The sequence below is a fragment of the Bubalus kerabau genome, chromosome 19, assembly GCF_029407905.1.
Source record: "Bubalus kerabau isolate K-KA32 ecotype Philippines breed swamp buffalo chromosome 19, PCC_UOA_SB_1v2, whole genome shotgun sequence".
In the NCBI taxonomy this organism is placed as follows: Eukaryota; Metazoa; Chordata; class Mammalia; order Artiodactyla; family Bovidae; genus Bubalus; species Bubalus kerabau.
Window position 1 is genome coordinate 31,823,388 of NC_073642.1, and position 121,896 is coordinate 31,945,283.

Here is a 121,896-nt window from a genome sequence, read left to right on the forward strand (position 1 = left end):
CCCTAACAGCAGAACGAGAAAAAGAACTAAAGAGCCTCTTGATGAAGGTGAAAGAGGAGAGTGAAAAAGTTGGCTTAAAACTCAACATACGAAAAACTAAGATCATGGCATCTGGTCCCATCACTTCATGGCAAATGCTGCTGCTGCTAAGTCGCTTCAGTCATATCCGACTCTGTGCAACCCCATAGACAGCAGCCCACCAGGCTCCCCGTCCCTGGGATTCTCCAGGCAAGAACACTGGAGTGGGTTGCCATTTCCTTCTCCAATGCATGAAAGTGAAAAGTGCAAGTGAAGTCGCTCAGTCATGTCTGACTCTTCGCGACCCCATGGACTGCAGCCCACCAGGCTCCCCCAACCATGGGATTTTCCAGGCAAGAGTACTGGAGTGGGGTGCCATTGCCTTCTCCGTCAATAGATGGGGGAAAATGGAAACAGTGACAGACTTTATTTTCTTGGGATCCAATATCACTGTGGACGGTGGCTGCAGCCATGAAATTAAAAGACGCTCCTGGGAAGAAAAGCTATGATGAACCTAGATAGTGTATTAAAAAGCAGAGACATCGCTTTGCTGACAAAGGTCCGTCTAGTCAAAGCTATGGTTTTTCCAGTAGTCATGTAGAAATGTGAGAGTTGGACCATAAAGAAGGCTGAGCACCAAAGGATTGTTACTTTGAAACCACTTGAGACTTCCTCGGACAGGAAGGAGATCAAACCAGTCAAGAAAATCAACCATGAATAGCCACTGGGAAGAACTGATGCTGAAGTGGAAGCTCCAATACTTCGGCTACCTGATGCAAAGAGCCGACTCACTGGAAAAGACCCTGATGCTGGGAAATACTGAGGGCAGGAGGAGAAGGAGGTCACAGAGGATGAGATAGTTGGATGGCATCACTGACTCGATGGACATGAGTTTGAGCTAGCTCCAGGAATTGGTGATGGACAGGGAAGCCTGGCGTGGGGCAACCTCAGGGAAGCCTGGGGTGGGGCAGTCCATGGGGTTGCAAAGAGTCGGACACAACTGAGTGATTGAACAACAACAGTAACATCATAGTAAAAAAGGAAAGATTGATTACTACAAGGAATTGGAAAAAATATGTATTCATTAATTTTAAATGTAGATGAAAATAATTGAGACCCTTTTCTTAACATTTACACAAAATTTCCAAGTCTAACTAAAATTCAGTCACCATACATGTATCTGAAACATACCCTATTCAAAGCCTAGTCAGATACTAGAATTACAGATAGGAATAAACATAATTGATCTGACTGACACAAGCAAAATTGTGATCTATGACATTCCAGCTTTCATTCCTCCACAGAAAAACTGGGGAGAAAAGGGGGAAAGCAGCAACTATATGAACCAACTTTGTTGGAATCCTGGAAAACAGTCAAAGGTTTACAGCAACCAACACACAGCCCAGTGAAGAAAACCCATCATCAAAATGGCAGAAAAATGTGACTTTTTACCCACCCTTGCCTCCCATGCAATGGTGGGCTTATTCTTAAAATAAGAGAAGCCTGGTTTCCATTTCCCTTCCTCAAGCCAGAAGAGGGAGAATAGACTTTACTTGCAAATCACTGCCTTTTCTAATCTGTCTTTGGGATTACAAAGTTTGATTCAAGCTGTTCATCATTGTTTTCCGTAACTTGGAAACAGGCAAGAAAAGGTAGGTACCGCTTGTGAAAGCTGCCAGATGACTACAGAATCGCAGGCATCTAGATACAGGCCATATAAGGTCCAGACGAGAAACTGGGGTGAGATTTTTGACAAACCAGATGTTCAAAAGCAGTTGTACCCAAGGAATGCAGAATGCCAAATGTGTGCACAGACAAAAATGGCTCAGAAAAGACTTAAGACCTTAGGCTTTCATCTTGGTCTGATACCTAGGATAGAAGCAAGCCTAACTAAGTATGGTGGGAATGCCTTAGGACACAGCTAAACTGCAAAAAAGGAGAACTGGCATTCAAGGAAGTCTCTAAAATCAGATAAACGTGAGATAATAGGGACAGAGGTTTCAATGATCACACACAAGGAATAGGCTTTGCAAAAAGGGCTTGGAAGTCTCAAAAACAAATGAACAACAGCCTTTAGCTGTCAGCAACAACTTGGGAACTGAGGATAAAACAATGTTATATTCAGAATTACAATATTATAATAGTAAAGTGCCCAATTTTCAACAACAACAACAAAAAACCTGAAAGGCATACAAAGGAACAAGGAAATAAGGTCAATTCAATGAAACAGAAACTGGCCTGGAGGAAGCCCACACACTGAACTTAATAGAAAAAGATCTTTAATTATGCTCAAAGAACTAATGAAAATCAAGAAAGTGATGAATAAAATGGGAATACCAATGGAGAGAAATTACAAAAAGGAACCAAAGAAATTCTGGAGCAGAAAGTTAAAATAATAAAATTTCACTAGATGGGTTGAACAGTAGAATTGAGCAAGCAAAAACACTCACCAGCAAAGCTGAAGACAGGACAGTTGAAACTGCTATAAAACTAAAAATCTAAGGGATTTGCAAGATACCCTCAAATGGAACAAGAAACATTATAGGAGTCCAAGGAGGAAAGAGAAAACTATATAATGATTATTTGAATAAATAATGACAAGAAGCTTGCCAAATTTGATGTAAGTTGTGGATGTAGATGTCCAGAGGCTCAGTGAACACCAAATAGGGGAAAGTCAAAAAATACATCATAGTTTGTCCTCAATCTAGGACCTGGGATTTTTCAAACTTAATGTTACAAAAGTGATATGGATTCATTAAAAGCCACGTTTCAAGTTTTGAATTTTGATCTTTCCCCAGGTTAGCAGTATGCAATGAGATGCACTTATGCTGACTGGCAGTGATAGAGAGCAACAGCTCCCAGTCAGCCACGTGATCATGAGGGTAAACCTCTAATATACTTACAATCATTCTGTTTTTCAGCACAGTATTCAATTATATCGCTTCAAAATAGGCTTAGTACTCGATGATTTTTGCTAATGTAATTGTTCAGAGCACATTTAAGGTAGGATAGGCTTAGCTATGAAGTTCAGTAGGACAGGTATATAAAATGCATTTCAACTTATGATATTGTCAACTTACCATGGGTTTATCAATATACAACCCCACTGTAAGTCAAGGAAGTACTGTATAATTAAGCTATACAAAAAGAAAGAATCTTGAAAGCAGCAAGAATGAAGAGACTCATAAAGTGGACGTTCAGAGCTTCCTATGTGGCTCAGTGGTAAAGAATCCACCTGTAAAAGCAGGAGACATGAGCTTGTCCCCTGATCCAGGAAGACCCCACGTTCCGCAGAGCAACTACGCCTGCCTGCGCCCGTGCGCCACCACTGTTGAGCCTGGGCTCTGGGGTCTGGGAGACACACTCCTGAGCTCACGTGCCGCCACTAGTGAAGCTCGTGCACTGCAGAGCCTGCGCTCCACAACAGGGAGGCCCCCACGGCGAGAAGCCTGGCATGCAACTAGAGCAGCTCCTGCTCGCCACAACTAGGGAAAAGCCCACGCAGCAATGAAGACCTAGCACAGCCCAAAGTAAAAAAAATTTTTTAAGGGATCTTCAGTAAGATTATCAGATTTCTCATCAGAAACCATGGAGGCCAAATGGCAGTAGTTTGATATATTCAAAGTGCTAAAAGAAAAAACTGTCAACCTAGAATATTTTATCTGGCAAAACTATCCATCAAAAATGAGGGAGAAATGAAACCATTATCAGATAAAAACAGGAAGAGACTATTAGAACTAGATATGCCCTGCAAAGATGCTAAAGGGAATTCTGCAAGGACAAAGGATACGAACAGGAAACCGTAAAAAGAAACTAAACTCTGCAGTAAAGGTATACATGAACAATTACAGAAACTAGTATAACTCTGACGTTTAACTCTATTTTCCACACAACTTAGGAACCAGTGTATAAAAATAGTTATTGGTTTGTGTTTTCTGACACAACGCTTAAAGATGGACTCCTGTGACATTAACGGCTGAAAGGGAGTGAAGGCAAAGTTACATAAGAGCAAGGTAGCAAAGTTTTTATTAACTATTGAACTTAAGCTGCTATAAATTCAAATTAGTGTTATTACTTTATGACATTAACTGGAATCCCCATGATAACCACAAAGAAATAGCTACAGAAGAATTCCCTTGTAGTCCAGTGGTTAGGACTCTGCACTCTCAATGCTAAGATCCTAGGTTCAGTCCCTGCTTGGGGAACTAAGATCCCACAAGCTGTGCAGTGCAGCAGGGAAAAAACAACTGCCAAAAAAGAGAAATAGCTATAGAATACATACAAAAGGAGAGAATTTATATGTTTTACTACAAAAAAACAAAAAACCCACAAAAGACACTAACAAAATAAGGAGCAAAAATCCATGAAGCATTTAGAAGAGAAATAGCAAAATGACATTAAGCAAAACACAACATGCATTGCTTTCATTGCCTCTCATAAGAGAGAATATTTTAGCTATAAATGTTTAAGAAAGAAAACTGAAATCAACATTCTAACTTAAGGAACTAGAAAAAGAAGAATGGACTAAGCCCAAAGCTACTAGAATATTAGAACTAAGATAAGCAAAATACTGAACAGAAAATCAACAGAAAATTTTGAACCAAAAGTTAGTTCTTTGAAAAGGTTAATAAAATGGATTAACTTTTAGCTAGATCAATAACAGTAAAGACTCAACTTCAAAAAACAAGTAAGATTAAGGATATTACTAATGAGTCTACAAAAATAAAAAGGATCATAAGAATACAAGAGCAGTTGTAAACATCTTGGATAACCTAGATGTAATGGATATATTTGTAAAATCCATACCAAGACTGATTCATGAAGAAATTAGGTCTTCATAGACCTATAATTAGAAAGGAGATTGAATCAGCAGTCAAACACCTCCCAAGAAAAGAGAATCCTGCAACCTCTGACTTTACTCAGTTCTACCAAACATTTAAAGAAGAAATAACATCAGTCCTCAAACCTTTCAAAATAAACAATTCAATATGAAAGAACACTTCCTAATCCACTATATAAGCCTAGTATTACCCTGATACCAAAACCAGACAATGACAACACAAGAAAAGAAAGTTAAAGACCAATATCCCTGTTGAATACTGATGCAAAATTCTTAAAGGATTAGCAAACTGAATTCAAGATCACTTTAAAATTTTTATATATTTTGAACACATGGGTTTATTGCTGCAATGCAAGGATGGTCCAACAGATAAATTGAATATCAAATCAAATCAAATATCAATCAAATCCAATTGAATACAATACACCACATTAGCAGAATGAGGGTCCCACGTGGATCATATCACTGATGCTGAAAAAAGGATTTGACAAAATTATTTTTGATTTAAAAAAAAAAAAAAAACCACTCAACACACTAGGAATTGAAGGAAGCTATCTCAACATAGGAGAAGGCAATGGCAACCCACTCCAGTACTCTTGCCTGGAAAATCCCATGTACGGAGGAGCCTGGTAGGCTGCAGTCCATGGGGTCGCAAAAAGTCGGACATGACTGAGCAACTTCACTTTCACTTTTCACTTTCATGCATTGGAGAGGGAACTGGCAACCCACTCCAGTGTTCTTGCCTGGAGAATCCCAGGGACCGGGGAGCCTGGTGGGCTGCCGTCTATGGGGTTGCACAGAGTCGGACACAACTGAAGCGACTTAGCAGCAGCAGCAGCACTTCAGCATAATAAAGACCACATATGAAACTCTTAACAGCTAACATTATACTCAATGGAAAAGGACTGAAATCATGAATAAGACAAGGATGCAGCTTTTACTACTCCTATTCAGCACAGTGTTGGAAGTTCAAGGCAGAGTAATTAGTCAAGAAAAAGAATGAAATTAGAAAGAATGAAGTAAAATTATCTCTGCAGAATACATGGTCCTATGTGTAGAAAACACAAATGATCTCTACACCCCCAAATCTGTTAGCACTAAGAAAAAAATCCAGCAAAGTTCAGATACAGAAGCAACACACAAAATCAGTTGCCTTTCTATATACTAATATGAACAACCCCAAAGACTTAATGAAATCTTAATGAAGTTGTTGATGACTTGTACATTGAAAACCACAAGACATTGCTGAATGATGTTAACGTGAAAGTCTTTCAGTTGTGTCCGACTCTTTGCCACCCCATGGATTATACAGTCTATAGAATTCTCCAGGCCAGAATACTGGAATGGGTAGCCTTTCCCTTCTCTAGGGGATCTTCCGAACTCAGGGATTGAACCCAGGTCTCCCACATTGCAGGCAGATTCTTTACCAGCTGAGCTACAAGGGAAAACCAAGAATACTGGAGTGGGTAGCCTATCCATTCTCCAACGGATCTTCCCAACCCAGGAATCAAACCAGGGTCTCCTGCATTGCAGACAGATTCTTTACCAACTGAGCTATTCCAGGGAAGCTGATATTAATGATGTTAAAGATGACACCAATAAGTTGAAAAACATCCCATGTAAATAGACTGGAAGACTTAATATTGGTATGATGTCAGTACTACCCAAAGTGATCTACAGATTCAATGTAATTCACTTCAAAATCTCAATGACATTCTTTACAGATACAGAAAAATAATTCAAGTGGAATATCTAGGATCCAAATAGCCAAAACAATCTTCAAAAGAAGAAAGCTGAATACCAAAGAATTGATGCTTTCAAACCGTGGTGCTGGAAAAGACTCTTGAGAGTCCCTTGGACAGCAAGGAGATCAAACCAGTCAATCCTAAAGGAAACGAACCCTGAATTGGAAGGACTGATGCTGAAGCTGAAGCTCCAATACTTTGGCCACCTGATGCAAAGAGCCGACTCAGTGGAAAGACCCTGATTCTGGGAAAGATTGAGGACAGGAGGAGAAGAGGGTGACAGAGGATGAGATGGTTGGATGGCATCAATGGACGTGAGTTTGAGCAAGCTCTGGGAGATAGTGAAGGACAGGGAAGTCTGGTGCGCTGCACTCCATGGAATCACAGTCAGACATGACTTAGCAACTGAAAAGCAACAATAATCTTAAAAAAGATCAAAGTTGGAAGACTCACACTTCCTGATTTCAAATTTTACTGCAAAGATACAATAATCAAAACCGTGTGATACTGAATAAAAACAGACATATAGACCAGTGGAATAGAATAAAGAATCCAGAAATTCTCACATATATGGTCAAATGATTTGGAGGAAGCACACCAAGACCATTTAATGGGAAAAGGACAGTGTTTTCAACAAATGGTGTTGAGAAAACTGGATACCCATATGCCAGAGAATGAAGTTGGATTCTTACCTAACACTATATACAAAAATTAGTTCAAATGGACCAAAGACCTAAACATAAGACTTAAAACTCCACTCTTAGAAAAAAAACCAGGGGGAAAGTTTCAGAACATTGGATTTAGGAGTGATTTCTTAGATATGACACCAAAGTCATAGGCATGAAAAGAGAAAAGAGACAAACTGAGCTTCAAAAATTAGACATTTGGACTTTCCTGGTGGCAGAGTGGGTAAGAATCCACCTGCCAATGCAGGGAACACGGGTTTGATCCCTGGTCCAGAAAGATTCTACATGCCACAGAGCAACTAAGCCCATGCACCACAACTACTGAGCCTGTGTGCCACAACTACTGAAGTCCATGCACCCCAGAGACCACATGCTGCACCTACTGCACCCACATGCTATGACTGCTGCTGCTGCTAAGGCGCTTCAGTCGTGTCCGACTCTGTGCGACCCCAGAGACGGCAGCCCACCAGGCTCCCCCGTCCCTGGGATTCTCCAGGCAAGAACACTGGAGTGGGTTGCCATTTCCTTCTCCAATGCATGGAAGTGAAAAGTGAAAGGGAAGTCGCTCAGTCATGTCCGACTCTTAGCGACCCCATGGACTGCAGCCCACCAGGCTCTTCCGTCCATGGGATTTTCCAGGCAAGAGTACTGGAGTGGGGTGCCATCGCCTTCTCTGCATGCTATCACTACTGAAGCCTATATACTCTACATCCTGCGCTCTGCAACAAGAGAAGCCACTGCAGTGAGAAGCCCACACACCACAGCAAAGAGTAGCCCCTGCCTGCCACAACCAATGCAGAGAACACCCACACAAAGCAACGAAGACCCAGCATGGCCAAAAATAAGTAAAACATTTATGTATCAAAGGATACTATCAACAGAGTAAAAACAGCAATCCACAGAATGGGAGAAAATATTTGCAGATCACATATCTGATGAGGGATTAATACCCATTCATATATATATATATATATATATATATATATATATATATATATAAAACTCCTAAAATACAGCAACAGTTATAAAAGACAACCCAATTCAAAACTGGGCAAAGAACTTGAATAGACAGGTATCCAAAGAAGATATAGACCAATTAGCACATGAAAAGGCGCTCAACATTACTCATCATTTGGGAAATGCAAATCAAAGCCACGATGAAATAGCGCTTCATACCCATTAGAGTGGCTATTATTTATTTTTTTTAAAAAAGTGTTGACAAGGATGTGGAGAAACTAGAGTGCATTGCTATAATATATATATATATTCATATATATATATATATGAATATACAGCAGTATAGCTGCTGTAGAAAACAGTATCATAGTTCCTCAAAAAATTAAATATAGAATTAACATTTGATACTACTTCTGGGTATTTATGCAAAAGAATAGAAAACAGGGGTTTGAACAGCTATTTGCAGATGTATGTTCCTAGAAGCATCATCACAATAGCCAAAAGGTGAAATGATTCATGTTCATCTGTTGATAAATGAATAAACAAAATGAGGTAAATATATACAATGGAATGTCATTCAGTCATAAAAAGGAATGAAATTTGGATACATACTATACTGTTGATGAACCTTGAAGACATGGCCACATACAAAAGGACAAATGCATGATTCATGTATTTGTATAAAATACTGAGACTTATATCAAGCATTGAGAATATTTAGATGCTTAGAGATTAAGTAGAATGTTAGCTACCATGGTCTGAGTAGAGGAGGGAATGAGGACTTATTGTTTAATGGGTTTAGCATTCAGTATAGGATGATGAGCAGAGAAGGCAATGGCTCCCCACTCCAGTACTCTTGCCTGGAAAATCCCATGAACGGAGGAGCCTGTTAGGCTGCAATCCATGGGTTCGCTAAGAGTCGGACACGACTGAGCGACTTCACTTTCACTTTTCACTTTCATGCATTGGAGAAGGAAATGGCAGCCCACTCCAGTGTTCTTGCCTGGAGAATCCCAGGGACGGGGGAGCCTGGCGGGCTGCCGTCTCTGGGGTTGCACAGAGTCGGACATGACTGAAGTGACTTAGCATAGCATAGCATAGCATAGGATGATGAGAAAGTTCTGGAGATGGACAGTGGTGATGGTTGAACCAATGGGAATATACTTAATGCCATTGAATTGCATGTGTAAAAGGCTAAGAAGTGAAAGTAAAGGGATCAGTGGTTACCACTGAAACTGGGAAAGAGTAGATGGAGCACAGGAGATTTTTGGGTGGTGAAATTATTCAATGTGATACTGTAGTGGTGGACACATGAAATCATGCATTTGTTAAAATCTATAAAACTGTAAAAAAAAAAAAAAAAAAAGAGGAGCCTTAATGAAAACGATGGACTTCTGTTACCAACTTTACCAAATGCATTCTTTATATTGCTCCTAATAAGATGAAAACCTCATGATCTGTAAAATCGTGCCCTAAAATTAAAAGCTTTATGGGGGAAAAAAGGTTTGGAACTCTGTAACCTTAGCAGTAACAAAAACAAGAATCCTAAATCTCCACTAGTATCTGCACTGAGAATTAGTCCATCTTTTGTATACTTAAAGTTTGGGGTTTATGCTTCTTCCTTTCAGATATAGACCCTGAAATCATTTGATCCTCATAGAAACCATTTTCAGGACTTCCCTGGCGGTCCAGTGGCTAGGACTCTACACTGTCAGTGAAGGGGGCCTCGGTTCGATACTTGATCAGGCAACTAGAATCTACATCCTCAACTAAGGATTCCCGCATGCACAACTAAGACCCAATGCAACCAAATAAATATTTATTCTTAAAAGAAACCAGCTTCATTAACATTAAAAATAGGATCTAAAGGTAGCTCCCAATGATAGGGATAGAGCAGGATAGTTACACAGGTAGCTTTTGATATCCCACTAGGGAGTTATAGATAGAGAAGGAACTTTGGGAGATCATTGTAAGCTAATGATCACTCAAGAAAGCAATCAGACTGTTGTGAAATAGGCCTGCTTAACAACAAAACCACACAATAAAAGCATAAGATATGCTCCAGTCCAGTAAGTGAAAAAGTTAGGCCTGTACCCTGCTGGTCCAGGTCAGCATGAGAATGATCCTTAGGACAAGCCCCTTAGCACATACCAAAGAGAAATACATGGGCAAGGTGCCATTCTAAAGTAGAAGACCTCATCATACTAAAACCTGAGGTTATTTAACATATTTTGGTGTATGTTAGTTTACATTACCACACTTCTGCTGATGTGGATAGCACATTGACAGTCCCAGTTTGACCACATAGGGTCAAAAAGTCCTCTGCCTGACTTGAGGAGGAGCTAGTGATGTAAGCTTGACATCTGCTCAAAGAATGAGGAAGAAAGTGGTCTTCTTCAACCCTTTCTATTTTCCCTTTGCTTATAAACATGTTGCCCACTTAGTTCTCAGGGCAGAGGTCTCTTGCCTGCCTGCTTGTATCCTTCAAAAGCATCCTAAACTATAAATCCACTTCTTACCTCTCACTTTGTCCCTCACTGAATTCCTTCTGCACCAAGACATAAAAAACCTGTGATTTGCTAAGTCCTGAGATGAGCTATGCAGTTTCACTTTCATCAATCAATACGTTTTTCCTAATAACCAGGTGAAATGTCTTCATGGTTAACTTGCTCTTTGCAGCTTCCCTGCTGCTGCTAAGTCACTTCAGTCGTGTCCGACTCTGTGCGACCCCATAGACGGCAGCCCAACAGGCTCCCCCGTCCCTGGGATTCTCCAGGCAAGAACACTGGAGTGGGTTGCCATTTCCTTCTCCAATGCTTGAAAGTGAAAAGTGAAAGTGAAGTCGCTCAATCGTGTCTGACTCCTAGCGACCCCATGGACTGCAGCCCACCAGGCTCCTCCATCCATGGGATTTTCCAGGCAAGAGTACTGGAGTGGGGTGCCACCAGTTTAATACAGTGAGCTACTAAAACAGTCACTCTTTGCCCTTAAAGGATTTTCACTTTTCTTTTAGGGTCTTTATATATTATTAAGAGTTTCTCCTGAGCTGTGAGAAAGTTTGCCTCTAGTTGCTTCAACATATTAGCTTACTGGGGGAAAAAAAAAATCATGTTTGAACCCATGCAACTTTCATACAGGATTGATATTACTTTCCTATTTACCAACTGCAAATAAGTTAATAATATATGCTACAGAAACACACATACTTTGCAACAGGATGGACTGTGTTTCAAGGTATAACTTTCAGTCTTTTATTTAGAGAACAAAGAAAGATTAACGTGTTTATTTTACCATTTAGTGTTTCACTTTCTGCCTTTGTAACAAAGAAGCAATGATTTGGCTTCACTGTGTTATTTCTTCAATGTTCTCCATGACCTATGGAAAATAAGAATCAAGATGTTTTCTCCATCTCAGTTTTTCTTTATATGTACAACTGTCAACACGTCTTTATTTACACATATATACATCCACCCCTTCTGTTTGTGAAAAGTTGAGGTGAACTAGCCTAGAACATCCAATGAACCTCTTAACACACTCCAGAACACAGAAGAGTTGTATCAGCACCTCCATTCAGATCTCACAGAAGTGTCCCTGCCTTTTCTCACTGCCTATTTTATGTTACCTGAAGTTCTAACAAGCTTGGTGAATTTTTAAAAAGATATTACATATGACAAAGAGGGTAAGAGGGAAAGATTGGTAAAGTGAGTCACTCTAACAGCAATAAAAATGAATAACTGATGGCAGTAAAACAGGAGAAAGTAACCAAAACCGAGATAAAACCAAACCTGTGGCTGGTGTTTAACGTAGGGACAACTGGCTCCCGCAAGAGCCAATGAGCCCTGAGCCTGTTACCCCCTATCTGTGGAAGCGTAAGTACAGTATGAAAAACTTGGACTTGGGAACTAGATTCACCTGGGTTTAAATCCTGTCTTACCACCTTCTGATGTGTGATCTTGATTTTAACCTCTCTAAACCTGTTTTCTTTTTCATAGAGAAGAATGCCACTTGCCTCACAATGGGTTGTATTCAGTTCAGTTCAGTCACTCAGTTGTGTCCGACTCTTTGCGACCCCATGGACTGCAGCATGCAGGCTTCCCTCTCCATTAGCAACTCCCAAAGCTTGCTCAAACTCATGTCTATCGAGTTGGGGATGCCATCCAACCATCTCATCCTCTGTTGTCCCCTTCTCCTCCTGCCCTTAGTCTTTCCCAGCATCAGGGTCTTTTTCAATGAGTCAGTTCTTCGCATCAGGTGGCCGAAGTATTGGAGTTTCAGCTTCAGCATTAGTCCTTCCCAGTGAATATTCAGGACTGATTTCCTTTAGGATAGATTGGTTTGACCTCCTTGCAGTTCAAGGGATTCTCAGGAGTCTTCTCCAACACCACAGTTTAAAAGCATCAATTCTTTGGCACTCAGCTTTCTTTATAGTCCAATTCTCACATCCATACATGACTACTGGAAATACCATAGCTTTGACTAGGCAGACCTTTGTTGGCAAAGTAATGCTTCTGCTTTTTAATATGCTGTCTAGGTTGGTCATACCAAGGAGCAAGCGGCTTTTAGTTTCATGGCTGCAATCACCTTAAAATAAAATCTCTGTTTCCATTGTTTCCCCATCTATTTGCCATGAAGTGATGGGACCAGATACCATGATCTTCATATTTTGAATGTTGAGTGTTAAGCCAACATTTTCACTCTCCTCTTTCACTTTCATCAAGAGGCTGTTTAGTTCCTCCTCACTTTCTGCCATAATGGTGGTATCATCTGTGTATCTGAGGTTATTGACATTTCACAATGGGTATTAAGACTTACAAGAGTCTCCAAAGTGAAATACCAGCCACAGTGTCTGGCACCTATAGGTACCTGATGTTCACAGTTCCATAGTTACCTTACTTTCTTTTCATTTAAAGAGCTGTACTTTAAGTACTTTAAGTGTGTTATTGCAATAGGGATGATACACAATCACAATCTAAATGGATGCCAGGACTTAAAGCTGTAGGTTTACTTAATGAACAAATTAAAAAATTGCCTTGGGAGATTTATATTTCAGAGGCATACAAGGTGACATGAATGAATCTATTAGAAAGGAGGATTAAACTGAATAAAGCTTTATAGGATGGTGGCAAGAGGAGTTTTTTGGTGAAAATAGTTCATTAATAAATTTTAAAATAATATGTACCATCATGCTCTGATTTTCATAACAAATATAAGCTAATAGCATGAAGAAATTCCCAATCCCCACGATCAACTTTGTTTTCATGACACAGATCTTGTCACATATGGTAAAGGCATTTATTTTGCTTTTCTTAAAGTAATGGCTTTGCAGTTACTGAGACTGTTTGACATTGAAAAAATAAGTGGCCAGTGAGCTAATTTTGTGAGCTATGCCCAACACCTTATCCAGATTTTTACCCCTGGTTGTGATACCCTTTTTTCCTCATTAAAAGAAGGCAGTAATTTAATACTTGAGTTCTGAAACTGTTTTCCCAATTAAACCAGAGTACCTCTGTGGAAAGGCTCCAAGGTAGTTTCTATTTTATTACAAACATGTCTTTATAAACTGAAAAGAAGCCAACTTGCTTTTTAGGTGTATGTGGTTTCTAAAAAATAATTTGAGTTTTTACCACCCCATTGAATGTTCTGAAAAAAAATTAAGAGGCAAATCCTTTGAGGAGAGAAACCACTGGTGAATTACAAGCATGGATACTCGTGCATTCAACCGTTAGTGGCAGTCGGCCATTCCCACATTTTTTCCTGTCACATTTGGTCCCATTTGTACTAATCTTCCCAGTTAAAACCATGCACGATAATACATTCAGTTCTCTGAGAATTTTTTCACTGGTTATTTTATCATCAAGCATTTAAAAAATGAATGTAGTTCCAGACATTATCATTACAAATAACAGCAAAAATAAAAAAACTCATCAAACCATTAAAATACATGACTTCACCCAATTACAAAGTAGAAGAGCACAACTCAATCTCTTGATAACTCAAATGATTAATTTTGAGTATATTAAAATGAATCATCTGATAGTATCATTTAATAATGGCATCTTAGACTTCCCTGGTGGTACCCTGACTAAGAATCTGCCTGCCAATGCAAGGGACAGAGGTTTGATCCCTGGTTGGGGAAGATTTCACATGCCACAGAGTAACCAAGCCCCTGTGCCGCAACTACTGAAGCCTGCAAACCCCAGAGCCTGCGCTCTGCAACGAGAGAAGCCACTGCAATGAGAAGCTTGTGTACTGCAGTGAAGAGTAGCCCCAGCTTGCTGCAACTAGAGAAAACCTGCATACAGCAACGAGGACCCAGTGCAACCAAAAACCAAAAAAACTGCAGCATCTCTTTCTGGCTTTTTATCGTGAAATATACTTAATAAAATTTACCATTTTAACCATTTTCAATATGCCAGCAAATTTGGAAAACTCAGCAGTGGCCACAGGACTGGAAAAGATCAGTTTTCATTCTAATCCCAAAGAAAGGCAATGTCAAAGTATGTTCAAACTACCACACAAGTGCACTCATTTCACATGCTAGCAAAGTAATGCTCAAAATTCTCCAAACTAGGCTTCAACAGCACGTGAACCGAGAACTTCCAGATGTTCAAGCCGGTTTTAGAAAAGGTAGAGGAACCGGAGATCAAATTGCCAACATCTGTTAGGTCATGGAAAAAGCAAGAGAGTTCCAGAAAAGCCTCTACTTCTGCTTTATTGACTACGCCAAAGCCTTTGACTGTGGATCACAACAAACTGGAAAATTCTTAAAGAGATGGGAATAGCAGACCACCTTACCTACATCCTGAGAAATCTGTATGCAGGTCAAGAAGCAACAGTTAGAACCAGACATGGAACAACAGACTGGTTCCAAATTTGGAAAGGAGTACCTCAAGGCTGTATATTGTCACCCTGCTTATTTAACTTATATGCAGAGTACATCATGCAAAATGCTGGGCTGGATGAAGCACAAGCTGGAGTCAAGACTGCTGGGAGAAATCTCAATAACCTCAGATATGCAGATGACACCACCCTTATGTCAGAAAGTGAAGAGGAACTAAAGAGCCTCTTGATGAAAGTGAAAAAGGAAGGTAAAAAAGTTGGCTTAAAACTCAGCATTCAAAATAAGATCATGGCATCCAGTCCCATCACTTCATGGCAAATAGATAAGAAACAATGGAAACAGTGACAGACTTTATTTTCTTGGGATCCAATATCACTGTGGATGGTGACTGCAGCCATGAAATTAAAAGACGCTTACTCCTGGGAAGAAAAGCTATGATGAACCTAGACAGTGTATTAAAAAGCAGAGACATTACTTTGCCAACAAAGGTCTGCGTAGTCAGAACAATGGTTTTTCCAGTAGTCATGTATGGTTGTGAGAATTGGACTATAAAGAAAGCTGAGTGCCAAAGAATTGGTGCTTTTGAACTAGGGTGTTGGGGAAGACTCTTGAGAATCCCTTGGACTCCAAGGAGGTCAAACGAGTCAATTTTAAAGGAAATCAGTCCTGAATATTCACTGGGAAGAACTGATGCTGAAGCTGAAACTCTCATACTGTGGCCACCTGATGTGAAGAACTGACTCACTGGAAAAGATCCTGATGCTGGGAGTTTGAGCAAGCTCTGGAAGTTGGTGATGGACAGGTAAGTCTGGCATGCTGCAATCCATGGGGTCGCAAAGAGTCGGACATGACTGAGTGATTGAGCTGATGATGATGATGCAGTTAGGTTATTTAGAAACAATTTGATTCTTTCAGTTCTTGCTTTTATGGTCTGTTAGGCAGGACTGGAGCAGTACTCAATGTAGGGCTAATTATTCCCCACTACTGAAGAAACAATCTTCTGTGTACACTGTTACCCAATGAATAATTAGGATTTTTAGCCTTATTATTGGGAACAGGCACTTTTCCTAGCCTTGTGCGAATAGTGGGTACCTCTAATCCTATCAGGTGTTTCTTTCCCTAATATCAAGGACTTTCCTAGTATACATGTGATTATTACTCAACTGAATACTTGAAGATCTCTGAAATTCTCTCTGTGTGTGTGGCTCTCCTCTTTTCCAGTACTCCATTCAGTGAACTATATTGATCAAGCCACATTGATCAACCTGGGTCATCCATCCAACTTTCCCATGCCACAGCCTGGAGATTCTCTCAAGGCAATACTTTGAGGGAATCATTGGTTCATCTCATCTGTTCTCAATCTCTCATGATCCTTTGCTCCCTGTTGTCCAATGTCTTGAAAACCATCGCTTAATGTATAATGTCCATTTATAAATTGTTTCAAGGAGAAGGTAAATCCAGTCTCTGTTACTCCATCTTGGTCAGAAGCAGAAGTCTCACGATATTTTTTTTTTCCCACGATATTTTTAAAACATGAATTGACCCATACGTTTCCAAAAGATTTGCTTAGATCAGCCCTGGGATTTCTTTGGAAGGAATGATGCTAAAGCTGAAACTCCAGTACTTTGGCCACCTCATGCGAAGAGTTGACTCATTGGAAAAGACTCTGATGCTGGGAGGGATTGGGGGCAGGAGGAGAAGGGGACGACAGAGGATGAGATGGCTGGATGGCATCACTGACTTGATGGACATGAGTCTGAGTGAACTGCGGGAGTTGGCGATGGACAGGGAGGCCTGGCGTGCTGCGATTCATGGGGTCGCAAAGAGTTGGACACAACTGAGTGACTGATCTGATCTGATCTGATAGATAAAAATCCCCCTCCTGTCCATATACCAGCCCACTTCAAATTACTTCTGTAAAAATCAGTCTGTGAAACATATTATAACTAACATCATAATTTCACATATTGTGATAACATAGTTTTCTTTGGGGAAAAAATACAACTTGTGTCATACAGCTAATGAGAAATGATCTTCAGGTAAAAAACCCATAGAAAAATTTTTAGGGTCAACATTTTTTGGATAGATCCAAATCCCATTAAACAACCAACATCTAACTTAGGGTTTTAAAATATACATTTATTTTGAATTTACTCACTGTGGTGGACACTGGTACTGCTTGTCTCTACCAAGTTGATATCATACTGGACTGAACTGGCCCTCTGAAGATGGCCCTTCCTGACAATAAAGAAGAAAGAAACACACAAATGGAAAATGGGTAAGTGCAAATGCAGAAAGCAAGTTTAAATTTGAATATATGGAGGTTTATTTTCTTTTCTGCAACTATCTGAAACTGCCAGAGCTTCCCTAAAACTGTACCCCATTATTTAACAAATGCACCAGGGCAGGTAGGTCATCTGTAGTGGCTTCAGATGCTGATGATGCCACTTAGTCTTTTTCCTTTAAGACAGCAGAACTGTGCTATTTTAATGTAGCATTTTTGTGCTCTTCTTAAAGTGGTTAGTTTTCATTATTAGTTGGGATCCTTATGGTGGCTCAGACAGTAAAGAATCCGCTTGCAATGCAGGAGACCCAGGTTTGATCCCTGGGTTGGTGAGATCCCCTGGAGAAGGGAATGGCAGCCCACTCTAATTTTCTTGCCTGGAGATTTCCATGGACAGAGGAGCATGGTGGGCTACAGTCCATGGGGTCGCAAAGAGTCAGAGTCTACTGAGTAACACTTTATGTGACATGGGGTGGCTTTACTCAACTACTGAAAAACTCAATTGCACCTTTAAAAAAAATTTATTTATTTTTGGCTGCACTGGATCTTCAGCATTGTGCACAGACTCTCTCTAGTTGAGGCAAGTGGGGCTGTTCTTAGCTGCGGTGCACAGGCTTCTCATTGTGGTGGTTTCTCTTGTTGTGGAGCACAGGCTTTAGGATGCATGGGCCTCAGTAGTTGTGGTGTGTGGGCTTAGGTGCCCCCCAGCAAGTGCGATCTTCCTGGACCAGGAATTAAATCCATGTTCCCTGCACTGGCAGGCAGATTCTTAACCACTGGACCACCAGAGAAGTCCCTCACTTGCACTTTTTTAAGGCTACAGTTCATCAATCTTTTTTGTCATCTGGTCCATTAATATAGTTTCTAATTACACTCAAATGCTCATGACAGAGTTTTTAAAAACCACGTTTAATATTAAATAAGATATTGGAATGTACACTTGCTTTCGATTTTTTTTCAGTAAGTCAGTGTCTAGAGTATTACCTTACATTAATGAAATTAATTCAAAACCACTTTTTACCATAGTAAAATGAAATGTGTTTTCTAAAAATACACTGATTCCTCTTCGTAAAACATGATTGATTCTGCCTAGATTTCAGCATATGGGTTATTATTTTGGACCTCATTCAAATATGACATTAATTAGTTATTAAATTTCAAAAGGGCTTCAGCTTAAAGCAATTTCAACCACTGATGGACCTAAAAACTACTACAGTAATCAGGGACTTGTTTTAATTCTTGAAAGCACATTTCAGACAGTATGTTTCACCTGGTCGGTATGCAAGAGCCTAAATCTTATGACTAGATTTTATAAGCAATAGCTACTCATGTTTTTTTCAAATTAATTCTACTCTTGATTTTGACAAGACACAAATCATCATGCAGAAATACCTCTGCTTGTGCTGTCATTTAAAAATGGAAAAGGTACAGGGGGTAGCATATTATAACTGTTTCTGAAAATTATTCAATGTCATATTATTTTTGTAAGAATCTTAAGGATGCTATTTTTCTCAGTTACTAAATTTACATTCATTTTCCAATTAATATGCAAATGTTTAACGTTTATATATGGCAAAAAGTTGCTTTATTTTATTTTTCAATAAAGTATACATATAAAAAGAGTGAATGGCAATATTTATGCTTAGAGAGAAATGAAATATCTCCTGCCCTGTCAGTAAACAAAGGATGTCACAGACATCAGCCTGCAGCGGGCCCACAGGCCGCTGGTGAGCCCTGAGGGAGCTTAGACAGGAAAGAATACCTGCCATCTGACTGCTGCCACTCCCTGTAGTGAGCCCTCAGGAAAACAGGAGGTAAAAACACAGGAAACTGGCCCCAAATAATTACGGTGCATATCAAAGGAATGATTTCAGTGAATCCAGATTCTTGCATCTTCTCCTACACAGAAAGGTGCTAAATTCCTTAATTTACTGTAGCTGGTTTTCTTTAATTTAATTAACAATACTTAAAAGATTTAAACATCTTTTGATGTTCTAACTACCTGCCCTTTGTTGCAAAACTTCTATCTCTCCTACCTCCCCGCTTGCCTCATCTGAGCAATTTTCTCAAGATTACTTGAGATGCTGCCTCCGAGGCTTGAACTCTTAAAAATTCCTGTCAAAAGAACACATAACTCTCAACTTATGGTTGTGAACTTTTAAGTTGACACCAGTTTAAAAATCAGTGATAGACCCTTACATGCACAGCACAAGATTAGAAACAGGCTGTTAACATTCCATGCCTTCTTTGAGTGCTTCCCTTTCTCTTCCCACCACAAGTAACTATCATTCTGTATTTTGTGCTACCCAGTCTCTTACTTGATTCAGTCATATATATCACCCTAACCAACACATTATTTCGTTTTTGTCTAGTTTTAAACTTTTCATGAGTGGGATCATATTGTTACATTTTCTTGTGTGACTTGCTTCTTTCACATAAAATTATGTTTCTAAGATTTACCCAGGCACTTGATACTGAGCAGGGTCCTCTGGGGCTCCTGGGCACAAAGCCTTTCTGTGTCTCTCATTTCTTTGATTACAGGAAATAGCCTTTTTTTCAGCCTCTATGACTTTTCCTGAGTTCTAATGGGCAGACTCAAGCAGCTGTTAATTAGGGAAGGGAGGGAATGCTAGACCAGGAAGAAACAAACAGTCAAGAGAAACAGTAGTGCAGCCTTGGGACAAGGTCCTGGTTCCCCATCAACAGAAACACACAATATCTTTGAGCTGTTTTGCAGATAATGAAACCCTCTGCAGGTGGGAGAAAGTTCGATGGTATGCTATCCACAAGCATGTAGATCCAGACCAGTTAAAACCTAAAGGTTGATGATGCTGACTCCTACTTATCTTACCACCAACCCATCAGAAGAATGTCCACAAGCTGATCACACGCTTTTAAAATCATTACTATAAAACTTCTAACTATCTTCTCCGAGCTGGGACACACAGTTTTCGAGGCCAAAGTCCACTGTGTCCTCCTTTGCCTGGCAAAGTAATAAAGCTATCCTTTTCTACCTTACCCAAAACTCTGTCTCCAAGATTCGATTCGGCACTGATGTACAGAGAAGCTGAGCTTTCAGAATCACAACTGTGTAACTGTAATTCATTTCTGCTTATATATTACCCTTTAATAGCAATATATCACAACTTGGTGTCCATTCTTTTGTTGATGGGTATTTGGGTAACTAATAAATCATTGCTTTTCTTTCACATTCAAAGTCTACTTTAAATAGACTTACTCCAAATATTTAGGTGTTTTTGGCATGATAACTTCAGTGAATGTGGGTCTACCTTACTAGTTTAGAAAAGTCAGGTAATGATGATGATAGTAACAAAGAATAAGATCCTTTCAAAAATGACATTAATTTAATAACAAAAATAAATAAAAGATACAATTTAGTAACAATAAATGCATTAGAGAAATAACTCTAAACAGAAAACATGATCTGGAAAAATAATCTAGAGCTAAAGGGCATATTGATTATTTAGTCAAACAATAACTACTATGTATTACTTTTATCTTTTCAAGAGCATGTTTCTATTTTGGTTACCTGCAGAGGAAGTAGAGGGCTCCAAGGATAAGAGTTCCTAGAAGAACAGTCAATGCCACGAAAGCTGTGAACAGGTCACTTTTAGTTTGGATACTGGAGCTTGGGAGAAAAACCTCTTCACAACGAGCACCTGTATAATTTTCAATGCATCTATGGAATAAAATGTTAGATACAGAGTTGCGTTCTCTGTTCTATGAACTAATATAGGAAGCATAAGTCTTCCAGCTGGTATGAAAAAAAAAAGAAGACTAATTTTCAGATTCGGAACATAGACTAGGAATGCTTTACTATGATGCTTACAGAGCTACAGTTATAATAAAACAAATTAGCATCTGCAGTCTGAGCTTTACTATCTTCCTTTTCCACTTTTCCAATTGCTTAGAAACTCCAGAGAAATTATAGAATAGTCAGTCCTTTTACCTTCCATATTTTCAATATGTAATTGTCCACACTTAAGGTTCATCTGAAGTTTATTTTGTTATCTCTGGTGTAGATGTGATTCTAAGTGTATTTTTCCTTGACGATGCTAAATAGCTATTCCAACCCCATTTATTAAATAACCGTTCTCTTGCCTGCTGTTTAACAGTGCCTCCTTGAATATACGTCAAGTTTGTATCAGTGACAACAGTTCTTCACTCTTCAGTGATGTGTACGTCTAATCTTGGGCTTCTACCTTACTGCTTCAATACTGTTACTTTATGTTTCAGTATCTGGTAGTTCTACTCCTTATATTATCACTTTGCTTTTCTAGAGATTTTGTGATATTTTCATTTGCCAGCCAAATATTTTTAGCCCATTTACTTTCAGCTCTTTAAAACTTATGTGACAGAAATCCATAATCTTTGGTAATATCAACCAGTTGCTTTCTCCCTGTTAATATGTTCAAAGATTATAAAACATAAAAATTGATATGAATTAGTGAGTTTGCCACCAGATCAATTTGATTATTTCATATTTGTAGTTAAGATAAATAATAGTATTTTTAAGATATACTGTTTATTTATAAAGCAACCCACAAAGTTAAACAGTAAACTATACTTAGCAAAAATTTTGTGTAAAAAAGTATGTGTGTGTATATATTCTTCAAAGTAGCATTACCAAAACCAGAAATATTTGTTCTATTAAATTAATTCTCCCCAACTCTTTCCAGTTTAGGAAGTATTTATAAATGTTACCTTCTTTTCTCCCATCCTAGACTAACAAGGATGCAGGCCTAGAAAGTTACATGTGAACTAATTACTAACAAAGCTTGGCAACTAATGTGATAGGCAATAAAGCAGTATACAAATAAATAAGAGAAAAGAATATCAAGTTACAGCACAGGTATCAATTTTACTTAAATGAGCATATGAAAGATGTTTTATGAATCTCAAGTCCTACTGCTGGTGAGAAAGTGGTGTTATTGGTTAGAGCTTCCACTAGAGGGGGTGTCAGTATGACCAACGTAGCAGTTCCCATTCTCTCAAAACCATTGTAGAGATGGAGTTGGGACACAGAGAGGAAGAGAAAGGACAGAATATAAGTAGTAAACTGAAATGGAAGTAAAATACGTTAGAAAGCACAATTACCTGAAGTTTAAATAAAAAATACTTTTTTCCCCCATAGATCAAGGCACCTGCTTCCTGAGAAATCTGTATGCAGTTCAAGAAGCAACAGTTAGAACTGGACATGGAACAACAGAACGGTTCCAAATTGGAAAAGGAGTATGTCAAGGCTGTATACTGTCACCATGCTTATTTAACTTATATGCAGAGTACATCGTGTGAAATGCCACGCTGGATGAAGCACAAGCTGGAATCAAGATTGCCGGGAGAAATATCAATTACCTCAGATACACAGATGACACTGCCCTTATGGCAGAAAGTGAAGAGGAACTAAAGAGCCTCTTGATAAAAGTGAAAGAGAAGAGTCAAAAAGCTGGCTTACAACTCAACATTCAAAAAACAAAGATCATGGTATCCTTCCCATCACTCCATAGCAAATTGATGGAGAAACAATGGAAACAGACTTTATTTTCTTGGGCTCCAAAATCACTGCAGATGGTGACTGCAGCCATGAAATTAAAAGACGCTTACTCCTTGGAAGGAAAGTTATGACCAACCTAGACAGCATATTAAAAAGCAGAGATATTACTTTGCCAATGGAGGTCCGTCTAGTCAAGGCTATGGTTTTTCCAGTAGTCGTGTATGGATGTGAGAGCTGGACTGTAAAGAAAGCTCAGCACCAAAGAATTGATACTTTTGAACTGTGGTGTTGGAGAAGACTCTTGAGAGTCCCTTGGACTGCAAGGAGATCCAACCAGTCCATCCTAAAGGAGATCAGTCCTGGGTGTTCATTGGAAGGACTGATGTTGAAGCTGAAACTCCAATACTTTGGCCACCTGATGCGAAGAGCTGACTCATTTGAAAAGACCCTGATGCTGGGAAAGATTGAGGGCAGGCAGAGAAGGAGACAACAGAGGATGAGATGGTTGGATGGCATCACTGACTCAATGGACTCCGGGAGTTGGTGATGGACAAGGAGGCCTGGAGTGCTGCAGTCCATGGGGTCACAAAGAGTCGGACACGACTGAGCGACTAAACTGAACTGAATTCTTCTTTACAAGGAAGATTTAAAAAAAAAAACAAAAAAACTATAAACTCATTACTCAAATTTGTTAAGGCTGGTTCAAGTTTAGGTAAGATAGAACTTCAAGCAAGATGACAAACTAGCTGATGTAACTAACTATATGTTAGTCACATCATATGAGTTGCATGGAATCAAGAGAACAGTATAAATATAAACTGAGTGGTCAGATGAGGTTGTAGGCTGACAGACAAAAAAAGGCATATAAAGGAAACCAATCAACACTAGAGTGCTGTCCGTTGTCTTACAGCAAGGCCAAACAAACACAAGTTCTTGTGAGAAAATCAAAAGCTGATGGTATCTTTAAATAAAGCAAAGTCAAGAAAAAATATATCTTCTTGTTATCTAACTAGTCAGATCAGAATTTAGAGAAAAAACAAAGAGAAATTTAAATATTATGTTGTTATCCAAGAAGTAGAAATGACTAACCTAAAAATTAACTTAAAATTTTCAGATATATTTACAGAAAATAAACACAGCCTACCAATGAGTATGTAAAAGGATACCACTTTTATTAAATTTTTTAAAATTTATTTATTTTAGTTGGAGGCTAATTTACAATATTGTAGTGGTTTTTGTCATACATTGATATGAATCAGCCATGGGTTTACATGTGTTCCTCATCCTGAACCCCCCTCCCACTTCCCTCGCCATCCCATCCCTCTGGGTCATCCCAGTGTACCAACCCTGAGCACCCTGTCTCATGCATCGAACCTGGACTGGAGATCTGTTTCATATGTGATAATATACATGTTTCAATGCTATTCTCTCAGATCATTCCACCCTCGCCTTCTCCCACAGAGTCCAAAACACTGTTCTATACATCTGTGTCTCTTTTGCTGTCTCACATACAGGGTTATCGTTATCTTTTTAAATTCCATATATATGCGTTAGTATACTGTATTGGTGCTTTTCTTTCTGGCTTACTTCACTCTGTATAATAGGCTCCAGTTTCATCCACCTCATTAGAACTGATTCAAATGTATTCTTTTTAATGGCTGAGTAATATTCCATTGTGTATATGTACCACAGCTTTCTTATCCATTCGTCTGCTGATGGACATCTAGGTTGCTTCCATGTCCTGGCTATTATAAACAGTGCTGTGATGAACATTGGGGTACACGTGTCTCTTTCAGTTCTGGTTTTCTTGGTGTGTACGCCCAGCAGTGGGATTGCTGGGTCATACGGCAGTTCTATTTCCAGTTTTTTAAGGAATCTCCACACTGTTCTCCATAGTGGCTGTACTAGTTTGCATTCCCACCAACAGTGTAAGAGGTTTCCCTTTTCTCCACACCCTTTCCAGCATTTATTGTTTGTAGATTTTTGGATAGCAGCCATTCTGACTGGCGTGAGATGGTACCTCATTGTGTTTTTTTTTTTTTAATTTTTATTTTTTAACTTTACAATATTGTATTGGTTTTGCCATATATCAAAATGAATCTGTCACAGGTATACATGTGTTCCCCATCCTGAACCCTCCTCCCTCCTCCCTCCCCATACCATCCCTCTGGGTCGTCCCAGTGCACCAGCCCCAAGCATCCAGTATTGTGCATCGAACCTAGACTGGCAACTCGTTTCATATATGATATTATACGTTTCAATGCCATTCTCCCAAATCATCCCACCCTCTCCCTCTCCCACAGAGTCCAAAAGACTGTTCTATACATCAGTGTCTCTTTTGCTGTCTCGTATACAGGGTTATTGTTACCATCTTTCTAAATTCCATATATATGCATTAGTATACTGTATTGGTGTTTTTCTTTCTGGCTTACTTCACTCTGTATAATAGGCTCCAGTTTCATCCACCTCATTAGAACTGATTCAAATGTATTCTTTTTAATGGCTGAGTAATACTCCATTGTGTATATGTACCATAGCTTTCTTATCCATTCGTCTGCTGATGGACATCTAGGTTGCTTCCATGTCCTGGCTATTATAAACAGTGCTGCGATGAACACTGGGGTACACGTGTCTCTTTCAATTCTGGTTTCCTCAGTGTGTATGCCCAGCAGTGGGATTGCTGGGTCATAAGGCAGGTCTATTTCCAGTTTTTTAAGCAATCTCCACACTGTTCTCCATAGTGACTGTACTAGTTTGCATTCCCACCAACAGTGGAAGAGGGTTCCCTTTTCTCCACACCCTCTCCAGCATTTATTACTTGTAGACTTTTGGATCATAGCCATTCTGACTGGCGTGAAATGGTACCTCATAGTGGTTTTGATTTGCATTTCTCTGATAATGAGTGATGTTGAGCATCTTTTCATGTGTTTGTTAGCCATCTGTATGTCTTCTTTGGAGAAATGTCTATTTAGTTCTTTGGCCCATTTTTTGATTGGGTCGTTTATTTTTCTGGAATTGAGCTGTACAGTTGCTTGTATATTTTTGAGATTAGTTGTTTGTCAGTTGCTTCATTTGCTATTATTTTCTCCCATTCTGAAGGCTGTCTTTTCACCTTGCTTATAATTTCCTTTGTTGTGCAGAAGCTTTTAAGTTTAATTAGGTCCCATTTGTTTATTTTTGCTTTTATTTCCAATATTCTGGGAGGTGGGTCATAGAGGATCCTGCTGTGATGTATGTCGGAGAGTGTTTTTCCTATGCTCTCCTCTAGGAGTTTTATAGTTTCTGGTCTTACGTTGAGATCTTTAATCCATTTTGAGTTTATTTTTGTGTATGGTGTTAGAAAGTGCTCTAGTTTCATTCTTTTACAAGTGGTTGACCAGTTTTCCCAGCATCACTTGTTAAAGAGATTGTCTTTAATCCATTGTATATTCTTGCCTCCTTTGTCAAAGATAAGGTGTCCATATGTGCATGGATTTACCTCTGGGCTTTCTATTTTGTTCCATTGATCTATATTTCTGTCTTTGTGCCAGTACCATACTGTCTTGATGACTGTGGCTTTGTAGTAGAGCCTGAAGTCAGGCAGGTTGATTCCTCCGGTTCCATTCTTCTTTCTCAAGATAGCTTTGGCTATTCAAGGTTTTTTGTATTTCCATACAAATTGTGAAATTATTTGTTCTAGCTCTGTGAAGAATACCGTTGGTAGCTTGATAGGGATTGCATTGAATCTATAAATTGCTTTGGGTAGTATACTCATTTTCACTATATTGATTCTCCCAATCCATGAACGTGGTATATTTCTCCATCTATTAGTGTCCTCTTTGATTTCTTTCACCAGTGTTTTATAATTTTCTATATATAGGTCTTTAGTTTCTTTAGGTAGATATATTCCTAAGTATTTTATTCTTTTCGTTGCAATGGTGAATGGAATTGTTTCCTTAATTTCTCTATTTTCTCATTATTAGTGTATAGGAATGCAAGGGATTTCTGTGTGTTGATTTTATATCCTGCAACTTTACTATATTCATTGATTAGCTCTAGTAATTTTCTGGTGGAGTTTTTAGGGTTTTCTATGTAGAGGATCATGTCATCTGCAAACAGTGAGAGTTTTACTTCTTCTTTTCCAATTTGGATTCATTTCTTTTTCTGCTCTGATTGCTGTGGCCAAAACTTGCAAAACTATGTTGAATAGTAATGGTGAAAGTAGGCACCCTTGTCTTGTTCCTGACTTTAGAGGAAATGCTTTTCATTTTTCACCATTGAGGATAATGTTTGCTGTGGGTTTGTCATATATAGCTTTTATTATGTTGAGGTATGTTCCTTCTATTCCTGCTTTCTGGAGAGTTTTTTACCATAAATGGATGTTGAATTTTGTCCAAGGCTTTTTCTGCATCTATTGAGATAATCATATGGTTTTTATCTTTCAGTGTGTTAATGTGGTGTATCACATTGATTGATTTGTGGATATTGAAGAATCCTTGCATCCCTGGGATAATGTACAATCTTTTTAATGATGTACAATCTTTTTAATATGTTGTTGGATTCTGTTTGCTAGAATTTTGTTAAGGATTTTTGCATCTATGTTCATCAGTGATATTGGCCTGTAGTTTTCTTTTTTTGTGGCATTTTTATCTGGTTTTGGTACTAGGGTGATGGTGGCCTCACAGAATGAGTTTGGAAGTTTACCTTCTTCTGTAGTTTTCTGGAAGAGTTTGAGTAAGGTAGGTGTTAACTCTTCTCTAAATTTTTGGTAGAATTCAGCTGCGAAGCCATCTGGTCCTGGGCTTTTGTTTGCTGGAAGATTTCTGATTTCAGTTTCGATTTCCATGCTTGTGATGGGTCTGTTAAGATCTTCTATTTCTTCCTGGTTCAGTTTTGGACAGTTATACTTTTCTAAGAATTCATCCATTTCTTCCAAGTTGTCCATTTTACTGGCATATAGTTGCTGATAGTAGTCTCTTATGATCCTTTGTATTTCTGTGTTGTCTGTTGTGATTTCTCCATTTTCATTTCTAATTTTGTCGATTTGATTCTTCTCCCTTTGTTTCTTGGTGAGTCTGGCTAATGGTTTGTCAGTTTTATTTATCTTCTCAAAGAACCAGCTTTTAGCTTTGTTGATTTTTGCTATGGTCTCTTTTGTATCTTTTTGTATCATTTATTTCTGCCCTAATTTTTAAGATTTCTTTCCTTGTACTAACCCTGGGGGTCTTCATTTCTTCCTTTTCTAGTTGCTTTAGGTGCTTTTATTTATTTGACTTTTTTCTTGCTTCTTGAGGTAAGCCTGTATTGCTATGAACCTTCCCCTTAGCACTGCTTTTACAGTGTCCCATAGGTTTTGGGTTGTTGTTTTTTCATTTTCATTCATTTCAATGCATATTTTGATTTCTTCTATGATTTGTTGGTTATTCAGAAGCGTGTTGTTTAGCCTCCATATGTTGGAATTTTTAGTAGGTTTTTTTCCTGTAATTGAGATCTAATCTTACTGCATTGTGGTCAGAAAAGATGATTGGCATGATTTCAATTTTTTTGAATTTACCAAGGCTAGATTTATGGCCCAGGATGTGAGGATCCCACTTTTAAAGCTCGAGCTCATTTGTGAAAATGTTATGACCCAGTTATGACAAAAATATCAAACTTCAGGCAAAGTCAGCTCCTTTAAGGATAAATAAATAAGGGTGAATTAGGGCTTCCCTGGTGGCTCAGCTGGTAAAGAATCTGCCTACAATGCAAGAGACCTGGGTTCAGTCCCTGGGTTGGGAAGATGCACTGGAGAAGGGAAAGGCTACCCACTCCAGTATTCTGGCCTGGAGAATTCCATGGACAGAGGAGCCTGATGGGCTACAGTCCATGGGGTCACAAAGAGTCAGACACGACTGAGCAACTTTCGAAAAAAAAAAAAAAAAAAGCGGGAGAGGTGAATTAAGATTTAGACAGAAAATGAAATAGTAGTATCGGTTGAAGCAAAATAGAAAGGTGGTACATTTGTACCACCATTTCATGTAGAACTAAGTAGCCTTCAGTCTTTATGTAACTTCCTTGCTAATTTATTTTTGGACATCATTTCTGCACAGACTGCCAAGTAGCAAACAGCTATGCCATCTACCGAGGTAAATACCAAGTACTAGGATAATGCACATTTTCCTGGAACTGAAAGACGAATGCCAGAACAGGTACTAATGCTTAACCAGGTGAGAAATTTCAAAATTCAGAACCCAAGACATATGTGTTGGTTTTCTGGCTGAACAACACCAACAATCTCTACTTAAACCCAGAAGCTATGTTAGTACATTGGACATGAAATAAATTCATTAGATTCTATAGGATTCAAGGTAAGTTGTTAGAACCAAGTTTTTAATTGTGTAAATAAACAGTGCCATATAGCTCTAAGAAGAGCTTTCTATTTTAGGTTTCTCAAGAACAACCATATCTCAACAATGTTCTTCCCAGAGAATGTGCCCGAAGCTTCTGTTCTTTACCTTTCTATCATGGAAAAATTCATCTTTTATCTAGCTAAGAGAACACCGCTCAGTTGCAAAATAAAATAAATCAACATTCATTTGTACAAAAAAAAAAAAAAGAAATAAATTCATTAGATTCTATAGGATTCAAGGTAAGTTGTTAGAACCAAGTTTTTAATCGTGTAAATAAACAGTGCCATATAGCTCTAAGAAGAGTATTGGACTGTGAGCTAGAAAAAAACTGATTTCTTGATACACCCTTTTGACTTGATTGTGTGACCTTCAGCAAGTCACTCAAACTCTTTAAGACTGTAAAATCAAAATAACACCTGCTGTAGCTATTTCATAGGCCTATTGTCAGAATGAAATAAGTAATGTCTAAAAGTGCTCTGAATATGGAAACACACTATACATGTGAAACTGAAATTAGTTACTTTACAAAGGCCATGTTTACATCTCATGGAATAAAATACTTAAGAAAAGTTATAGCCAGAAAAAATTAAAAGCTTTTCAGAAATAATAAACAACTTTAGAAGAGTTCACTAACCAAGTAGAGAAGCAATGTCAATGCCACTTGATTTGGGCTAATCTATCCTAGAAAGAAAAAAGTATAATATTGGCATATGCTAAAATTGACTTCCAAGTTTGATTCCTAGTTTATAGCAATCAAAGTTCAATCTGAAACCCATGAAAAATTGCAAAAGCAAATCCAAAATAAAATAAAACTATTAGAGTGTTCAAAAAAACATGAACTAATAAGCACATGAACTTAAGTCCCTTTAGCGATCCAGAGCCAGATAACCATACAAAAACATGCCAACATCCTATGGAACTCCTACTATATTTTTATAGGTCAAGAATTTAGGGAAGACTGATTCTTTTATTAGCTAATGCCATAAATGTAATTTCACTAAGCATTAATAGATTCTTAATATTAAGTAAGAGACACTTAGCTAATATTCAACTTTGCAAAAGTTTTGCTTAATAAAATACTTTATGATATTAGCACCCTTAAAAACCAATAAATATTGCACTTTAAAAGTGTAAAGTATAATCTAAGTCCAATAAAAAAGCAAAATCTATTAGGTTCTTCCAAGGTGGACTATTAACCAGATAATTCATGGGCTGAAATAGACTATAGATTATATCTGTATATAAATGGATAAAATGTTCTCCATAGAGAATAATTAATATTTGTCAGTATGTTAGTATTATTCTGAAAAATTATGATTTTTTTTTTGTTTTAGTAAAACACTGTGAAAATTTTAAACATTTTACTTACTGAAACAAGCTAAAGCACCATGAATGAAGGAAGCATGTAAACAAATGATGAGAGTAAGCAAGAAATTTAAAACAGGACCTTCATTACTCAACCCATACATTGGCTCGTCTTTTCCAATGAAGACTTTTTGGGAGAGACAGCCATAGAATGCTGCTTGGTTCACCAGAATACTTAGGCAAAATTTTGTGATTAAAATTTTTTTCCCAAATATTGCCTTTCTCTGTGTGAGAAAAATTATCTCAATTCTTTGCTCACCCTATTCTGCTTTCCTTAAAAAAAAAAAAAATCAGAAAAGAAATCCAAAAATGTTCTTGAAAGACAAAGTATATATATTTTAAAAATGATCAGGGAAGAAAAGTAAAACCATAAGCAGGAAATATATATATTTTTGTAGTCTATATTGCTATAATCCTTGGTATAAATATATATATATTTGTATATACAAAGATTTATTTATATATAAAATCAGTATAGGTCAGTTCTTCCTTTCTTTTAAGTAATAATTTCAGTAAATATAAAACTATATTTAAAATTTATACAAAAACAAATTATATTAATGGACCTCCCAACTGTAGACATTTTTCACATGTTTTGGTAAAACTGAAAGGTCAGGGACAACTGGAAAGACTCATCCTCTTAAATCACCACTCAATTAAACCACAGTTCTAAACGGACAGTATTCATGCTGGCATCTTACCTTCTCAGGCTTCAGGTCTCAACAACCTTCTAATGCAGAGAAAATCTCATGCCCCAACTTGGAATAAGACAAAGAGAAGCCAGCATCAGCTCACTTCCTGACAAAAGAAGTTAAGTATTAGAGCTGAACAAAAGTCACAGTTTCCAGCTTGCATGGTATCCTATGTTAAAAATGAAATCTTGTTGATGAGAAATTGGGATATTTTTCAGTGGCCTGTCAAGGGAAGTAGTGGATGAAAAAGACACTATCTAAAAGGATATCCAAAATTCAGAAGCAAATACACAATCTGATATAACTTCATAATGCAACACATAAGAAGAAAATGAAGGAGCTTTAAAGGAGGATATTCGTTGTCTTTTATTGGCACTCTGCTTCCTAGAACACCTGAGTCAGTTCTGAAGAATAGTTTCTACTCTTGGACAAGTGATACAAAGGAGTAAGACAAAGGCTGGTGGAAGACACAGAGACCTAAGACAGCAGGTATGTTTGCACTGTTTCAAAACTGTATTCTGCCATGTTTGACAAGCAGGTGATCTGGAAAAACATGAGGTTTCAAGAAGATTTATCCTTTTAAGTTTTTGTTCTAAGCATGGTGAGGCCAAGAAAGATATATCAGTTGTTTCTGCGAGAATACTAATGAAAAATAAGGTTACTAAAATGAAAAGTGTCAACAAAATGCATAGCTAAATAAAGCAGTTGTTTCAAATTTTGCAACTGTTCTATCATCAGCTTCAAGGCTGTGATTTCCTTTCTGTAAAGGTGTTCTAAAGATCAATCTAAATCCTGTTAATAAAGCATGTGGTACACTGCCAAAAGTCAAAGTAAAGAGGACTCCATTCTGATTAACATCACAGTAGCATTTCAAACTTTCTTTCTTTGAAGTATAACCCTCTACTAAATTTACAGATGAAAAACCAGAAGTCTTACCTAAAAAGAGTGCCAAGAAGTGGTCTATCATAACTACTGACCTTAAGAAAACTAAAATTTTATGTGATTAATAAAACAACTCATAAAACCAGAAAATTCCTTTTGGAAATTGAGTTTAGTAATACATACACTGAGGCCTGGCAAAACCGTGGACAGGCACAAATGCAATATAGAGTTAAAAGAGGTAATATGTCCAATGCAGAAGTACAATAAATGTTGATTTCCTTACATTTTCTCAATTCTAATTCTCAACATCAATTATTTTACTTTCATAAAACAAGCCTTTCATATAGCAAGACTTTCGTGTATTATGTTTGTAGTCCTAAATTGCCTCCTTAAATAGAATTCAGTCTTTATCACCTTGACAAATGATTTTTACCTGCCCAACACTGGAACTGCTGTAGATAGGGGACAAAGCTTGGCTTCAAAGACTTCCCCAACAATTCAGTGGTTAAGACATCATGTTTCCAATGCAGGGGGTGTGGGTTCAAACCCTTGTTGGGGAACTCATATCCTACATAGCCAAAAATTTAAAAAAGAAAATTAAAAAGCTTGGCTTTAGCCAAGGCAGCAGGGTCTCAGGTTCTTTGGTCTGAGCCTGTGGCTCTGTGGGCAGATAATTCTTAGGAATGCCCCTCTGGAAGAATTCTGGTCATCAGGCTCAGGGAGCCAGAGCTTACTGAGTCACTCTGGGAAGGTACCTTTTGCCTGATATTTAAAATTCCACCTCCACACTGCTCAACGGTTGGCTCCAGAGTGATCACAAGAAACCTGGAGGAAAGCGAAGCAGCAAGGAGAGGCCTCATCCAGCTAGTGATGCAAACACAGGTGAAAACAAATCCTTTCTCCCTATCGTTGCTCCACAAACCTAGAAAGTTCTAGTTGGAAGGCTGAAAGGTCAGGGGCTGGCTAACCTTGTGCCTAAGTTGGCCAAGAGGACAAGGGCAGTAAAGGACTTCACCTGGATTGTTCTCAGTGAAAGACTTTGAAATAGACAAGAATGGTTGTTAGGCGTCCTAACCACCCTCTAGGTTGTCTGATACTATGGGGTCCTGTGTTTTTCATTGTCTTTGAGCTATTTTACAACTCTGTAAATTTAGAAAATCTATTACAATGTAAATTAATTTTGTCCAGTAGAGAGATTTCCCTGCGGATACTGATTAGTATTTATAAATTCACTTCAACATTATAGACTGATCACCTATACTTACATGTGTGTGTTGGTTTTTGTTTGTTTTTGGCCCCACCGTGATGGTCCTCAGCAGTGAAAACCTGAAGACCTAATCACTGGAAGGCCAGGAAACTCCCATGCGTGTGTTGTTTGCACTTGTCTTTGAGTCAGTTGTAACATTTTATTGGTTCCCTTGTTAATGAATGATTCAAATATGTCTTTGACACATGTTCATTTATATTTGTATGAAAATCATGATTTTCTCTTTAAATTCTTTTTTTTTTTTTTTTTAACCAGTTTGAAGGTCACCCACTGAGATGGATTCATCTGACAAAGCTGGTAAATGGAGCTGCCAGTGAAGTGCACCTCCTGAGTAGCTTAAGCCCCGTCATGTCTTTTCCTGGCTCCCAGAGGTGAATCTCAAGCAGCAATAGAATTTAAAATTTGCTGGCTCTCTGTTTCTCTAGCTTTCTTCCCTATCCACTAATTTCATGTTTTAGTTTTTGTTGTTGTTGGTTTTCTTACTACTGATAAGTTATTTTCCCATTAGTAAGAGCAATGATAAGGAGTTTGGTTTTATAGTTTGACAATCTGATGATCTCTGTAAATGGATAGAGATCTATTTATCTAGATAACAGAGAAACTGGTTTATTAGACTCTTATTAAAAATTTCTCTATTTTTTTTAGCTCAAATAAATAAAAAATTACATACCCACTGAGGGGAGGAGAATACCTCTTTGACATTTGGACAGTGAGATTTTAAGTTTCTGTGTTTACTTGATCTGTGCCAAAGGTATAGATCTGAAGCTATAAGCCCTCTCTGTGCCTATGTGTAAAACTCAGAAAGGCCTTTACCTTTCACTCTATGTGAAATTTCTTCCTTTCTCCAGAGGATATGAAAAAATGATAGTACAAGGTTTCTTAAATTAAAGAAGTTCTAAAAAAAAAAATAAATAAAGAAGTTCTGATCTGATTGACTTAACAGAGATAAATAAGCTCTTACATAAATTCAATATTTCTAAAATTCTCAGAATAGGAAATTGAACTTGTAATGCTTTATTTTTTTAAATTTTATTGAAATATACTCAATTTACAATGTTGTATTAATTTCTGCTGTACAGCAAAGTGACTCAGTTATATATATTCTTTTTCATATTCTTCTCCATCATGGTTTATCACAGATTATTGAATATAATTCCCTGTGCTCTACAGTAGGACTTTGTTTTTTGAACTTCTAATGCTTTAAATGCGGAGAAGGCAATGGCACCCCACTCCAGTACTCTTGCCTGGAAAATCCCATGGGCGGAGGAGCCTGGTAGGCTGCAGTCCATGGGGTCGCTAAGAGTCGGACACGACTGAGCGACTTCACTTTCACTTTTCACTTTCATGCATTGGAGAAGGAAATGGCAACCCACTTCAGTGTTCTTACCTGGAGAATCCCAGGGACGGGGGAGCCTGGGGGGCTGCCGTCTATGGGGTCGCACAGAGTTGGACACGACTGAAGCGACTTAGCAGCAGTAGCAGCAGCAATGCTTTAAATGTACTAAACTTAAATAAAATTCTTCTTGCTAAAACTATAAAATATTCTAAGAATCCAAGTTCACATTAATAAGACTAAATCTCTGGTAAACAATACTAGCTTAATAAAACATCTATATCTTGGAATTATCAGTATTAAGTATTACAGAAGCATACATTTTATTCCACTTGGGTTTGTTTTTCCTAAAATTATACAGGTTTACTAATCAAGTTAAGCTAATATTACTCCTACATATTATTAAAAACTATGAAAAATGAACACTGTATTCAGTTAAATTCAATCATTATTCTGACAAACATTTATTTCAACCATAAGTATGTTTTATAGTATTTGTTTTTAGTAGATAATTTCCAAGGTAATGTAAAAGCTTAAACTTATATTAAATTGAGTTAATGGATATTATTAGACATAGATAAATTTTAAGTAAGATAGAATGTGTGTGTTAGTTCTCAGTCATGTCTGACTCTTCTGTGCCCCTGTGGACTGCAGCCCGCCAGGCTCCTCTGTCCATGGGATTCTCCAGGCAAGAATATTGGAGTGGGTTGCCATTTCCTTTTCCCAGGGATCTTCCTGACCCAGGGACGGAACACAGGTCTCCTGCATTGCAGGCAGATTCTTAACCTTCTCAGTCACCAGGGAAGCCCAAGACAAAATACTGAAATATTAATCACTAAGTATAATTTTAAATTTATATAATTTTGCTTAAGGTTACAGCTTTGGTCATGTTAATGAACATACTCATTTCTTCCATATTAGAAAGTCATGTAAGAGATGTGTGTGGTAGTAGAAAGTTGCAATACGTGAATTCATGACTTTGCACACCTACTAAACTGCTTGTGGATGCCATACAGTTCTAAATTATCCACTACCCTAGTTTTCTCTGTAAAGTACAAGTTAGTTATAGTTACTTGGTTGAAAATTATAATTGATATGAGTTATGAGATGGGAATACAAGACCACTTGATCTGCCTCTTGAAAAACCTATATGCATGTCAGGAAGCAACAGTTAGAACTGGACATGGAACAACAGACTGGCTCCAAACACATGTATACCTGTGGCGGATTCATTTGGATATTTGGCAAAACTAATACAATTATGTAAAGTTTAAAAATAAAATAAAATTCAAAAAAAAAAAAAAGGAAAAGGAGTACGTCAAGGCTGTATATTGTCACCCTGCTTATTTAACTTCTATGCAGAGTACATCATGAGAAACGCTGGGCTGGAAGAAGCACAAGCTGGAATCAAGATTGCTGGGAGAAATATCAATACCTCAGATATGCAGATGACACTACCCTTATGGCAGAAAGTGAAGAGGAACTAAAAAACCTCTTGATGAAGGTGAAAGAGGACAGTGAAAAAGTTGGCTTAAAGCTCAACATTCAGAAAACGAAGATCATGGCATCCGGTCCCATCACTTCATGGCAAATAGATGGGGAAACAGTGGAAACAGTGACAGACTTTATTTTTCTGGGCTCCAAAATCACTGCAGATGGTGACTGCAGCCATGAAATTAAAAGACGCTTACTCCTTGGAAGGAAAGTTATGACCAACCTAGATAGCATATTCAAAAGCAGAGCCATTACTTTGCCAACAAAGTTCGTCTAGTCAAGGCTATGGTTATTCCTGTGGTCATGTATGGATATGAGAGTTGGACTGTGAAGAAGGCTGAGTGCTGAAGAATTGATGCTTTTGAACTGTGGTGTTGGAGAAGACTCTTGAGAGTCCCTTGGACTGCAAGGAGATCCAACCAGTCCATTCTGAAGGAGATCAGCCCTGGGATTTCTTTGGAAGGAATGATGCGAAAGCTGAAACTCCAGTACTTTGGCCACCTCATGCGAAGAGTTGACTCATTGGAAAAGACTGTGATGCTGGGAGGGATTGGGGGCAGGAGGAGAAGGGGACAACAGAGGATGGGATGGCTGGATGGCATCACTGACTCAATGGACGTGAGTCTGGGTGAACTCCAGGGGTTGGTGATGGACAGGGAGGCCTGGCGTGCTGCGATTCATGGTGTTGCAAAAAGTCGGACACGAATGAGTGACTGAACTGAACTGAACTGATGAGACTATACTTGGAACAATTGTGACAGAAATACAACTGTGTGTGTACTTTTGTTTTCCAAGGGTAGGTGTGTATGGAAGCAGCAGTTTGTAGTAGTTCTCAAGATTTTCAGTCTCCAATCCAAAGGACTCTAGGACTTAGGACTCCAGAGAGCTTTTGTTTATATGGGTTCAGAACTATTGGCATTTACTATATTAGGAAGTAAAATATAAATTTACAAAATATTTATTAATTGGTTCATTTGAAGATAATAATAATAATGAACACAAAGTGTGTTAAAAATTACATCTCATTGTTACAAAAATGGCTTGAATAGGTCAACTCCTAAAAGAGAACTAGATCAGTTTGCTCTAGAATATGAGAAAGTATAATGAAGAACAGAGCTTAGAAAATACATTTTGTCTTTTTGACTAGGGCTTCCCTGGTGGCTCAGAGGTTAAAGCGTCTGCCTGCAATGCAGGAGACCTGGGTTTGACCCTTGGGTCAGGAAGATCCCTGGAGAAGGAAATGGCAACCCACTCCAGTATTCTTGCCTGGAGAATCCCATGGACAGAGAAGCCTGGTGGGCTACAGTCCACGGGGTCGCAATGAGTCAGACACGACTGAACGACTTCACTTCTCACTTTTTGACTAAAGAGGTAATTGAATATTACTTCTTAGGCACCTATCTTAACCAAGTGCCCAGATCTCCTCTGATAACTTTTTTGATTTTGCCATCCCAAAATTGGAACCTAAATATTGGAAAAATAAAATAAAAAATAATGATATCCACTATATCCAAAACTATACTTGAGATTTCCCAGAGGACCCCAGAAAATCACAATTTTTCTTTGTCTATCTTTTAAAAACAGAGATGATAGAAATAATTATTACAGTAAAATAATGAACAAAGATCTATGAAATTTCCTGGACATCTGTGAATGCCTTTGCTGCACATAGTGTTGTTGTTTTTTTTTTCCTTTTGGCTGTACCATGCAGCAAAAGGGATCTTAGTTCTCAAACCCATGCTCCCTTCAGTGGAAGCACAGTCCTAACCACTGGACCACCAGGAAATTCCCAGTTCATACAGAGGAAATGCCAATCAAAACTCTTATGAAATAGTTATACACTATACTTCAACAGAAAATTTTACCCTTATTCACCCTGATATCATTAACTAGAGAAATAAATTACCCATAGTCATTAAGTAACTGTCATCTATATCGTTTTATTTTAATGTTATGCTTGGCAGAAAGCACTGCTACAGAACTGTACTTCTGCATTTTTTTTTCTATCTACCACCCTATTTTTAACAACTAAGTATGTAAAAGTAAAGAAAAATATGCAATTTCTTTCAGAAACACACAACATGCCAAGGGTTAATTTCTGCCACTTGTACACAGTAATACAACAGGAAAATTATTTTAAAAATAATACAAAAAGGAATGCCAAGCATAAAGCGACTGTAATTTCCTTTATCTTACAAAAAACTAAATGATAAATTAGTAAAATCCATTTGGATTAGGGCTAACAAATTTAGTGGCAGCTTTGATGAGATATGGGTAAAAGTCTTCCTAATAGCTAGGCAATTGGCACCATGAGATTCAGCTTTTCCTTTCAATTCTCTTTCTGCAGTAAAAGTTAAAATGCCAATATCTTTGGGAAAAGTAATACGTTAAGCTACACTGTCATTTAAATCTCTATGTGGGGAGGAATTTTCAGAAAGAATTTTTAAAATAGAACAGTGGAAGGAATGCATAGTATAAAGAAAATAATCACGGCACAAAAAGAGGTAAAAAGATAAAATTTTGCTACTTCACACTTGGCCCCTGATAAAAACCACCTTTTTCTTCGACAGAAATTAGAATACGTATTCCCAAGAGAAGTCTTGGGTACACAAAGGTAAGAAGGTGTATATAATAGTAGAAAGGGCCAGTGGCCTGAAATAAGTTGCTCAAACTTGGGACCTCACACCCATCTAAAAAGGGACTTTGGAATGATCCAATGAGCTCATGTATTTTAAAGCATTTGGCATATCAAGGCGGTCAATAATGTTTGTTTTTGTTGTTCCGTTGCTAAGTCACACCTGACACTCTGCGACCACGTGGACTGCAACACACCAGGCTTCCCTGTCATTCGCTGTTTCTGGAGTTTGCTCAATCTCGTGTCCATTGTGTCACTGATGCCGCCCAACCATCTCATGCTCTTTGCCCCCTTCTCCTCCTGCTCCCAATCTTTCCCAGCATCAGAGTCGTTTTCAGCGAGTTGCAATCCAGCGATCCAACAAACTCCTGAATACAGGCTGTGACCTGACTGCTTATTGTTTTCCTGCTTTAAAGAACGGTGTTATCAGAGGAAGTCTGAGAAGGAAATGAATAAATGGAAAAACACTAAATGCACTAAACGAAAGCCTGGTATGTAGATTTCTGGAATTTATTTGCAAAACTGGAATAAATTATATAGAGAATCTGAATAACTACAAATATACTATATACATATGAATCTATGAAGATGTATAATAATTACTTATTTTTCTGAAAATTCTTTAAGAAGTTTGAGATAGTTACATATATATTTTCTCTAAAAGTGAGTAAAAAGCTGAATAATGTGACTGAAAATCTAAACCTTGTGCTATATTTTCTTCCTATTGTATTAACATTCTCAGTTGAAGTTCAAAAACAATAGTATCCTTTTATTTTAGACTATAAATTATAGTAAATTCTTATAACGACAACGTCCTAAGTCCACAATAGAAATGCTGACACCTGAATAGTTGAACAGCTCAGCATAGCTATAGTTAGGCAGTAATAGCATTAGCCTATGCTTATATCAGCAAAACTCTTTATATTATTCTTTTCTTATCTCCAAATTGAATGGATTTTGACACACACACACCCCATTTTCTTTGTAGTTGGGCTAACTTTCTCTATGCATATAAAATACAATTCTATGTACCCACAGACATATCTTATTTCTGTACTTCCAAGTAATTTATTATGTGGGAAATACAATTTTCTGTTTTAATTAAGTTTATCTGAATATGTAGGTTTATAGTGAGAACACACAAATAATTTTATCTTGGGGCCATTTTATAAGTATTATTTGTCAAGATCAATATAGTTGAAATTTAAATCTGGTTTAAAAGGTTACACTGTATTGAAGAGGTAATATTTCCTGTTCAAATCATGATTATATAGAATCAGATTTGTAAAATACTGACCAAAAAAAAGTGAACAAAAATGATCATAGTTCACCCAACTATGATACATTTCACTTCTGGGTATTATATTAAGCTTAAATAAGAAATCAATAAAGCTGAATATAAATACATTTTGGGCTTCCCAGGTGGCTCAGTGGTAAAGAATTACCTGCCAATGCAGGAGATGCAGGTTTGATCCCTGGGTCAGGAAGATTCCCTGGAGGAGGAAATGGCAAACCACACCAGTATTTTTGCCAGGATAATCCCATGGACAGAGAAGCTGGAGGGCTATAGTTGATGGGGGTCGCAAAGAGTTGGACACAACTGAGCAACTGAGCATGCACACAAATGCATTTTAACATTTAGACTTCTGGGGACTTCCTGTGGTCCAGTGGTTAAGACTCTACAGTCCAGCAGTTAAAACTCTGCGTGCTCACTGTAGAGGGTAGGGATTCAATCCCTGGTCAGGGAAGATCCTGCATGCCACATGGCATGGCCAAAAACAATTTTTTTTCAGACTTTTGCATGTCAAAGTAAATTTACTAAATTATTCTTTCTTCCTTCACATATTTTTCCTGCCTCCTCTATATGCTCATTCTCAATAATTTTAACTATCTCCTATTAAACAGTTAAAGAATTTTAACTATTTCTTAATAAATAAAACAACAAAGAACTCAGTTGAAATAAAACTGTATATGATAATTTAGGCATCTTTCTTAGCATTAATAGTAGTTTATAAGTCTTACATCTACTATATTTCAGAATTATTTTATTGATAGGTCAATTAGTTTACAATTTTTTCCTGAAAAATACTTGTGAGTATAAGTATCTAAAATATTACATTCTATCGACTATTTCTACTATTTTTCACCTGATAATCTTATAACCTATTCAAAATACATCTATGAGAAAGAACTTTCCTTCAAAAGAGTCCACAGTCTAGAATTGGACAACATGAACCAACTGTTCAGTAGTAAAACAAATTAGTTTCAGAACAATCACAAACTAAAGAGAATGCATCTCAAGGATTTTTTTACCAAGCACATAAGAAACTCTCAGCTTTCCCAAATTATCTAGACTCCAGAGAATAGTAAAAGGGAAAGCAGAGACTAGTGAAAGAAATGGTGGAGGTGTACTGAAAAATATCAGGTAGACTCGAAATAAACAAAGTAGTTTTCTCTGGTGACTTTTTCTTTTAAACTGATGTTAATTAGTATAATCAAATACAGCAAATCAATAGAAAGTATGAGGAAGTGTATACCCAGTATGAAAATCTAGGTATTTCCAAACAAAATGGCAGTGTTTCAAGGTTATCTCTGGCATCATTTCACCTCGTTTTTCAGCTTTGTTGCCACATGGCACCCACTCCCAAAGTCTTGAGTCTTAAAAGGTATTTAGGACAACCCACTCCACTGTTCTTGCCTGCAGAATCCCAGAGTCAGGGGAGCCTGGTGGGCTTCCGTCTATGGGGTTGCCCAGAGTCGGACACGACTGAAGTGACTTAGCAGCAGCAGCAGTGCTGTGATATCCAGAAAAGATCCCACGTTCCAGACCACTCTCTGCTGCCTCCACCCGTCAGAGACATTTTGCTCAGTTCTGATAAATTGATTTCAAATACTGCTGCTGCTGCTAAGTCACTTCAGTTGTGTCCGACTCTGTGTGACCCCATAGACGGCATCTCACCAGGCTCCCCCGTCCCTGGGATTCTCCAGGCAAGAACACTGGAGTGGGTTGCCATTTCCTTCTCCAGTGCATGAAAGTGAAAAGTGAAAGTGAAGTCGCTCAGTCGTGTCCGACTCTTAGCGACCCCACGGACTGCAGCCCACCAGGCTCCTCCGTCCATGGGAGTTTCGAGGCAAGAGTACCGGAGTGGGGTGCCATTGCCTTAGTAATACTAATGACCAAAGTGTAATCCTTGGAGGATCATTTGCGTATAACAGAGAGCCTCATAATACATAGAAAATAATCAAGTTATACTATTCAAGACCTTTATACATTTAGCTAGACTTGGGTAATATTAACTGGCTACATTTATTCCCACTAAAGGCAAGTTGAGCAATTAATCATCTAAAGAATTTAGACACTCTCAAGGAAAATTTTCTGGATAAGTAAGGCTGCTCTCAGTTTACATTATTGTTAGAAAAGAAGGACTATTTCATATTCTAGTTTGAGAAATATACATCCTTTGATCCTTACCAGTGTTATACATGTTATGCTTCATCATTTAATTATGTGTAATTTGGATATGACTTAGCAACTGAACAACAATTTAGACAATAATGCTCCTTTTCCCTAATAAGACTACAAACAGGCAGAAACTCCTAAATATCCCCTATCCTCCATTATCATTTTATCCTTTCTCTCCTCCAATTACAAGAAACCTTGGCTAGGCACATGGCTGTATGAAATAAACACTGCGCTTCCAAAGTCCACATTCACTGAGGAAAAGCCATATGACTAGGTTCCAACTAAGAGAGTGCAGGAAAGTGATAGCTGCAACTTCCAACTTCAAGAAAACATCCTTAAAAGGAGTAGAAGTGTCTCCTTTTCTTCCTTCCTACTTTTTGAAAAGATGGGATCTACAGATTATAAAATATATGAGAAATGTCAAAAGAAGCTGTGATTGGGCAGACACTACAAAATAAGAGCTTGGGGGATTAAGAAGGAAGCAGATCTCTTTGTGCACCATATGCTTCCTGGAAGATGAAAGGCTTATTCTGACTTGTTTGCAGTGGCCTGTGAAGGAACCAGGAACACAGGAAGGAACATAAGGAGACACGGCAGCAGAAATGTGCAAGTGTGCCAGAGCATGGAGGAAATACTGAATCTGGGAGCCTGACTTCTGGAAGGCATCTAGCAAACAAACTTCAGCTGATCATGACATGATTACAGAGGCAATGGCAAAAGGGCAAGCAAGGAGCACTGAATATACTCAACTACAGAACGCAGACTAAAACAGATGAGGAAAAGGGTGATAAAACACAGAGAAAATGTCATATACTCTGACAAAGTAGAAATCGTACCATTTACAAAAATTGGGAAGAGAGTAACAAAAATAGGAGTGGAGTGAGGACTGCAGTCTAAAGCATACACTGGCTGGCAGTCACAGCAGGTATTTAACAATAAAACATCAAGTAGTAGAGAAATATATACACATAGAGATTTTTTTTTAACTGTGAAAACAGTTCAGTTCTGTTAAGTTCAGTCACTCAGTCATGTCCACCTCTTTGTGACCCCATGAACCGCAGCACGCCAGGCCTCCCTGTCCATCACCAACCCCTGGAGTTTTCCCAAACTCATGTCCATTGAGTCGGTGATGCCATCCAGCCATCTCATCCTCTGTGGTCCCCTTCTCCTCCTGCTTTCAATCTCTCCCAGCATCAGAGTCTTTTCAAATGAGTCAGCTCTTCGCATCAAGTGGCCAAAGTATTGGAGTTTCAGCTTCAATATCAGTCCTTCCAATGAACACCCAGGACTGATCTCCTTTAGGATGGACTGGTTGGATCTCCTTGCAGTCCAAGGGACTCTCAAGAGTCTTCTCCAATACCACAGTTCAAAAGCATCAATTCTTTAGCACTCAGCTTTCTTCATAGTCCAACTCTCACATCCATACATGACTACTGGAAAAACCATAGCCTTGACTAGATAGACCTTCGTTGGCAAAGTAATGTCTCTGCTTTTTAATATGTTGTCTAGGTTGGTAATAACTTTTCTTCCAAGGAGCAAAGGTCTTTTAATTTCATGGCTGCAAGTCACCATCTGCAGTGATTTTGGAGCCAAAAAAAAATAGCCAGCCACTGTTTCCACTATTTCCCCATCTATTTACCATGAAGTGATGGGACTGGATGCCATGATCTTAGTTTTCTGAATGTTGACCTTTCCCCCCCCCTTTTTTTTAAATTAATTTTATTTTATTTAACTTTACAATATTGTATTGGTTTTGCCTTTAAGCCAACTTTTTCACTGTCCTCTTTCACTTTCATCAAGAGGCTCTTTAGTTCTTCACTTCCTGCCATAAGCGTGATGTCATCTGCATATCTGAGCTCCTGGCAATCTTGATTCCAGCTTGTGCTTCTTCCAGCCCAGTGTTTCTCATGATGTACTCTGCATATAAGCAGGGTGACAATATACAGCTTTGTCATACTCCTTTCCCAATTTTGAACCAATCAGTTGTTCCATGTCCGGTTCTAATTGTTGCTTCTTCACCTGCATTACAGGATTCTCAGGAGACAGGTAAGGTGGTCTAGAACTCCAATTTCTTTGAATAATTTTCCACACTATATTAAAACTTAAGAATTTTCCTTATTATATAAAAAGCCCTGAAAATGAATCCTAAAAGACTACAACTTAACAGAAAAACTGGGGAGAAAAAAAATTGACAGAATAAGAAATACAAATGGCGCAGCCTCATCTATCATAAAATAAATGTGTCAGAGAAAGATAAATATCACACGGTATCACATACATGTGAAATCTAAAAGAATGGTACAAGTGAACCTATTTACAAAAGAGAAATAGTCACAGATGTATAAAACAAACAAGGTTACCAATGGGGAAAGAAAAAGGGAGGGATAAATTGGGAGATTAGGATTGACATATACACACTACTATATATAAAACAGATAACTAATTAAGGAGCTACTGTATAGCACAGGGAACTCTTCTCAATTATCTGTAATGACCTAAACGGGAAACAAATCTAAAAAAAGTGGCTATATGTATGCGTAACTGATTCACTTTGCTGTATGGCAGAAAACAACAAAACACTGTAAATCAACTATACTCCAATAAAAATTATTTTTTAAAAAAGGTAAGTTTGAGTTAAGGCAACACCCAGATACCACTTCTCACCTATAAGATTGGTGAAGGTCCAAAATTAGATAATATACTCTGCCAGAAAATGAGGCAATCTCAAATACCTATGCAGAGCAATGTGGCAATATCTACCCAAATTACAAATGCATATACCCTTGACCCAGTCAAATTCCTGAAATTTACTTGCACTCTATAAATGACGTTTCCCCATTTTAAGCCTAGGTTTCCCCAATGGCTCAGCGGGTAAAGAATTTGCCTGCAATACAGGAGACACAGGAGACAGGGGTTCTTTCCCTGGGCTGGAAAGATCCCCTGGGAGAGGAAATGACAACCCACTCCAGTATTCTTGCCTGGAGAATTCCATGGACAGAGGAGCCTGTTGGGTACAGTCCATGGGGTTCCACAGAGTTGGACACGACTGAGCATGCACGCATCTCTCCGTTCAAGGTTATCTACTACTGCACTATTAGCAAATGCTGAGAAGCAACTCAAAGGTTCATCAAAAGGGTTAAATACACCATAGTACTTATATAAAACACAACACTATGAAATTGTTATAAAGCATTCTGTGTATTGTCATTGAAAGCTCTCTAAAATGTATTACAAAGTAAAAAAAGCAAAGTAGAAAACAGTGCAAAAATTGATTGAAAATAAGATCTCAGGTTGGTTTTGGCTTATACATGCATAAATATGTTAGAAGATAAACAATACATAAAATTAGTTGTGAGTAGAAAATAGGGAAATAGGCAAAAAGAACAATTTATGCTGTATATCTTTTACTATTGCTTAATTGTTGGGTCACATAAATTTATCAAATTTTTAATATGTCAATGTATTTTGTAACCAAAACTGAAGCAAACTTAGGAGATGGTTGCAAAGGAATAATCTTAGCAGGAGATAAGATCATGCCCCGGGCCTTTTATTCATATCTTTGCCAGACAATGCTGGCCTGCTCAGAAGCAAAGTTGGAAGGGAAAGGATAAACTAAGAGAACATTAAGTGAAAGACCTAAAATATAAAGTTAAAAAACAGTTTCCCTTAGATCTCCAGCTATGGTACTTACATTCTAGAATTAAGTGGAAACAAGGACACATCTAGAGCCTATTAAGCTTTTAAGTGGGCTGCATTACCAAAGAAACCACAAACCAAAAGCCTGTTCAAATCCTAAAGTCCTTATCTTCCACTGCTGTTGTTCAGTCACTAAGTCATGTACTGCTCTTTGCAATTACATGGACTACAGCACAGCAGGCTCCCCTGTCCGTCACTATCTTCCGGAGCTTGCTCAGACTCAGTTCAGTTCAGTCTCTCAGTTGTGTTCTACTCTTTGCGACCCCATGGACTGCAGCACACCAGGCTTCCCTGTCCATCACCAACTCCTGGAGCTTGCTCAAACTCATGTCCATAGAGTTGGTGATACCATCCAACCATCTCATTCTCTGTCATCCCCTTCTCCTCCTGCCTTCAATCTTTTCCAGCATCAGGGTCTTTTCCAATGAGTCAGTTCTCGCATAAGGTGGCCATAGTATTGGAGTTTCAGCTTCAACATTAGTCCTTCCAATGAACATTCAGGACTGATTTCCTTTAGAATTGAACCAGTTTGATCTCCTTGCAGTCCAAGGGACTCTCAAGAGTCTTCTCCAACACCACAGTTCAAAGCCATTGATTTTTTGGTGTTCAGCTTTCTTTATAGTCCAACTCTCACATACATACATGACTACTGGAAAAACCATAGCTTTGACAAGATGGACCTTTGTCGGCAAATTAATGTCTCTGCTTTTTAATATGTTGTCTAGGTTGGTCATAGCTTTTCTTCCAAGGAGCAAGCGTCTTTTCATTTCATGGCTGCAGTCACTATCTGCAGTGATTTTGGAGCCCAAAGAAATAAATTCTCTCACTGTTTCCACTGTTTCCCCATCTATTTGCCATGAAGTGATGGGACCAGATGCCATGATCTTCGTTTTCTGAATGTTGAGCTTTAAGCCAACTTTTTCACTCTCCTCTTTCACTTTCATCAAGAGGCTCTTTAGTTCTTCTTCACTTTCTGCCATAAGGGTGGTGTCATCTGCATATCTGAGGTTATTGATATTTCTCCTGGCAATCTTGATTTCAGCTTGTGCTTCATCCAGTCCAGCATTTCTCATGATGTACTCTGCATAGAAGTTAAGTAAACAGGGTGACAATATACAGCCTTGATGTACTCCTTTCCCAATTTGGAACTAGTCTGTTGTTCCATGTCCAGTTCTAACTGTTGCTTCTTGACCTGCATACAAGTTTCTCAGTAGGCAGGTAAGGTGATCTGCTATTCCCATCTCTTTAAGAATTTTGCACAGTTTTTTGTGATCTACACAGTCAAAGGCTTTGGCGTAGTCAATAAAGCAGAAGTAGATGTTTTTCTGGAATTCCCTTGCTTTTTCTATGCTCCAACAGATATTGGCAATATGATCTCTGGTTCCTCTGCCTTTTCTAAATCTAGCTTGAACATCTGGAATTTCACAGTTCACATACTGTTGAAGCCTGGCTTGGAGAATTTTGAGCATTACTTTGCTAGCATGTGAGATGAGTGCAATTGTGCGGTGGTTTGAACATTCTTTGGCATTGCTCAGACTCATATCCGTCCAAAGGACTCTCAAGAGTCATCTCCTGCACCACAATTTGAAAGCATCAATTCTTTGGCACTCAGTATTCTTTATGGTCCAACACCCATACATGACTGCTGGAAAAATCATAGCTTTGACTATATGGACCTCAGTCAACAAAATGATGCCTCTACTTTCATCTAGGATTGTCATTGCTTTTCTTGCAAGGAACAAGCATCTTTTAATTTCACAGCTGCAGTCACCATTCGCAGTGATTTTGGAGCCCAAGAAAACGAAATCTGTCACTGTTTCCACTTTTTCCCAACCTATTTGCCATGAAGTGATTGGACCAGATGCCATGATCTTAGGTTTTTGAATATTGAGTTTTAAGCCAGGTTTTCATTCTCTTCTTTTACCCTCATCAAGAGGCTCTTTGGTTTCTCTTCACTTTCTGCCATTACAGTGGTACCATCTGCATATATAATATTGTTTATCTTCCATTAGTTTTCCCCATATATTTACTTTTTCATGGTTTGCCATCCTTAAAGTCTAAAATCTCTTCTTGTCTTGTCACTTCTTTACAAATTTATTGTTTTTTGTTCAGATGTTATAGAAACCCCAAGTTTAAACCAACTCTTTGAGTTACTCATCACCAAATAGTCTCATGTATTTACTCAGAATACATGCATTTGTAAACTTCTGTTTTTCTCTTTTTAATTTTTGTCAGTCTAATTTGCAAGGCCTCAACCAATAAACCTCAGATGGGTAGAGGAAAAAGATTTTTCTCCTCCCTTACTAGGACATATATGTTACAGTAAGAGTGTAAAGAAAAATCAACTGGAGTCTGACCCTGAGATGACCTAGACACTGAAATTAGCAGACAAGAATTTTAAATCCCAAGGTTTAATGCTCAAGGACATAAAAGAAAATATAATCAATGAAGAAATAAGATAGCTCAGCAGAAAAATAGGAAATATGAAAAAATAATTAACATGGAAATTTTAGAACTCATAAAATAATATATGAAATAAAAAATTGATTGGATGGCCTTAACAGCAGATTGTAAATAATAGGAGGGTCAGTGAACTTAAACACAGATCATTACAAACTGTTTAAAATACAGAAAGATTTTTTTAAAAAAAGAAAGAAAAATCCAGTGATTTATGGAACAGTATTAAAAGGTCAACATACTTGTAATTGGAAACCCAAAAGGAGAAAAATTAGAGAATGGGGCAGGAAAAGAATATTTAAAGAAATGATGCCCTCAAATTTCCCAACTTTAGTGAAAGATAAATTTGCATACTGAAACGGCATATACCAAGCAAATTTAGGCACATCATAGTTAAATGGCTGGAGGGAAAAAAGAGAAAATCTTGAAAGTAACCAGAGAGAACAACACAGTACATATGGGGAAACAGTAATATGAATGATAGCTGACTTTGTATCAGAAATTGTAGAGACCAGAAGACAGTAGAAGGAAATATTTAAAGTGTGGGAAAAAAAATTGAACCCAGAACTCTGTATTTTGCAGAAATACCCTTTAAATATGAAAGCAATAACAGCAGCACTACTCATAATAGCCCAAAAGTAGGAAAAATCTCAAAGGTTCATTAACCGATAAGTGGAGAAATAAAATGTATATCTATACAATACAACATTATTTGGTGATAAAAATAAAGTACTGAGACATGCTACAAAATAGATAACTCTACAACATAAAGTAACTTAGGCTAAGTCAAAGAAGCCATTCACAAAATAACCCTTATTGTCTCATTCCATTTGTATTAAATATCCAAAATAGGATAATGAGACTGAAAGTAGATTAAGTATGTGGTAGAGAATAGGGATTAATTACAAATGTTTGTGGTGTACTTCTAAGTGTGAAAGTGAATGTGTTAGTCACTTAGTTGTGTCCGACTCTTGGGACCCCATGGACTGTAGCCCACCAGGCTCCTCTGTCCATGGAATTCTCCAGGCAAGAATACTGGAGTGGGTTCCCTTCTCCAGGGAATCTTCCCGACACAAGGATCGAACCCTGGTCTCCCACGTTGCAGGCAGGTTCACAGATTCTTTACCATCTGGGCCACCAGGGAAGCTTTTAGGAGAGGATGAAAATGTCCTAAAATTAGATTACAGTGATAGTCCATTGCATAACACTGTGAGCATATGAAAAAACATTGAACTGTTTACTTTAACTGGGCAAATTATATGATATGCTAATTATATCTCAATAAAGCTGTTAAGAAAAAGACTGAAGGCAATATAAAGACATTTTTAGATACAAGAAAAAAAAGATAACTTATGGTCAGCAGCCTGTTTTGTAAGAAAAATAAAAAGGAAGGTCTCCAGGCTCAGGGGAAATAACTAGATGGAGACAAATCTATAGAAAGGAATGATAACCTCTGGAAACAGTTAAAGAAACAGTGTCACTTAAATCTCCATTTAGAAAAATACATATGACTATTTAAACCAAAAACAAAAATACTGTATTGTGGAGCCTACAGACTTATGTAGATACATTACTTAGGATACTGACGGCATAAAGAATAGGGAAACAAGTGAAACAATATGGTTGGCAAGATTTCTGCATCTTATATGAAGTGAAAATTAGTCATGATCATATTAACTGTGAAGTTAAACCTGTATATATCCTTGGAGCAAAAACTAAAAATATAATACAGAGGTAGTTAAAAGGCTTATAAATTAAAATGAAATTCTACCTTCATGTCTAGTACTAGCCACAAGACTCATATTGTTGGTAGTCATGGGCTAAAGGACACACAAAAAAATATATAAGATATGTAATACTTGCAACACACCTCAACTATATTTAGACTGTGCATTAAGTACAAGTAAGTAATACATTTACTGTGTTAAGATGCTCTACACTACTGATAAATGAATGAAAAAAGGTTATTTAACAAAAGCTAAATTATAAAGTCTATGAAGCAAAGATGAACAAAGCCAAGGTCCTTCAAAAAATGGAGAATGGCTGTATATATATTAACATATCTAAAGAAAAAGCCTGTCAATCTGAGGAGCTGTTGGTCAGCAAGAGAAACCCAGGGGCAAAGAGCACAAGAGGCAAACTTCAGCAGTACTCATCTAAGCACTAATAGAGAAGTTATGGGCCAGACTTCAAGTATTACAGTCCTAGGTAAGATCATTCCTCTTATGGAAATGAATGCAACAGGCTAGTGACAAATCCAATTTATATAACTTTGTTTCCATTCTATATTCCCTAAACAATTCTCTAATTATAAACTTGACTTCCCATGTGTAACCGTCTACACAGAGAAAATACCTGACTCACATTAACTCAAGTCTGTGTTAATTACCACTCAAAAGTTAATAAACTGGAATGGTTATTTTAGTTATTAGTCTCTACAGGCCCAGTTTGTGTTCATGAGGGATGAGAACCCCCTCCCCCCGCCATGCTATGCATGGGGCTTCCCTGGTGGCTCAGAAGGTAAAGAATCTGCCTGCAATGCTGGGGACCTGGGTTCAATCTCTGGGTCGGGAAGTTCCCCTGGAGAAGGAAATGGCTATCCACTCCAGTATTCTTGTCTGGGAAATCCCATAGACAGAGGAGCTTGGTGGGCTACAGTCCATAGCATCACAAAGACTCAGACACGACAGAGTGACTAATACACACATACTACACTATGCATAATTAGGTTTGAAAGCATGGAGACCAAGAGAAGATCTCCAGGTTGTGAAAATATGGTTATATGGTTATACAGTATTTCATAAGGCTACTTATTTTATGGCCTAGGTGTACAAACTTTACTGAGTAGTTCATTTTCTTTTTAATTATAAGAGTTTGAAATTTAAATCTTCATATTATTAAAAAACTTAGTTTTGCTTTTTAACAGACGTGCTTGATTACATAAGACGGTGGGATAAAGAGATACTGCTGACAAAAGAGAACATTAGTGAAAGGTCAGGAAATCAGATATAGTCCTTGACATAAGCTACCCCTTACATGTAACAGAAGAGAGATTCATTCACAAAACTGGAAAATAGTGCCCAATTCTTGTTTATAATAATTTATTTTTACAGCAACTAGTGAATTGTTTTTTGGGCTCCAAAATCACTGCAGATGGTGACTGCAGCCATGAAATTAAAAGATGCTTACTCCTTGGAAGGAAAGTTATGACCAACCTAGATAGCAAATTCAAAAGCAGAGACATTACTTTGTCAACAAAGGTCTATCTAGTCAAGGCTATGGTTTTTCCTGTGGTCATGTATGGATGTGCGAGTTGGACTATGAAGAAGGCTGAGTGCCAAAGAATCGATGCTTTTGAACTGTGGTGTTGGAGAAGACTCTTGAGAGTCCCTTGGACTGCAAGGAGATCCAACCAGTCCATTCTGAAGGAGATCAGCCCTGGGATTTCTTTGGAAGGACTGATGCTGAAGCTGAAACTCCAGTACTTTGGCCACCTCATGAGAAGAGTTGACTCATTGGAAAAGACTGTGATGCTGGGAGGGATTGGGGGCAGGAGGAGAAGGGGATGACAGAGGATGAGATGGCTGGATGGCATCAATGACTCGATGGACGTGAGTCTGGGTGAACTCCGGGAGTTGGTGATGGACAAGGAGGCCTGGCGTGCTGCGATTCATGGTGTCGCAAAGAGTCAGACATGACTGAGCAACTGAACTGAACTGAGTGAATTGTTTACCTACATAATGATAGTATTAGATCTCAATATTACATTTGTTATTACTACATCTGCTTGTGCTGTCTTGGTAGAAATCAGATAAAATGGTTTTATCAGAATGAAGAATGAACAGGTCCTAGATCAAACCTCAATATTCCCAGTGAAATGTGTTAAAAGAATTGCATCATAAAGATCTATAAATATAAGATTTACACATTTTTTCTTGATGGCCATAATTAGCTCTATATTTTGAATTTCTATTTAACACATATTGGTTGAGATGCTTTGTAAAAAGGATGAGGCAGGTGTAAAATTGAGGAAATTAATTTAATGATATTTTTAAGGCTTCTTTTCATGGCCTTTCCCTCATTTGAGCCCTTCCCACTCTAACACTTTATTAGACAAAGAAAATTTTCTGAGATTTTTAGAAGCACTGGTTTGTTATTAACTTAATGAGAGAAGGAAATGTGTAAACTAAAAAGGGCAAAAAAAAAAACAACAATTCAATACATCTCTGTAGAAAATTGCAAATAACTTTTATTGTCAAATCCAATCTATTGTAAACATCTTCCTCACAGAATTTATTATATCTTAGCTTTGATTACTTGGTATTAAATATCCCTATTTTTCAGTGATAAGATTTCCAAATTCTTCTCTATCCTGGTTTTCCTCGTCAACATTTCACTGAGAAATTTTTTTTTCTTTTAGCATTTATTATATTCTAGGACTTATACTGGATGCAGGCAATTCAAAGACAAGTAAGAGGATGCACTTCCTCTAAGGGGCTCATTATTCTATTAGGGAGCAGCATATACAGAAGTCATTTAAGTGCCATAAAGAGTCATAAAGATGTCTAAAACATGTCTGAGTGTGTGAGAATATAATTACTAGCTGATATTTAGGGTAATCCTCAAACTGGTGGCTTAATACAAGAAAAGTGTTTTATTCACAGGCAGCCCTCTCCATCACTTAAATCTACTACCTTGAAAACGTGGCCTCCAAGGTCACTGAGGTAGGACAAAGACAGGCTGGAGTTTTTCAGGAAACAGTTGTCTGGAGCCAGATTTGGAAGTGGCCTGAATCCCTTCCCATAACACTCTGTCCCAGAACTCAATCTCAGGGATCCAACCTATCGACAAGTGGGGCTGGGAAATGTAGAAGACCCCAAAGGTATTTATTGAACACTAACAGGCTCTGCCACAGAGTGTAAATGGAGGCCAGTTAATTCTACTTGGAAAAGCTTTATAGAAAATATAATGCTTGAACTGGGTACCAGATCACTCTATCAGTTTTCCATCATACATGATGAGAAAACCAAGAGAATCAACTGAAAAAATATTATGAACAATAAAAGAATTTAGCAGAATAGCTGGGCCTCCATTCATTCAAAAGATAATTACTGAGCACTTGTTCTAGATCTATGGGAAACATCACTGAATAAAATAAAATAAAATAAAAATTCTTAAATTTTTAAATTAAAAAAACCATGGAGTTTATAATCGATCCTGGGGAGATAGTAAGTAATAAAGTAAACAAGGGCTTTCCTGGTGACTCAGTGATAAAGAATCTGCCTGCCAATGCAAGAGACACAGGTTTGATCCCTGATCTGGGAAGATCTTACATGCCATGGAGTAACCAAGCCTGTGTGCCACAACTAATCAGCCTGTGCTCTAGAGCCCAGGAGCCGCAACTACTGAGCCCGTGTGCCACAACTAGTGAAGTCCACGCATCCTAGAGCCTCTGCAACAAGAGAAGCCACTGCAACGAAAAGCCCATGCGCCACAAGTAGAGAGTAGCCCCTGCTCGCCACCACCAGAGAAAAGTCCGTGTAGTAATGAAGATCCAGCGCAATCAAAAATAAAATAAATAAAAATTATTTTAAAAATAAATAAAAAATCAGATAGCATGTTAGTGGATCATAAGAGATGTGGATAAAGGAAGAGTGGAAATGGGAGAAGAATAGGTTTCATTTTTTAAATAGTGGTCCAGAAGTTGACAGTGAAGAGATACATGATGTGAGGGAGTTAGCCATAAGGATATCTTGAGGAAGAGCATTCTATAACAGAAGGAAAAACCAAGACATTATCTTAAAGTCAGGAACTTTCTTGGCATTGGGGAACACCAAGGATGCCAGTGTGGCTGAAGCAGACTGAACAACAGGAGAGGAATAAGATATGAGGGTAGAAAAATACGACAGCCATTTAAGCCTCTGGTCTTTATGTGAGTGAAATGGAAAGTCATTGAAGAGTTTTAAATATAGGAGTAACATGATATTTATTAAGTTTACGTGTAAAATGATTTATATTTGCAGCAAAACATAAAATCTATAGGAAAAAACTAGAGAAATGTGCAAAATTTATATAAAATGTTTTATAAAACATTTATATTAAATGTTTTATAAAATGTGTCCACTCCTAAAGGACACAAAAGGGAATTTGAATAAGTAAGAAGATATGTATTATTCTTGGATAAAAAGACTCAGCACTATAAAAAAATTTTTTTCCTTACATGAATGTATCAATTTAATGCAATTAATAAAAAAAAAAAAACTGTCCTTATGTGAATGTATCAATTTAATGCAATTACCCACTCAAAAAATTCCACAGTCTTTCTTTCTGGACAGATAAATTAATTCTAAAAGTTCATATGAAAAAATTAAAAACCAAGGGTGGTTGGGGTGTGGTGATGCAAAACCTAGACTTACTATATATTAAATCTCACTATAAAGATCCAACAATTAAAAGAAGTTGCTACTGGTACATGAACAGGCCAAAGGAAAATGAGAGAAATTCCAGAAAGAATTCAAATACTTACATTTGAAACTTAGTATATAACAAAGCTGGCATTTCAAATCAGTAGAGGAATTCAAGCATTTAATAAATACTTACTGAGTACCTATTATGTTTCAGGCACAATTCCAGCAGTAAACATGAGTAAAAGTTCTTGTCCTTATGAGGATGACATTCTAATGGGAATTGTGACATTAAATCAATAATGTTGAGAGGACTGGGTAGTTATATTGAAGAAGATAAATCTGGACCATATACATACTCTAAGTAGAATAAATTTTTAACTTTTAAAAAAGAACCTGAAACAAACATGAGAAAATTCATTATAACCTTGGAGTAAGAAAGACTTTTCTAAGTATGACTCAAATTTGAAGTTTAAGAAAAAAACAAAAGACTGAAAATTTTGACTGCAGACAAATAAAAGAACTACTGCATGGAAAATTAAACACTGTAGGATAGAGAAAAAGACACATAATAAACTATAAATAATTATTTTAAATTAATATTATACATAAAAGGCTAACCTCCCCAATATAAGACAAGTTCTAGAAATAAAAAGTATCAATAACCCAATTTTTAAAAATAAGCAAATATGTGAACAAACGTTTATCAAAAAAGATAACTAGCATTTAAGCAATGAAAGATGTCTGACTTTACATATAATTAGGAAAATATAAATCAAAAGAACACTGAGATACTATGGTTTTAATCTGTCGTATTTGCAAAAATCCAGAAGTTTGACAACTCTGTTGTAATGGAAACAGTTACTCAAATACATTACTGGCGGGAGTTCAAAATAGTATTATAATCCCCATAGAGAACTATTTGGCGACACCTATTAAAATCACAAAAGTATGTATCTTCAACCCTGAAATCTTACCTCTAGGAATTTACTTTATAGATAAATGATTTCATACGTGTGCAGATTTATACACACAGTTATATACTTCAGCATTGTGTAAGCAGTAACATCCAATGATGAGTTCAAAGAGCTAAAGAATGAAGAGAAAATCAAACCCAAAGAAAGTGCAAAAAAGAAATAACGAGCAGATGTTAGCCAATGCTGCTGCTGCTGCTGCTGCTAAGTCGCTTCAGTTGTGTCCGACTCTGTGCGACCCCATAGACGGCAGCCCACCAGGCTCCCCCGTCCCTGGGATTCTCCAGGCAAGAACACTGGAGTGGGTTGCCATTTACTTGTGCTTAAATTTTTCATAACATCTTTGGGCAAGAGGAGTTTGATTTTCCAATTTCAAATGTGAGTCAAAGAAGTGAGGCAAATAATCCACAAGCATACAGCTTGTATGGGCAAAGACAGTCTCACAGCTATGCTGAAGTCTAGACCCTGTGTTCTTAAACAAAACTCAACACTGTCTGCTACGAAAATATGTTGTTACATTGTTGTTGTTATGTAGTCGCTAAGTCCTGTCCAATTCTTTTGCAACCCCAAGGACTGTATCCCACCAGGCTCCTCTGTCCATGGGATTTCCCAGGCAAGAACATATACTCTATGACTGTTCATTCCAGGCCCAGAAAGTTACCCTAAGAAAAAAACTGAAACGAGAACTTCACTCCATATATACAGAGCTGCTTATCCATTCCACAAATATTTGTTGATTGTTCACTATGTGTCAGGAAATATCCTTAAGTAATTTATAAGAAATAAATGCAGGCACTAACCTGGCAGAGGTGACAGGCAAGTGTCCCATTCCCAGGGCTTCTCCCTAGGTCCTGCCAGAACCAGTAGTCATGTGGAGCCCTCTCCCCAGGGGGGATGCCCCTTGACTGTCAGGCTCTGTTGGCCAGAGGGGAATGCGTTTCAAGCCTCACAGGTCTGAAACAACAGCAAGGCAGCTGAAGAGACAATAAAGATCCAGGGCAAAGTTAAACAATAAGGTTCATCTCCTACACAAGGCCTTCACACTCCTTCAAAATTGGGAGAGAGAGCTATCTTGCCTAATACATAGAAACAAATACAGAGTCAAGCAAAATGAGGAAACAGAGGAATATGTTCCAAATGAAAGAATAAGCTGAATTCCAGGAAGACAAAAAACAAAAAAACCTAAGTGAAATGGCATTTAAGTGAAAAGTCACTTAATGGCCTAAGTGAAAAGTCATTTACCTACTAAACAGTTAAAAGTAATAGTTATAAAGACACCAAACTTGGAAGAAGAAAGGATAAACACAGAGATAACTTCAACAAAGAAATAGAAAATATAAGAAAGTACCAAACAGAAGTCAGAGAGCTGAAGAATACAATAAATGAACTAAAAAAATACACTGCTGCTGCTGCGTCACTTCAGTCTTGTCAGACTCTGTGCGACCCCAAAGACGGCAGCCCACCAGGCTCCCCTGTCCCTGGGATTCTCCAGGCAAGAACACTGGAGTGGGTTGCCATTTCCTTCTCCAATGCATGAAAGTGAAAAGTGGAAGTGAAGTCACTCAGTGGTGTTCGACTCTTCCCGACCCCATGGACTGCAGCCTACCAGGCTCCTCCACCCATGGGATTTTCCAGACAAGAGTACTGGAGTGGGGTGCCATTGCCTTCTCCGAAAAAAAATACACTAGAGGGGTTCAACAGCAGACTAGATGAAGGAGAAAGAATCAGTGTTCTAGGGTATAGGACACTCTGTGCTGCTGCTGCTGCTAAGTCGCTTCAGTCGTATCCGACTCTGTGCGACCCCATAGATGGCAGCCCACCAGGCTTCTCCGCCCATGGGATTCTCCAGGCAAGAACACTGGAGTGGGATGCCATTTCCTTCTTCAATGCATGAAAGTGGAAAGTGAAAGTGAAGTCGCCCAGTCGTGTCCAACTCTTAGCGACCCCATGGACTGCAGCCTACCAGGCTCCTCCATCCATGGGATTTTCCAGGCAACAGAACTCACCAAAACAGAGCAGGGAAAAAAAAAAAAAAAGATTTTAAAAAGAGAAGACAGCTTAAAGGACCAATGGGACAGCATCAAATATAATAAAATTTACATTACAGGGGTCTCAGAAGGAGAAGAGCAAGAGAAAAAGGGGCAGAAAGCTTATTCAAAGAAACAATGACTGAAACTTCCCTAACTTAAGGACACAGACATTCACGCATATGAATGTCAAATCATTATGCTATACATCTGAAATGAATGGAATGTTGCATGTCAACCATGCTATGCTATGCTATGCTAAGTCACTTCAGTCGTGTCCAACTCTGTGCGACCCCATAGACGGCAGCCCACCAGGCTCCCCCATCCCTGGGATTCTCCAGGCAAGAACACTGGAGTGGGTTGACATTTCCTTCTTCAATGCATGAAAGTGAAAAGTGAAAGTGAAGTCACTCAGTCATGTCCGACTCTTAGCGACCCCATGGATTGCAGCCTAACAAGGCTCCTCCGTCCATGGGATTTTCCAAACAAGAGTACTGGAGTGGTGTGCCACTGCCTTCTCCAATGTCAACCATACTTCATTAGAAATGGCATCAAGAGATAAGGCAATTAAAAAAAAGCATTTATGAGATAATGTTAAATGGAAAAAGTTGACTACTATCTTTGATTTATCCTACATAAAAACAACTGGTCATGAGGCTCAGGCTAAGGGCTGAACTGATATGAAGTTATGTGATTTGGGATGGGGACTGAGGTAAATTACTAATTTAAAAGTTTCACTGGAAAAAAAAATCAATGAAATAGGAAACAAAAATGCAATTGAGAAAAATCAACAAAGCTTAAAACTGGTGTTAAAACAATAGTAAATAAACCTCTAGGAAAAAAAGAAAAAACACAAAACATTTATATCAGAAATTAAAAGGTGACCATCACTATAGATACAGACTTTTCAGATGTTTAAAAGGTAATAAGAGAATAACATTGCATAGGAACCTGGAATGTTAGGTCCATGAATCAAGGTGAATTCATGGACAGGAGATGGCAAGAGTGAACATTGACATTTTCGGAATCAGTGAACTAAAATGGATGGGAATGGGTGGATTTAATTCAGATGACCACTATATCTACTACTGTGGACAAGAATCCCTTAGAAGGAATGGTGAAGCCCTTTATAGTCAACAAGAGTCTGAAATGCAGTACTTGGTTGCAATCTCAAAAATGACAGAAATGATCTGTATTGGTTTCCAAGGCAAACCATTCAACATCACAGTATTCCAAGTCTATGCCCCAACCACTGATGCTGAAGAAAATGAAGCTGAATGATTCTATGAAGACCTACAAGACCTTCTAGAACTAACACCAACAAAGATGCCCTTTTCATCATAGAGGACTGGAATGCAAAAGTAGGAAGTCAAGAGATACCTAGAGTAAGAGTCTTGTTTGGCCTTGGAGCACAAAATAAAGCAGGGCAAAAGCTAACAGAATTTTGGCAGGAGAATGCATTGATGCATTGGTCATAGCAAATACCCTCTTCCAACAACACAAGAGGCGACTCTACACATGGACATCTCCAGGTGGTCAATACCAAAATCAAACTGATTACAGTCTTTGCAGCCAAAGATGGAAAAGCTCTATACAGTCAGCAAAAACAAGACCGGGAACTGACTGTGGCTCAGATCATGAACTCTTTATTATAAAATTCAGGCTCAAACTGAAGAAAGTAGGGAAAACCACTAGGCCATTCATACGACCTAAATCAAATCTCTTATGATTATACAGTAGAGGTGACGACTAGATTCAAGGGATTAGATCCGATAAGAGTGCCTGAAGAACTATGGACAGAGGTTTGTAACATTGTACAGGACGTGGTGACCAACACCATCCTCAAGAAAAAGAAATGCAGAGAGGCAAAGCGGTTGTCTGAGGAGGCCTTACAAATAGCTGAGAAAAGAAGAGAAGTGAAAGGTAAAGTAGAAAGGGAAAGATAAACCCAATTGAATGCAGAGTTCCAGAGAATAGAAAGGAGAAATAAGAAATCCTTTTTAAGTGAACAATGCAAAGAAACAGAGGAAAACAACAGAATGGGAAAGACCAGAGATCTCTTTAAGAAAATTGGAGATACAAAGGGAACATTTCATGCAAAGAGGGCACAATAAAGGACAAAAATAGCAAGGACTTAACAGAACAGAGAGATTAAGAAGAGGCGGCAGGAATACACAGAACTGTACAAAAAAGCTCTTAATGACCCAGATAACCACAGTGGTGTGATCACTCACCTAGAGCCAGACATCCTGGAGTGTGAGGTCAAGTGGGCCTTAGGAAATGTGGCTATGGACAAAGTTAGTGGAGCTGATGGAATTCCAGCTGAGCTAATAAAAATCCTAAAAGATGATGCTGTTAAAGTGCTGTACTCAATATGCAAGCAAATTTGGAAAACTCAGCAGTGGCCTCAGGACTGGAAAAGGTCAGCTTTTATTCCAATACCAAAGAAAGGCAATGCCAAAGAATGCTCAAACTACTGCACAATTGCACTCATTTCATGTGCTAGCAAGATTATGCTCTCTTTCAGGCTAGGCTTCAGCCCTATGTGAACCAAGAACTTCCAGATGTATAAGCTGGATTTAGAAAAGGCAGAGGAAACAGAGATCAAATTGCCAACATCCGTTGGATCATAGAAAAAGCAAGGGAATTCTAAAAAAACATCTACTTCTGTTTCATTGACTACGCTAAAGCCTTTTACTGTATGGATCACAACAAACTATGGAATATTTCTGAAGAGATGGGAATACCAGACCACCTTACCTGCCTCCTGAGAAATCTGTATGCAGGTCAAGAAGCAATAGTTAGAACTGGACATGGAAAAAAGGACTGGTTCAAAATTGGGAAAGGAGTATGTCAAGGCTATATACTGTCACCCTGCTTATTTAACTTATATGCAGAGTACATCATGCAAAATGCTGGGCTAGATGACTTCACAAGCTGGAATCAATATTGCCAGGAGAAATGATCAACAACCTCAGATATGCAGATGATACCACCCTAATGGCAGAAAGCAAAGAGGAACTAAAGAGCCTTTGATGAAGGTGAAAAAGGAGAGTGAAAAAGCTGGCTTAAAACTCAACATTCAAAAAATGAAGATCATGGGATTCGATCCCATCACTTCATGGCAAACAGATGGGAAAAAAGTAGAAACTGTCAGATTTCATTTTTGGGCTCCAAAATCACTATGGATGGTGACTGCAGCCACAAAATTAAAAGATACTTGCTCCTTGGAAGAAAAGCTAAGAGCAACTTAGTGCATTAAAAAGCAGAGACATCACTTTGCTGACAGTCTGTATAGTCAAAGCTATGGTTTTTCCAGTGGTCATGTATGGATGTGAGAGTTGGACCATAAAGGAGGCTGAGCACCAAAGAATTGATGATTTTGAACTGTGGTGTTGGAGAAGACTCTTGAGAGTGCCTTGGACAGCAAGGAGATCAAAGCAGTCAATCCTAAAGGAAATCAACCCTGAATATTCATTGGAAGGACTGATGCTGAAGCTGAAGCTCCGATACTTTGGCCACCTGATGTGACGAACTGACTCATTGGAAAAGACCCTGATGCTGGGAAAGATTGAGGGCAAGAGGAAAAGGGCATAACACATACACACTTTTGAACTGTGCTGGAGAAGACTCTTGAGAGTCCTTTGGACTGCAAGGAGTTCACACCAGTCAATTCTTGACTACTCACTGGAAGCACTGACGCTGAAGCTGAAGCTCCAATACTTTGGCCATGTGATGCCAAGAGCCAACTCATTGAAAAAGACTGATGCTGGGAACGATTGAAGGCAAAAGAAGAAGGAAGTGGCAGAGGGTGAAATTGTTAGATAGCATCACTGACTCAGTGGACATGAATTTGAGCAAATTCTGGAAGTTAGTGAAGGACAGAGAAGCCTGGCATTCTACAGTCCATAGGGTCACAAACAGTTGGACCCAATTTAGCAACTGAACAACAACAACAATATATACATTACTATATAGAAAATGCTGGGCAGTGCTTAGTCGCTCAGTTGTGTCTGACTCTGCAACCCCATGGACTGTAGTCTGCCAGACTCCTCAGTCCATGGGGATTCTCCAGGCAAGAATACTGGAGTGGGTTACCATGCCTTCCTCTGGGGCATCTTCCTGACCCAGGGATCGAACTCACGTCTCCCACATTGCAGGCAGATTCTTTACCAGCTGAGCTACCAGGGAAGCCCAAGAATACTGGAGTGGGTAGCCTATCCCTTCTCCAGGGGATCTTCCCACCCCAGGAATCAAACCGGGATCTCCTGCTCTGCAGGCAGATTCTTTACCAGCTGAGCTACCAGGGAAGCCCATATATAAAATAAATAAATATTAATAATGGCCTACTATATAGCACAGGGGCCTCCCAGGTGGCTCAGTGGGTAAAGAATCCGCCTGCAATGCAAGAGATGCAAGAGACTCTGGTTCGAACCTTGAGTCGGGAAGATTCCCTTGAAGAGGGCACAGCAACGCACTCCAGTATCCTTGCCTACAGAATCTCATGTACAGAGAGCCTCATGGGTTACAGTCCATAGGGTCACAAAGAGTAGGACACAACTGAAGTGACTGAGCGTGCATGTAGAGCCCAACGGAACTCTACTCAGTACTATGTAATGACCCATGTGGGAAATGAGTCTAAAAAAGTGGGGAAATATATATAATTGATTCACTGTGCTGTACAACAGAAAGTAACACAACATTGTAAATTAACTATACTCCAATTAAAAAAAAATAGGGTTTCCCTTGTGGCTCAGTTGGTAAAGAAACCGCCCACAGTACAGGAGACCTGGGTTCAATCCCTGGGTCTGGAAGATCCCCTAGAGAAGGAAAAGGCAACCTATTCCAGTATTCTTGCCTGGGGGGTTACAGTCCATGTGGTTGCAAGAGTTAGACAAGACTTAGTGACTATACCACCATCCATTAAAAAAATAACAATATTGAGCCACTGAATCAAAAAATAGTATATGTGACTCCAAACACATGCACACTGACACATCTGAAGCACAAGTTCCAAAACAATACTTACACTCATTATGTACTATTTATTCTAATATTTTTTTCTGTTCTTTTCGTTAATTTTAAGACATGTCAATGAAAATAAACAGAATGTAGGATGGAAAAATAAAACTCAATCATTCCAGTAAAGACAGAAAAGGTGAAGTTCAACTAACTGTATGTGTTTATAGACACACACTGGAAAATTGAAAGAAAAATGTATACGAGTCAAGTACCAAAACAGGAAGGCTAGTATAACACACTAATGTCAGTTAAATAGATTTTAAGACAAAAAATATTAGTGATGACGAAGGTCACTATATCATGATAAAAAAGGACACTTCATCAGAAGACCTGGAAGAGAAAATGGCAACCTACTCTAGTATTCTTGCCTGGAAAATCCCATGGACAGAGGAGCCTGGCAGGCTGCAGTCCATGGGGTCGCAAAGAGTTGGACATGACTACACACACACACACACACACACACCCCAGAAGACATAACCATTCTAAATTAATATATGCTTAATAACACTGCCTGAAATACATTCAGCAAAAATTAACAGAAATCATGGTATTAAAGATCCAAAATTAGTGAGAAATTTGGACATAATCCTTTCAGTTCAGTTCAGTCGCTCAGTTGTGTCCAATTCTTTGCGACCCCATGAATCGCAGCATACCAGGCCTCCCTGTCCCCTTTAATTACTGATAAATCATGAAGATAAAATTATTAAGGATATGAGAGATTTGAACAGCACATTATAACAAGCCTGATCTAAAGTGTATACATAAATCTCGACATCTGTCAATTAAAGAATCCACAATCTTCTTTTGCAGACACAGACCATTTAAAATTCTGTACATGAATCAGGCTCCAGAGCAAATCTCAACACTAACAAACTCATACCATGTAGTCCTCAACTTTAAAATATTAGCTTAAAAAAGGAAGATCACTGTGCTAAATAAGCAAATAAAGAAACTACATAAGAAAAACCAGGGGATGCTGGTTTGAAAGTCCAAATAAGAAGAAAAAAAAAAAAGAGAGAGAGACAGAAGAAAAATTTGGCAAAACTAATACAGTTATGTAAAGTTTAAAAATAAAATAAAATTAAAAAAAAATAAAATAAAATATGGAAGGTTAAAAAAAAAAAAAGAAAGAGTAAATTAAATTTGTAAAGCCTATTTGTTTATTGCCATTGTAGTATTTCTAAGTATTTTATTAATTTACTTATATATTTCACACAATAAAAATATACTGACCACTGATTCAGAGATGAATCAACAATTATTTAAACTGTCATCTACCATGGGCAAGGCAATTTCCTAAATGGTAAGAATGATGGGGGATATTTATTGTAGAATAAAGAAAGTGAGTACATATGTGATACAAAATATAAGGCAATAAATTCCACACATTTCTCTGTACAGAGAGGAGCAGATTAATTTTGATTTGTGATGAGGTGAGTGATTAGGAAGGAAGCAACCTTGAAATATAAGTAGGATTTGAATATGCACATGCATTTGTACTCGGTCGCAAGTCAAGTTCCACACTTTGTGACTCTATGAACTGTAGTCTGCCAGGCTCCTCTGTCCATGGGACTTCCCAGGCAAGTATTCTGGAGTGAGATGCCAGCAGACAGGAAGAAAAGGAAGGGTGAGAAAATGCAAAATGTGTCTAACATAAATAGTAAATTGTTCTAGGTAGAACTCAGACCAAGGAAGAATAGAAGATCACAAAGGTGGTTTGGGGGCAAACAGTAGATGTTTCTAAAAGCTATGGCAAAAGGTGAAACTTCATTGTATCTGTGGCAGATGGGTAGGTATGAAGGTTGTCACTGAAGTTTTATTTTAGCAGAAGCAGTGATGAGAATTAGGGTCCAAGAAAATTGGCTAGGAAACCATTTCTATAGACAAATCAGGGATTAAGAAGGTATGAGCTTCTTAATGATTGTAAGAATGATTACAATGATTGTAAGAACACAGAGGGCTAGAAAGATGAAAGACCTACAGCAAAGGCAGAATTTTGACCTGACAACCAGACAAGGCTTCAATGACAGTTAAAGATGAATCAGTGAATAACAAGGTGGTCGGATTGTCAGAAATAGGGAATGCAGGAAACAGAATGAGTTGGGATGGGAAATGAGTTTGCCTTTACATATAGGCAATATAGCCTATAGGACTGTATCAGAAAAATGGTCCTAAAATTATTAGAAGGCAATTATTTTTACAAAATATGATTTTAAACTTACCTGCCATTCAGTTTCACTGAACCCTTAGTCACTATATTTCTTCCTTTTTTCTCAAGGTCCCTTTTGTTCCTCCTGACTTCACCTTCTTCCAGTATGTTTAATAACTCCAGGATATACCTTGTACACTGTGCAGCAAGTGCTAATCTCAAAGAATCTCCTGTGATCACGCAACATGGTGACCTTGCTTCCTTCCTAGCCATTATGAATCGTGGGGCATGGTTTCAACTTCTCCTCAATTACTACCACTATTAAAGTCTGAAATTAGGAAGAAATCAGATAGATTCTTAAGCCTGGCATGAGTTCCCAGCAAAGCAGCCCATTCTCTTTCATTAGTCACTCTTTGAAAATAAACTAAAAATGCATCTACATAAAATGCAAAAGTAGAGTGACAACCTAAGTGCTATGGGCTAAACAGCTGTGTCCCCCCCAAAAATATGTTGAATTTCATAACCCCAATATAATAGTATTAGGAGGTAGAGGCTTTGGGAGGTGATTAAGTCATGAGGATGGAAACCCTCATGAATGGGATTAGCAACCTTATAAAAGAAGCTCTAGTGAACTCTCTCTTCCTGCCATGCATGGCATAATCTTCCATAATTTTCTGAATATGTTTTATAACCCTTTAAAAAGCAAAAAAATAAACTTAAGTCAAGGGTCAAACAAAAAACAATCTGGCCTGTGGTTTGTAATTTGCTTACACCTAGAGGAAGGTCCTCCTCATTCTATCATATGTTGTCTCTGCAGTCTGATAGCTGGCTCCTTACCAGCTCTTCCTGACAATAAATCTGCCAGTTAAAAGCTCTACCCAGGTACATCTGCAAACCAGGAAGCAGCCAGGCTGGCACCCTGATCTCAGACTTCTGGCCTTTAGAACTATGAGAAATAAATTTTTGTTTTTCATAAGCCACTCAGTCTATGGTATTTTGCTATAGTAGCCTGAACTAAAACACTAGATTTCTTCCCATTTCAATAACTTTCCATATTTCAATACTCTTTAACTCTTTCTTTCCACTTACTCAGTGCAATATAACAGACAGTATACAGTCAATTTTTCATTTTCTCCTTATTTTTCTATTTCCTTAGGTCTCCTCTCCACCTTTTCTCTAAGGTTTTTCTGAGAATGAAACATGGAAATGTAAATAAAGAATATGGTCAGTAAAGAAATTTGAGGGGATAATGGAAATATTCCATATTTCGTTGTGGTGGTGGTTTCACAGGTATAAACATTAGTCAAAATTCATCAGTTATGCACTTACATGGATGTTGTTTATCATACATAAATTATATTTCAGTAAATAGATTTAAAATGTAATCTAATGTAAAGCATCTGGAGGGTGAGAAATAATTGCTAATCTGTTCCTTTATCCCCTTATTTTTTCACCTAAGAGGAAGAAAATATCTATTTTTAAAAATAGTCACTATTCCTTCCATGAAAACTTCTAAAAACTTCCTGAGATAATTATAAGGTTATTTCTCTGTCTCTCCTCCTCCACACTAAATCCCAACAATCTTCTCTTTTTCTGAAAATTTCACTTTCCTATTCCTTTATTTAATATGGTCTTAAATCTAGATTCTATCTCTCTCATTTCAGTTAAATAACAAAAACAGAGTAATTGACACACATGCTACAAAATATCTTTGGATGTCAGCTCTGCTAAAACCTATGAACACTGCTGGTAGTACCATGTTGTTAGTTCACATATTAAAAGAGGTTTATTGTAACCCCCTTTAATCCTATTCAACTTAACTCACATGAAGTCAGCTATACAAGTACTGTTTTGAAGTCTTTTATTAATCACTGGCTATAACTATACTCCCAAAGTGAATCATATTCTTTTAAAACAATAAAAACTAAGATCCTTTCTTTTCAAAATTTGCTCCCACTGTTAGAAAAACTTAACTCTTCATTTTAAATTTAATATATCAAATGAAGTCTTGGTACCAACACAGTTATCATGTACTTATATATTCTAAATCAAAGCAAAATATCTCATGGTGTGTTTTCTTACATTAGTGAATTCTCTAGCTGTTTTGCCAGAATGTTAAGTATAGACTGTCTTCCCTAATTTGCTAAAATTGTAGAGAGTTTACTAAAATGGATTATTAAAAAATACTAACAGACTTGAAACTACCACTACAAATTTTCAAAATAAATGCTTTTGAGATGATTTGCCACTTTGCTTTGTTTTTTTTAAACCATAATTCTTTTTCACTTCTTTAAGAAGTGATAAATATTGAATAAAGAATGTGAGATGAAAATGGGTAAGGAACACTTCATATTTATATAGATAAATATTTATCTGTAAATATTTATATAGATATGAAGTGTTCCTTACCCTTTTTCATTTCACATTCTTTATTCAATATTTATCACTTCTTAAAGAAGTGAGTAGATAATGAAAAATAAAATTACCCTCTCCCCCAGCCCATTTTACTCACCTACAAAACGGGCTGGGAATAGTAGGTATCACATAACAAAGTCCTCCATTCAAGCAGAATGACCTGTGACTAGGACCACAGGGCTCTTCGTGATCTAAAACATATACATAAATAAAAGACAAATTATAGTTTTTCTAATAAAATAAGGAAAAGGACTAAATATCTTAGATTGAAGTAGTAATTCTAAAAATTAGAATAAAGAATTGTTTCTTAAAATGAAGGACTTAGTCTTATTCCTTATTTGATAAGCAGGGACTTCTATCTCTTTGAGGGAAATAAATTAATCTGTCTTAAGGATATGGCCATTAATTACAATGGAGTTTAAAACTATTGCAAACATAGGGACTCTCTATAATATATTAAGGGCTTCCCTGGTGGCTCAGTGGTGAAGAATCTATCCGCTAACACAGGAGTCGCGGGTTATCCTGAGTTAGGAAGATTCCCTGGAGAAAAAAAACGGCAACCCACTCTAGTATTGTTGCCTAGGAAATTCCATGGACAGAGAAGCTGGGTGGGCTACAGTCCATGGGTTCAGGAAAGAGTTGGACACAACTTAGCTACTAAACGATATAATAGATTAAAAGGAGAAGACCAGTATCTTAAAATAAATAGTGGCTTTTCTCATTCAGTACAGCTTCGCTTAGAGTTCTGTCCCAATAGTATATTTAGTTTCCTATCTTTCCTTTAAGGTTTTTCGGACACATTAAAGCCTGAAATTGCTGTGGGAAAATATTTTAAATTATTAAATAAATTCTGATGTTCAAAATCATCTTTTAAGTATTTCTATATATGACAATTCTAACATCAAAAAACAAAAATATCTTATTAGGTTTTGATTTGCAAGGGGACATTAGGTAATAGCTAGTAACTATAAAGACATACTTCAAGTCCTCAGTAAAACTGAAAACAGTAATACCACCATATGGGATACAGCAAAAAACTTTGGAATATTAAGAAAATAAATTTCCGTGTCTCTCTTCCTTTTTCTCCTCTTTCTCCCTCCTTTCTTCCTTCCTTATCTTTGACCTTTCTGTTATGCTTCTTTCTCTGCCTTCCCTTTCTTTCTTGGTACCTATCCCTTCCTTCCAGACTCTACCTCCTCACTCACTCTTTGAAAAAAAATCCCCCCAAAACCATTACACAGAAAAATTTAGAAATAAACACAGGAGATATGTTATAACATTATATGTTATATAACACATATGTATATGTATAACATATATGTATAACATATATATGTATGTATAACATGTTATAATGTTATATAACATTATATGTTACAACATTATAACATATCTCCTGTGTGTATTATATATACTATATACTTTAAATATGTCTTTATAGTTACTCATTGAGTTATACTACTATAGACTACTATTTATGATTAGAAAAGTCAATTGCTGAATGCTTTATCTTTTGATCCTGAAGGGGGAATTATTTAATACATTGCTTTAAAATTGAACTTTGTTGGTTCCTGATCGCTTCTGTGCAGAAAGTGATGTAGAATCTTATGTGAAGAAGAAAATGGCATTGTTCCAATTTGGCATTTTAAAAACTAGCGCACTAATTTAAAAAAAGTTATTTAGTATTTATTTGCCACTAAGATATTAATATCCTTAAGATATAATTACTATTGAACCAGATGTCTTCACTGTCAGAATTTGAACTTTGCTTTTATTTTAAATTGTTTCACCCTCACATTACAATTATAAAAGTATAAAAATGTAAAGAGGAAAACAGAACTTACAAAGAATTTAAGTGGAAAAAAGGAAAGTAAACCAACCAGAACTAATCTTCTAATTTTTTTCTTTTTTATACAATGTTATGCTTCTTTACTGAAGGAAATCAGTCCCGAATATTCATTGGAAGGACTGATGATGAAGCTGAAACTCCAATACTTTGGCCACCTGATGCAAAGAACTGACTCATTGGAAAAGACTCTGATGCTGGGAAAGATTTAAGGCAGGAGGAGAAGGTGACGACAGAGGATGAGATGGTTGGATGTCACTGACATAATGAACATGAGTTTGAGTCAACTCGGAGTTGGCGATGGACAGGGAAGCCTGGTGTGCTACAGTCCATGGGGTCGCAAAGAGTCGGACACGACTGAATAAATGAACTGAACTGAACTGAAGCTTCTTTACAACAAGACAACTTTTTTCTTTTTTTCAAAACAACTTTTTATAAGATAATTCTAACAATTTTCCAGGAATAATCTGGCTAACAAATAAAATCCCAGTTGACATTACATTACGTTAGAATCATGGACATCATCACATATGGTTTTCCATTGAGGGTGGAGTGTCAACTTTACACAGAATGATTTCTGTAGCTGAAATTAATGTCCTTGTTTTTAATAGCATCACAACCAGTTATGACTCAACATCTGGGATTTTATCAGTAAGGAATACTCATCTAACCTGAATCACTATCTTTGAATCTATTTGTATTCTGATTTCATTTACTTATTTGTAAAGCTGATAGCAGATTTACAGTACACCAGAATTAGTTTGTAAAAAGCAATAAAATGTAGGTCTAAAACTACAGGTCTAAATAAAATAGTTCCATGTTATAAAGCAAGGTCTTTCAAAACCAAGGTATTTCACATTTCTAGGATAATTTTAGATGGAAAAAATACAGTCTTGTGTTGATATACATTTCTTTTTTGTTTCTATTTCTATGATATAAATTTTTTGACACACATTGACAAAAGTATAAACTTCCAAGAAATTACCTGTTGTCATCTTAACTTCTAAATAGTTTCATTCTTGGCTGAAAGTTTAGGGTTGAAAAACAGCACCTAAAATTAATAATTCAGGAAAAATTATCCTCTTTTGATAGCATTACAAAATTTCAAATATCATAACAATAATATTCTTTTAAATGATGAAAATAATTAAGCATTTATAGGCTAGGGACAAAATTCTTTGGTTAGAACATCTATATTTTTAGATACTTATATATCAATAAAAAAGTCTGAACAGGTAAAACTAAAGATCAATAAATAGTATAAATGCACTAGATACAAATCACCGCCTAAGTAATATAATGCAATCTTAAATCTCTCTCTAAAGAAAAGTCTAATGTTTTACTTTTAATGAAAGTGAAACTCGCTCAGTTGTGTCCGACTCTTTGTGACCCCATGGACTATACAGTCCATGCAATTCTCCAGGTGAGATTACTGGAGTGGGCCATGTCCTCCACCAGGGGATCTTCCCAAACCAGGGATCAAACCCAGGTCTCCCACATTGCAGACAGTATCTTTACCGGCTGAGCCACAAGGGAAGCCCAAGAATACTGGAGTGGGTAGCCTATCCCTTCTCCAGCAGATCTTCCCAACCCAGGAATCAAACAGGGGTCTCCTGCATTGCAGGCAGATTCTTTACCAACTGAGTTATCAGGGAAGCCCAATAAACAACGTTAATTTAGTAGTATACTATGTGAGTTTCTATATGAAAAATATGAGTCAATAAGTAAAAATGAATGACTTGAAATTGACATTTTAACTTTCTCATAAAGCCTATTTCTAATTTGACTTTTCAAAAGAACAACTTTCAATTTTTCAGTTTATTAAAAATGACCAAAAGGTTTGCATTTCCACAGAACCTTTAAATTTTTTATAAAAGTACTTTTAAATTTACTGTAGATTACATATTACATTTACCAATCTACATGTGCCTTTCTTTTGAAAAATATCTGGCATCTGGCAAAACAAAGGAGTTATGTATGAAGTTATCTGCTTTAACAGAAACAAAGGAATTCCAAAAGACATTTGCAAAGATGATAGATTTATACTTACATTATGATTATATGCTCTCAATTTCATTTTATAAAAGAGACTTAACTTACTCCTGACTTAAGGAGAAAAACTTTTGTAACATAAATCTCAATCAACAACTTCCTATTAACACAGGTGTAATAAGCAAGATCTTCTTTCAAAGCAAGTCACTCTTAAACAGACAAGCATTGAGAGAGAGAAAGACAGAAATTAAACCTATTTAATTTGAAATAATCACTGGCTCATTGTATGAGTTTCTTTTTCTAAAGAAACAGGCTTACCTCAATAAAAACTTATATTCAAACAAACAATAAATTTTGTTGGATATGCAGCATTTCAAAAGTTTCTGACTAATGAAATCTGCAGCAGCTGTGCCTTGCCCTTTATAATCCGTCAAAAATCTGATTTATATGGCTGCAGTGTGCAGTGTGGGTGCGATTGAGAAAGACCAAGGTGTGCACAGAGGTCAGGCACCAGCCAAGGGAACCAGCCCTTTCAGTCCACATGTTCAGAGTTACAAATGGAGCAGAATTTTATTTAGAAAATAAGTTGTTCTAAGCTGCCTTCTCAAATCACTTTCCAATATTTTCAAGTGATTAAGTAAATCATATTCATTTGGCTCCTAACTTATCTTTGTATGGCTGAATAATTCCATCGTGTTGTATAACTTTGTGAAGAAAAGGAATTTTAACATGGAGTTAGTGGACAAGTATTCCACGGATTTTTTTTTTTTTTTTGCCTGACCCAAACAATTTATTTTTAGCATAAACATATAACCTCAATACGAGATGTCTAACTAAAGCAAGCACCACCAACAAGACCAAGACGGCATCTCCTCTTCTAAAGTTTAGGTTTTGCCCAGAATTCTTGATATAGGGAATAGCCTATACCAAGAGTCATTGCTCCCACAACAAAGCCTTGAGCTGCCACACGCGCAGATCAGGTGAACAGACATTTTAGTATTTCCCCTGCTCTTCAATCTATATAATCCATATGCAACAATTGCTGCAAAACCTGCCATTCCAATGGGGACAAATGGTGCCTCTCTAGCTTTTTGGATAAGTTTAGATCCCTGATCTTCATCATATGAAGAAAGAGAAACATCTGTGTCACTTGACAAAGTGATTGAAGAATCTTCAGACAATTACAAGATGTTTCAGGTTCCTACCAGCTTCTGACTCCACTCCCGCATCCGCCCTCCAAGGATTTTTTTTTTAATTAATTATTTTAATTGGAGGCTAATTACTTTAAAATATTGTGGTTGTTTTTGCCATACATTGACATGAATCAGCCACGGGTGTACATGTGTCCCTGAGTCCCAAAGCCCCCTCCCACCTCCCTCCCTATCCCATCCCTCTGGATTGTCCCAGTGTACTGGCTCTGAGTGCCCTGTTTCATGCATCTAACTTGGACTGGTGATCTAACTTATGAATGACAGTATACATGTTTCAATGCTATTCTCTCAAATCATCCTACCCTCACCTTCTCCCAGAGTCCAAAAGTCTGTTCTTTTTATCTGTGTCTCTTTTGTTGTCTCATATATAGGGTCAGTGTTACCATCTTTCTAAATTCCATATATATGCATTAATATACTGTACTGGTGTTTTTCTTTCTGACTTACTTCACTCTGTATAATAGGCTCCAATTTCATCCATCTTATTAGAACTGACTCAAATGTGTTCTTTTTAATAGCTGAGTAATATTCCATGCCCATAGGGTTTTTTTAAAAAGGAATTTCCTTACAAAATATAAAACATTAACATAAATAATGATTTGAAGTACTGAGAAAATTTAAAGAAGGCAACAGTTACAATACAGCATACATACAATACCATGTTCAGTTTGAAGTGAATATAAGCACTGAGCCTGACTCATACTGATGGCAATATAACTATCTGCAAACTATAACAAAGCTGTAGTATATGCATTAAGGAAAGTGATAGGGTTTAAAATCATAAATAACTTAATAAAGTAAAGCATAATTTTGTTTAAAATTGAAGTACAGAGTTCTTTAGCAAGTAACTACCATGCCAACCATTCATATGGTTTTCTTTTCTAAAACAACTCAGACATGAACTTGTTTGATATAAAATGTAGAAACGAGTACATTTGCTCTTTTAAGAAAATATTTAAATAAATTCATAATCCATATTCTGAAAAAAACTCTTTACATTACTAAATACTATCTCCCTCATTCAAAGGTAACTTTTACATATTACAATCTTATAAACACACACATGCAAACATATATATACACATATATAAAATTTTGTTAGCTTACACTGTTTGGATTTTAAAATGACATTTTTATGAAAAATCAGTAAATTTGATTTGAACTATTGAAATATATTTCTGTCCACCAACATGAAAATGACTACTAAACTGTATGTGAGAGATAATAATCTATGAGTTCATTCAGGATATTCAAGATGCCATTTATTAAGAGACTTATCATGGCAGTTGGTTTGGTATTAATAATTTTTTACACAATACAAATAAATTTAATGTTTGAGGCTACATGATTCTAAAGAAGAAGACTTAACATTTTTCAAGTTAACTTTCATTCTAAATAAAAGCCATGATCTTCAAAAATAATTTGTTCATGCATCTATCGATAAATATGTGGTAAGTGACCTGCTATCATTAACAAATGATAGAAATATAAACAATAGTAAGTAATTACAGAAATGTTTTAGGCTGACAATGCATCTCAACCTACTATATTTTCACAGACTCCTATTTATGTCACCATATTAACACACACAGAAACAAAGCTTAACTATTAAGGAGAATCAGAGAAAGATTCTAAGAGGGAGTTTTATTTGTGCTGAGCCTTGAAGAACAAGTAAGGGTTTATTGTTTTCTGATAGAGGTAACAGCATGCTCAAAGGCACAGAAGAAAGAAAATCCTAATGTGTTCAGATAACAGCAGGTAGATTATAGGTCATGATGCATTCAGGGTGTGTATGTGGCTTTATAAGAGGAGACGATGGTGAGGGACGATGGCAAGAACAAGCCTTGTAAAACAAGCAGGGTTTAGACAGTGGACTTTATCTAAAGGGCAATGGGGCTCCTTGGAAAGGTTTTTAGCAAAGAAGTGGCATGACCACACCTACATTTTAGAAAATTCATTTTGATAATGGTGTAGAAAAATAGACTACAATCTGCAGAGGAACTGCTATCAGAGAAAACCATTTGGAGGCCATTTTAATAATCAAAAATAGTGAAGAAATAAAGTAATGGGAATGAGCATAAAGGAGAGAATTAAAGATATACTTAATAGGTACACTCCCAGAATGGGATAGCAGGGTACAAAAGGAAAAATCAAAGCTAACCTTCAAGTACACATTGTGCTGTGCTCAGTCATGTCCCACTCTTTGCGACCCCACGGGCTGCAGCCTGCCAGGCTCCTCTGTCCATGGGGATTCTCCAGGCAAGAATACTGGAGTGGGTTGCCATGCCCTCCTCCAGGCAAGTACCCATTAGGGAAACGTATATGAAAACCACAAAGAGATGGGACCTCCCTGGTGGTCCAGTTGATAAGAATCTGTATTCTAATGCAGTGGACACAGGTTCAATCACCAGTCAGGGAACTAAGATCCCACGTGTCAGGAAGCAACTAAGCCTGCATGTGGCAACTACAGAGCCCACGTACTCCAGAGCCGGCACACGTCCCAACTAGAGAGAAGCTCCTCTGCTGCAACAGAAGCTCCCACATGCCACAACAGCCAAAAATAAATAAATAAAAGTATTTTTAAAAATCTACAATGAGGTACCATTTCACACCCTACTAGAATATCTATAAGAAAAATGGCAAACAATAACAAAGAGAAACTAGACCTCTCATTGCTAGTGGAACTATAAAATTGCACATTTTAGAAAATAATTCAATACCTTCCTAAAAAGTTAAAATATAAAATTTCCATGCGTGCATACTAAGTTGCTTCAGTCATGTCCAGTTCTGTACGACCCCATGGCCTGTAGCCCGCCAGGCTCCTCTGTTGATGGGATTCTCCAGGCAAGAATAATGGAGTGGGTTGCCATACCCTCCTCCAGGGAATCTTCCTGACTCAGAGACTGAACCTGAGTCTCTTATGTCTCCTGCATTGGCAGTCAGGGTCTTTAGCACTAGTGCCACCTGGGAAGCCCAAATTTGTCATAAATGAATCCAAGAGATATGGAAATATGGATCTACACAAAGACAGGACTGTAATGTTTAGAACGTTATTCATAATGCCCCAGACTAGAAAACAACTCAAATGTCCATCAACTGATAAACAGATAAACAAAATATGGTACAGCCTTACAGTGGAATACAACTCAGCAGTAAAAAGGGATGGTGTGTTGCCACATGAATTTCAAAAACATGCTAAGTGACAGAAGCCAGTTACAAAAACCACATATTGTATGATTTCATTTATGTGAAATCTTCCAGTTCAGTTCAGTTCAGTCACTCAGTCATGTCCGACTCTTTGAGATCCCATGAATCACAGTACGCCAGGCCTCCCTGTCCATCACCAACTCCTGGAGTTCACTCAAACTCATGTCCATCGAGTCAGCGATGCCATCCAGCCATCTCATCCTCTGTCGTCCCCTTCTCCTCCTGCCCCCAATCCCTCCCAGCATCAAGGTCTTTTCCAATGAATCAACACTTTGCATGAGGTGGCCAAAGTACTGGAGTTTCAGCTTCAGCATCAGTCCTTCCAATGAACACCCAGGACTGATCTCCTTTAGAATGGACTGGTTGGATCTCCTTGCAGTCCAAGGGACTCTCAAGAGTCTTCTCCAACACCACAGTTCAAAAGCATCAATTCTTCGGCACTCAGCCTTCTTCACAGTCCAACTCTCACATCCATACATGACCACAGGAAAAACCATAGCCTTGACTAGACGGACCTTTGTTGGCAAAGTAATGTCTCTGCTTTTCAATATGCTATCTAGGTTGGTCATAACTTTCCTTCCAAGGAGTAAGCGTCTTTTAATTTCATGGCTGCAGTCACCATCTGCAGTGATCTTGGAGCCCAGGAAAATAAAGTCTGACACTGTTTCCACTGTTTCCCCATATATTTCCCATGAAGTGATGGGACCGGATGCCATGATCTTCGTTTTCTGAATGTTGAGCTTTAAGCCAACTTCTTCACTCTCCACTTTCACCTTCATCAAGAGGCTTTTCAGTTCCTCTTCACTTTCTGCCATAAGGATGGTGTCATCTGCATATTTGAGGTTATTGATATTTCTCCTGGTAACCTTGATCCCAGTTTGTGTTTCTTCCAGTCCAGCGTTTCTCATGATGTACTCTGCATATAAGTTAAATAAGCAGGGTGACAATATACAGCCTTGACGTACTCCTTTTCCTATTTGGAGCCAGTCTGTTGTTCCATGTCCAGTTCTAACTGTTGCTTCCTGACCTGCATATAAGTTTCTCAAGAGGCAGGTCAGGTGGTCTGGTATGCCCATCTCTTTCAGAATTTTCCACAGTTTGTTGTGATCACACAGTCAAAGGCTTTGGCATAGTTAATAAAGCAGAAATAGATGTTTTTCTGGAACTCTTGCTTTTTCCACGATCCAGCAGATGTTGGCAATTTGATCTCTGGTTCCTCTGCCATTTCTAAAACCACCTTGAACATCTGGAAGTTCACAGTTCACGTGATGCTGAAGCCTGGCTTGGAGAATTTTGAGCATTACTTTACTAGTGTGTGAGATGAGTGCAATTGTGCAGTAGTTTGAGCATTCTTTGGCATTGCCTTTCTTTGGGATTGGAATGAAAACTGACCTTTTCCAGTCCTGTGGCCACTGCTGAGTTTTCCAAATTTGCTGGCATATTGAGTGTAGCACTTTCACAGCGTCATCTTTCAGGATTTGAAATAGCTCAACTGGAATTCCATCACCTCCACTAGCTTTGTTCGTAGTGATGCTTCCTAAGGCCCATTTGACTTCACATTCCAGGATGTCTGGCTCTAGGTCAGTGATCACACCATCATGATTATCTTGATCATGACGCTATTTTTTATACAGTTCTTCTGTGTATTCTTGCCACCTCTTCTTAATACCATCTGCTTCTGTTAGGACCATACCATTTCTGTCCTTTATCGAGCCCATCTTTGCACGAAATGTTCCCTTGGTATCTCTAATTTTCTTGAAGAGATCCCTAGTCTTTCCCATTCTGTTGTTTTCCTCTATTTCTTTGCATTGATTGCTGAAGAAGGCTTTCTTATCTCTTCTTGCTATTCTTTGGAACTCTGCATTCAGATGTTTATATCTTTCCTTTTCTCCTTTGCTTTTCACTTCTCTTCTTTTCACAGCTGTTTGTAAGGCCTCCCCAGACAGCCATTTTGCTTTTTTGCATTTCTTTTCCATGGGGATGGTCTTGATCCCTGTCTCCTGTACAATGTCACGAACCTCTGTCCACAGTTCATCAGGCACTCTGTCTATCAGATCTAGTCCCTTACATCTATTTCTCACTTCAACTGTATAATCATAAGGGATTTGATTTAGGTCATACCTGAATGGTCTAGTGGTTTCCCCTAGTTTCTTCAATTTAAGTCTGAATTTGGCAATAAGGAGTTCATGATCTGAGCCACAGTCAGCTCCCGGTCTTGTTTTTGCTGACTGTATAGAGCTTCTCCATCTTCGGCTGCAAAGAATATAATCAATCTGATTTCGGTGTTGACCATCTGGTGATGTCCATGTGTAGAGTCTTCTCTTGTGTTGTTGGAAGAGGGTGTTTGCTATGACCAGTGCGTTCTCTTGGCAAAAGTCTATTAGCCTTTGCCCTGCTTCGTTCCGTACTCCAAGGCCAAATCTGCCTGTTACTCCACGTATTTCTTGACTTCCTACTTTTGCATTCCAGTCCCCTATAATGAAAAGGATATCTTTTTTGGGTGTTAGTTATAGAAGGTCTTGTAGGTCTTCATAGAACCATTCAACTTCAGCTTCTTTAGCATTACTGGTTAGGGCATAGGCTTGGATTACCATGATATTGAATGGTTTGCCTTGGAAATGAACAGAGATTGCATACAAGTACCATATTTCAGACTCTCTTGTTGACCATGATGGCTACTCCATTTCTTCTAAGGGATTCCTGCCTACAGTAGTAGGTATATGGTCTACTACTGTGTAGTAGTAGAAATTAACCATTCCAGTCCATTTTAGTTCACCAATTCCTTTAGAATGTCGACATTCACTCTTGCCATCTCCTGTTTGACCACTTCCAATTTGCCTTGATTCATGGACCTGACATTCCAGGTTCCTATGCAATATTGCTCTTTACAGCATCGGACCTTCTTCTATCACCAGTCACATCCACAACTGGGTATTGTTTTTGCTTTAGCTCCATCCCTTCATTCTTTCTGGAGTTATTTCTCCACTGATCTCCAGTAGCATATTGGGCTCCTACCAACTCAGGGAGTTCCCTTTCAGTATCCTATCATTTTGCCTTTTCATACTGTTCATGGGGTTCTGAAGGCAAGAATACTGAAGTGGTTTGCTATTCCCTTCTCCAGTGGACCACATTCTGTCAGACCTCTCCACCATGACCCATCCATCTTGGGTGGCCCCACACGGCATGGCTTAGTTTCACTGAATTAGACAAGGCTGTGGTCTGTGTGATCAGATTGGCTAATTTTCTGAGATTATGGTTTCAGTGTGTCTGCCCTCTGGTGCCCTCTCACAACACCTACCATCTTACTTGGGTTTCTCTTACCTTGGACGTGGGGTATGAAATCTTTAGAAAAGGCAAATCAAGCGACAGGAACAGATTAATAATTGCTTGGGACTGGGGGTGGGAAAAGGAAATGATACAAATGAACATAAAAGATCTTTTTAGAATGATATAAATATTCTACAATTGGACTGTTGAGGCAGTTGCAAATTTGATAAGCATAATTGATCAGGCTAAAAAAAAAGGTGAATTTTATGGTATATAAATTATGTTTCAATAAAGCTGTTAAAAAAATGAAATACTGAAACAGAGTTCATGAGTAAGATAATGATTACTACTTGGACATGTTAACTTTAAAGTGCTACTGGGACATGTAGAAGGAATTGCCTGAAAATGCAAATCTTGCACGCAGGATAACCATCAGCTCAGAGATACAGGCAGTTCCTGAAGTCATTTATGTGAACAAACTAGCTCACAGTGTGCATGTGTTGTATGAGACAGAGGCCATGGACTGACCCCTGGAAAATACCAACACTGAACTTTTGTAGAAGGAGCCCATTAAGAAATTATCAGAGAAATAAGAAAAGAACAAATGTGATCAACAGCAAGCTCTTCTTCCACAATTCAAAATGCTTATCCTCTCTATTTCTAAATTTAGCACTTTCAGATCAGATCAGTCGCTCGGTCATGTCTGACTCTTTGCAACCCCATGAACCGCAGCACGCCAGGCCTCCCTGTCCATCACCAACTCCCGGAGTTCACCCAGACTCATGTCCATCGAGTCAGTGATGCCATCCAGCCATCTCATCCTCTGTCATCCCCTTCTCCTCCTGCCCCCAATCCCTCCCAGCATCACAGTCTTTTCCAATGAGTCAACTCTTCGCATGAGCTGGCCAAAGTACTGGAGTTTCAGCCTTAGCATCATTCCTTCCAAAGAAATCCCAGGGCTGATCTCCTTCAGAATGGACTGGTTGGATCTCCTTGCAGTCCAAGGGACTCTCAAGAGTCTTCTCCAACACCACAGTTCAAAAGCATCAATTCTTCGGCACTCAGCCTTCTTCACAGTCCAACTCTCACATCCATACATGACCACAGGAAAAACCATAGCCTTGACTAGACGGACCTTTGTTGGCAAAGTAATGTCTCTGCTTTTCAATATGCTATCTAGGTTGGTCATAACTTTCCTTCCAAAGAGTAAGCGTCTTTTAATTTCATGGCTGCAGTCACCATCTGCAGTGATTTTGGAGCCCAGGAAAATAAAGTCTGACACTGTTTCCACTGTTTCCCCATCTATTTCCCATGAAGTGATGGGACTGGATGCCATGATCTTCGTTTTCTGAATGTTGAGCTTTAAGCCAACTTTTTCACTCTCCACTTTCACCTTCATCAAGAGGCTTTTCAGTTCCTCTTCACTTTCTGCCATAAGGATGGTGTCATCTGCATATTTGAGGTTATTGATATTTCTCCTGGTAACCTTGATCCCAGTTTGTGTTTCTTCCAGTCCAGCGTTTCTCATGATGTACTCTGCATATAAGTTAAATAAACAGGGTGACAATATACAGCCTTGATGTACTCCTTTTCCTATTTGGAACCAGTCTGTTGTTCGATGTCCAGTTCCAACTGTTGCTTCCTGACCTGCATACAAATTTCTCAAGAGGCAGATCAGGTGGTCTGGTATTCCCATCTCTTTCAGAATTTTCCACAGTTTATTGTGATCCACACAGTCCAAGACTTTAGCACTTTAGTCAACATCTAACCCCCAGCGATGGAAGATGAGGCTTCAGCTGTCTTACACTACCCTCTACTTCTTTGATTTGAATGTTTGATAAGTTACACTGTCTCTATTTCTTCTTTTGGTTATATCTGCAATTTTAAATAATATACTCATACTTCTATGTCCTCATCAATGAACTTGAGCCAATTCACAGACCGGCTTAACTTTACAGTAACTTTGCTTCCAACTTTTCTCTCCCCTCTTCCTCTTTCTGCCTTGGTAGCTATACCTTGACTCCTATATCATGAAGGTTTTTAACATTTACATTCTCATCTGTGACCCTAAAAAAGTGTTTCATAACTTTGCCTCTAGATGTAAAAGTTGAAAACCAATAAACTATAGTTTTATCAGTATTACTATAAATACTATTAACAGCAGATCCATGCCATATGAATATTTTCTTCTCTTGTTTCAAGGCCAAAATACTTGGGCTATTCATTAGATAATATTCCCAACAGCAAGACAAAATAGATTCTCTTCAACTCTAGATTGATTAAAATCATGCTGTATGTGAATATGCATTTTATTTGTACCTTGTTTTTCTTAAACAGCTTGAGAGCTTGACAGTTGCCTTCTTTTTGGTAGGCTGGAGGGACAACTGAAGAATACTGTGCTTTATCATTACATTTCAAATATTCAGCTGCTTTTTTGTAGTATAGGGATTTATTTATACCAACAGCACATGATCCAGCATAAAATCAAATCTCTTGAAATGTTTACTCTGTGACTTCCTAATAATTCAGGGACGGGGCTACATCATCTAATCTCTTCACATACCAGGAGTCCAAGGTAGGAATTACTTAAACCACAGGTATGATGTGACTGCACAGAGGACTGGTGCTCAGTCCTCAGAGTGACTCTGGTTGGCTTCCAATGGGTCTTTCAAGAACCGTGCTCTGGAAGTCAGCATCAATGAAAATGGGGTCTGTACCTGGGAGCCTGGCCATGGTCTCCAGGTCCTGGTAATGCCAGTGGTTTTGTCTGGATTAGTCTTGGAGACAAAGGACTTCCTGGTTTCTGTCAGCCTCAGCAGCACGACTAGGCCCGCTTCTCCCTCAATCTGGACTTCATACCATGTTTCAGGATTCACTTTCTTCCTGGGCACAAACACCCTGTTTAGCAGAATGGTAATTCCCACGTCAGCACAGTGAAAGGGAGTGTCAAGGTAGGCACTAGTAAACAAAGGGAGCCAGTAGGCCAGCCTCCTGGGCACGGTCCACCATGGTCCGAGACATCATGTACAGCAACTTGGAGGTCAAAGTGCCTCCTGACCTTCACTGGCGTGTACTCCAGATGTTTCGGTTCCACTGGATCTGCTGGCAGAGAAACGGGCTTGGTAATCACTCTAGACTCTAGCTGTGCCATCAACTTTAGCTTCCACTTCCAACACTGGATCTGCCATGTCCCTGGGCCAAAGGCAGTAACAGGAACGAGAAGCAGAAACCACTAGAGCAAGGAGCTGTCTTCTGTTTCTGTGGCAGTTGCTTTGGCTTAAGAGTTGCCCCACCTGCTGGGCCTAGAGGCCAGTCCTTGGGAGGAACATGCAAACTGTGTTGATTAGTTATGCTTTCCTTTGGGATCCGAGACCCCGGGGTTTCAGTTTGGGGTTGGCTGCGCATTAGCCCAAGGAGGCACAGGAAGTTACTGCATGTCAACAGTCAGGTGTGTAATCCAGGAGTGCAGGAGGAGTCAGTCATGGGGCTGTCATGAGGACAGAATTCTCACCAGAGTAGGCATGCAGCCAGGGCCTGATGGCCTGATTCAGAGGCTCAGGCAGCAGTCCCAGAGCATATTGCAATGCCCATACCCACCCACGTACCCTCCTGGGCCAAGAGGAAGGCAGGGATAGAGCAGTTTTTCCTAGGTGGATAGGACACACCTGGATGAGTCCTTACCTGGGCCCAGGGCAACCTCAAGGATGCTCCTGACAGTTGGCCTGGTGCCCACTCCACACAGCCACAGCCCCAGCTCTCAAATACTCAGTGTCTTAATCATACTATTTATTGCATGTAGTCTTCTTTCATTTTGTTAGACAGCCCTTCCAACACTCTATCTCTTGCTCAAATCTAGAACTACTACCAAATTCAGCATAACAATAATAACTACTGCTTTTTTTAACTTTTATTTTTTACTGAAGTATAGGTGATTTACAGTGTTTCAGATATACAGGAAAGTGATTCGGCTACACATATATGTCTCTATTCTTTTCTAAACTTTTTGCCATTATAGGTTATTATGAACTATTGAATACAGTTCCCTGTGTTATATAGTAGGTCCTTGTTATTTATTTATATATAGTAGTCTGTATTTGTTAATCCCAAATTCCAAATTTATCCCTTCCCCTTTTCCCTTTTGGTAACCACAGTTTGTTTTCTATGTCTGTGAGTCTATTTCTGTTTTGTAAATAAGTTCATTTGTATCAATTTTTAAACAGTTGGATTATTTTTTTTTAATTTTATTTTTAAACTTTACATAATTGTATTAGTTTTGCCAAATATCAAAATGAATCCGCCACAGGTATACATGTGTGCCCCACCCTGAACCCTCCTCCCTCCTCCCTCCCCATACCCTCCCTCTGGTGCTGGGAGCCGGCATATTGCATATTGAGTGAGGATCTGGAATAGCTCAACTGGCATTCTATCACTGCCGGGAGCCAGCGTGAGGCACTCCGCCCATGACAAAGGTCATGAGGAAGGAGGCTCGGCATACGCAAAGGCGGGATCGAGCCTCAGGAGTCCCCCTGGAAATTTTCGAGCATCTACCCCCAAAACCAGAGTCTGCCTACTTTCTGCTTTGTGCTTTCACCTACACCTCTGACTTTACAGGGGGCTGTCCCCCACTACCTCTCTCTGAAAAAAAGAGTTAGCTTACAGCTCCAGTTAATAATTCCTGGGTGTGACAGTGTTTAACCTACAAACTCCTTTAGAAATCCTCTAGCCTGCCTGAATAGGTTTTTCCGGCCACATGTGATTGTTCAGAGCCTCCCAACTGTGAGAGGCAGGAGATGTTCTAAACTGCCTAAACACAGATTCCTTTGAGTAGTTAAAAGATTGATTAGAAATTGTATTGGTGAAGGGTTTTTCACTTGTTGGGCCAATGTTTGCTGCTAAGTCTCCATACTCCTTACCTACTGTGTCCTTGGCAGTGTATTGATTGATATAATGGGTGTATAGAAATGTAAAATGCAGCTTTGTCCAATGCTTTTTGGAAGGCTGGCGCCTGACTTTGGAATAATCACCTTTAGAGAAAGATAAGTTTCTTAAAATGTTAACAGGCCTCCGGGCCAGAAGATGATGTCTATCACCTGAACTTTTGCATATGATAAGTTTACAGGAAAAAAGCCTGGCTTGCTGCATGACTCTACCCCTTCCCCCATTATCCTCTATGCATAACTTAAGGTATAAAAACTACTTTGGAAAATAAACTGTGGGCCTTGTTCACTGAAACTTGGTCTCCCCATGTCACTCTCTCTCCCAAATTCCAGCTGAGTGTCCATCTGGAGCGCGGATGTCCTCTGCGACCATTTATTTGCCTGGGCTTCTAAGACCCACTCGAGAAGGTGTCTAAGGTGGGGCACCTTCCGCTATTCGAGAGGGCGCCTGCGGCCTCCGTGGTCAGAGCTAACCTGGTGTCACGGGTTATATTGATTTTCCGCGTAAACCAAGCCACTCAGCTTCTTTTCTCCACTGAATTTTCCTACTGAGCTATCCTTATTTCAGCCGCTTTTCTCCACTGAATTTCCTCACTGAGCTATCCTCATTCTATTACTCTTTAAATCTTTGATAAATATTTATAAATAAATAAGTCGCCGACGCCGTCCCCGCTTCGAATACCCTGGATCAGCTGGGGCTGGACCCCGGCAGGTGGCGCCCGAACAGGGACATTCGAAGGTAGGTCCCCAACCCTTTCCCCCAGTGTTGAATTTTAGGGACGGATAGGACCCCACTCAGGGTGCCGCGGACCCCCCTGTAGGATAGACAGGGCGAGTAGGAGTGGGAAGTGTTGAAAGTGTTAAAGAGTTAGAGAGAAAAAACGGTTTCTGAAGTTAAAAGGCCAAAGAAAAGCCTAATCTTCTGAAAGCTAAAAGCTTTATCTTCTAGAAGTGTAGAAAGTGTTAAAGAGTTAGTTAGAGAGAAAAAACGGTTTCTGAAGTTAAAAGGCCAAAGAAAAGCCTGATCTTTTAAAAGCTAAAAGCTTTATCTTCTATTATACTTAATTTTCTGACATGGGTAACACTGAAACTAAGAATGGCAAGTCTTTATACAAGTAATCTTGAAACTGTTAAAGAGGCTACTGTTAATTTAGATACTTGGGTGAAGGTAAAAAACAACTAAAAACTTATCCTATAAATATGATTAAAAATGTTCTGGACCCTCCTCATGAGGCTGTGGGATAGCCTATGGGAAAAGCTATAGCGGTGGATGGTAGTGGGTCTCCACCTCCTGCGCAGATCATATTTTCTGCCATTGACAAAGGAAAGGAGGGAGACTGTGCTCTACCTCCCGAGGAAGGAGAGGGCTTACAGGATGCTGCGGCCGGGCGCCCTGGCGAGCCCCCTCCCCCTCTACACAAACCTTTAAAAATTTATCCAACAATTTCTGATTTAAGGCAACTACCCCACCTCCGCTTGCACCTCCCAGGGCCTAGGAATTCCCCAGTTTACATCCAAGCCTCCCAGAGCATTGCCTAAGGCTGAAAAAGATTTAAAAAAAAAAAAAAAATTTCTTTTAAACAAAAGAGCTTTTAAAGAATACACAATATACAGAACCCGCTCGTTGCAGAAAAACCCCTCAGGGGGGGCCTCACCCAAGCAAAAAAAAAGAGTAAAATAAAAAGAGAAAAATAAAAAAAAAAAAAAAAAAGTAAACAAAATAGAGAAAGATGTAAAGATAGAAAAAGAGCTAAAGAGTGAAAAAGAGAAGAACAGAGAAGAATTAGGGAACGCAACAAGATAGAAAAAGGAAGTTAAAAAAGGAGATACAGAGAAAAAGGGAGAAAAAAAACAAAAAAGATTAGGGAAGAGAAGAGGGTAAAGGGAAAGAAACGAAGGAAAGAGAAGGGTAGCGAAAAAGGAAGGGTGAGAGAAAAGTGAAAAAGGCAGGAAAAGAGAGAGAGACAGTAAGAGACGCTGTGACCAGGTGCCCTGGCGAGCTCCCTCCCGCTCTGCGCAAACCTTTAAAAAACAAAAAACTTATCCACCACTTTCTGATTTAAGGCCATCGCCGCCGCCTCCGTTTGCGCCTTCTAGGGCTCAAGAGTTCCCCACTTTGCCCCCAAAGCCTCTCAAAGTGTTGCCTAAGCCTGAGGAAGATAAAAAGTTTTTGAACAGTGGAGCTTTTAAAATAGATTGCGTGCACAATATGCAGAGCGTGCTCCTTGAAAAAAACCCCCTCAGGTGGGTCTCACCCAGGCTAAGGGGATTTAGCAACAATATTAACCCCTGACAAGCCAGTTGCTCCGATTCCAATGGGAGTGGCTGGCCCCCTGCCTGAGGGCATTGTAGGACTTGTGCTAGGGCGTACCTCGCTTTCTTGTCAAAAAAATTCAGTGGTGTATGGTGTGGTAGATTCTGATTATATTGGAGAAATTAGTTTTGATCTCGCCGCCTACCAAAACTGTGCAAATTAATAAAGGTCAAAGAATAACACAGTTTTTGCTTTTACCTTATCAGACAGGAAAAAATTTGACTTCTCAAGCTAAGAGCCACAGAGCATTTAGATCTAGTGATCTAGCCTTTTGGGTGCCAGGAAATTACAGCTCCAAGGCCTTTAAAAGATCTTTTAATTCAAGAAAATAAAATGTCAGGGCTATTAGACACAGGAACAGACGTCTCTTAACATTGCTGGGAAAGACTGACCCAGCTCCTGGCCAACACATACTACTGAAAATGAGTTGGTGGGATTAGAGAAAGTGGTATGCGGGGTGGGAATGCTGTAGAGAAAAAGGTGAGAGAGAGTTTAAAACCTTGAAGAGTAGTGAGTTCTCCATTGCTAGAAGTATTCAAGCAAAGTTAGATGGTTACTTGTCATATAAAAAGCTATAGACCAGATTTAGTTTACAAAACGATAATTGGAGAAGCTTATAAAGATGTTGTGCAACACCTCTTTACTTGCTTCTCATATTTAGGTGCCAAAAGTTTTGAAAATTGATAATGCCCATTTGAAGATTGTTTACTAACTTTAAATGATTTCCAAAAATTATTAGGGGACATTAACTAGATATGCCCACATTTAAAACTGACTACTGCAGATTTAAAGCCTTTGTTTGATTGCTTAAAAAGCGATCCTAATTCCAGTTCTAAGCAAAAGTTGACTAAGATGACAGACGGCTCTTGTTAAAGTAGATGAGACTTTAAATGATCAGTTAATTAGGATTAATATTACCAAAAGATGAGATTAAATTATTCTTGCCACAAAACATACACCTACAAGGCGCTTGTGACAAAAAGGCCCATTGGTTCCATCTATCAGTGACCCCAATAAAAATAGTTTTATCTTATCCCAGCTCGGTGGCACAATTAATTATAAAAGGACGAAAAAAGAAGTGTAGAACTTTTTAGAAAAAAAGTAACAAATATAATAATTTCACTCAATAAGGATCAACTGCAAGTCTTTTACAAAATAGTGATGATTGGCAAGTTGCCCTGATAGATTTCAGGAGTCAAATTTTGTTTCATTTGCCCTCTAGCCCCCACAGTAGTTAAAAGTTCAAAAATGTTAGATTGGAAGTTTGAGGATACCTGTGGAACTTTCCAACCCTATGTAGCTCCTATGCTCCCCTTTACCCTATGGGGGAGGGACGTGCTGTCTCAAATAGGAGATACTCAGAGAAGGGTTTTCTCAATTTCTTAGTCATCAACAGGCGGTACAATTAACAATACTTTATATGTTGTTATAAATACATAATATAAATATATTTACATAATTACAGTTTGCCTAATTAGGTATGGGTATAAATAAAATATAATAAAGGTATACCTAATTCTATTTATAGATCTATACTTGATTAATTTGTATATAAATTAATATGTATACTATATATGCATATTATATATATACTGTATAATTAAATATATATTGCAGTAATATAATGTGTGAGTGGCTGATATTAATTGGTATGGATTGATGTACTGTGATATATGTTCTATATACTGTATTATTATATATGTGTGACATGTATTATTGCAGTGCATTGGTTTGTGTTGGTTGGTATTAGATGTGTACGTGTTGTATTGCTGTAATATATATTAATTAACATATTAATTATAAAGATTAATTCAAGTATATTGATTATGTCAATAAGTTTATACTTGTTGCCATATATAAATACATATATAAATACATTTTGCATTTAGGTATATCTGTATACTAAAATGAGATAAGGAGGTTATACATTTATTATTTAAATTTATACAGAGACCTAAACTAAACATTAGACCTAAATTAACATATCTCTAAATTTATGTTGTTAAAATGTAAATTTTAAAAATTAAACTGACAACTGCTTGACAATTCCTTTGCCATAAAACCCCCATAGGTGTAATTTGGGTAACCAGACAAAAAATTGGTTTTATGGCAAAACGGCTCCCTAGAGTGGGTCCATCTTCCCGCTCAAACTAAAAAAGTAGCGGCTTCTTATCCAGGATTGATAGCTACTTTGATATTAAAGGAAAAAAGCGGAACATTGAATTATTTGGTAAAGAGCCATCAAAAATTGTAATTCCATATAATAAAAAACAATTTGATGCTCTTCTAATGTTTGAAAATTGGCAGATTGCTATAGGAAACTATTTTGGTCAAAATTTTTGCATCATTTACCTCCACATGTTTTGCTGAATTTTATATCCAGACATCCAGTTAATTTTCCTGTCAGATATAAACAATCTCCTGTTCCAAATGTTCAAATAATTTTTACTGATGGGTCAACAAATGGTAAAGCCTCCATAGTTACTAAAAATCACCAAAAGGTTTTAAAAACATGGGAAACTTCAGCTCAAAGAGCTGAAATAACAGCAGTCATAGAGGCTTTTGCTATGTTTGCAGATGAAGAATTTAACTTTTACTCTGATTCTCAGTATGTGGTCAGGCTGATTCCACACATTGAAACTGCAGTTTTGCCTGAAAATAAAACTACCATATTTCATTTGTTAACTAAGTTACAGCAACAAATTTGGAAAAGAAATAAAATATTTTTCATTGGACATATTCAGGCTCATTCCGGATTGCCCGGCCCTTTAAATGCCTTTAATGATTTGGCTGACTTGTTAACCAGAAATACAGTGGCTACTGTGATTGAGGAGGCCAGAGCCTCTCACTTACTTCATCATCAATATGCTACTGCCTTAAGATAGCAATTCCAAAGAGAGATAGCAATTCCAAAGCAATTCCCAGAGAGACTGCTCGAGAGATTGTGCGTTCTTGCTTACACTGCCCTACTGTTTCTAATAGTCTACCTATGGGAGTTAATCCCTGTGGTCTCAAACCTAACGTACTCTGGCAAATGGATGTAACTCATGTCTCTTCATTTGGAAAACTGTCTTTTGTTCATGTAACTGTAGATACCTTTTATCACGTTATTATTGCAACTGCTCGTGCCGGAGAGGCAGTTAAAGATGTGATACAACATCTCTTTACTTGTTTTTCATATTTGGGCCTGCCAAAAGCTCTGAAAACTGACAGTGCTCCTGCTTACACTTCTAAGTCTTTTCAGAAATTTTGTATAAAGTTTCAAATTAAACATAATACAGGCATCCCTTATTACCCACAGGGACAAGCCATTGTTGAAAGAGCGCATCAAATATTAAAAATCCAAATTCAAAAACTAAAAGAAGGGGAGTTTAAGTATAGTTCTCCCTATCAAATCTTGCAACATGCTCTTTTCATAATAAATATTTTAAATACTGATTCAGCCGGAATTACTGCAATGCCTCCCATTGGTGCCTGGAACAATTAAATACAAAACCATTAGTCAAATGGAAGGACCTCCTCTCAGGACAATGGAAGGGTCCTGACCCATTATTAACTAGCGGTCGAGGATGTACGTGTATTTTTCCACAGGATGCAGATTCTTCAATTTAGACAGGCTGATTCGCCATGTTGCAGACCCCCAGACATCCAGTTCACCCATTGCTTCGATCACAAAAGAGGAGCCCGCCAGAAGGGGAGGCAAGATAAACATCGAGATCCCGGCGGGACCGACGGGGCTGCTGCAGCGCGAACTCCAACCAGAAAATAATTCTACTTATTCTGATTTGGCTTGTCTACCCTCTCCTTATGTTTTTCTCTTTACCAACGATTCTGGAAAACTTAATGTACATGTGACTTTAAACTGGTGGACCCAATGTAGTGACCTGTGAATAATGTATGCTCTCATCTTGTTTAAACCCTCAATATAATGTTTGCTCCTTTGTAGTGTTACAACGTCCACCTTATCTTATAATGTAACCACTTATTGATATAACTATAGTCTTGCTGTATTACAACAACTTCAGGATTTAATGCGATTGCGACGATTTGTGGGCTTACTTATTTTAGGAATATCAGCTTTAATAACCGCAATTACTTCTGTTACTGTGGCAGCAATATCATTGACTCAACAAGTACATACTGCGCAATATGTTGATACCATGTCTAAAAATGTTTCACTAACTCTAGCAACACAGGAAGCTATAGATAAGAAATTAGAGATGAGAGTAGACGCCTTAGAAGAGGCAATAATGCATATTGGGACTGAGTTACAGACTTTAAAAGTGAAAATGGCTCTGTCTTGCCACGCTGATTACCGGTGGATATGCGTGACATCTTTAAAGGTAAACGAGACAGATTATGAATGGGAAAAAATCAAAAATCATATCTCAGGTGTTTGGAACAGCTCTGACATTGGCCTGGACTTAGGGAAACTTCATAATCAAATACAGACCCTGAAACACTCTTGACTGGATTTTACCGCAGCTAATGACTTTTTTCACACCTTCTCTAACTTTCATTTCAAGAAAAAACATTCTGTCTAATATCCTTGGATACATCGCTGCTGGTGCTTTAATTTTGCTTCTCATATTCATTCTTCCTTGTATTGTCAGGATTCTTCGGCAGAACATTCAGAAACTCGTGACTGAGCTGCATCTGGCTGTTTTAAGAAATAAAAAAGGGGGAGATGCTGGGAGCCGGCATATTGCATATTGAGTGAGGATCTGGAATAGCTCAACTGGAATTCTATCACTGCCGGGAGCCAGCGTGAGGCACTCCGCCCATGACAAAGGTCATGAGGAAGGAGGCTCGGCATACGCAAAGGCGGGATCGAGCCTCAGGAGTCCCCCTGGAAATTCTCGAGCATCTACCCCCCAAACCAGAGTCTGCCTACTTTCTGCTTTGTGCTTTCACCTACACCTCTGACTTTACAGGGAGCTGTCCCCCACTACCTCTCTCTGAAAAAAAGAGTTAGCTTACAGCTCCAGTTAATAATTCCTGGGTGCAGTGTTTAACCTACAAACTCCTTTAGAAATCCTCTAGCCTGCCTGAATAGGTTTTTCCGGCCACATGTGATTGTTCAGAGCCTCCCAACTGTGAGAGGCAGGAGATGTTCTAAACTGCCTAAACACAGATTCCTTTGAGTAGTTAAAAGATTGATTAGAAATTGTATTGGTGAAGGGTTTTTCACTTGTTGGGCCAATGTTTGCTGCTAAGTCTCCATACTCCTTACCTACTGTGTCCTTGGCAGTGTATTGATTGATATAATGGGTGTATAGAAATGTAAAATGCAGCTTTGTCCAATGCTTTTTGGAAGGCTGGCGCCTGACTTTGGAATAATCACCTTTAGAGAAAGATAAGTTTCTTAAAATGTTAACAGGCCTCCGGGCCAGAAGATGATGTCTATCACCTGAACTTTTGCATATGATAAGTTTACAGGAAAAAAGCCTGGCTTGCTGAATGACTCTACCCCTTCCCCCATTATCCTCTATGCATAACTTAAGGTATAAAAACTACTTTGGAAAATAAACTGCGGGCCTTGTTCACTGAAACTTGGTCTCCCCATGTCACTCTCTCTCCCAAATTCCAGCTGAGTGTCCATCTGGAGCGCGGATGTCCTCTGCGACCATTTATTTGCCTGGGCTTCTAAGACCCACTCGAGAAGGTGTCTAAGGTGGGGCACCTTCCGCTATTCGAGAGGGCGCCTGCGGCCTCCGTGGTCAGAGCTAACCTGGTGTCACGGGTTATATTGATTTTCCGCGTAAACCAAGCCACTCAGCTTCTTTTCTCCACTGAATTTTCCTACTGAGCTATCCTTATTTCAGCTTCTTTTCTCCACTGAATTTTCCTACTGAGCTATCCTTATTTCAGCCGCTTTTCTCCACTGAATTTCCTCACTGAGCTATCCTCATTCTATTACTCTTTAAATCTTTGATAAATATTTATAAATAAATAAGTCGCCAACGCCGTCCCCGCTTCGAATACCCTGGATCAGCCGGGGCTGGACCCCGGCACTCTGGGTCTTCCCAGTGCACTAGCCCCAAGTTTTTTTTAATAATTTTTATTTATTTATTTTTGGTTGCACTGGGTCTTCATCACTGCACGTGGCCTTTCTCTGGCTGTGGAGAGCAGGGGGCTCTACTTTCTAGTTCTAGTGTGTGGGCTTCTTACTGCAGTCACTTCTCTTGTTTCGGAGCATGGGCTCTAGGCACATGGGTTGCAGCATGTGGGCTGTACAGCAAAGGCTCAGTAGCTCTGGTGCACAGGCTTAGTGCTCTGCAGCATGCGAAAACTTCCCAGACTAGGGATCAAACCCATGTCCCCTGCATCAGCAGGCAGACTCTCCTCCACTATAGCACCAGTGAAATCCTCATGTTTCTAGATTCCATATATAAGTGATTTCACTAAAACCATATGCAAAAATAAACTCAAAATGGATCAAAGACCTAAATGTAAGACTGGAGACTATAAAACTCCTAGATGAAAACACAGTCAGGACATTCTTTGATATAAATTGAAGCAATTATTTTTTTGGATCTACCTCCTTGAGTAATGAAAACAAAAACAAAAATAAATGAGACCTAATTGAACTTAAAATCTTTTGCATAGCAAAGGAAACCATAAACAAAATGAAAAGACAATCTATAGAATGGGAGAAAATATTTGTAAATGATACAACCAGCAGGGATTAATGTCCAAAATACACAAATAGCTCCTAGAGCTCGATAGCAAAAAAAAAAAAAAAAATCAAAAAATGGGCACAAGACCTAAAGAGACATTTCTCCAAAGAGAACATATAGATGGCAAACAACACATGAAAAGATGCTCAGCATCACTAATTATTAGAGAAATGCTAGTCAAAACCACAATAAGATATCACCTTACACCGGTCAGAATGGCCATCATTAAAAAGTCTACAAATAATAAATGCTGGAGAGGGTGTGGAGCAAAGGTAACTGTCCTACACTTTTGGTAAGAATATAAATTGGTGCTGCTGCTGCTGCTAAGTCGCTTCAGTTGTGCCTGACTCTGTGCGAACTCATAGAGGGCAGCCCACCAGGATCCTCTGTTCCTGGGATTCTCCAGGCAAGAATACTGGAGTGGGTTGCCATTCCCTTCTCCAATGCATGCATGCTAAGTCACTTCCGTCATGTCTGACTTTGTGCGACCCTATGGACAGCAGCCTACCAGGCTCCTCTGTCCACAGGATTCTCGAGGCAAGAACACTGGAGTGAGTTGCCATTTCCTTCTCCGATAAATTGGTGCAGCTACTATGAAAAGTAGTATGATGGTTCCTCAAAAACTAAAAATAGATTTACCATATCTTTTGGCAATCCCACTTCTGGGAATGTATACAGAGAAAACCATAATCCAAAAATACACGTGCCCCAATGTTCACAGCAGCATTATTTACAATAGCCAAGACATGGAAGCAACCTAGATGTCCATCGACAGATGGATGGATGAAGATGATGTAGTATTTATACACAACGGAATAATATTCAGCCATAAAAAAGAGTGAAACAATGTCATCTGTAGCAACATGGATCATACTAAGTGAAGTAAGTCAGACAAATATGTGATATCACTTATATGTGGAATCTAAAAAAGATACAAATGAACTTTTTACAGAACAGATTCATATATACAGAAAACAAACTTATAGTTACCAAAGGGGAAACGTGGGGGCAATAAGTCAAGAGTTTGAGATTAGCAGATACAAACTACTATAAATAAGATAGACAAACAATATTCAATATTGTATAATAAGCCATAATGGAAAAGAATTCAAAAATAAAATAAAAATAATGGCCTACAGTTGGCATATCTCTTTTCTTCCTGGAAATAAGCACACTCCTTTGATGATGGTAAAGAACATGCCTGCAATGCAGGAGACTCAGGTTCGATCCTTGGGTTGGGAAGATCCCCTGGAGTAGGGAATGGCTACCCACACCACTGGGTTTCCCAGGTGGCACTAACTGGTAAAGGACCTGCCTACCAGTGCAGGAGACATAAGAGACGCGATTCAATCCTTGGGTTAGGAGGAGTCCCTGGGGAGGAAACGGCAACCCACTCCCGCATTCTTGCCTGGAGAATCCCCACGGACAGAGGAGCCTGGCAGGCTACAATCCATGAAGTCATAGAGTCGGACAAGACTGAGTGACTAACACTTCAATGGCTACAGCAGCAAATTTTGAAATCAGGTAGTCTAAGTCCTCCGGGTTTGTTCCGTTCCTAAATCGTTTCAGCTATTCTAGGTCCTCTGCCTTTCTATATAAATTCTAGAATTAGCTTACCAATTACTATTTTTTAAATGCTGATGGGATACTGATAGTGAATGTGTTTAATCTATAGATCAAGAACTATACGCTTAGAACAAACCCTTATATTATTTCAACAAAAGTATGAAGGTAATTCAGTGAGGTAGTAGTCTTTTCAACAAATGGTGCTGGAATATTTGAATATCCATGTGCAAAACACAGAATTATACCTTTACCTTGTAGCATACAGAAAAGTTAACTCAAAATACATCACAGACCTAAATGTAAGAGCTAAAACTATAAGACTTCTAAAAGAAACTCTTTGTGACTTTGGGTTCGGCAAAGATTTCTGAATTATGACAGCAAGAGGACAGTTCATAAAAGAAGAAGCTGACAAGTTACTATCAAAGTTTAACTTTCTCAATTAAAGAAAATCAAGAAAATGAAAAGGCAAGTCACAGAATGGAAGAACCTATTTACAAATCATATATCTGATTAAAGACTTGTATCCAGACAATATAAAGAACTCTTACAAATGAAAGGAAGACAACCCAATTAAAAAATGGGCAATCATTTTTTTTCAACTTAGGGAAACTTAAAACCTCAATAAGATACTACTACCTATCTACTAGAATAACTATAATAAAAAATACTGACAATATAGTTTTTGCAAGGATGTAGAGAAACTGGAAGTCTCATACAGTTCTGGTGGAAATGTAAAATGGTACAACCACTTTGGATAAGTGTGGCTGTTTCTTAAAAACATCAACATATGTTTATCATGAAACCCAGCAATCTTTCTCCTAAGAATCTGTCTAAAAGAAATGAAAACATATGTCCACTCAAAAGATTTGTACACAAATATTCATACCAGATTTTTAAATTTAGACACTTTGGATAAACGAAAAATGAAAAAAATTGTACTAAAAAAAGCTGCATTAAAGTATAAATGGAAAGTATCTGAAGAATGAATGCAAAAGAGGAAAATAATTCTAGCTGTAAAAGGAATTAAGGGCCAAGAAAGTTGTGAATATGGTGGCAAATCTAAATAAACACTATATAAAAAGTGGAAATGTCCTTTGGGTTCAGCTGGTAAAGAATCTGCCTGCAATGCAGGAGACCCTGGTTCAATTCCTGGGTCAGGACGTTCCCCTGGAGAAGGGATAGGTTACTACTCCAATATTCTTAGGCTACCCACTCCAGTATTGGGCTTCCCTGGTGGCTCAGACAGTAAAGAATCTGCCTGCAATGCAGGAGACCTGGGTTCGATCCCTGAGTTGGAAAGATCCCCTGGAGGAAGGCATGGCAACTCACTCCAGTATTTTTGCCTGGAGAATCCCCATGGACAGAGGGGCCTGGCAGGCTACAGTCCATGGGGTTGCAAAGAGTTGGATTCAACTGAGCGACTAGGCACAGCAAAGCAATATGCAAGTAGCATTAAATACCTAAAAACAAAAGCATGAAAGTTAGCAAGGGGTAAATTAAATATGTCCTAAGATCCTTTTATTTTGTGGAATGAGAGCAAAAGTTACACTTTTGACTTTGGAAGTGAAATTTTTTCACTTTTCCAAAGTGGCCGTACCATTTTACATTTCCACCAGTATTGTATAAGGCTTTCAGTTTCTCTATATTCTTGCCAAAACTATATTGTCAGTATTTTTTATTATAGTTATTCTAGTAGGTAGGTAGTAGTATCTTGTTGAGGTTTTAATTTCAGTTTCCAAAGACATTGCTGCTGCTGCTGCTGCTAAGTCACTTCAGTTGTGTCTGACTCTGTGCGACCCCAAAGACGGCAGCCCACCAGGCTCCCCCCTCCCTAGGATTCTCCAGGCAAGAATACTGGAATGGGTTGCCATTTCCTTTTCCAATGCATGAAAGTGAAAAGTCAAAGTGAAGTCGCTCAGTCATGTCCGACTCTTAGCGACCTCATGGACTGCAGCCTACCAGGCTCCTCCGTCCATGGGATTTTCCAGGCAAGAGTACTGGAGTGGGGTGCCATTGAAGACATTCAGTTCAGTTCAGTTCAGTTGCTCAGTTGTGTCCAACTCTTTGTGACCCCATGAACTGTAGCACGCCAGGCCTCCCTGTCCATCACCAACTCCCGGAGTTCTCTCAGACTCACGTCCATCGGGTCGGTGATGCCATCCAGCCATCTCATCCTCTGTCGTCCCCTTCTCCTCCTGCCCCCAATCCCTCCCAGCATCAGTCTCTTCCAATGAGTCAACTCTTCACATGAGGTGGCCAAAGTACTGGAGTTTCAGCTTTAGCATCATTCCTTCCAAAGAACACCCAGGACTGATCTCCTTTAGAATGGACTGGTTGGATCTCCTTGCAGTCCAAGGGACTCTCAAGAGTCTTCTCCAACACCACAGTTCAAAAGCATCAATTCTTCGGTGCTCAGATTTCTTCACAGTCCAACTTTCACATCCATACATGACTACTGGAAAAACCATAGCCTTGACTAGACAGACCTTTGTTGGCAAAGTAATGTCTCTGTTTTTCAATATGCTATCTAGGTTGGTCATAACTTTCCTTCCAAGGAGTAAGCATCTTTTAATTTCATGGCTGCAATCACCATCTGCAGTGATTCTGGAGCCCAAAAAAATAAAGTCTGAAAGATTTCAGTAAATGAAGAATGCATCTGGTACTTTCTAGGGTAATTACCAGTACAATAGAAACAGTGTTTTAAGTTCAAACTTAAACAAACTAGCAGAGGGGAAAGCTGAAAAAAAAAAATCCCTAAGAAGGCAAAAGGAGAGAAAATAAAACAGATGCGAGAGACACACTATGAATCAAAGGAGATAGAGTAAACAGGAAGAAGATTTCCCCCATCTCCTCTTAGGAACTCAGCCAATAAGAAAGTCATGAACTCTTTGTTTATTATAGCCTTTTCAATTTGTTTCTCCCTGTACAAAAATGTTCTCTTTAACTTTGCTGTGTGGGGACTTGCACGTAGATTACCATGCCTGCAGACACTGAACTGAAATTCTCTGCTGATCCCAAATAAACCCACTTTTTTACATTGTTGCTGGAAAAGTACCTGGAAGTTTATTTCTTTTAGGCAAAATGTTTGAACAATGATATAAGTTTGAACTACATAATATAAAAAAAACTTGAGCTAATAAAGATATGTAAACAATGCTCCTAAAAAGTGCTAAATAAACTTTTTTTTCCAGCATACACAGATTTATAAAAAACATATCATTACTGAAAAGCAAGTCTCAGAAATGTTTAAATGACTGAAATCATATGGAGTAAGTTCTCTGACCATAGTGAGAATAAATTAGAAATTTTAAATGGTTCAGCGAAGAAATTAAAAATATATTTTAACTCAAAACAACAAAATAAATGGTAATAGGATCATACATATCAATTTTGGAAATATTGTATATTAAAATGTGGATGAAACTAAAGCAACATTTAGAGGAAAATTTACAGCCTTAAATGCATATGTTAAGGGAAAAAGAGGCTTACAGATGTTAAGCTAAACATCCAGCTAAAAAGAAAAAGAAAACAATTCAAAGAAAGTTTAAAGAAGGAAACAAAGAACAGAAACAACAAAATGAAAAGCAAACATACAATTCAGAGAATTAACAAGGCCAGAAATTGATCTAATCTTTGAAAAGTTTAGAAAAATTGACTATCATTTATTAAGACTGAGCAAGAAAAAAATTTTAAATTACAGTTCAATATCCTGGATGAAATAGATGCAAAAATCCTCAACACAACACTAGCAAATTAAACCAATTCAACCACTACCAATTCAACAGTATTTTAGAAATCTTAAAGGTCACCATCTTTTAGAAATCTAAAAGATACACCATGATCAAGTGGGATTTATTCCTGGGATGTAAGTGGTTCAACATACACTATTCAATCAATGAGATTCTCTTTATTAATAAAAGTGATTAGGGATAGAGTAAGATAATCAGTCAGTTTAAAAATCCCTCTAGGAGACTAAAGACAGGAAATTTTAAGGCAGTTTGGGAGACTGTTGCAAGCTAATGACCACTCAAGAAGAGAATCCAATAACCTAGCAACAATCTACACAACGTTGAAGGAAGACCAGGTGCATCCAAGCACCAAACACAAGTCACAAACCCTGACAGTTAAAATGCAAGACAACAGATATGGGTCTGAATCCTGTTACTTTAAGTCAGAGAGTTAACAGTCTTTGAAGAGTAGCATTTCTGCATGTAACCAGGAAAGAAATATAGGTGAAAAGGGAAAGAAATTAGGTGAAAGAGGACATTATACCAAAACCTTCGATGAATTACCATATTTTAATATTTTTACCACCCTTTTGCTAATGTACATATGATTTAAATAGCACCATGACAGTCCTGGTGTCTGTCATGATGTGGCCATGCAGGGCCAAAGGAGGAACTAATGATGTAAGCCTTCATGTCTGTCCAAGAATGAGGAAGAAGGTGGTCTCCTCCTCTCCCCAATTTTTCTTTGATTATAAAAATGTAGCCCTCTTTGTTCTTGGGGCTGTGCTCCTTTGCCCGCCTCCCTGTATCTTTCACAAGCATCCTATGCTGATAAACTCAGTCTTTGCCTGCTGCTGAATTCTTTCCATGATGAGACAAAAGAGTCTGAGCTTCAGTAAGTCCTGACACCAGATGAGTGGTTTTAATCGAAAGGCAGGGGTTCAAGTCCCTTCCTAAGCCAGGGATTGTGGGTTCGAGCACAAGTCTGAGTTTTAGCTAGGTTCAAGTCCCACCCAAGAAGAGTGCAGTGTCAAAAGGAAGAATTAAAATCCTACAATCATTTCAATAGTTACAGAAAAAGCACTTGATGAAATGCAACATCCTTTCATGATTAAAAACTCTCTCAAAAAATTAGGCAGAGATGGAACATACCTCAACATAAAAAAGGCCTTATATGACAAGGTCACAGTTAACACCATACCCAACAGTGAAAAGCTTTCAGCTTTTCCTCTAAGATCAGGAAGAAGACAACACAGTAGTGAAAGTCCTAGTCAGAGCAATTAGATTAAAAAAAAAAAAAAGGAATAGAATTCCCTCTGTCTATAGATACATGATATCACATATGGAATACCCTAAAGACACCACCAAAAAATGTATAAAATTAATCAATGGATTCAGTGAAACTGCAAGATACAAAATCAATTTACAAAAAAACACTTGTACTTCTATATACTAACAACAAACTATCTAAAGAGGAGTTAAGAAAACAATCCCATTTATAAAAGAATAAAATACTCAGGAACAAATTTAACCAAGGAGGTGAACAAACTGTACAGTGAAAACCATAAAACACTGAAAAAAGAAACTGAAGATGACACAAATAATTAGAAAGATATTCCATGTTCATGGATTGGAGGAATTAATATGGCGATATCTTCATATTACCTTAAAAAATATATAGGAGAGGATATAGGAGAGGATTCTGCAAACCATACATTTAGTAAGGAGTAGATATTTAGAATATATGAGGTACTCAAATAACTCCACAGCAATAAGACAGATGACCCGATTTTTTAAATGGGCAAAGGACCTGAATAGATATTTTTCAAAGGAAGACATACAAATGGCCAACGAATATACGGGATGATGCTCAACATCAATGATCAATAGGGAGGTGCAGACTGAAACCACAGTGAGATATCACATCATACATGTTGGAATTGCTATTACTAAAAAGACAAAAAAAAAAGTGTTGGTGAGATGTGAACAGAAGGGAGCCTTTGTGACAAGAAGGTAGACCGGTACGAACATTACAAAAGCCAGTATGGCGGCTGCGCAAAAGACTGGGATTGGAACTGCCGTGTGGTCCGGTGGCCCCATCTAGGTATGCATCCAGCGGAAATGATATCAAAGCTCGAGGAACTATTTGAGCTCCCACATTCACTGCAGTGTTATTCACAACACCCAAGATAGGGAGTCAATCTATGCCTCCATCAACAAATGAATGGGTGGAGTCATTTTGGTGTAGTGTATTTAACAATGAATTGTTATTCAGCTTTAGGGAAGGAGATCCTGTCATTTGTGATAATGTGGATGAACTTCGAGGACACAGTGTATAGTGAGCCAGACACACAAGGACAAGAACTACGTCATCTTACTTGTATGTGGAATATGGAAAAGTCAAACTCTTGGAGGCAGGGAGTGAAACAGCGGTTGCCAAGAGCTGGAGAATTCAAGAAATGGGATGATGTAGCTTAAAAAAAACCCCAATGGCTAATTTCCCATCACAAAGTAAGTCAGCAGAAAAATGGTATCTTTGAAGTGCTGAAGAAAAAACAAAAATTCTTCTATCCTAGAATTCCATACCTAACAAAAACATACATATACCCATGGCTGATTCATGCTGATGTTTTGTAGAAACCAATACAATTCTGTAAAGGAATTATCCTTCAATTAAAAAAATAAATTAATTAAAAAAAATTCTTCAAAAAATGACACAAAATTGAAACACACTAAAATGAAAAGTAAGTGTATTTGTGGCTAATAGACCTAGCTTTACAAAAAACAATGAAGAAATTTCTAAATTTCTAAAGGCTAAAGGTAAATGATCCCCGACTGAAGCCTGATTCCACAATGAAGAACACTAGGTGGTAAATTCAATATCTATGCATAATAAAAAACTCCCAACAAAGCAGATGCAGATGAAGCGTACCTCAGCATAATAAAGGCTACACATGACAAGCCCTATCAAAACTCCAATGGTATTTTTTATAGAAACAGAACCAATAACCCTAAAATTTGTATGGAACCACAAAAGACCCCAAATAGCCAAAGCAATCTTGAGAAGGAAGAACAAAGCTAGAGGTATCACATTCCATACTTTCAAATTATATTATAAAGCTATAGCAATCAAAACTGTACAGTATTGGCATAAAAACAAACACATCGATCAATGGAACAGAATAGAGGACCCAGAAACAAACCTATGTATATATGGTAAATTAATCTGTAACAGGAGAAGGCAATGACAACCCACTCCAGCACTCGTGCCTGGGAAATCGCATAGACGGAGGAGCATGGTAGGCTGCAGTCCATGGGGTCGCAAAGAGTCGGACATGACTGAGCGACTTCATTTTCACTTTTCACTTTCATGCACTGGAGAAGGAAATGACAACCCACTCCAGTGTTCTTGCCTGGAGAATCCCAGGGACTGGAGCCTGGTGGGCTGCTGTCTATGGGGTGGCACAGAGTCGGATACGACTGACATGACTTAGCAGCAGTCTATAACAGAGAAGGCAAGAATCTATGAGGAGACTAGGTGTTTTCAAGAGAGAATGAGGGAATAGGGAGGGGAGGTGAGTGGAGGCTTAGTAGAGTGAAGGACTTGAAAAATTACAAAAAGCAAGAAGGTGCAAAGGTTTTTCCATGTGAGTCCTATCTGGGTTTATTAACTGGCAGTCATCCAAGGTAAGCTCCTACACTCCCATAGAGACTGGGAGATAGGAACTCTATCTTCAGGTGCTGGCTGAAATAAAAAATAAATTCTTTTGGCAGCCTTGATTTTCCTTAAGCAGGCACTTTAAAGGGGGTGGGGATGGGAGGGTAGGGTCATTCTAGGGATGTGGCGTCAGCTGTTAGAAGACATGCTACTGTTGTGCTACTCGTCAAGAAGACAGTGTAGAGGACCCTGGCTAGAGACTGGTCAAGAAGAAAATCTTTGTTAGCCCCCAAATGTGAATCAGATTCAGATAATAGAACTGATTATTCAAGAAAGAATCTAAATTATATCTATGATACTTTGGCTGTCACAGAACTGCTCTACTCCCTCTCAGTCTTTATTGAACAAGAACTGTGGATATGAAAATCAAAGCCAAAAAAAAAAAAGTTCAAATGTGACTGACATTAATATCCATGTGAGTTAATAATAAGAGCTACCATTTACTGTGCACTCACAGTATGCCAGACAAAACAACAGAAGCCTCAGGTACATTATATAGTCCTTAACAGTAATCTGGGGACTTGCCTGGTGAGTCAAGGCTAAGACTCCACACTCCCAATGCAGGTGGCTCAGGTTCTGTCCCTGGTCAGGGAACCAGATCCCGCATGCCAACTGAAAATCCCACCACACGCCACAACTAAGACCCGGTGCAGCCAAATAAACAAACAAATACAATTTAAAAAACAGTCTTACAGTGTAGGATTAGCTTCATTTTACAAAGGAAACTGACACCAAGAGAAGTGAAGTGACTTTTCTCAAAGTACAGCCTGTAAGTGGCAGAATTTTAAAAATTTTACCATAGTAAATAGACTGTACATATTTAGTCTCATGAATTTACTTATGAATGGAATATGTAAATATATTCTCAAAATCCCAGATAGACAAAATTCTTTTATATCCCAGGTACAGAATGTATATGAAATCACTTTCCCTGAAGATAAATGCTATTAGGGGAAAAAAGCCGTTTAAAGTTAGTCTACTTAGGGACTTCCCTGGTGGTGCAGTGTCTTAACCATCCCTGGTGATTAAGACTCCACACTCCTAATACAAGGGGCACAGGCTTGATCCCTGGTCAGGGAACTAAGATCCCACATGTGCCACATAGCACAGCCAAAAAAAAAAAAAAAAATCCACTTTAAACAGAGATGAAAATTTCATATAAAAACAGGGGTAAAAATTTTGAGGTTTATTTCACCTTATATTTAAAGAGTTTGGGTTATAATTGCAATTATGTGCTAATTGTTTTATAATTAACTTTTCTTGGAGTGTAGTCGAGTTCCAATGTTGTTAGTTTCAGCTGTACAGCAAAGTTAATCAGTTATACACATACAGGCATGCTAAGTCGCTTCAGTGGTGTCCAATTCTTTGGGACCCTATGGACTCCAGCCCACCAGGCTACTCTGTCCATGGGCTTCTCCACGCAAGAATACTGGCATGCATTGCCATGCCCTGCTCCAGGGGATCTTCCTGACCCAGGGATGGAATCTGCGTCTCTTATGTCTCCTGTATTGGTAGGCAGGTTCTTTACCACTAGCGCCACCTGGGAAGCCCATACACATACATACATCTTTTTTTTATTAAAGATTCTGTCTCCAGATAGGTCATTACAGAGTATCGACTAGTTCCCTGCGCTTTACAATAGATTAGTATTAGTTATCTGTTTCACAGACAGTAGTGTGTATATGTAAATCCCAGTTTATCTCTCCCACCCCCCACCTTCCCCCATTGTTAGCCATAAGTTTGTTTTCTACAACTGTGACTCTATTTCTGCTTTGTAAATAGGCTCAATTGTACCACTCTTCCTAGACTCCATATATAAGTGATATCAATGTGTGTTAATCCTTAGAATGAACAAATCAAGTAGGGATTTGGGCATAATTTTTCTGACAAAGTTGGGTCATATATAAACAGACTTCATCTAATGTCTAGTTTCCATATGGACAATTGTAAAGATGGTTGTAAAAAATTTAACATTGCTGACAATTTTCCCAAGGCCTTCTTTGAATCCTAATATTGAACTTTTTAAAGAGATGAGTTGTCATCATCATTGCACTTTCTCTATTTTTCAACTATTGCGGCCTAAGTCTGCCACATCTTCATTTGCCATTGGTATCATTTGTGATCTGAGTTCCCCAACATCATTTTCATCATCTCTCCTACATCTTTTCAAGAGTCACAATTTTGCCCTAAAATCACCTATATTGTATTTGTGTTTTATAGGAATATTCAACAATCATGAAAAGACTGGCCAACAATGCTCCTAAGCTAGACAAGAATGCATGTATGAGGGACAGTCAGCTTTATAAGTGAGTTGTTCATTAGTGAATATTATTATATCTTTGACTTCCCTTCGGAATCATAACTGTGGGGACTTAGAAGTAGTCAGATAACTGGGATATCTGTACTAAGAGAAGACTTATGCAGTTTCAGCAAATAGTGGTGTAAGATGAGGCCAGAGAAGGAGGCATCCACCCATCAATGCTGCATCTCAGAGTGAAAGATGGGCACATGTACGTCATATATGATTTAAGAAAAGCCAGAAAACAGGGTAAAAAGTAGATAATCACCAGGAAGACAGACTTTATATGATAGTCATAAAAGCCACCACTCCAACAGCACATGCTTAAAAATAAGAGTAAATCAAGAAAATCCTCAAGCTTTCAGCTCTGTTTCAATCTCTTTCTAGAGTGTTCAAATCTTAGCTGAAACAGATCAAAGAGTTTACATTGGTTGCTCAAAAATAGCCTTATCATATATTTAAGAATTTCCCACTTAGATGTTAGCTTGCTAGTCTTACAATATTAGTAGTTTTTTTGTCAGGCCTGACTCAGGGTACATCAGGAAAGGAAAGCAAAATATTACATATGAAGCCAGTAAGGAAGAAAATCAGTGGAGACCAATACATCTCAATACCTCAAAATCACTTCATGCGTATTTAGACATGGTAATAAGACGATCTTCAGTGTCAAGCCTTCTCAGCTTATTTTAAAAACAATTTTAAAAGTTTTTTGTTTTTAGAATTTAATGTATTTTTTAAAACCCCTTCAGATTAAAATAGATTTTAGAAAATAAAAAAATGATTTGGATCACATTTTGTCAACATGTGAACACAAATTAAAAAACCAGTTTTTCTTGAAGCCAAACATAAATTTTCTATAAAATACATCCAAAGAAATATTTCTGTTCTCCTTAACTCCATATTTACCTTTGGTTGGTATTCAAGAATTTCCTTTTCATATAAAAAGCTGGCACACATGTCTACTACAACCAATTAATGGTAAGAAAGGCAAAAAACATAAAAATACAATTGTGAACCTCATATGATTGAGTCAAAAACTGGAATAAAAATTGTTCTGAAATGATGAAATGTTCTGAAAAACATTTCAAAGGACACTGGAATTAAAAAATGCATGCTCTGAAATAAAGCATAGAGAGTAAAACACCATTTTGGAAGTAGTAAACATTTACTAGTAGTCAATGATGCAGAAGTAAAAGACGATTGTTCTATACAAAAGCCAAGACTTTATATTGAACATATTCTACTCCAGTCAGCAATTTCTTCCTGAAGACTTTTATTTGGTGGTAACAATTTTAGCTTTTCCCGCTGCATACCTCAGCATGGGAAACCAATTTCCAAAAGGTGTTCCCTAATTATATTAAATGTACAATGCTGAGCTATACCCATATTCTATTTCAAAAAGGAACCAAAGTAGGCTAGGCCATGTATGGAGAAGATGCCTATCCATAGTAACACATCAATAATGCCATTTACATGTGAATCAGCCTTTTGTAAAGCTTTTTAAAAAAATCTTTTTCTCACTTCATATAACTATTTACTAATAAGGCTTCATGCTAAAAATGAACCAATAAACAAAAACTATCTTTGAGGTTGTAGTACAGAAAACAGACATCTATGCTGCTCAGTTTAAGATGGTTTGGGCTGTAGGCAACAGTGAACTCAGTTCACAAGAGTATTAACAATATGATTTCACTTCTCTCACAAGACAAAAAAGCTTGAACTTGGTGATTGCTAAGGGTGGTTTACTAATCAATGATGCCATCAGTATCTTTAATATTTTTGTTCCACCATCCTGAGTGTGTTTACTTTTTTTAAGGTAAGAAATGGATTTATTTAGAGAGAAACACGCTCCACAGGCAGAGTGTGGGCCCTCTCAGAAGGCAAGAGCAGGCCTGAGTGAATTTACTTTTTCCACTCAAGTTTGTTGCCTAATGATTTCAAGATGGTCACTGCAGCTCCAAGCATTAACTCCAGCCCTGTCTGATTCTTCTATCAGTGAAGTCCCTCAGCGGGTTTATGGGCTACAATTGCATTACATGACTATTGTAGCAATAGGGAAGACTGGAAAATCAAATATTTAACTTTTCTAATTTTTACAATAGAGGTAAGAAATGAATATGGATTGGTCAGCCAATAGTGTCTGCAGTCCTCAACTCAATATGCACACACACACACACTTTTTACATGAGTGTTAAACACAACATACTCATCCTCTCTTCCAGGAAGACAGCCCCACTCTGTCATCCAGTCATTGCATGATGCAGGATCTCTGGTTGATTTTCTGTCTGCTCTATGAAGACCAAATATGACAACTCTCATCTGACCATTTGTATCGCTAAAAGAGAAATATCTCTAAACAACTCCCCTCTCATATATACAAGGACGAAAAAGAAAGAACAAAGTGATCTCAATAAAAATTCCATTGAGAAAGGGAGATGATAAGAAGTACACAGTTGTCCACAATCAACAATCCATATCATATCTTATTGGACAGAAATCACAGATTCCCCTGCAGGCAATAAATCCCTTGGTCAGTCAATCTGACAGCGCCTACTTCAAGTCTCAGGAGGATCTGCTTTGTCATTGTCCTCTGCAGCCACATCTAAGGTAGGTTTAGAAGTGGATGACCTTTCCAGGGGATTCACAACTTTTGTAGCCTACTTCACCCTGGCTTGACATAGGGAGAAAAGGATAAGGATTGCTTGGAAGGTAAAGACAATCACAACTAATTCTCAGCTTTGTACTACAGTTCCCTCAAAAACATATCAAGCTGCTGGTCTAATTGCTTCACATCAGTCCCTTGTGTGAGTGAAAGTGAAAGTGAAGTCGCTAAGTCATGTCCGACTCTTTGCGACCCCATGGACTGTAGACTACCAGGCTCCTCCGTCCATGGGATTTTCCAAGCAAGAGTACTGCAGTGGGTTGCCATTTCCTTCTCCAGGAGATATTCCCAACCCAGGGATTGAACCCGGGTCACCCACATTGTAGGCAGATGCTTTACTGTATGAGCCATCAGGGAAGTCCTTGTGTGAGTAATCACAACCAAAAAATTGTTTCTAGAAGTCTCTAGAAATAATCTTTAGGCTTAGAGACTCTCATCTCTTAGCTGCCGACCTTTGAACCATCATAAAAGACAAGGCAATTCTAACAACAAGTCTTAGGTAAGAAGATACTACCCTCAATCCCCAAATTTCAAATTACAGGACTCTTTGTCAATTTAGACTACAAGCTAAAGGCAGGTTAGTTTCATAGCAAAGCTGTATTCTTCTAGCCTCTCTTCTTTCATGCTGAGAAGCACTAATTTGAGTTCACTCCCTTGTGTGAGACCCTACTGAAAAGCCACAAGAAGTAACCAATATGCACATTATTCCAAATTTTTCCTTTCATTTCTCCTAACATGCAGTCTCAGTTTGCACAGTCAGCCTTCCATGGGACAGCAGATGTAGGTTAATCAAATGCTCTATGACCATGTAACAAGGGTTACAACTTTCCTCTCCTTAATTTTCTCCATAATAAGTCTGGAGGTAGGCAGTCCAAGACTGGAAGAGCTGTTCAACAATGTCCCAGACTCTGTCAAACCTTCTTCTCCATGGTCCTCAGCTTGTTAAAATCATCTTTTCACTCTCATACCTGTCACCCCATGGTTACAAAATGGCTGCTGTATCTCCAGGCTTCATGTCTGCATTTAAGGCACAAAGGAGGGGAAAAGAAGAGAGCACCAGCCACCTCTGTTCTCTTTATCAGGAAAGCAAAGGCAATCCCTGAGCTCAGCAGTCTTCCCTTTACAATCACTGGTAAAGGAGAATGGGACTGTCATGACTGGCTTCAACTATTCAAGGTTTTTTGCTAGGAGCTGGGAACACTGCTCAGAGAAGGTAGTGGCACCCCACTCCAGTACTCTTGCCTGGAAAATCTTATGGGCAGAGGAGCCTGGTAGGCTGCAGTCCATGGGGTCGCGAAGAGTCGGACACAACTAAGCGACTTCGCTTTCACTTTCATGCCTTGGAGAAGGCAATGGCAACCCACTCCAGTGTTCTTGCCTGGAGAATCCCAGGGATGACGGAGCCTGGTGGGCTGCCATCTATGGGGTCCCACAGAATCAGACATGACTGAAGCGACTTAGCAGCAGCAGCAGCAGGGAACACTGCTGCCCCTAATAAAGTGAAGGTAAGCAATAGGGAATGGATAGAAGGGAGGTCACTAAGAATATCTACCACACAAAGACATTTATAGTTTTAAGAAAACGTTTGAAAAATAAAAAGCAATCTCTATTTGGTGAAATTTGAACAACAGAAGTGAGGGGAAGCCCCTCAGGCAGTGCTATAGAAATACATTTTTGGTCAAGAGAGCTCTACTCAGGCAAATGCAGCCTATTTAGGAGTCTGTCCCTGAAATTAACACCCTTAGTAACTGCTTTCAACAGACTCTTCCCTTTCTTCAATTCTGAACCCACAGATTCTCTAAAATACCCATGTTTATTAACAACTGTTTCTATGGCAGCAGAGCCCCTGGTGGAGGGCACAGGGCTGGAGGCTATTTATAAGTTAAGGACTGACAGTACATGCCAATAGCAGCCATTATTGATGAAATCCTTGAGAAATTTTTGAAATAGATAAATATTAAGAAAAAAAAACAAGAAATATTCAAAACATTCATGATGCCTGTTGTTTACCAAGAAACCTTTTGTAATTTGGTTTCCCATCTATATGTACCACCTGAAAGAAAATACACTGATGATACTGTTACCACTGGTTTTTATAAGTTTCATCTCATTATATTTAAATTAATTTGCATTCTGGCTCTATATCTTAAGCTGATGAGGTCGTCAGACTAATTTAATCCTCTCTGGGACACTTACTGTTCAGACCAGCTTTCTTAAGACCACAATACTGAGAGTTAGACCCTGGTAAACTCACTAAGGTTATACCATCCAATCCGGTCTTCTGAGTAAGAGTAGCACTGAGTGCATTGGCAGAAACAATAAATCAATTTTCATTCCATGTAGCAGCTCACAAAAGCCACTTTCTTTGATGTAAATTGTGCCACCTATAAATATACTTGTCACAATGTTCAAAGCAAAATAGTTTTCAAGTAACTTTCAAACTGTGCTTCTCTGATAGCCCAGTTGGTAAAGAATCTGCCTGCAATGCAGGAGACCCCCGTACAATTCCTGGGTCGGGAAGATCCCCTGGATAAGGGATAGGCTACCCACTCTAGTATTCTTGGGCATTCCTGTGGCTCAGCTGGTAAAGAATTTGCCCGTAATGCAGGAGACCTGAGTTCTATCACTGGGTTGGTAAGAAGGGAAAGGCTACCCACTCCAGTATTCTGGCCTAGAGAAATCCATGGACTGTATAGTCCATGGAGACACAAAGAGTTGGACATGACTAAGCGACTTTCACTTTCAACTAAAAAATTTTATATAGACTTTTGGATCGCAGCCATTCTGACTGGCGTGAAATGGTACCTCATTGTGGTTTTGATTTGCATTTCTCTGATAGTGAGTGATGTTGAGCATCTTTTCATGTGTTTGTTAGCCATCTGTATGTCTTCTTTGGAGAAATGTCTATTTAGTTCTTTGGCCCATTTTTTGATTGGGTCGTTTATTTTTCTGGAATTGAGCTGCAGGAGTTGCTTGTGTATTTTTGAGATTAGTTGTTTGTCAGTTGCTTCATTTGCTATTATTTTCTCCCATTCTGAAGGCTGTCTTTTCACCTTGCTTATAGTTTCTTTTGTCGTGCAGAAGGTTTTAATTTTAATTAGATCCCATTTGTTTATTTTTGCTTTCATTTCCACTATTCTGGAAGGTGGGTCATAGAGGATCCTGCTGTGATTTGTCAGAGAGTGTTTTGCCTATGTTCTCCTCTAAGAGTTTTGTAGTTTCTGGTCTTATGTTTAGATCTTTAATCCATTTTGAGTTTATTTTTGTGTATGGTGTTAGAAAGCAATAAATGCTGGAGAGGATGTGGAGAAAAGGAACCCTCTTACACTGCTGGTGGGAATGCAAACTAGTACAGCCACTATGGAGAACAGTGTGGAGATTCCTTAAAAAACTGGAAATAGAACTGCCATACGACCCACCAATCCCACTGCTGGGCATACACACCGAGGAAACCAGAATTGAAAGAGACACGTGTACCCCAATGTTCATCGCAGCACTGTCTATAATAGCCAGGACATGGAAGCAACCTAGATGTCCATCAGCAGATGAATGGATAAGAAAGCTGTGATACATATACACAATGGAGTATTACTCAGCCATTAAAAAGAATACATTTGAATCAGTTCTAATGAGGTGGATGAAACTGGAGCCGATTATACAGAGTGAAGTAAGCCAGAAAGAAAAACACCAATACAGTATACTAATGCATATATATGGAATTTAGAAAGATGGTAACGATAACCCTGTATGCGAGACAGCAAAAGAGACACATATGTATAGAACAGTCTTTTGGACTCTGTTGTGGGGGGGACGATTTGGGAGAATGGCATTGAAACATGTATAATATTATATAAGAAATGAATTGCCAGTCCAGGTTCGATGCAGGATACAGGATGCTTGGGGCTGGTAAACTGGGATGACCTAGAGGGATGGTATGGGGAGGGAGGTGGGAGGGGGGTTCAGGATTGGGAACACGTGTACACCTGTGGCGGATTCATGTTGATGTATGGCAAAACCAATACAATATTGTAAAGTAATTAGCCTCCAATTAAAATAAAATTTTAAAAAATTTATATAAAAAGGTATGTGGTACAGGGGTTATGAGCATGGGTCCACAGCCAGAAGGCCAGAGTGCAAATCCTAGTTCTCTTAATTAGACCATTCTACCACATTAGAACATTCTACCACAGAATTGAGCAAAAATTTTTGTGCCAAGTTTCCTCATCCATAAGTGAGGTTTGAGGTAGTGGGGACAAAATAATAGTGCCTACTTCAAAGAGCTGTCTGAATATAAAATTAATTTATACATATAAAGTGCTTGAAATATAAGAAGCACTCAACAAGTGTTAGCTGGAAAATCTAACCGTACATGGTTGCATTTTATGCACAGGTCAAATGACTTGATAATTAAGATTCACTTTATATGCACAATATGAAATAATGCAAAATTCCCTCCAATTAATAATTCATTAAGAATCACAGTTTCAAAACTGGCTGGTGAGTGATTTACAAACTCTTTTAAGCTACCGCCACAAGGCAATGGCAAACTTTCCATTCTTTGCTGCCAGGAATAGTCTTGAATTATGCATGTCTCCTACAGAAGGCTACAGCCCTATACAGGGATGTGAAGCAGATAAACATCACAGCACTTCCAACCCCCTGACCTCTCCATATTGATCTCTTCCTAGAGGTTTTCTATGTCGATGTCACTAGAGCCTAGAAACTCTACAGTCAATATCCAAACAGAATTAAGTCTTTGAACACCATCCCAGAAAACTTTTCCTGAAATAAGATGTCAGTCATCCTGGTTATTTTTCATATGCATGTGGCATTCTCAGACCTGGAGTAATTACTATCCCCTCCCATTTTCCTTAGTATAAGTAACTGGTCATCTTTAATACATCCCTGCTCATAAAGAATTATTATCCTAATGGCCCTGATTTTCCTTTAACCTGTCTACTTTACTACTCAAGTACTTCTTTTATTTGTTTCATTTATTCACCTCCTACACCACAATTCTTTTTTCCCTTTTGCTTCTGACTGCCAGGCACATCTCTCAAACTCCCCCAGCCATGCTCATTTTACACCCAATTCTTCCACTTCTGTCATTCTTTATCATCTTGCCCTATCCGCCAACTACTAGCGGATCTGTTTATTTGAGGAAAAACTCTTATATCCAAAACTATTTTTCACTTCTCTGCAATTTACTCTTTAAAAAAAAAATCCGGTTCCCCCTAAGGTCACAAGGTACCTTATAAGTTTCCAATATAACTCATTTAGTCCTTACCTTCTGCTCTTTCTCTGAATCAATAGGAAGAAATGTGGAACAAATGCCAACTTCAGATTATTACACTGTGGTCCACTCTCCTTTGAAATCTTCACCTTGTCTCACATTTCACAGAGCTGTCCTCAACAATCTTATCTGAACAAACTGTTCTTTAAATTTATCCTCCCATCCTTCTCTCCAGACTTGATAGAGGTCATTCATTAAGAGTCACAATTCAATTTCTACTAATATTAACACATGTATTTGAAGAGTATTATATGAACCAGAAAACTTAAACATGTTATTGACGATCACACGGTCAACAATGGAACAAGCTGAATAAAACACATGACTCTACCTGTGCTCATAAAATAACTCTATGTTTCCACAATACTCCTAAAGTCAAGTTCTACTAGTTTATATACTCTGTCATTAGAAATATATCATGTCAGCTACTGCCTTAGACACATGTCACCATATGTTTGTCAAAATAAAACCATAACAACATAAAATTAAAAGGCCTTATGATGGATTTATAACTGTTCTTGGCAGATGATCAGACTACTTAGAAGACCTTCCAGAAAAAGGATTCTACGACTTCCCAAGGTCAATCATGCTAATCTTAAACATCCTTAATTTCAAAAGCTTTAACTTTTCTTATCTATATTTCTCCTGCTGTTTTTCCTCTATGGAGATGGGAAAAAGACAGGCACCATTCTCAGCTTCTCATCTACTTGAAAAGCAATATCATCCCTTAGCCTTCACTCTTCTAAACTCCACAACTTGAACTGTTTTCCAGATTCTTGCTCTCCAAGACCTTAACCTTCTTTAACTATATTCATATTATTTTTAAATTACTAAGACTAGAGTTGGACTTAACCAGCATACAAGTTTGCTGTTTTTAATGTTTTATGAATAGTTAACACAGACAAGAACATGGTTCTATACATACAGGCTTTTCCAACATTAGAATTGAGCTCTAAGCTTCTGTAAATTAAAAGTTAAAGAATCCTCCATATTATGGAATCTATTTCTATTGTCTCTTAGTTGAACTAAACCAATAATCTATGGCTCTAGTTGACAAATTATGGCTCCACATATTGGCCCCAAAACATTACAAAGAATGAATTAACAATCACTTACCTGATTTGTCCTTGGGAGAAAGGTTTTCTCCTAGATTGCAGAGCAGAGAGGAAACCAGCTTTATAGTTCACTTTATAGTTCACCTCTATTTCTTCTGCTTTGATAGAAATTGTAGCTACCATAAATAAGAACAAAATATTTTATATAGCAATTTTAGTAACACATGGAGAGAAGGAAAATAGCATCTGTTTACACATTTCATAAGCTTTTTCATTTCTTTAGGTATACCTTCAGAGAACTTCATAATAAGTGACAGAAACTTTGCTGCTGCTGCTGCTAAGTCACTTCAGTTGTATCCGACTCTGTGCGACCCCATAGACGGCAGCCCACCAGGCTCCTCCATCCCCGGGATTCTCTAGGCAAGAACACTGGAGTGGGTTGCCATTTCCTTCTCCAGACAGAAACTTTAATATGCTTAATTTCTCCTTCTTCCCCTTTTTTAAGTCCCAGGAAAACTATTTATTGTTAATACTTCTAAATACAAGGCTAGAAGTTGGATTAAGAAGGACACGGAATTTTATTAAAATATTATTGGGTGGGAGAAAGAAAACCCTTTCAGAGACTTTAGAAGATGGCAAGGCTTCCCCGGTGGCTCAGATGGTAAAGAATCTGCCCACATTGTGAGAGACCTGGGTTCAATCCCTGGGTCAGGAAAATCCCCTGGAGAACGAAATGGCAATCCACTCCAGTATTCTTGCTTGGGGAATTCCATGGACAGAGGAGCCTGGTAGGGTAAAGTCCATAGAGTCACAAAGAGTCGGACATCACTGAGCAACCAACACTTTCATTTTCTTTCAAGGAATTTTATTTCCTTCTCTATAAAAATTACTTTTTACGTTATGTCTCCACCTAGAAAAAATTTTACATGCAATATTATGGACAGAGGGTTAATGATGATGATCATTTCAATAAAGTGGTAACCTTCATGAGAAAGGAGGGGGGAAAAGTGGTATACAATATGATCTATCTTCCACTTTACAAGTTCCTTTTTCCAAAGAGCTTTATTTTATATGGCACTAAGAAGATCAAGGCTCAGAACACCTTAAGTATATAGAAGTGGCATATATAATATAAATTTTTATATCAAGCCCATTATCAGAATGCATAATTCCTCAGAACTTTTATGGTATTTCTAGACCCACATGCTGCTGCTGCTGCTGCTAAGTCACTTCAGTCATGTCTGACTCTGTGTGACCCCATAGACAGCAGCCCACCAGGCTCCCCCGTCCCTGGGATTCTCCAGGCAAGAACACTGGAGTGGGTTGCCATTTCCTTCTCCAATGCATGAAAGTGAAAAGTCAAAGTGAAGTTGCTCAGTCATGTCCAACCCTCAGCGACCCCATGGACTGCAGCCTTCCAGGCTCCTCCATCCATGGGGATTTTCCAGGCAAAGTACTGGAGCGGGGTGCCATTGCCTTCTCCGCTAGACCCACATACTGAAAACTAAAACAATGATAAGGGAAACTAAAGATGGTTCAAAGAAACAGAAAGATATTCTGTGCTCTTTGAAGAATTAATAATGTTAAAATGGCCATACTACCCAAAGCAATCTACAAATTTAATGCCTATCAAAATATCCATGAAATTTTTCACAGAATCAGAACGAATACTGCTGAAATTTACAAGGAACCACAAAGATTCAGAACTGCCAAAGCAATCCTGAGAAAAAAAGAACAAAAACTGTAAGTATATCCCTCCCAGATTTCAAACTATACTGCAAGGCTACAGCAATCAAAACAGCATAGTATTGGCACAAAAAAAGAGACACAGAGATCAATGGAACAGAATAGAGGGTCCAGAAATAAACCCACTAACCTACATTGAACTAATCTACAACAAAAAAGGCAAGAATATACAATGGAGAAAAGACAGCCTCTTCAACAAGTGGTGCTGGGAAAGCTTACACCTACATTAAAACAACGAAATGAGAACACTCTCTCTCACACCATATACAAAAATAAACTCAAAATGCTTTACAGACCTAAATGTAAGACATGACACCATAAAACTCCTAGAAGGAAACATAAGTGAAACATTCTTTAACATAAACTATAGCAATATATTCTTAATGTCCCAAGACAAAAGAAATAAAAGCAAAAATAAACAAACGCTGCTACTGCTGCTGCTAAGTTGTTTCAGTCGTGTCCAACTCTGTGCAACCCCATAGATGGCAGCCCACCAGGCTCCCCCATCCCTGGGATCCTCCAGGCAAGAATACTGGAGTGGGCTGCCATTTCCTTCTCCAATGCATGAAAGTGAAAAGTGAAAGCAAAGTCGCTCAGTCTTGTCCGACTCCTAGTGACCACATGGACTGCAGCCTACCAGGCTCCTCCATCCATGGGATTTTCCAGGCAAGAGTACTGGAGTGGGTTGCCATTGCCTTCTCCGAATAAACAAATAGGACCTAATCAAACTTAAAAACTTTCGCACAGCAAATGAAATCATCTACAACATGAAAAGAGACCCTATAAACTTAAGGAAACTATTCACAACATGAAAAGATACCCTATGGAAGGGGAGAAAATATTTGCAAATTGTGCATCTGACAAGGTGTTAATATTCAAAATATACAAACAGCTCATACAATTCAATACCAAAAAAAAAACAAAACAAAACAAACAATCCAAATGAAAAATGAGCAAAAGACCTAAGCAGACATTTTTCCAAAGAAGACATACAGATGGCCAACAGGCACATGAAAAGATGCTACACAATGCTGCTGCTGCTGCTAAGTAGCTTCAGTCTGTCCAACTCTGTGCGACCCCATAGATGACAGCCCACCAGGCTCCCCTATCCCTGGGCTTCTCCAGGCAAGAATGCTGGAGTGGGTTGCCATTTCCTTCTCCAATGCATGAAAGTGAAAAGTGAAAGCAAAGTCGCTCAGTCATATCCTACTCCTAGCGACCCCATGGACTGCAGCCCACCAGGCTCCTCTGTCCATGGGATTTTCCAGGCAAGAGTACTGGAGTGGGTTGCCATTGCCTTCTCCAGCTCAACAATGCTGCTGCTGCTGCTGCTAAGTCGCTTCAGTCGTGTCCAATTCTGTGCGACCCCATAGACGGCAGCCCACCAGGCTCTGCAGTCCCTGGGATTCTCCAGGCAAGAACACTGGAGTGGCTTGCCATTGCCTTCTCCGTCAACAATGCTAGAGAAATACAAATCAAAGCCACAATAAGGTGTCACCTCACAATGGTGGAATGGGTATCATCAAAAAGTCTACAAATAATAAATGCTAGAGAGGGTGTGGAGAAATGGAAACACTCATACAATACTGGTGGGAATGTAAATTGGCGCAATCACTATGGAAAACAGTATGGAGGTTCCTTGAAAAAAAACCCCTGAAAACAGATCAACCCTATGATTTGGCAATTCCCTCCTTGGTATGAAAAAAGTGAAAGTGAAAGTCCCTCAGTCACGTCCAACTCTTTGTGACCCCATGGACTGCAGCCTGCCAGGCTCCTCTGTCCATGGGATTCTCCAGGCAAGAATACTTGAGTGGATTGTTATGCCCTCCTTCAGAGGACCTTTCCGACCCAGGGATCAAACCTGCTTCTCTTACGTCTCTCCTGGATTGGCAGGTGGATTCTTTACCACTAGGGCCACCTGGGAGGCCAGTAACAAAAAACAAAAACTCTAATTTGAAAAGATACATGCACCTCAATGTTCATAGAAGCACTATTTATCATAGCCAAGACATGGAAGCAATCTAAATGTCTATCAATAGATGAATCGACAAATAAGTTGTGGAATATACATGTGTGCCATGTATCAGTTCAGTTCAGTTGCTCAGTCGTGTCTGACTCTTTGAGACCCCATGAATTGCAGCACGCCAGGCCTCCCTGTCCATCACCAACTCCTGGAGTTCACTCAAACTTACGTTCATCGAGTCGGTAATGCCATCCAGCCATCTCATCCTCTGTCGTCCCCTTCTCCTCCTGCCCTCAATCCCTCCCAGCATCAGAGTCTTTTTCCAATGAGTCAACTCTTCGCATGAGCTGGCCAAAGTACTGGAGTTTCAGCCTTAGCATCATTCCTTCCAAAGAAATCCCAGGGCTGATCTCCGTCAGAATGGACTGGTTGGATCTCCTTGCAGTCCAAGGGACTCTCAAGAGTCTTCTCCAACACCACAGTTCAAAAGCATCAATTCTTCGGCGCTCAGCTTTCTTCACAGTCCAGCTCTCACATCCATAAATGACCACTGGAAAAAACATAGCCTTGACTAGACGGACCTTTTTTGGCAAAGTAATGTCTCTGCTTTTGAATATGCTGAGACATCACTTTGTCAACAAAGGTCCATACTTTGTTTTTTCCAGTAGTCGCATACAGATGTGAGAACTGGACCATAAAGAAGGCTGAAGGCTGAAGAATTAACGTCTTCTAACTGTGGTGCTATAAGGCATTAATTCTTCAGCACTCCGCCTTCACTATGGACCAATTCTCACATCTGTATGTGACTACTGGAAAAAACATAGTATGGACCTTTGTCAGCAAAGTGATGTCTCTGCTTTTTAATACGTTATCTAGGTTTGTCATAGCTTTTCTTCCAAGGAGCAAGTGTCTTTTAATTTCATGGCTATAGTCACCATCTGCTGTGATTCTGGAGCCCAAGAAAATAAAATCTGTCACTCTTTTCATTGTTTCCCCATCTATTTGCCATGAAGTGATGGGACCAGATGCCATGATCTTAAGTGTTTTGAATGTTGACTTTTAAGCCAGCTTTTTCACTCTCCTCTTTCACCTTCATCAAGAGGCACTTTAGTTTCTCTTCACTTTCTGCCATTAGAGCAGTATCATCTGAGTTTGTTGATATTTCTTCCTGCAGTCTTGATTGCAGCTTGTGATTCATTCAACCCGGAATTTCAAATGATATACTCTGCATATAAGTTAAACAAGCAGGGTGACAATATACAGCCTTGATGTACTCCTTTCTCGATTTTGAATCAGTCTGTTGTTCCATGTCTGGTTCTGACTGTTGCTTCTTGACCCTCATACATGTTTCTCAGGAGACAGGTTAAGGTGGTCTGGTACTCCTATCTCTTCAAGAATTTTCCAGTTTGTTGTGATCCACACAGTCAAAAGCTTTAGCACAGTTAACGGGGTAGACGTTTTTATGGAATTCCCTTGCTTTCTTCATGGTCCAATGAATACGGGCAATTTGATCTCTGGTTCTTCTGCCTTTTTTAAACCCAGTTTGTACATCTGAAAGTTCTCAGTTCATATACTGCTGAAGCCTAGCTTAAAAGATTTTGAGCACTACCTTGCTAGCATGTGAAATGAGCACAATTGTCCAGTAGTTTGGGACTTCCCTGGTGGCTCAGACAGTAAAAAAATCTGCCTGCAATGTGGGAGACCTGGGTTTGATCCCTAGGGTGGGATGATCCCCTGGAGAAGGAAATGGATACCCACTTCAGTATTCTTTCCCGGAGAATACTATGGACAGAAGAGTCTGGAGGGCTAGAGTCCATACAGTCACAAAGAGTCGGACATGACTGAGTGACTAACACTTTCACTTGAACTTTTTTTAGGATTGGAATGAAAATCAACATTTTCCAGTCCTGTGGCCACTGCTGAGTTTTCCAAATTTGCTGGCATATTCAGTACAACTCTTTAATAGCATCATCTTTTAGGATCAGAAATAGCTCAGCTAGAATTCCATCACCTCCATTAGCTTTGTTCATAGTAATGCTTCCTAAGGTCCACTTGACTTCATGCTCCAGAATGTCCAGCTCTAGGTGAATGACCATGCCAACGTGGTTATCCAAATCATTAAGACCTTTTCTATACAGATCTTCTGTGTATTATTGCCACCTCTTCTTAATCTCTTCTGCTCCTGTTAGGTCTTTATAGTTTCTATCCTTTATCATGCCCATCCTTGCATGAAATGGTCCATGATACCTCCAGTTTTCTTGAAGAGATCTTAACCTTTCCCATTCTATTCCATTTTCCTCTATTTGAATTGCTCATTTAAGAAGGCCTTCTTTCTCTTCTTGCTATTCTCAGGAAGTCTGCATTGGGTATGTAGTTGTTGTGTTAGTCACTTAGTTGTGTCCAATTCTATGCAACCCCATGGACTGTAGCTCACCAGGCTCCTCTGTCCATGGAATTCTCCAGGCAAGAATACTGGAGTGGGTTGCCATTCCCTTCTCCAGGGGAATCTTCCTGACCCAGGGATTGAACCTGGGTCTCCTGCATTGCAGGTTGATTATTTACTGTCTGAGCTACCAGGGAAGCCTTCAGTTGGGTATATCTTTCCCTTGCTCCCTTGCCTTTTGTTTCTCTTCCCCTTCATGGATCACAGCCTTGTCATGGTGAAGGGCCTTGCATAATTCAGTGACACTATGAGCCATGCCACGCAGGGCCGCCCAAGATGAATAGGTCATACTGAAGAGTTCTGACAAAACACAGTCTACTAGAGGAGGAAATGGCAAACCACTCCAGTATTCTTGCATGGAGAGCCCCATAAACATTTCCCTGGTGGTCTGGTAGTTAAGAATCCGCCAGTCAATGCAGGGAACAGGGATTTGATCCCAGATCCAGAAGATGCCACAAGGCAACTAAGCCTGTGTCCCACAACTACCAAGCCGGCGTGCAGCGACTACTGAAGCTTGTGGGCGCTACAGCCCATGCTCCACAACAAGAGAAGCCACCGAGATGAGGAGCCAAAGCATCCCAGCTATAGAGTACGCTGAAACTAGAGAAAGCCCGTGTGCAGCAACAAAGACCTAGCACCGTCAAAAATAAAATAAATTATATATGTATATATAAAGTAACTATGGAACTTGTTTAGAAACTACGTTCATAAGAAATTTTTCAAGGAAGAATATTTTATCACTGACATTGTTTAGAATTTCTGGTACATAAAAACTGCTGGTCATGAAAATCAGACAGGATTTTAGTGAGTATATTATAAATTCCCTGCAGACAATGAGAACATTTTTGCCTACACCCCAAGTGATGTTCTCACTGCCCCATTCTTGGCATGCCACCACTCAAGGTAAAATCTGCCCCTTCTGTCCTTGAAAATGGGCTTGCTACATTAAGTGTATTTAACCTATTTATGAGAAAGTAGTTTTTAAAAGAATATTGAGGACCTATTCAGTGCACAGTACTGCGCTTTGCTTTATCTACACAGAATATATGCACATGAATTTTGCTAATTACAAGTCGATCACATTTATTCATTAAAGCACTCAGCAGGATTTTGAAAGCTATTCTGTTAGCAGGTATTATGTATACTTAAATTTTTAAATAATTATCACACAAATTCACATATATTCCATTTTTCAAGCTTTTCATTGACTCAGATTGGCTTTCTCCCTGTGTGTTCCCAATAAGTGAGGCTGCATCCCAAATCAACATGCAGCAGAGGTTTTAAAATATTAACATTTACATAAACATTAACAACTTAAAATCTCTTGATATTATTTAAATTTCACAAATCACATGGCATCAGAATTCACACGTTCTACTTTTTCAAGCAACTACCTCAAGAGAACAAATTTTAACTCTAATAGCAATCTTTTTCAGACATTCATAGGATCAACGTAATCTCCAGTCTGCCTTCTCCTAATCTTGCAGCTGCATACATGCACAATTTTTCTGATTATGTGATTCTGGTACTCTTGAAAAGACAGTCTTTTTAAATAAAAGAAAATCTGACTTACCTCAAAAGATATTTTGGTATGGAAGAGCATGGTAATTACAGCCACATTAGAAGCAGATATATCTGGCAAGAAAGTGACACACAAGCCTTAAAACTACAGTTAATTTCTTCTATTTCTGCTGTATAGGTCCTATTTTCCTTTTGCTGTGGGGTTCCATCACCCACAAAATCCCTTCTCTAGTCACCTACATTCTGCTGAAGCGGGCACCTGTCCTATTTATAGCTCCAGTGTTCCTCAACCTCTCCTGTTGATAAGCATCACCTGGGGCAGTTAAAAATAAAAATAACAGGCCATACTTGTGTCGATTCAATTTTAATGGATTTGAGGGGAGCCTCCAGAATCTGATTTTAATCAAGCATCCTCAAGAGATCCCTATAGACACATTTAAGAATAAGCTAAAGAGGCCTGCCAGAGTTCTTCACGGTTCCTCCAAATTGATCACCCTCAGGGGCTAATCCTCCTTCAGGCATTAGGACTTAGAAATTTGAAAATAGAGCAGGAAAAGTTTGGAGAAAGCAGAATAGCATCTTGTCTACACAGCTGACTTGGGTTTTCAACATCCCTAAAGACTTGGGGGTGGGGTTTAGTTTGGGTAGGTGATATGAAGTACATACCACCAGGGTCAGCATAGAGCTGATAAATTACAGGTGTTAGGGGATTTTTTTGGACTACAAACTACCACATAAAATTGGTGCACCTACATTTTCCATGAACTCAGATTACAAAAAAAAAAAAAAAGCAGCACACTTAAAAGACCCAGGTAAAAGATATTAGCACATAATTCCCACAGCTTTCTCTCTCTAGAGGGTCTTCAATGACAGCTGTTATAGGAAAAAAGTTCCCTTGAAGTAGTATTACACCTGAATG

The 121,896-nt window shown here is 38.5% G+C and overlaps 1 protein-coding gene and 1 pseudogene across 4 annotated transcripts; both read right to left on the minus strand.

The window, feature by feature from the left end:
- Positions 1–5,170: 5,170 nt before the first annotated feature.
- NRG4 (neuregulin 4) lies at positions 5,171–121,644 on the minus strand. 4 transcript variants are annotated; one of them, XR_008705362.1, is made up of 8 exons: positions 121,030–121,608; positions 113,366–113,480; positions 70,361–70,426; positions 67,627–67,720; positions 20,922–21,071; positions 17,246–17,325; positions 11,538–11,621; positions 5,171–5,329 (listed from the first exon to the last, which is right to left on the minus strand). XR_008705362.1 is itself a non-coding variant. In XM_055555974.1 (7 exons), exons 3-7 carry the CDS (start codon positions 70,368–70,370, stop codon positions 5,316–5,318), a joined length of 348 nt encoding a protein of 115 aa, XP_055411949.1. In that variant the 5' UTR covers positions 70,371–70,426; positions 113,366–113,480; positions 121,030–121,622; the 3' UTR covers positions 5,171–5,315. The 4 variants fall into 4 exon arrangements, 3 of the variants coding, with proteins under 3 accessions (XP_055411949.1, XP_055411947.1, XP_055411946.1); XM_055555974.1 differs by lacking the exon at positions 11,538–11,621 and having other exon boundaries at positions 121,030–121,622; XM_055555972.1 differs by lacking the exon at positions 5,171–5,329 and having other exon boundaries at positions 11,470–11,621; positions 121,030–121,605.
- LOC129633910 (HIG1 domain family member 1A, mitochondrial-like) lies at positions 72,245–81,785 on the minus strand (annotated as a pseudogene).
- Positions 121,645–121,896: the final 252 nt, after the last annotated feature.

Coding starts and splice junctions, on each gene's coding strand:
- NRG4 (XM_055555971.1), bottom strand. Junction 17,326..20,921: donor GCCCTCTACTTCCTCTGCAG/GTAACCAAAATA, acceptor CTTTATTGTCAG/GAAGGGCCATCTTCAGAGGG. Junction 16,890..17,245: donor CAGTACCAGTGTCCACCACA/GTGAGTAAATTC, acceptor CATGAATCGCAG/CACGCCAGGCCTCCCTGTCC.